At 44.6% G+C, this 136841-nt stretch overlaps 2 protein-coding genes across 9 annotated transcripts; one reads left to right on the forward strand and one right to left on the reverse strand.

Moving 5' to 3' along the window:
- Positions 1 to 37437: 37437 nt before the first annotated feature.
- TGS1 (trimethylguanosine synthase 1) lies at positions 37438 to 102968 on the reverse strand. Of its 5 annotated transcripts, none has more exons than XM_044294237.1 (16): positions 102844 to 102968; positions 97704 to 97770; positions 95672 to 95779; positions 93974 to 94035; positions 90012 to 90166; positions 87707 to 88496; positions 87181 to 87300; positions 85507 to 85618; positions 79557 to 79643; positions 74096 to 74261; positions 71762 to 72188; positions 69996 to 70163; positions 59161 to 59304; positions 51149 to 51365; positions 48414 to 48492; positions 37438 to 39332 (listed from the first exon to the last, which is right to left on the reverse strand). In XM_044294237.1, the coding sequence occupies exons 3-16, from the start codon at positions 95773 to 95775 to the stop codon at positions 39222 to 39224; spliced, it is 2742 nt and encodes a 913-aa protein (XP_044150172.1). In that variant the 5' UTR covers positions 95776 to 95779; positions 97704 to 97770; positions 102844 to 102968; the 3' UTR covers positions 37438 to 39221. The 5 variants fall into 5 exon arrangements, with proteins under 5 accessions (XP_044150172.1, XP_044150170.1, XP_044150171.1 ...); XM_044294235.1 differs by having other exon boundaries at positions 97669 to 97770; XM_044294236.1 differs by having other exon boundaries at positions 97669 to 97770; positions 102854 to 102953.
- Positions 102969 to 103139: 171 nt separating this feature from the next.
- On the forward strand, positions 103140 to 120862 carry LOC122939604 (transmembrane protein 68-like). 4 transcript variants are annotated; one of them, XM_044295710.1, is made up of 3 exons: positions 103140 to 103269; positions 116781 to 116903; positions 119912 to 120862. In XM_044295710.1, exons 2-3 carry the CDS (start codon positions 116901 to 116903, stop codon positions 120362 to 120364), a joined length of 456 nt encoding a protein of 151 aa, XP_044151645.1. In that variant the 5' UTR covers positions 103140 to 103269; positions 116781 to 116900; the 3' UTR covers positions 120365 to 120862. The 4 variants fall into 4 exon arrangements, with proteins under 4 accessions (XP_044151645.1, XP_044151647.1, XP_044151646.1 ...); XM_044295712.1 differs by having other exon boundaries at positions 116781 to 116888; XM_044295711.1 differs by having other exon boundaries at positions 103170 to 103257.
- The last annotated feature ends 15979 nt before the right edge of the window (positions 120863 to 136841 follow it).

Genomic DNA, 136841 nt, shown 5'->3' on the forward strand with positions numbered 1-136841 from the left:
CGGCTTACTGTTCCACACGTGGGCCAGTTGGTATATCGGTCCTTTCTTGTGTTTGGTCGTCAAATCGCGCAGGTAGCTACCACTGAGAAAGGGGTGACTGAACATATCCCGAAACACGTCTGGTGCCACATCCTCCCGCCATTTGTGACCAGAAATATCAACATCCATCGATCCAAACCGACCCGAAAAAAGTGGGATCTATTACCTTCCAAATTTACCTGCGCGATTTGACGGCCAAACACAAGAAAGGACCAGTATACCAACTGACCCACGTGTGGAACAGTAAGCCGCCAGCGTGGTCTTCACAAGAAAAATTTCCCGATATAGTAGTGCGACAACATCATTAGCACAGCGCAGGAAGCAGCAATATCCCACGGCTTGGTTAAGACTGATTTGATGGAAGCTGGATGTAAGGTAACTTTGCAATCGCTTGCAAGCTTCAAAGTAGTGGGACGCCGCTACCCATTCTGATCGAGCGGGACGCCGCTCTGCTCAGGATAGTTCAGATATTAGTAGCCATAGGACAGATTGGTTTTGGTGTGGGAAACATTAAGGAACATTGAAGTTACACCATTGAATGATAGAGGTGGACTTAAAGAGGACCTTTCACTAGTTTCAAAACTAAAAACTAACTATATCAGTGGGCAGAGCGGCGCCCAGGGGTCCCCCTGCACTTACTAGTATGTCTGGGCGCCGCTCCGTTCGCCCGGTATAGGCTCCGGTGTCTGCAGCTTCCTCTGTTGTACTGGGCGGAGTTTTTGTATTAGGCGTGTCCCTTGCTGCAGCGCTGGCCAATCGTAGCGCACAGCTCATAATACAAAAACTCTGCCCAGTACAACAGAAGGAGCTGCAGACACCGGAGCCTATACAGGGCGAACGGAGCGGCGCCCAGACATACTAGTAAGTGCAGGGGGACCCCTGGGCGCCGCTCTGCCCACTGATATAGTTAGTTTTTAGTTTTTAAACTAGTGAAAGGTCCTCTTTAACAGTTACCTTCGATTTATTTCAGTTCGATTATTTTAGATCATCGTCATCGATATACTGTTGTTGGGGCTGTATATTATTAATTCGAATACTGTCTTGATCCAATTTGCTGCTATTTAGATATACCAATTGATGTCATTCATCTACATTTAGGATTTTATGTTTTTATAGTGAGGTCCATCGTTTTAGAATATTCAGTACATCAATAAATATATATTTTATAATGATTCTCTATATGGTCCGAAATTTCTGAGCGTGCCCTGCTCTTTAACCTCTTTGTTTTCATACCCCAAAAAGACTGAGTGCTGTAATAAAATCAAAAGGTGCTTCAACGAAGTATTAGTTTAAGGGAGTGCACACTTATGCAACCATATTATTATTTTATTTTTTTCTTCTCTCTGCCTTAAAGATGTCAGTTTGTTTTTCAATTGAGTTGTACAGTTTATAGGTCACATTAAAGGTAAGAAAAGTTCTGAAATGATTTATCTTTGTCTCATTTTTTACATCACAGAAACCTGACATTTTAACAGGGGTGTGTAGACTTTTTATATCCACTGTACATAAAAGACCAATGGGACGAAGACATGTAACAAATATTACAAGCTTTATTAGTCAAAAATAAATAATGAATCAGCGGACAGAAAATGACATGATGGAGAAGGATACAGAGAGCATAGCGAGGGGCCTAATACCAAATACAGCGATCTGTGTCTTAAAATATCTATTGTGTGAGTGGTGCTACTAATGAAATCACAATACTGGAAATGTCTGTGAAGGTTCTCATTTCTCCAGGTCATGGTATATCTGTAAAGAATAAATCAAGGTAACTGGACGTACTGTAGATTTCTTGAAAACGTTTCACTCGTTCTTCCAATGAGCTTTCTCAATTCTGAGTGACTGTACAATAATTCTCTGTGAATAAATATGTAACTGAGTCAACATCTGGTAATTATACCCAGCATGGGGTCAGAGGTCATTATACCCAGCATGGGGTCAAAGGTGTTGATTCCATTATCCTAATTGGAGTCAGTAGGTGATAACGACCTCCCAGAAAAAGGTGTCAAGACAGCATTGTATGTGGCAGACAATAGATGTCTACCCCCCCCCCCCCCCCGCCTCTATTTAAGCTTGGCTTCTCCATTTTTACTTGATCACCTACTGACTCCAATTAGGATAATGGAATCAACACCTTTGACCCCATGCTGGGTATAATGACCTCTGACCCCATGCTGGGTATAATTACCAGATGTGGATTCAGTTACATATTTATTCCCAGAGAATTTTTGTACAGTCACTCAGAATTGAGAAAGCTCGTTGGTAGAACGTGTGAAACGTTTTCAAGAAATCTACAGTACGTCCAGTTACCTTGATTTATTCTTTACAGAAATACTGATAAATGCAATTGTATAGGAATCTTCTAATCCCTAATGACTCACAGAACGGATACAGATAGATAAATATACCAAGGCACCACAAACACCAAAAGTATACATAATATAAACAACAGATACGGTATACTGACTATATTGCGTTAGCGGTGTCGCTAAACCATGTAATGCTAAAAAATAGATCCCAAAATATAATGAAATAAATATTATTACAAAAACGGAAAGTAACTGCTTTACATAATTATACTAAATATCCATGGGTATATAGCAACATACCAAACACAAAATAGCATATGTATTGATCATGTCAGACACCTGCAGATATGAGAGAATATGTCCTAGAAATAAAAAAGATGACATATATAATTCCAATAGGGCATACCCTGCGACATGGTCCGCTGAAAAACTGGAATGCCGCCCCAAGCGCAAACACCTCGATGCGTGTTTCACCTCAGAGGCTTGGTTCTTGACCTCCTGACGAAGCCTTTATCTATCTGCATCCCTTCTGTGAGTCATTAGGGATTAGAAGATTCCTATACAATTGCATTTATCAGTATTGTGATTTCTTTAGTAGCACCACTTACACGGATCGCTGTATTTGGTATTACGCCCCTCGCTATGCTCTCTGTATCCTTCTCCATCATGTCATTTTCTGCCCTCTGATTCATTATTTATTTTTGACTAATAAAGCTTGCGATATTTGTTACATGTTTTAGTCCCATTGGTCTTTTATGTATGTTCTGGGTAACACTGCCTAATGACATATGTAATTGTCTCTTAGTACTGTCTGTGAGCAAAATATGCATTTCCAATAACGTTATTTCTATACATTTCTAGAATTTTAGAAAATTTAATCTAATTCTTAGGCCTCATGCACACGACCGTTGTTGTGTTCCATTCCGCAAAATGGGGTTCAGTTGTTCCGTGATCCGTTTCCGTGTGTCTTCCTTTATTTTTGGAGGACCACCAGACATAAAGGAAGGTAAAAAAAAGTCTAAGACAGGTTTGCCATGCAAATGATAGTAATAAAACATACGCGGATGACAATCTTGTGTGCCTCCGCGTTTTTTAGCGGTCCCATTGACTAGGCCTGCGAACCGTTTTCCGCGGACAAGAATAGGACAGGTTATATTTTTTTTATGGACTGGAACCACGGATCACGGATGCGGATGGCAAAAGGTGCACTATCAGCATTTTCAACTGCTCTATAGAAATGAATGGGTCCGCACCTGAAACGCTAAAATCGGCGGAATGGACGCTGAAGCAAACAACGGTCGTGTGCGTGAGGTCTTACAGACGATATTTTAGGGGATGAGAGATGAAGTGTTAATGTCACTAATAAACTACGGTATATCTTTTGGTTGGAAATGGACAGATTAGAAGAGATTAACAGGGACCTGTCATCATGGAAGTGCAGTACAACCTGCAGACAGCATGTTATAGAGCAGGAGGAGCTGAGCAGACTGATATATTCTCATGATCAGTGATACCTTTATCACCAATCATGTAGATAGGTGAGAAATGCTGTTTAAGGAAAATTCCCTTTACGTGAACTGGGCTGAGCGACAGTATGGGATACAGCCCATGAACAAGAGTGACGCCATTGGGGGGAGTGGAGTGGAGGGGGCAGACTTTCCTTTAACCCCTATAATATTTTAAAATGACTGAAAATCTGGGGTATGAGATCCTTACCCTTTCTGATCAGTTTCTTGCTGCCCAGCCTATCCATGACCCATGTTTGACCGCCACAGTTTCTTTATACATGTTAGTGACGCACATGTGTGTGTATTTGTATGCAGTATATTGAATATATGCATCAAGCAAACCAAACCTGTACGGCTTTGGACCTTGCAGTAGATCCGATTAGCAAACATGCCTTCAGTCAGCTGTATTTTTTGCTTCTTGTTCTGAACAAGGAAGAAAGTAAGGGGAATTCCAGGTGAGAAAATCCAGTGACTTTTCTGTATAGTTCACATAGTTGTACACATTCCAAAGATATTTCTTAAAGGGGTGATCCCATGATGAACGTAAAAAAAAAAAAAAATCAGAGATCATATACAGTTGTGTTCAAAATAATAGCAGTGTGTATAAAAAAGTGAATACAGCTTAAAATAGCTTTTATTTCCATACACACAAGCATTGGGAACACTACACATTCTATTCCAAATCAAAACATAAAGAAAAATATATCAAATTTGTGTTGTTCCTCTAAAAAAATTTAAGAAAAGTGAATATTAGACTGTTCAAAAAAAATAAAAGTGTTTGTATTCTTGTTTACAAACTCAAACATTCACTATATGAACTGAAAAATATTTGGAGATTTTGCTTTCCTTTGAATCACTTAACTAATATTTAGTTGTATAACCGCTGTTTCTGAGAACTGCTGTACATCTGTGTTGCATGGGGTCAACCAACTTCTGGCCCCTGTGAACAGGTATTCCAGCCCAGGATGATTGGACTACATTCCACAGTTCTTCTCTATTTCTTGGTTTTGCCTCAGAAACTGCATTTTTGATGTCACCCCACAAGTTTTCTATATGATTAAGATCCAGGGTTTGGGCTGACCACTCCATAACATCAGTCTTGTTGGTCTGGAACCGCATGTTTACTGGTGTGTTTGGGGTCGTTGTCTTGTTGGAACACCCATTTCAAGGGCATTTCCTCTTCAGCACAAGGCAGCATTTCCTCTTGAAGTATTCTGATGTATTCAAACTGATCCATGATCCCTGGTATGCGATAAATAGGCCCAACACCGTAGTATGAGAAACATCCCCATATCATGATGCTTGCACCACCATGCTTCACTGTCTTCACAGTGTACTGTGACTTGAATTCAGTGTTTGGGGGTCGTCTGACAAACTGTCTCCGGCCACTAGACCCAAAAAGAACAATCTTACTTTCATCAGTTCACAGAATGTCTCTTTAGGCCAGTCAATGTGCTCTTTGGCAAATTGTAACCTCTTCAGCACATGTCTTTTTTTCAACAGGGGGACTTTGCGGGGCTTCTTGCAGATAGCTTGGCTTCACATAGGCATCTTCTAATTGTAACCGTACTCACAGGTAACTTTAGACCTTCTTTGATCTTCCTGGAGCTGATTGTTGGCCATTTTGGCTATTCTTCTATCCATTTGAATGGTCGTTTTTTTGCTTTTTTCCACGTCTTTCAGGTTTTGGTTGCCATTTTAAAGCATTTGCGATCATTTTAGCTGAGCAGCCTATAATTTTCTGCACTTCTTTATATGTTCCCCCTCTCCAATCAACTTTTTAATCAAGGTATGCTGTTTACTTTAGAATTTCAGAGAGAAATCGTTAATTTCTAACGATAATTTGTTTTCCCTTAGTCCTAACAGCAGCACAGATGGGGGTTAACTGCCCCCCGTGGACTGGTAGGACCGGCGGAATTTTTAATGAGCCCAAGAGTAACCAATGAAAGAACTCCAGCTCCCTTAAAGGGAGGGGTTCACCCCCCAGCCCACCGTGTCTATAACAAGAAAGTACTTTAGGGTGGGAAATTTGTGTGCTGCTGTTAGGACTAAGGGAAAACAAATTATCGTTAGAAATTAACGATTCCTTTACGTCCTACCAGCAGCACAGATGGTGAGATAGCAAGAAGAATCCCCTAGGGAGGGTCCTCATGCCTGGCAGAAATTAAGAACTGTCTGCCCAAAGGCCGAAAACCTTAGGCTACCTTAGCATCTATTCTATAATGAGAGATGAAGGCTGATTTCAGAGCTCCAGGAAAAAACGCCTTAAAGATCAACTCTAGGGGGAGAAGATTTCTCCCCGCGACAGAGGTAGCTGCGCCCCCAATAGAATGGGCCCTTACACACTCCGGAGGATCTAAGGATTGAGAGGTGAAAGCTTCCCCAAAGGTTTCCTTGACCAGCGACTAATAGTAGTTTAGACGCCTTACGGCCTTTAAACTTACCGGCAAACAGGAAGAAGAGGTTCTCATCTATCCTGAATTCTCTGGATCTATCCACATAGATCTGGAGGCATCTCGATATGTCCAGAGGATATCTGACTGGAACATCAGAGGAGGAGGAGGAGAATAATACAGGTGGAGAAATTACCTGATTGATATTTTGAAAGGTTGGAACCTTAGATTTAAAATTAAGGTAGATATCTTAGAAGGACTCTGTCCTGTAGAAAAAATAATATATGAGTGCAAAGCGGAAAAGCCCTGCGGCTTAGAAATTCTTTTGGCTAAAGTAATAGCCAGGAGAAAAAACACCTTAAGAGTTAAAAACTTAAAGCTTGCCTCCTCCAAAGGTTCAAAGGAGGGGGGAGGGGGGTGGGGGGGGGGATGCTAACCCCCTGAGAACAACTGACAAATCCCATTGAGGAACGGGTTTCAGTATTGTAGGCTTCAATCTTTCCACTCCCTTAAGGAAGCGTTTGATGAGCAGGTCCCGAGAATATGGTCTGTTGAGAATATGGTCTGTTGGAGGTAGAGGGGGAGAGACCTCTGTCTATCCCATCCTGAAGGAATTGTAAGATCGCTGAGAGGGGCGGATCTGCAGACGCCACCTGGTTGGGGCTACACCAGAAGGTGAAGATCCTCATGATCCGGGAGTAGGCCTTCTTGGTAGACTCTTGTCACAACCAGACAGCTGAGAAGCTCTGACAGAGGCCTTTCAGAACCTCCTCCTTGAGTTTCTGTGTTGTGGTATTCAGTTCCTCCTCTCGTTAGCCTCTCTCAGCTGTCATGTGTTGGACTAATGGCTTCCCTTTAAATTCCTCCCCAGAATGCTTTTCTGGGCGGCTTATACTTCTTCCTGGAGTGTGTGTGCATGCTGACCTTGTTCTCCTGTCTGCTACAAAGTTAAGTGTTGTACCTTTATCGTTTATTTTCTGTTTGCTGGATCCCAGGTGACCCTGACTCCCTCCGTATCTTGTGTAGGGAGCCGGTGGTCGTGTCCCCTCACTATTGTAGGGTGCTCAGGGCTTTATAGTCAAGGTTCGTGGATATGCAAACCTCCACCATTAGGATCTTTGCATAGGCTGAGCAGCCAGGGAAAGTGCCAGGTCTCCTGCAGGGGTCTCCCTTGGTTCCTTAGCTTTTGGATCCAGCGAGTCATTTATACATGTTGCTTTGCCTTGTTTCCTGTACACCGTCCGTGACATTATAAGCCGCCATAACCGTCTCAAACATGGATCCGGTTTCACTTTTGGCTGAACGCTTCCAGGGTCTTTCATTGGAGGTAGCTGATCTCCGTAAGACTTTTTCTCAGCTTCAAGTGACCGGTTCAGCTTGCGTTCATGGAGTTTGTTCTGAGCCTAAGATCTCGCTCCCGGATACGTTCTCCGGGGGTAGTGAGAATTTTGTGCGTTTTAGGGAGGCTTGCAAACTCAATTTTCGCCTTCTTCCCCACTCCTCTGGTGATGAGGAACGGAGGGTGGGGATCATTATATCGCTGCTCAGAGGTAACGCTCAGTCCTGGGCCTTTTCGCTGCCGGAGGGGGCACGGCCTCTCCGTTCAGTGGATGAATTCTTTTTAGCCCTGGGTCAGATATATGATGATCCGGATCGTATTGCTCTGGCTGAGTCTAAACTACGTCTATTATGCCAGGGTAAACAATCCGCAGAAATATACTGCTCAGAATTTCGGAGATGGGCAGTTGATACTGGTTGGAATGATGCTGCACTCCGAAGTCAATTTTGCCATGGTCTTTCAGAGGGATTGAAAGATGCATTTGCCTTTCATGAGAGGCCTATTTCTTTGGACTCTGCTATGTCTCAGGCCGTTCGTATTGACAGGCGTCTTAGAGAGAGAGGAGAGATGTCCCCTTCCTGTCATACTCAGTCCCAGGACAGTGCAGCGGTCCCATTTTGTGCGCAGGGGTCTCAGTCGCCGTCAGCCCCTTCTGAGCAGGAGCCCATGCAGCTGGGGTTGATTGCTTCTGACAATAGAAGATTCAGTTCGCATGGGAGGGTTTGTTTTTGTTGTGGAGGTATAAATCATTTGGCAAATATTTGTCCCTCTAGGAGATTCAGGCAGTTTTCTGGGAGTAATAAAGAAACAAACAGGAAAAAATCTTTTAAAAATGTTCCGTCTGTTACTATTGGCAGGGTTGAGGCGGAAATTGAAGGTTTTCCATTTGCTTGTAGTTCCCGTTTTGTCCTGCCGGCTAGGGTGGCGCTAGAGAGCAAGAACATTTTTTGTGAGATTTTTGTGGATAGTGGAGCAGCGGTCAATCTCATTGATAATCAATTTGCGATAACTCATGGTTTCCAGGTGCGCACTTTGGGAAAGGATATTCCTGTTTTTGCTATCGATTCCGCTCCACTTTCTCAAAAATCATTAAGCGGTTTACCTACCCCTCTGGTGTTGGGGCTGCCCTGGCTCACTAAGCATAACCCCACCATTGATTGGCAAGCGAGGCAAATAAATGGTTGGAGTGACTTTTGCAGAGAGAATTGCCTCACGACATCTGTTTCTGAGGTTTCTACTAAGACTGTACCATCTTTTCTCTCTGAATTTTTGGATGTCTTTTCTGAGAGTGGAGTTCAGGATTTGCCCCCGCACAGGGAGTACGATTGCCCTATTAATCTCATCCCAGACGCCAAGCTGCCTAAATCTCGTTTATACAATCTTTCCCAACCTGAGAGGATCGCTATGCGTGCTTATATCTCTGAGAGCCTGAGAAAGGGACACATACGACCCTCGAAGTCACCTGTTGCCGCTGGTTTTTTCTTTGTTAAGAAAAAAGATGATTCTTTAAGACCTTGTCTGGATTTCAGGGAGCTGAACAATATCACAATTCGTGACCCTTATCCGCTTCCTCTGATCCCGGACCTATTTAACCAGGTTGTTGGGGCTAAAGTCTTTTCCAAATTAGATTTAAGAGGGGCATACAACCTGGTCAGGGTCAGAGAAGGGGACGAATGGAAGACGGCCTTCAATACCCCTGAGGGCCATTTTGAAAATTTGGTTATGCCTTTTGGTTTGATGAATGCCCCAGCCGTTTTTCAGCATTTCGTGAACAGCATTTTTTATCATTTAATGGGAAAATTTGTATTGGTGTATTTGGATGACATTTTGATTTTTTCTCCCGATTTCAAAACTCATAAGGAACATTTACGTCAGGTCTTGCTCATCCTGCGGGAGAATAAATTATATGCGAAACTGGAAAAATGTGTGTTTGCGGTTCCAGAAATTCAATTTCTGGGGTTTCTTCTCTCCGCTTCTGGTTTTCGCATGGACCCCGAGAAGGTCCGCGCTGTGCTTGAGTGGGAGCTTCCTGAGAATCAGAAGGCGCTGATGCGTTTTTTGGGCTTTGCCAATTATTACAGGAAGTTCATTTTGAATTATTCTTCTATTGTTAAACCACTCACTGATATGACCAGAAAGGGGGTAGATTTTTCTTCTTGGTCAGTAGAGGCCCGTAAGGCTTTTTCTGATATCAAGGAGAGTTTTGCTTCCGCTCCCATCTTGGTGCAACCTGATGTTTCTTTACCCTTCATAGTTGAGGTTGATGCTTCTGAGGTGGGTGTGGGGGCGGTCTGGTCTCAGGGTTCCTCTCCTGCCAATTGGCGACCGTGTGCCTTTTTCTCAAGAAAACTCTCCTCCGCAGAGAGAAATTACGATGTGGGAGATAGGGAATTGTTGGCCATCAAGTTGGCTTTTGAGGAATGGCGCCATTGGCTGGAGGGAGCCAGACACCCTATTACCGTATTTACTGACCATAAAAATCTGGCCTACTTGGAGTCAGCCAAGCGTCTGAACCCGAGACAGGCCAGATGGTCTTTGTTCTTTTCTAGGTTTAATTTTGTTGTCACGTTCCGCCCTGGAGTTAAGAATGTGAAGGCAGATGCCCTGTCACGTTGTTTTCCGGGAGGCGGGAATTTTGAAGACCCGGGTCCCATTTTGGCTGAAGGTGTGGTGGTCTCTGCTCTTTTTCCTGAATTGGAGGCAGAGGTGCAGGCAGCCCAGTCAGAGGCTCCTGATCTTTGTCCTCCTGGGAGGTTGTTTGTGCCTCTCGCTTTAAGACACAAGATTTTTAAAGAACACCACGATACGGTCCTTGCTGGGCACCCGGGGGTAAGAGCCACACTGGATCTCATCGCTCGGAGATTCTGGTGGCCTGCGCTTCGTAAGTCGGTTGAGGGTTTTGTGGCAGCCTGCGAGACTTGCGCTCGTGCCAAAGTCCCTCATTCACGGCCATCAGGTCCTCTCCTTCCCTTACCCATTCCTTCCCGTCCTTGGACACATCTGTCCATGGACTTTATAACGGACCTGCCTCGTTCCTCGGGGAAGACTGTGATTCTGGTGGTGGTGGACCGTTTTAGCAAAATGGTGCATTTCATCCCTTTTCCTGGTTTGCCCAATGCTAAGACGCTGGCGCAGGCATTTATTGTTCACATTGTCAAATTGCACGGTATTCCTTCAGACATAGTCTCTGATAGGGGCACGCAGTTTGTTTCCAGATTCTGGAAGGCTTTCTGTTCTCGCTTGGGGGTTCGGTTGTCATTCTCTTCTGCTTTCCACCCGCAGTCAAATGGCCAGACAGAGCGCGTCAATCAGAATCTGGAGACATATCTGCGCTGTTTTGTGGCGGAGAATCAAGAGGATTGGTGTTCTTTTTTGTCCCTTGCTGAGTTTGCTTTAAATAACCGTCGTCAGGAGTCCTCTGATAAGTCACCATTTTTTGGTGCATATGGGTTTCATCCACAGTTTGGGACTTTCTCGGGAGAGGGGTCTTCTGGTTTACCTGATGAGGACAGATTCTCCTCGTCTTTGTCATCTATTTGGCAAAAGATTCAGGATAATCTAAAGAGCATGAGTGAGAGATATAAGCGTGTGGCAGATAAGAGACGTGTGCTTGGTCCGGACCTGAATGTTGGTGATCTGGTGTGGTTGTCTACCAAGAATATCAAATTGAAGGTTCCCTCCTGGAAGTTGGGTCCTAGGTTTATTGGGCCTTACAAAATCCTGTCTGTCATCAATCCTGTTGCATACCGTCTTGATCTTCCTCAGACTTGGAAGATCCATAATGTTTTTCATAAGTCCTTATTGAAACCTTATGTTCAACCCATTGTACCCTCGCCTTTGCCTCCTCCTCCGATTATGGTTGATGGGAATCTTGAATTTCAGGTCTCTAGGATTGTGGATTCTCGTCTTGTCCGCGGTTCTCTTCAGTACCTTGTTCATTGGGAGGGGTATGGTCCTGAGGAGAGGATGTGGGTCCCAGTGACGGACATTAAGGCCTCTCGTCTCATCAGGGCTTTCCATAGGTCCCATCCTGAGAGGGTGGGTTCTGAGTGTCCGGAGTCCACTCGTAGAGGGAGGGGTACTGTCACAACCAGACAGCTGAGAAGCTCTGACAGAGGCCTTTCAGAACCTCCTCCTTGAGTTTCTGTGTTGTGGTATTCAGTTCCTCCTCTCGTTAGCCTCTCTCAGCTGTCATGTGTTGGACTAATGGCTTCCCTTTAAATTCCTCCCCAGAATGCTTTTCTGGGCGGCTTATACTTCTTCCTGGAGTGTGTGTGCATGCTGACCTTGTTCTCCTGTCTGCTACAAAGCTAAGTGTTGTACCTTTATCGTTTATTTTCTGTTTGCTGGATCCCAGGTGACCCTGACTCCCTCCGTATCTTGTGTAGGGAGCCGGTGGTCGTGTCCCCTCACTATTGTAGGGTGCTCAGGGCTTTATAGTCAAGGTTCGTGGATATGCAAACCTCCACCATTAGGATCTTTGCATAGGCTGAGCAGCCAGGGAAAGTGCCAGGTCTCCTGCAGGGGTCTCCCTTGGTTCCTTAGCTTTTGGATCCAGCGAGTCATTTATACATGTTGCTTTGCCTTGTTTCCTGTACACCGTCCGTGACAACTCTGCTCTGGAATGCGATAAAGTTCTCAGGGCCGACTCAGAGAGCCCATCCACTCTGGGAAGGAACTGATCAACCTCCAGGCTGTCAGGTTGAATCTGTGCAGATCTGGTCAGAGATGAGTGTCCCACGACACCAGGGTCTGCTCTGGGGGGAGTCTCCAATATTGTCCCCGACTCATCTGAATGAGCTGGGTAAACCAGGATCTCCTGGGCCAAATGGTATAGTGGCTATTACCGAGGCCTGATCCTGACAGATTTTCATCAAAACCCTCGGAATCATGGAAAAAGGAGGGAAGATGTACGCCAGCCTGAACCTCCACGGTATTGTCAGAGCATCTATCGCCAGGGGGTTGTCCTCCCTATATAGGGAACAGAACCTCTGTACCTTGGCGTTGAACCTGGTTGCCATGAGAATTACCTCTGGCATCTCCCATCTGAGGAATAACTGTTTGAAGATCTTCGGATGCAGTGACCATTCCATGGTCGGTAAGCCGCGACTTAGGCGGTCCGCGATGACGTTGAGGGAGCCTCGGATGTGAGTGGCGGATAGATGGGATAGGTTCAGCTCTGCCCACCGCAGAATTACCCCAATCTGACAGAAGGGGTAAGGATCTTGTGCTTCCCTGCTTGTTTATATAAGCACAGCAGACATGTTGACTGAACTTTCACTGCTTTGCCCCGAATCTGAGGGGCGAAGTGAAGGAGGGCTAGCCGGATAGCACGCATCTCGCGGAGATTTGGAGAAAGCTGCCGCTCCTGAGAAAAACCAAGATCCCCGAACTGGGGATCCGTCTAAATGGGCGCCCCAGCCTACAAGGGACACGTCTGTAGTCAATATGAGCCAAACTGGTTGGGTCATAGACTTCCCTGCTGGTAGATGGAACCACCATCTGAAGGAATTCCGGGTTTGGTTGGATAGGGAGCACAGGGAAACTAGCCTTGCCGGGCTGCCGTTCCATTTGTTTTAAGACCTCTGACTGAAGGGGTCGGAGGTGCCATAAAGCCCAAGGGACTGCATCCGCAGCCGCTGACATGAGCCCCACCATCTTCATGAGGGTCCGAATAGAGACTCGTTGTGGTACATAAAGGAACCCTGCCAGGTTATGAATCCGCGTACTTCCTTCTGGCGTCAACTGGAGGGACATCTCCAGAGAGTCGATTATGAATCCTAGATAATGGATAGAAGTTGAAGGGCTCACGTTCGACTTCTGCCAGTTGATAATCCAGCCTAGGCGGAGCAGAAAGGAAATTGCGACATGAAGATGATGGGAAAATAGAGGGACTAAAGGGGCTAGAAGAAGCCAGTCGTCCAGGTAAGGGACAATGGCCAGCCCTGGAGTCTCAAAGCTGCCACTACCGATACTACCACCTTGGTGAAGATCAGGGGGGCAGATGAGATTCTGAAGGGAGGGGCAGCAAACTGAAAATGCCTGCACACTCCCGACATCTGGACCGCGATCCTGAGAAATTTCCGGGAGGAAGGATGGATCGGATGTGGAGGTAAGCATCCTTGAGGTCCAGAGTAGCCAACACATCCCCAGGATTGAGGAGGTGGCTGACTGACCTTATGGTTTCCATGCGGAACCTGGTTCTCTTTACGAAACGTTTGAGGAATCTCAATCTATGATCATCCGAAGATCTCCTGTCTTTATGGGTACTAGAAATACTGGAGAATAAATCCCTAGACCCTTCTCCCCTGCCGGTACCTCCTCCAGGACTCCCTTGGAAAGGCAGTCCTGGATATAGAACTCTAAGATTTATTTTTCCTTTTTGTCTGGCCTGCCAAAAAACTGCGCATGGCAATGAATCTTTCTAGGGGGAGAGAAACGAGGTCTATTAGATAGCCCGAAGCTACTATGCTTTGGACCCAGGGATCTACTGGGCCCATAGGTTTACACCAGAAAGACGACCTCCTCGTTCTGGAAGGTGAGGAGGTTTACGGGAAAACCCAGAGGCGTAACGACAGGGGTAGCAGGGTTAATCCAAGAGCCTCAGAGAGGCCCAAAGTTAGGAGGGTTTTGACTCCTTGGTGGGTTTTCGGGAGCGTCTAGAAAATTTTCTAGACTGCCTCTCCCAATCTCTACGTTTAGCCTGCTGTCCGGATCTGCCCCCACGATCTTGCCTGCCTCGGGTCCGAAAGGGCTGTTGAGGGAGACTCTTTCCCTTTTTATCGGAGAGTCCCTCCATGATGGTGTCTAGTTCCAAACCGAATAAACGGTCTGGCTCGAAGGGGAGCCCACAGAGATTATATTTGGAAGCGTTCCAGGGCTTTAGCCATAGAGGTCTCCTGGTAGCTGACACTAGAGCCATTGTCTTGGCTTCCAATTTCAGCTGTAATTGGGATGTATCACATAGGAAATCCATGGCCAGATTTATGGATTTAAACGCGGCCAGGATGTCGTCCCGTGAGACACTTTGGTCAACATCGGTCTGAATCTGGTTCAGCCTGGACCGTAGAAAGGAAGTAACCTCTGTGGCTGCGATAGAAGTTAAGGCCGAAGCTGCGGCTGCCGTGTAGCTCCTTCTCAGGGTGCACTCTGTCCTCCTATCTAGAGGGTCCTGCAGGCTAGACCCATCGTCTGCTGGAACTAGGGTGCGCCTGGACAACTTGGCTATAGCGATGTCCACCTTAGGAATGGAACCCCATGATTCCACTAAGGATTTAGCCATCGGAAACATCTGTTTGAATCTCCAGGTGAGGACTAGGCCTTTCTCCGTTTTTTTCCATTCTGTGCGCATCACAGAAAGGAGGGTCTCATCCACCTTAAAGACTCGCTGGGTCCGACAGGCGGGATCGGAGGACTCCCCTATGTCAACATCACGGTCCCCCGACCTGATGGACTTCAATAGCTTCTGTGTTTTTTCTGGAGGGAAAAAACATGAAGTAGCTTCTTCCTCCTCAGAGGAAGATGACCCCACAGAAAGGGGGGTGGGTCTGACGGTAGGGTCGGCAACATCCATGGGCGTCTGGGAAGAGCCAGGTAGTCTCTCATTCAGCAGGGTTACGACCAGGGCCGGCGTCATAACCCGGCATCCCCGGGCAAGTACCGGGGCCCAATGCTCCTGGGGGGGCCCACTGAGCTGCTATGAGCACTTCCATCAATACAGATGGGACCTCTCACTGCTGTCATTTCACTTACGCAGTACCCCTTTGGTGGGGCCCTCTGAGCTGCAGAGACTCAGACACGCCCCCTCTACACAGGACACGCCCCCTCTACACAGGACACATGCTGCCTGAGGAGAGAGACCGGAGGGCTGGAGCTGTGAGTGAGTCTGCATTGTGACTGTCTCTTGTCTGTGGGACAGAAGGGGGGGGGGGACTCTCCGATCTGCTGCTGCTTCAGTTGTATTACTGTTTCATTAAGTAGTTTGCCTCCATGACACCTGCCCCCCTTCCCCACATCTGCCCCCCCCCCATATCCTGTCCTATCTCATCCTCATGGAGCCCCCGCTGTCTCCTTTCCTCCCTCATGTATCCAGAGCTCCTGTTTCACCCTCCTATCTCCTATTGCTGCCCTGCACAGACCTCCTGCCCCTACTTCTTGTATGAATCCCCCTCAGAGCCCCTTCAACCTACTTGCTGTGTCCACCCCTCCTGTCCATCCAGGGCCCCTGTCTCACTCCTCTGCCTCTCATTATGGTGGCATCTGAACAGCATTCACCATAAGGACCTTCTAACGTCACAGGGTCATGTGACTGTGCCCCCCACCCCGTACTGTGCCCACTTATACCCTGCATTGTGCCCTCTTACCACACCCTGTGCAGTGCCCATAGTCATTCCCTGTACTGTGCCCTCTTATACCCTTTTATCCGGTCACTGTATGGTGGTTTTATCATTGTATGGCGGTGTTATCACTATATGGCGGTGGTATCCAATAACTGCATGGCCATAACTGTATCCCCTTCCCTGCCCACGCCATCCTTTTTTAGACCTGGCATGAGCGGGAAAAGATATAGATTGCGGTGCTAAGGACCTTTGTGCCACAATCTGTGTCAGAAATACGCCTAAGGCTACTTTCACACCTGCGTTTAGGTGCGGATCCGTCTGGTATCTGCACAGACGGATCCGCACCTATAATGCAAACGCTTACATCCGTTCAGAACGGATACGTTTGCATGATAATGCAAACGGATCCGTTAAGACTTTACATTGAAAGTCAATGGGGGACGGATCCGTTTGAAAATTGAGCCATATTGTATCATCTTCAAACGGATCCGTCCCCATTGACTTACATTGTAAGTCTGGACGGATCCGTTTGCCTCCGCACGGCGAGGAGGACAAACGCTGCCAGACTGATGCATTCTGAGCGGATCCGCATCCACTCAGAATGCATTAGGGCTGGACGGATCCGTTCGGGGCCGCTTGTGTGAGCCTTCAAACGGAACTCACAAGCGGAGCCCCGAACGCTAGTGTGAAAGTAGCCTAACATAGACGTATTTCTATATAATAAATGACCCCCTAATTGTATTATTATTTGGGGGTAGGGCTAATATCATTATATTATATAGATTCTAGTGTATTATACTGTGCCCTGTATTTCCCAGTAGAAAATGATCCTTGGGAAGCACAGTCTTCACCCCTGACCACCAGGACCAGTTAGCGCTCTGTCAGTACATGGCGGTCTCCCCTATCCGCCACGCTGCTCCGCTGTATACTGGTGCTTATTCTGACACTAGGGCTGGGTTCACATCCCATTTGTGCCATCCATTTAATGCATACCAAAAATGTATGCGTTACAGATGCCTCAGACTGATGCCGTACAGTGGCGTCCGGTCACCATACAATCCTCAGACTGATGCCGTACAGTGGCGTCCGTTCAGCATACAGTTCCATTGTAAAAAAACATATACGTTAACGTATGCATTTTTTACTTGACTCTGCAGGATACAAAAACGTGGAGTGCCGCACATTTGTATACATCAAACCGATAGGAAAAACGTGATGTGAACACACATTGGGGGGGGGGGCGTACTAAAATTTGCTGTGGGGCCCAGTCAGTTCTAGCTACATCACTGCACATCTCCTTCTCTGCTCCAGGCCTGGCTCACTGCTGCAGCGGCCGCCGGAGAGAAGGAGCGCAGGGAGCTGCGGTTAGTGAATGACAGGACCGCCGCCTCCCCTGCAATGATAGGTATGTGAGGGGGCCACTGGGGGGTCATTCATCACACTGTGAGGGCCCCTTACACAGTATAATGACTCCCAGTGCCCCCCATTTAGTATAATGATCCCCCATTTAGCATAATGACCACCAGAGCCCCCATTAAATATAATAACCCCTCGTGCCCCCTCCATACAGTATAACCCCCAGTGTGGGGGCGACTGGGGGTCATTATTCTGAATGGAGGGTCACTGTGGGGTCATTATACTGTGAGGGCCCTTTACATAGTATAATGACCCCCAGTGTCCCCCATTTAGTATAATGACCCCCAGAGCCCCCTCCATACAGTATTCCCCCAGTGTGGGGGCTACTGGGGGTCATTATTCTGAATGGGGGCGACTGGGGGTTATTATTCTGAATGCAGGGCCACAGGTGGTCATAATACAGTGGGGGGGGGAAGGTTTATTATACTGTGTGAAGGGCCACTAGTAGTCATTATACTGTATAGGGGCCACTGGGGGTCATTATACCATGTGGGAGCAACAGGGGGACATGTCAATGTAAAAAAATGCCTCATGGGGGCCCACTGGGATTTATCGCCCAAGGGCCCACATGAACCTGGAGCCGGCCCTGGTTACGACCCCCTTGATGGAATCATCCACATACGTCTTGGCCCACTGGTACATGTCCTGCATCGTGGGTTCCTTTGCAGAACCGGAACGGCAACTGTCGCACCTGGAATAGGGGCAAGAATCGTCTAAAGGCGTATTGCAATCATAGCAGGCCAGGTGTTTCCTCTTGGTCGCCGATTTTCGCTGCTGGTCTGGATCTCTAGGAGAAGCCATAGCTGAAATGAAGAAAAAGGATAAAAACATCCCTAAAAACTCAAAGGGAGTTTAACACCTATGTAACGGCTTGAACTAGAGGAGTAAGACAGGCAAAATAGAAAATATTAGAAACTGAAAATTCAGTAATTCAGTAAATAGCAGAAATTCTCAGTCGGCACAGGAGACTCTGGAGCTAGCTTATCAAGCAGCGCAGCCAGAGATCGACTGAAGGAACTCAGGGAGCTTAAATAGCGAAGCTCCGCCTAGGGGAGTGGTTTCCTATGACAACCCTCCTCCTAAACGACACTGCTGAATTAAACCCTTAATAAGATATATATATATATTTTTTTTTTCCCCAAAAAACTTATGCCTAAGTGAGGAGAGCCATCACATCACATCCCCCCCTGTGGAACAGAACCCGGCCAGCATCCTCAGTAAGTTTGACCGAGGACGCCGATGGCCGGGCCGAGAGACCGGAAGTGACGCCGCGGCAGGCCGCGCGTCACTTCCGGTCATGGCGGCGCCCATGCCACGCCGGCGGCGGAACGCCGCAGAGTCTACACCGCAGGAGGGGAGGCGCAGATGAGGCAAGCATGCCCCCAGGTACCGCAGCGCGATCAAAAGGGGGAAAAATTATAAAAAATAAAGAAAAAAGGAGACAACTCAGATAGAGTCAGAAGCGTCTCCAAACTCCCCAGAAGGAGAGGAAAACTCGCCAGTCCACCTGTCCAAAGGACAGAAAAAAACACGGTGGGCTGGGGGGTGAACCCCTCCCTTTAAGGGAGCTGGAGTTCTTTCATTGGTTACTCTTGGGCTCATTAAAAATTCCGCCGGTCCTACCAGTCCACGGGGGGCAGGTAACCCCCATCTGTGCTGCTGGTAGGACGTAAGGGAATGCACTGTTACCAGCATGTACAACATTTGCTGCCTTCCTTCCTTAAATAAGGTCAATAATTGCCACCAGAATGAATGACCTCACTCATTGAACTCCACACTGCTATTATTTTAAACATGTCCCTTTCAATTAGTGATTCAATTACACAGAATCAGCAGCATGCAGGTCATGACTGTTGGGTCTGTTGGATTTCTATTACTCTACCACACCTGCTAGTAAATTATTTGCCATGTAGAAATATCATTTCTACCAAAAACAGTGATTGATCAGGTTAGAGATGTCTTACTGCTATTATTTTTAACACAACTGTAGCACAGATGTAGTAGAGTTAACACACATGCTTTATGAGACGTGTTATCTAAACTAAATGTGTTAAGCAAACACCTTCAATTGCTTTTCAATGGCTTTTGTTTTAAGATAACTTTTAAGAGAAATTTGAGTTAAGAGTTTGAGTGTTAACCCTGCTACATCTGTACATAAAAATTTCTTTCTAACAAAGTTAGGACCAGCCCTGAACCTCAGAGATCTCACCATTCATTGTTCCAGTTGGTCTGCTAGATGTTTTCAAGCTGCCAGGTCTGGGGTGGAGGGGGTCCTTTCTGCTGCAACTAGTGGTGAAGGATGGAACTGCGCATGTATGTCCATTTCCCACTTCAGTAAGGCTAGTTTTACACTTCACGCTTTGTTAATTCCGGTAATGAGATCCGGTAGAGGATCCAAATACTGAAATTAAATGGATCTGTTTTGATTTTGCATATCAGGATTCATCCGTTCTGCTAGGATGCGGTTGTGTGAAGTCAAAACAGAAAAAAGATACATTTAAAGTCAATAGGTGACGGATCAGTTTTTTTAGGCTCCTAAAAAACGGATCTGTCACCATTGACTTACATTGTATTTAGTTACGCATCCATTTTTCCGTTTTGATTTCACACAACCGTATCCTAACGGAACGGATAATTTTTTTTTCCATTTTCATGTCCGGTCACAAACCGGAATGCTGCCGGAATGGAAGACATTCTGAATGGACCCCTTTCCATTTAGAATGCATGAGGACTAAACGGAAACTTTTTTTTCCGGTATTGAGATCCATTGCCGGATCTTAATACCATAAAACAACAACGCAAGTGTGAAACAGGCCTGAGGTTACTTTCACATTAGCGTTTTTTGCGGATCAGTCATGGATCTGCAAAAACACTTCAGTCACAATAATACAACCTTATGCATCCGTCATGAACGGATCCGGTTGTATTATGTCTTCTATAGCCAAGAAGGATCCGTCTTGAACACCATTGAAAGTCAATAGGGGACGGTTCCATTTTCTATTGTGTCAGATTGTGTCAGAGAAAACGTCTTGCTCCGCACCACATAGCGGGGAGAAAAATGCTGCTTGCGATGGGGACGCAACCAAACGGAACGGAATGCATTTTGGTGCACTCCGTTTCATTCAGTTCAGTTTTGTCCCCATTGACAATAAATGGGGACAAAACTTAAGCGAGATCCTATGACAATCTCAATAGCGGAATTGAAAACGCTAATGGGACAGTAGCCTAAGATGGACAGAGAAATTAGAAAAGGAGCAAACAGCAGCGTTTATGGAATAACTCACTGGCTATAATAAATGTTTTATTACATGCAATTACAAAGTATTACGATCCTGGTGTAAATATTTTTAGTAGGACAACTCCTTTAAAGTAAACTGAGAAAGATGTGGCACTACAGGGGACACTTCATACAGTTATCTGGAAGCATTGTTTTAAACAAACACGAGTCTGTGAGGTATTTTATGACCATATACGTACCGTATATGGAAAAGCATACCTTTCTGGGCACATATTGCCTCATTATTGCTGCAAAAAAAAAGCTTTAATTCATTATGGAAATGAGTTGGAAAGTGCTACCCCATTAATCGATAGCTTTAATGTACTGTGGAAGTCGGCACTTTTCCGCACTTCACAATACATTGAATGCAACCATAAATGGTGCCATTAGAAAGTACAACTTGTCCGTCAAAAAATAAGCCCTCATAAAAGACTATGTGAACAGAAACCCCCCCCCCCAAAAAAAAAAAAAAAAAAAATTAAAATTATGACCTTGGGAAGGCAGTGAGTGAAAAGTACAAAAATGGAAAATCGCAAGGTCCTCTAAGTGTTAATAGGGAAATACAGGACTGGCTATTCAGCATGTGTAACACCCCAGAGTTGTGTTACGACACACCTCTACCCTGCTACTATCTGCTAAGAGTCTTTACCTTGTCATCTGATATGATTTTATATTATGTCTCCACAAATGTGCACATAAAACCATGTTAAATGTAAATTATTGTTGTAAATTTCCATGTTCACCAGCAGGTGACAGAAATGCGTTTATAAGGAGTTAGCTACAGTTTAGTATTTCTAAGCTGGAATGGTTCATTCCAGCTTATCTCCCCCTCTGTGGATGTATGGACTATTCCCACAGCCTACACCCTGGGTGGAGAAGGAAGTTAGAGAGGAGTGTAGCCCACCCTACGGGTAGGGTGTGTGTGTTAGGAGCTCCCTGATATAGGGAACCAAGCCAGGATCTTGTCTCGGCTGAGACATTGATCAAATCGCCAGCCTGAGCCCTGTAGCCTCAGCAGGATGAAGCAAGCAGACAACCTTCAGTTCCAGGAAGAAAGCATTCACTGAGAATATAACTGTGAGTAAAGTCCAGAGACCCAGGAGAAGCCATATTCCTCCTTAGCTAGTCTGTCCCCATAAAGCAGAAGATAGAAAGAAGTGCAGAAGCCAAATTCCTACCACAGTTTTAGAGCTACTAAGCAGATGTTCTTTCCTGCAAGCTCCAGGTTTATAGAGCAGAAGATTCATTTCTGCCAACCATTGCTGAAAGCCTGCTGGGACCTAAGACCAAAGCTGTACCTTGCTTGGGTACAAGTTGCCCTCAGTAAATACGAGTTTGAACTTTACCAAAGGTCTGGACATCAATTTCTGCTGCAAAATTCCTTTTACTCCTACTATCACTACACTCAATTTATTGCAAGTGAGCCAGGAGCCAGGAGTCCAGCTGTACCCAGGTGGGAGACACTGTTGACACCACTACCACTATCCTACAGAGACATTATAGGCAATCGCACCACACTGGCATTCCTAACCTGGGGCGTGAGTTATAACATCTTTGAAGGGCCCTGTGATAATACCCTGCGCACGCTGCAATTGGCATCAAGACAAATACTGAACATTTTAACCACCCGTTCCTGGCCACTGCACATGTTTACAGTATGGATTTGTGACTGCAACAATTTTTTTATCTGACCATAAACCAACACTTTCTGTAGCAAAGCTCTACCAGCAAGCTGGGAATTTTTCAGGTCAAAGTCCCATCTATCGCATTTACTATTGATCAACTTATCTGTTTTATCAATAGCTCTATAAAAATGACACCCATCATCCTGTGCCATGTGGCAGTGGTAGATTTGTATGCAGACAGTGACATAAGAGTGTACTGATAATAGTACTCAGTAGTTATGATCTGGAGAAAGCAAGAAGACAGATCCCCAGTTATCCCCACGAGCAGGAATAGGGCCACTGCAGAGCTTCGCTAGTCCTCTACTGTATCTCTGTATCCTTACAATTTCATATGAAGCCAAAAAAGGCAGGAAGGGAGAGAAGACGCTCATAGGGTGAGTATGTTAGTTACCAGTGCTCTTTTGTGGTGGTGGTAATGTGCTCACCTTTTTTGGTTCCACCAAATTGGGTGCAACCACAATTAAGGCCAAACAGGAAGATTGCTGGTTGGTGCAGCCGAACTCGTCCAATAACCTGAGGCGGAAGCCAAGTCTCCGGTCAGGTAAATATTGTGTAGAAGATAAGCTAGACCATGAAGGTCAAGCATGCTTGTGGACGACAAAGGGCGCAGAGTCACAACCAGGCGTGATAGTGATCTTGTTTTATTTATAGACGACGCGTTTCGGGGTGCATGACCCCTTTATCAAGTCTAAAAGAGTATATAAAAAAAGGGGAAAATGGAAGGTAGAAGATAGGCGTAATATACACTTGTACGTGTGTATGGGCACAAGTGGAGCATAATCCACTCCTAATTGAACAAGTGAATAAATAAATAAGCAGGAAAGTAAAAAGAGTAATACTGATACATATACACACATGGAACATAAAAAGTTGAATAGATTAAAAATACATTGATAAAGGGGTCATGCACCCCAAAACGCGTAATCTATAAATAAAACAAGATCACTATCACGCCTGGTTGTGACTCTGCTCCCTTTGTCGTCCACAAGCCTGCTTGACCCTCATGGTCTAGCTTATCTTCTACACAATTTCATATGAAGGCATACAGGTTTTATTTATTTACAGATCTAACAATCCATGAAGTCATGGCCCGCTTCATTGGATTCTATATGTACAGAGCAATACTTCTAGGGGAGAATATCTCTGTACATAAAGTCCAATGGAGCCTGTACAGATCAGTACTAAAGGATACACGCAGGCCCCGTGTCAGTGTGCATGAGCCCTTCAGGAGTTATCCAAGACTATAAAATGCTCCCCCATATGCCAGGCCCCTCACACTGAATATACTTACCTGGCTCCCTGCGCCGCTCCTGGTCCCCGCACCACCGTTGCTGCTTCTCCCCATGCGCGGATGAAAACATCCTGTGTCAGGGGGAGCAGCCAATGGCAAGTGGGGACGGGGACGAGCCTCCCTAGCATCGCGGGTGACGCTAGGGGGGCCCGTGTCTCAATGTAAGGATCAACAAGTGCCAAAGCTTAGAGCTTTACTTAATGTTTTTTTGGATTTTGTTTTTATGGCATTCACTGTGCACTAAGAATGTCATGACAACCTTATTTTGCGGATCAGTGCGATTAAGGTGATACAATTTTATAGCTTTTATTATGCTTTACTACTTAAAAAAAAATGAAAACCTTTGAAAAAAAAATCATTTTCATCGCCATATTATGACACCCATACCTTTTTTACAATACAGTCTACAGAGCAATGTGAGGACTTGTTTTTTTGTGGGGCGATCTGTAGTTTTTACTGGTATCATTTTGGGGTACATGTGACTTTTGATCACTTTTTATTCAGTTTTGTTTTGGGGGAGCAAATTGAACTATAAAAGAGAGAATTGATCATTTTCATATATTATTTTTGTTACGGCATTCATTGTGCATGATAAATATTTTCATATTTTAATATTTCTGACATTTTCAGATGTGGCAATACAATAGGAAAATAACCATAATAGTTTTTTTAAACGTAAAATAGGGAAGGGGGGTCATTAGAATTTTTAATATTTTTGTTTTTATATTTTTTTGAACTTTAATAAAATTATATATATATTTTTTTACATGTAATTTTTAATTCCCCTTAACATGTAATCCTCTGATCTTATTCCATAGGCTACATGCACACGACCGCATGTGTTTTGCGGTCCGCAAAAAAAATGGATGACGTCCATATGGCGTTAGTTTTTTTGCTGATCCATTGTAAAAATGCCCATCCTTGTTTGCAAAACGGACAAGAATAGGACATGTTATATTCTTTTTGCGGGGCTACGGAACAGACATACAGATGCGGATTGCACACGGTGTGCTGTCTGCATTTTTTGCGGACCCATTGAAATGAATCCTATCCGCCAAAAAAAATTAACGGACACAGAAACAAAATATGTTCGTGTGCATGAGGCCGAGCTTCATAGGCAGTTTCCAATGGCAGGCCTGGAAGCCCCAAAGTGCCAAAGTAACAGGAACACTGTGATTGCACCGCAAGGGAACCCCCTCCACTCTGACCTCTCAGATGCTGTGGTTGCTATTAACGAAGACATCTGATGGGTGAAATGACTCACCTGTATTACCAGATGACTCCCATCATGTACCGTATGCTCAGATTGTGAACCCGCTCTATACATAACCCCTGCGTGCATGATGTGTTGTTAAGGGGTTAACACTTTATTAACAATTTTTTCTACATATTGAATATTTTATACCCTCCCCCCAGATGTCATACAAATTACTACTAATTTTAACATTTCTAGACATTGAATAGTACCTTTTCGTTCTAACCTACTGACTCATTTTCCTCCCATGAGAGAACCAGAGACATAGACACAGAAAGTCAGCATGTTTGCTGTGTTAAAAGTCCAAACAAAGGAGGGAGAGCCAGGACAGGAAGTAGAATACATGGAATGACTTCAAAAATTATATTCAGAAAATCATCACATGACAGAATATTCACATGAAAGGGAACCTGTCACCTGGATTTTGTGTATAGAGCTGAGGACATGGGTTGCTGGATGGCCGCTAGCACATCCGCAATACCCAGTCCCCATAGCTCTGTGTGCTTTTATTGTGTATAAAAAACGATTTGATACATATGCAAATTAACCTGAGATGAGTCAGAGCTTGAAAATGTGACTCTTCTCTGGTCACACAAGTAAGATATGACTCTTTTATGTTAATTTGCATATGTATCAAATCGTTTTTTATACATAATAAAAGCACACAGAGCTATGGGGACTGGGTATTGCGGATTTGCTAGTAGCCATCTAGCAACCCATGTCCTCAGCTCTATACACAAAATCCAGGTGACAGGTTCCCTTTAAGGCTGTTAAAGGGGTTATCCAAACTGTAAAACATGCCCCCCAATGCCCGGGTCCCTCATCTAAGTTATACTTACCCCACTCCCCGTCACGCTCGATGCTAGGGAGGATTGTCCGTGTCGCGGCCTGCTATTGGCTGCATCCCCCGATGCCGGATGTTTTGATTCGCGCAACGGGGAGATGCAGTGGCGGCCGTGCGGGGATCAGGAGCAACGCGTGTGCCAGGGAGTGGGGTAAGTATAACCTATATGAGGGGCCCAGGCATTGGGGGGCATGTCTTATAGTTTGGATAACCCTTTTAATATGTGATATAAAAAACTAATGGTAGTGTCCATTTAAAGCTGCCTTAGGACACACACACTTCAGCATGGGATTGTCTTCTGCTTACCAAATCAGGCATGTCATTATGGTGTCCATGTCTAGGCTCATCAAAGGATCCTCAGGTGGCATGATACTGTTTTTCAACTCAAGTCTAAAAACATCAGTAGTCTCAGCTGTATGTAAGCAACAGGAAAACAAAGCAGTGGTTATTAAAATGGTCAACCAATGGCCTATTTTATGTTTGCCTACGAATGTGCCTGAAATACTACAACATGTTCTGCCACAGATTAGGAATAAAACACCATTGATAACAGGATGTTCAATAACAAGCGTATAAATGGCCTGTAAGGCTTTATTCACATCTCTGTGATCTCCGGAGATCTGGCAGGCTGTTCCGGTACAGAGCCGCCTGTCAGATCTTCTACTTCACTTTACTGCAGTGAGGTCCTGCAGTGAGCTGGACAAAAACCATTGCATGCATTTTTACGCATCACTCGTGGTGAGCGCGATTACTTCATCAAAGGTTCTTTTGCAGGTCCTGAAAGATGAAGAAAGAAGACGATGCCAGCTGCGCGAACAAGTGGATGGGGTGAGTTAATTAGATTATATTTTTTTTTAACCCCTCAAGCAACATTTTAGTAAGCATTCTGTATTAAGAATGCTATTATTTTCCTTTATAACCATTGTAGGAAGGCGCAAGGGGCCGTCATTGACGGAAGGTATGTGTCACCGAGGTTCCTGTAGCCAAAGTGCTGGGTGGGTGACTGCTCCCCACGTTCCAGGCTGGGTCTTTACTGGCCTATATTAAACCCAGCCAGCAGTCTCAGCTGGGTGTGGATTACTCCTCTCTGACAGTGGAACGCTGTCAGTCTCTGTGTGTTTGGGAACTGAGAACTTGTGCAGTGCTAAAGGGCTGAGAGATGCCTGCTGGGAAACAGGCCCTAAAGCCTGCTGTGGACTGCGGGTGGAAAAACTCCTAACCAGGTGAAGGCTTTTGTTCTGTGGACTTTTTATAGTGTGAACAAACACCAAGACTGCAAACCGTTACATTTTGTTTTCCCTTATGTGTGAATAAAACACTGAACTGTTTAAGTTAAAGACTTTGTGGTTGCCTCTGTAATGCGTCCGCTAGCCTGTCTACCAGAGCAAATCCCCACAATTGGTGTCGGATGCGGGCAAACGCAGTGAGGCAGGCCTGAAGGCCGAAAAGTTTTTGTTTTCCCGGGCACAAGTGCATGTCCTATATTAAGCCGGCAAGGTTACGACCCGTGTCCCTGGAAAAAGGAGGCGGTCGTGAAAGCCCTCGTGGAGGCTAACTTGCAGCAGCGGGGGCTAACAAGCAGCAGCAGGAAACCAACCAGCTGCTATTACAACGTGATGGCGTTGCAAGCGGCAGGAGCATCCCAGAACATCCAGATGACCCGCTCGGATGATGTCGAGACCTATCTGGCAGTGTTCGAAAAGGTAGTCGTGAGACCAGTGGGCTGAGATCGTCGCTCTGTTCCTGGCGTCTGGACCCCAGCAAGTGTTTTTCGATCTCCCTGATGATCAAGTAGCCGACTACCTGACCGTAAAAGGTGAGATCCTGGCGAGACTGGGGGGGGGATGTATTGGTCCGGGCCCAGCGCGTGCATCAGTGGGAATTTAACCCGGCTGAATCTGCCAGACCACAATATTATGACCTGCTACACTGGTTGCAAAAATGGCTGCAGCCTGACATACTGACTCCCACTGCTATGCTGGACCGTCTGTTGGCGGATGTGTTCTGGAGGGCTTTGCCGTACCCTCTCCAGCACTGGATCGGCCAGGTGTCTCCTGGTAATGCTTTAGAGATGGTTGACCTGGTGGAGCGCTACGAGGCCAGGGGTGTACTTTTGGGAGGGTGCCAGTCAAACCATGGAAATCTCCAGCCCAGACCTAGCGGCTGGTGCCAGCCAAACCCGCCCGGGATGTACCCCATGCAGACCCAGCCCCGGTTGTCTGCTAGCAGTGTCACAAGCCTGGACACATAAGGGCCGACTGTCCCCATCGGGGTGAACCCATGGATACCAACTATGGCTACCGCCATTCATTGTATGCCAGGAAGCTATGTGCCACAGGACCCTCCAAGACTATAGACAATAGCCACCTGTGCTAGGTGGAAGTGGGGGACACTCTTGCTGTGGCACTGCTGGATTCAGTGAGTCTGGTGTCCCTGGTAAGAGCTGCCCTGGTGCGGCCTACCGAGTATACGGTCTGAAAGGTCGGCATTGAGTGCATTCATGGAGACTTAAAGGACTATCCCACCTCCCTGGTCTCTCTATCAACGGTGGCCGGCAGGTGGACTCATGAGGTGGCCGTCGCCACAAAATTACAGTATGAATTAATAATTGGGAGAGACTTTCCCGGTTTCCCGGCACTATGGCCAGATACGAAAGTTACCGATACCCAACATAAAACAGATGTAACCCTAGCAGAGTGGCCAGGCTCAGGGAGGAGACCAGAACCCTGGGAACCTGAGTCCAAAGGGCCAGTGGTAGGGGTGACCGCTACTTCGGTGGAAGAGGGGAAGACAACCCTGCTAAGTGTGATGGTGGGAGACATGGAGGACTTGCCGCTGGGTCCTGAGCTGGCAGACTTCAATGTCTCTGGGGATAATTTTGGTACTGTACAACACCGGGACCCAACCCTATCCCGAGCTTGGGAAAATGTATTAATTATAGATGGGGAACCACAACAACCGGGGGCAGAGTCAGTGTTACCCCGTTTTGTGGTTCATCAAGATATGTTGTATCGGGTAAACTAGCTGCAAGGTGAATCCATTGAACAGTTGGTTGTGCCCCAGGCTTATCGCAAACTCGTGTTAGAGTTAGCCCACCAGCATGTTCTCGGGGGTCATCTGGGAATGCAGAAAACACAGGACCAGATACTACAATGGTTTTACTGGCCCAGTGTGTTCAGAGAGGTAGACGAATATTGTAAGTCTTCCCCAACCTGCCAGATAACGAGCCCCCAGTCACATTTCTGTAGTCCCCTGGTACCCTTCCCGATTATTGAGGTGCCGTTCGAGCGAATTACTCTGGATATGATAGGTCGGGTATCGAAGTCTGCTAGAGGGCACCAACACATCTTGGTCGTCCTCGACTATGCCACTCGGTACCCGGAGGCGGTGACACTGCGTCATACATCAGCCAAACTCATAGCTAAGGAGTTAATGGAGATGTTTTCTCAAGTGGGTCTGCCTAAGAAGGGTCTGACTGACCAAGGGACACAGTTTATGTCCAAGGTCATGAGGGAACTCTGTAAGTTGCTCCACATAGAACAGCTACAGACGTCTGTGTATCATCTGCAAACGGATGGCCTGGTAGAGAGGTTTAATCAAACATTAAAAAATATGCTAAAAAGAGTGGTGTCTAAGGATGGGAGGGACTGGGACCTTCTTCTGCCCTATCTCATGTTCGCAGTGTGAGAGGTGCCCCAGGCCTCTACTGGGTTCTCGTCCTTCGAACTGCTATTTGGCAGACACTCTCGCGGTCTGTTGGACGTGGCCAAAGAGGCGAGGGAACAACAACCCACACCGCACAAAAGTGTGGTTGAGTACGTCACCCAGATGCAAGGATGGATAGAAACAGTTTTACCTCTGGTTAGGGAGCATATGGAGGCAGCGCAACGAGCCCAGAGTAGGTTATATAATCGGCATGCACGGGTCCAGAACTTTAACTCGGGTGATCGGGTATTGGTTCTGGTACCAACCGTAGAGAGTACGTTCCTAGCTAGTTGGCAGGGGCTCTACGAGGTACTTGAAAAAATTGTAGAGGTAGATTACAAGGTACACCAGCCAAGGAAGCGAAAGCCGGAGCAGGTGTACCATGTGAATCTGCTCAAACCATGGAAAGATAGGGAAACCTTTACTGAAGACAGCCCACGACCAGGGTTTTTAGGGGAAGCAGTTTCGGCCCCTCTGTCTGAAGCAAGGGAAGCGGCTGCCACAGTAAAAAAAATTGCTGACAGCCTCTCCTCTAAACAGGTTCAGGAAGCCAGGGAGTTCATTAGTCGGAACACAAATGTGTTCTCGGACCTCCCTGGACGCACGTCCATAATCCGGCATGACTATCACTGAGCCTCAGGCAAAAGTCTGGTTAAAACCGTACCGGGTACCCGAGGCTCCGCGACAAGCCATTGCGGAGGAAGTGCAGCTAATGCTGCAGCTAGACGTTATTGAGGAGTCCAAAAGTGAATGGGCCAGTCCAATAGTCTTAATACCCAAGCCGGACAGGATATTATGGTTCTGTAATGATTTTCGCAAACTAAACGAAATCTCTACGTTTGATGCATATCCCATGCCTCTGGTGGATGAGCTTATTGAGAGGTTAGGCCAAGCTCCGTATTTTTCTGTTTTGGACCTCACCAAAGGGTACTCGCAGGTACCCTTGACGGAGGTTGCCAAAGAGAAAACGGCCTTCCTTACACCAGAAGGGCTATACCAATATAAGGTGTCACCCTTTGGTCTGCAGGGCGCCCCTGCCACTTTTCAACAGCTCATGGATGTTGTACTTCGTCCACATAGTCGGTACGCTTCGGCTTACCTGGACGATATTGTCATTCATAGTACTGATGGGAAAGTTATCTACCAAAAAGTGCAGGCTGTAGTGGACTCCCTTAGGAAGGCTGGACTGACCGCTAACCCATAAAAGTGCGCTATAGGGTTAGAAGAGACCAAGTACCTGGGGTTTGTAATTAGGCGGAGAATTATCAAACCTCAGCTGAACAAAATTGAGGCAATTTGGAATTGGCCCGGACCTGTCACTACTTGGCAAGTAAAGTCATTCCTGGGAATGGTGGGATACTATATGAGGTTTGTCCCCCACTTTGCTACAGTTGCCGCACCACTTACAGGCCTTTTGAAGGGATGCAAGTCAGTGACGGTCCACTAACATGAACATACGGAAAAGGCTTTCTCCGCTTTAAAGTCGGCCCTGTGTGGGTCCCCGGTTTTGGTTACGCCCGATTTCAAAAGGGAGTTTATATTGCAGACCGATGTCTCCGAGGTAGGTCTCGGTGCCGTACTGTCTCAGGAAGTCAACTGAGAGGAGCATACCAGTGTCTTCCTTGGCCGTAAGCTCACCCCACCCGAGACCCGGTACAGTATAGTGGAGAGAGAGTGCCTGGCCATCAAATGGGCACTCGAGTCCCTACGCTATTATCTGTTGGGGAGAACATTATCTGTTACAGGGAAACGCAGATGCCCTGTCCTGGGTACACTGTCTGGCGGGTGTCCACCCCCTCAGGGTTGAACAAAGGGGGGAGATATGTAGGAAGGCGCAAGGGGCCGCCATTGACGGAAGGTATGCGTCACCGAGGTTCCTGGCTTCGGTGAGGTAAGAGCCAGTAATTTCAAGGGTCAGCGGCAGCTTGTGCTGATTGACACTGTTTGCTGTTAGTATGGCTGTAAAGCAGATTCGGGTCGGCTCTTACTGGGAGTAGTCAAAGTGCTGGGTGGGTGGCTGCTCCCCACATTCCAGGCAGGGTCTTTACTGGCCTATATCAAACCCAGCCAGCAGACTCAGCTGGGTGTGGATTACTCCTCTCTGACAGTGAAGCGCTGTCAGTCTCTGTGTTTTTGGGAACTGAGAACCTGTGCGGTGCTAAAGGGCTGAAAGACGCCTGCTGTGGACTGCGGGTGGAAAAACTGCGAACCAGGTGAAGGCTTTTGTTCTGTGGACTTTTTATGGTGTGAATAAACAAGACTGCAAACCGTTACTTTTTGTTTTCCCTTATGTGTGAATAAAACACTGAACTGTTTAAGTTAAAGACTTTGTGGTTGCCTCTGTACTGCGTCCGCTAGCATGTTTACCAGAGCAAATCCCCACACCATGTTATAAGGGAAAAGAATAAAATGAATAGAACACCTAACCCAAACCAGAACTTCAGTGAAGAAGTCTGGGTACCACATTCATTTTTTTTTTTCGTGTGGTTTTCCCGCAATGCACATGTGACGCATCCGGAGCAAATCCAGAAAGCCCGTGTGAAAGAGGCCTAACTCAAACTTCATTGTTTATTCACACTTGGGGCAGTTGCATAAAATAACATGTCACTTTGCAGTCTTTGGTGTTAATTCACACACAATGGAAAGTTCATATTGCACAAGTCACCTTGATGGCAGTTCTGCTTCCAGTAGTCCACAGCAGGCTTTAGGGGGCCTGTTCCCCCTGCACATGGGTCTTGGCCCTCCCGTCCGGCACAAAACCTCAGATCCCAACACAGAGACTCAGCTGCTGAGCCCAGCTGCCTATTTAAGGACAGCCAGGTGCTGCCAAAACCCGGACCGGCACTTAAAATTCGGTCCGGTATTGACCTGAAAACCAGCCCACCCGCACATGTTGGGAGGAAAAAGGAGATTTTTGTGAAACTCACCTGTAAAATCTTTTTCTCGTCTTTTCCATTGGGGGACACAGACCATGGGTATAGCTTAGAGGTATTAGTAGGAGGGACACTATGCAAATGAAAGAGCTCCTCCTCCTCGGGCTATACCCCCAGACTCCACCAGGAGGAACTCAGGCGTTGCACAAGCAGTAGGAGAAGGAGCAAGAAAAAATCATGGAAACCATCGGACCAAGCCATAAGGTCCAACCAGAAACAGAAAAACCGAACTAAAGACCCCTCCTGCAACAGGAATAATGGGTGGGAGCTGTGTCCCCCAATGGAAAAGACGAGAAAAAGATTTTACAGGTGAGTTTCACAAAAATCTCCTTTTCTCGTGCTTTTTTCCATTGGGGGACACAGACCATGGGACGTCCAAAAGCAGTCCATGGGGTGGGAAAAAATATCAGCACCGCCAGGAGGAACGCCCCAACGGTCAAACAGGAACCACAGCCTGCAAAACCCTGCGGCCAAAGCCGCATCAGCCGAAGCCAGTGAATGCTACTGACAAAAATTTGCAAAGGTATGCAAGGACGACCAGGTGGCCGCCGTACACAGCTGAGACGCAGAGGCACGACTGCGTCTTGCCCAGGAAGCCCCCTCCGCCCCAATGGAGTGAGCGGCAATTCTAGCCGGGGGAACTCCACCACAAGCGTGACAAGCCGCGGAAATAGCCAAGCAGATCCAGAGCGCCAAGAACGGCGGACGGAAGCAGTAGCCGCGAGACACACCTTCAGGACCCGTACAACATCCAGGGAATGCAGAGTGCGTTCCTTGGGGTTAGCCGGAGAAGGACAAAAGGAAGGCAGGACAAGATCCTCATCAAGGCGGAAGGGAGAGACCACCCTGGGCAAAAATAAGGGGACTGGACGGAGCACAACTTAATCCTGGAGGAAAACCATTAAGGCTCCTGATAGGAAAGAGCGGCCAGCTTCGACACCAGTCTGACCTAAAAGCTCGTGATGGGACGTGAACTCACAGCCACTGCATAATAGCCCAGAACCTTAATCACTACGCTATGTAGCTGTATCAGAAGCTATGGTCACAAGGAAGTCCAGATGAGAACAGTCAGAGAGACCCTCCTCAAAGGCTCGAAGGGAGCCGACTGCAGAGCGCGCAGAACCAAATTGAGAGGAAAACAGAGGAGGCTGAAGTCCTGCCACGGAGACACCTGCGCATCCATCCGTACGCCTCCGGATCTCGGGCGCGAGCCAGGACCACTGGGATCTTGTTGTTGAACCCGGACGCCATTAAGTCCACATCCGGACGGTCCCATCTGTGGCAGATTTCTTCGAACCCTTCTGGATGCAGAGACCACTCGCTTGGATCCACCGTGTTGTGGCTTAGAAAGTCCGCTGTCCAGTTGTCCATTCCTGGAATGCAAACTGCTGACAACACCGGAACGTGAGTCTCCGCCCACGTCAGAATTCACTTCACCTCCTGCATCACCATCCGGCTGCGGGTCCCGTCCTGATGGTCGATATAGGCCACGGCCGCGGCATTGCCCGTTTGAACCCGCACTGGGAGGCCCGCAAGGAGAGAGGTCCAATAGGAGAGAGAGAGCGGAAAAAATCGCCCTCAATTCCAGAAAGTTGATTGGAAGGCGAGACTCTGCCGCCGGCCAAATTCCTTGAACCGTGCAAGACTGGAAAACGCCCCCCCAACCCAGGATGCTGGCATCGGTGGCGGCGATCGTCCAGGAGAATGCGAGAAAGGAACTCCCCGACCTCAGGTTCTTTGGGAACAGCCACCAAGGGAGAACTGCCCGAACCCGCTGAAAGGTAAAGGATCTCCTGTTGCGCCAGGCGAGTGTGAAACTGGGCATATGGAAAGGCCTCGAAAGAGGCTACCATAAGACCCAGGACCTGCAAGTATTCCCGAATGGAGAGGCACGGGGAGCGCAGCAGATGCGACACTGCCCCCTGGACCTGGGAGGACTTGAAGGCTGGTAGAATACTTTGGCAGCCGAGGTGTCCAAAATCACCCTCCGGAAGGAGAGCCTCTGGGACGGGAAGAGGCAGGAGTTTGGGAAAGTTACCAGGCAGCCGAACCGTTCCAGGGTCTGAACAGTGATCCGGACGCTGTCCGTGGTCTGCGGTAGAGAGGGGGGCCTCTATCCGGATATCGTCCCGACAGGGCAGCAAAGGAATGCCCCTGGTACGAAGAAGCGCCATGAGCGGTCCAGGACCGTGGCAAGGACCCGCGGGGTGGTCGCCAACCCGAAGGAAGGGCGACAAACTGACAGTGTCGACCCATAATGGCGAAGCGCAGGAATCGATGGTGGGATTCCGCAATCGGGACATGTGATAGGCCTAGGAGCAGCAGGGCGGGCTGACTGGGCCCTCTAGTGCCAGGGAAGGCTGGTGCAAAGGAAGGCCTCTTTGCGGGCGACCTGAGACCCCCGGCGGAGGAAGCAGGCGACTGGCCTACCAGATGAGAAACGGCAAAAGGCATGCAGAGACGAACTCGTCCAGCTGATCCCCACAAGGCCTGGAAACCCCAAAGGGGAGATTAGCAAGGGAACGCTTGGTGGAGGCGTCAGCGTCCCACACCTTCAATCAGATCTCTTCGCGCTGAGTGACAGAGATGGCCAACCTGCGGGCAAAGAGGGAAACAATGTCCCTAGAAGCTTCGCAAAGAATGTTAGAAGCCTGAGACATCTGGAGAACCAACTCCAGTGTGTTAGTAGCCGCATCTCGTACCGCCAGTTCCTGGTGGTGGTGTTGTAACCACACCGAGAGAGCACTGGCTACCCCTGCTGAGTGAAAGGTAGGTCACAGGGACGCGCTGCCAGCGAAAAAAGGACCTGGAAGAGAGTCTATGCGTCTGTCTACAGCATCCTGGAAAGAGGAACTGACTAAGACAGGAAGGGCCACATAATTGGCTAATCCGGCCACCGGAGGATCCACCTTAGGGGGAGGAGACACCTCTCCTCGCCGTCAGCAGGGAAAGGAAAGTATATTCATGCGCTGGGTGGTCGAGAACCTTATTAAGACCACCCCAGGCCCTGGACATGACCGCGGAAAAATCCCTCATGGACCGGGAACATGGTAGTCTCCGACTGCCTGGACGGAAAAAGGGGGAACTCCTGACCAGTGGAAGGAGGAGAATCCCCTTGGAGAATAAAGGTGTCTCGGACAGTCACCACTAAGTCAGCCACCCTGGTGGAGAGCTTAGGCGAGGGGTCCCGCTCCATGACCTAATCAGAGCCGGAATTCTCCTTCAGACTTGCGCTCCCTAAGGGAGGGGAGAGTCGCCCGAACGCGCCTCTAGACGAGGGGGGGGGGGGGGGGGGGGGAGAGCCAGAGCCATCCGAGGAGGGATGCTGTAGTATTCGGGCGTCTTCTGTGGAAAACCACTTAGAGAGGTGGTTGGCGTCACAGGATTTGAAAATGCCCTATAGTCCAAAAAGGACGTGGCTCGTCCGAGCCGGATAATTCTCCTTCGGAGTACTCTCCCTAGGGAGGGGGAAGAGCAGTCCGCAAGCGCCACCGGCGAGGTGAGGGGGGTGGAGAGACAGAGACATCCGAGGTGGGATGCTGCCGCTCACGCTGCCTCTTCGTAGTCAGTCACCCACTGTGGGGACCACTGAGAGAGATGGAGTCGTTAGCGCCACAGGATTAAAGGACATGGTTGCCTTGGTGACTAAGACCAATTTAGCGGCCGCGCTGGACATGGCAGATGCCCAAGCGGGGACCGCAGGCCCCCAGGGACGTGGAGGAGGGGTGGAGGAGGGGGGTAAGGCAGGGATGCAGGTAATACTTATCTGCTCCTGCAGAACTTCTCCCTCGACTCCAGGACCAGCAGGGATGCACCTCATCAGGCTTCTGACTCCTTGTCCAGGAGTGCAGTGTTCTGGTGGAGGGTGGCAGCAGGAGACCCAGTAGCTGGTGGGATACCGGAGCTGCAGGTCGAGCCCGGATCCACTTGTCTTCTTTGGGGGGCAATGGAGGCAGCCAGGCAGCGTCCAAGGACGGCAGCGGGCATTCCACGGGGGACCAGGAAGGCGCCATGCCGACCTGTGTCCCCATCTAGAATAATATAAACAATTTTTGAAGGCTGAAAGGGGCTTTGAACTCAGAAAGCCTGGACATGGGGCAACAGCAGCAGTACCACTGAGCTACCAGCTTGCCTGGCACAAAACGGAGTAGAGTGATGAGGAGCTGCACGGCCATGAGCAAACAGAGTCTCCGGTGTAAGGAGAGTCAGAGCGGCATGCCGAGGCTCCGCCTCCCCTAACGCGTCATTATGGCGCGAAAAAAGCGCGCGCACGAAAAATAAGCGCGCGCGCGAAAAATAAGCGCGCGCGCGAAAATATGCGCGCGCGCGAAAATATGCGCGAAAATAAGCGCACCACGTGGAGGAGCGGCCTGCCGGCGGGCGCTGAGGGAGCGCAGCAGCCAAGGCCCGACGAGAGAAGCGCTGAAGCCCAGTTTAAGGGGAAGAGATGCCAGTACTCCAGTGCCAAAATGAAGAAAGTGCCCCATCAGGATCCTTCTTCAAGCTCACCCAGGCAGCCACAGACAAATAGACACAGAGGGAGGGGGAGGGATTGCAACACTTATCTGCTCAGCATGCTCCCTCGATGTCCAGACCAGCAGGGATGCGCCTCTTCAGACTTCTGACTCCAATCCAGGAGAACAGTGCTCTGGAGGAGGGTAGGCAGCAGGCGTCCCAGCAGCTGGTGGGATGCCGGAGCTAACAGGTCGAGCCCGGATCCACTTATCTTCTTGGGGGGAAATGGAGGCAGCCAGGCAACGTCCCAAAGACGGCGGCGGGCACTCCACGGGGGACCAGGAAGGCGCCATGCCGACCTGTGTCCCCATCTAGAATAAAAATAACAAAAAGGAGTAGAATCAGAGAGTGTCAACCTCCTTCACCAGACACTAAGCAAAGACTGAGTTCCTCCTGGTGGAGTCTGGGGGTATAGCCCGAGGAGGAGGAGCTCTTTCATTTGCATAGTGTCCCTCCTACTAATACCTCTAAGCTATACCCATGGTCTGTGTCCCCCAATGGAAAAAAGCACGAGAAATACCTGCCTTCCCAGACAAAACCCCTCGCTGTGTCACAATTATAATAAAGAGAACAACCATATAGGCAATCATTTTATTATACAATTTATCAATTTATTTATATCTGCTGCAAAAAATATTACTTTTTAAGATATCAAAATAGTTTTTTTTACAAACTGAATACACCATGGTTGTAAGATCAGGCTTATCCATCCTATAAAACTGTCACATAAGCATTGTACACAACAACAACAAGGCATTAGACCAGGCATCCTCAAACTGCGGCCCTCCAGCTGTCGTAAAACTACAACTCCCACAATGCCCTGCTGTAGGCTGATACCTGTAGGCTGTTTGGGCATGTTGGGACTTGTAGTTTTGCAACAGCTGGAGGGCCGCAGTTTGAGGATGCCTGCATTAGACCATAAAATTATACAAGAAGCTAAACTTGCTCATGTTACCATATACCCAATATTTCTACAATACTACTGATGTATGGAAATGTAAAGGCTTCCTAAAGACATGCCTATTTTAGCAACTACTTTTGCCCCCATGTAATAACAATTGTAGAGCATCTATTCTAATCAGCCTCTGTTGCGCCATTCCTTCGTTATTCCTTCAAATAGTTTATAAATAAATTGTCAGCAATAATGATCTATCTGGGTGTTACCAGCTGGGGAAGTGTCAGACTGTGCAGGGACACTCCCTAACTGGTAACACCAATCTGGACCTATAGCAGATTGCCAGTAATTCATTCATAACTTCTAGTAAGAATAATAGAGGAATGGCAGATCATAGAATCATAAGAATAGATGCTTCAGAACTATTACATGGGGAGTGCAAGTAGTTACTAAAACAGACATAATATAGCTATGTGTCACCTGTATTCACCAGCACAGCCCTTTTACCCACCTCCTTCCCGTCTGCCTGACAGCTGACGGCATATACATTAAGACTGTCAATCATGGGAGCGACTGCTGGGCTCATGAATACAATGGACCCATAACAGTCTGATGTATTCTTTCTTTTGAGCTTTTATCCAATTTGGCACACATTTTTACTTTGTGTGTTTTGAAGCATTAGCTTGACAGTCCTCACATCAGTTCTCATTCTGGCTAACTTTGTAGTTTATATCCTTTAAAGGGTTATTAGAAATACAAAAAACATTGCTGCTTTCTTTAAGCAGTCCCACTCTCGTCCATGGGCGGTTAAATGTTGCAGCTTAGCTCTATCAAATGAAAGCAGACATGGCCTATGGATAAGACTAGCACTGTTTCTGGACAAAAGCAGCCATGTTCTTCTTACTTCATACAACTCATTTTAAAGGGGTTGTCCCGGTTCAGGACAGAACTGAACATCCCTTGGGATGTGCCTGCAAAAAATAATAAATGATCACTTACCTAGCAGAGCTCACGCAGTTGCTCCGGTTTTCCCGATGCATTGTTAAGGCCAGTGACTGGCTGCAGCAGGCACGTGTTGTTGATGTGACGTCACTGCTGCAACCAGGTAAACAGTGGCGTGGGATCTGCTAGGTAAGTGATCATCTATTCTTAATTGCAGCCACCCAACATCCCATCTTTTTCATTATTGAACCTTCCTTTTGTTTCCCCTTTTAGAAGTCACACTTGCTAAAAGCATATCATATACATCATACTTCAAGCTCAATAAACACGTCACTTTCAGCACAGCATTTGTGATATTTTCAGTTAATGGCACATTACGTTTATTCTAAATGTTACATTATCTTACAAATGTCTCAGGATGACAACATTATTTTAAAACAGAATATCAAAACCATTTTTATACACCTCTGCAGACCTTAGAAGACCTATATTCTGCTATGAAAACTCATAACTAGGATTTGCAGGAACACGCGTGTTTACAGTTTTCGTATTAAGTCGCCAAAATATATAGTCATAGTCTTCAACTTTTTGTTAAGGAAATTCTGCTCTATTTCAACTTGTCCGCCAGGGCCAGCAAGTGATGCCACCTGAAAGGAACAAAAGTGACAAGTTGTTAAGACTGTGATGAGGACGATGATGCATCCAACTATGTAGGGAACCGTATACAAGGGTAGTCAGATCAGCAGAACACTAATAAGCCGAACAGCACGCTACATCTCACACCATTAATAATACGGCTCATACAAGTGAATTTAACTGGCCATTTCAGATAATGTGAATGCCCCTTGAAATAGTAGAGCACATTCATTCAGGAAAAGTTCTGTAAACTTGCTTAAAGGGGTTGTCTCACCTCAGACATTTGGGGCATATCGCTAGGATATGCCCCCAATGTCTAATAGGTGCAGGTCCCACTGCAACCTATGCAGAGGATAGGTCACCAGTAGGGATGACCGAACTTGTTTATTACAATTCCGTTATGGACTCCTGCATAACGGAAACCAGACAGATCCGTTATGCAGCCCACAGACTTCTATTATGACAGAATGCCTCTTAAAGGCTTCCGTTATGCATTCCGTCATGGAATTCCGTTGTGTCCCGTGGTAACGGAATCCATAACGTAATTGTAATAAAACCCGAACACCGAACTCGAAATTGTAAAACAAAAGTTTGCTCATCCTTAGTCATCAGTTAAAAAAGAATCTTAGAAAACCCTTTTAAGGCTTGTTTTTCGCCGAATGATTTGAGTTTCTTAATGGGCACATTTTGCAATACATAAAACTTTCACAGCAATTCCACCATTTTTTTACATTTTTAATATTATGCAGTTCTTCCTGTATCATGAATAATGTGTTAGCTTTATTCTATGGGTCAATACGATAATGGCTGTACCAAATATAGGACTTTTTCATGCTCTACTACTTTTGCACAACAGCCTATTTCATAGAAAATTATTTTATGCTGTTACATTCCAAGGGCCATAAATGATTAATTTTTAAATTGATGTAGACATACAGTATATAGCCATGTTTTTTGCGTGAAACAAAACTGACTTATTATCACATACAGCTAAGCCCCCAACAATCCCAATAATGAATGCGCTTCGTCCCAGTGTTTCCCTGCATAGCATGTCCCCTTTAATTCACTTAACTGTAGTTTCCTGCACAGTGGTGGCTGGGAGCAGTGTTGCCAGTAGGCTTAGAAGTTGGACCCCTATGGATCAGAAAACTAAGGCTAGTCCTCTGCCATCGGTTGGGGCCAACTATTGGGACACCCACCAATTCTCAGAATGAAGGCGCTTCTATGGTGTGTTGCAGTTCCCTGCAGAGTGAGTGGATACGATAGTAACATAGTACATAAGGCCGAAAAAAGACATCTGTCCATCCATTTTGGCCTGTTATCCTGCAAGTTAATCCAGAGGAAGAAAAAAAACAAAAAAAACCTGTGAGGTAGAAGCCAATTTTCCCCACTTTAGGGGAATAAAGCATTCCTTCCCGACTCCAATCAGGCAATCAGAATAACTCCCTGGATCAACGACCCCTCTCTAGTAGCTATAGCCTGTAATATTATTACGCTCCAGAAATACATCCATAGCTGCAAAAAAAAACTCCAATCACCCCATTTCACCATTATACATATAAAAATAAAGATAATTGGCCTGGCCGTTTCTGAAAATGCCGATTTTTTTTGGTCACGTCGCCTGCCATAATAATGCAATAAAAAGTGATCAAAGTCATACATAGCCCTATGTGCTACAGATCAACTCACAAAAAAGGGCCCTTACAAAGTTCTGTCGATATATATATAAACAAGTTATGGGTTACAGAATATGGAGACGCAAAAAAAAAAAAATCTATTATAAATATATTTTTTTAAGTGTTAAAAGGTTTATATATTTGGTATTACTGTAATCATACTGACCCGCAGAATAAAGTTAACATGTCAAGTAAAAAAAAAGAAAAAAGGCCTGCGGTTACAGTTTTAAAAGTGAATCTACTTTTGACATTTTTCACCTGTAAAACAACAGAAATTAATGGTAAAACACATGCAGGTTTTGACGTGTGGTAGATGGCCAATCAGCACTCTACCGCCTTATGGCCTGTTCACAAAGTGGAATTTAAAGGGGGAATTTTGGCACAGACACTGCTCTAAAAATGGCGCTTGCTTCCGGAGGCAGCGCTACAGTTCACGGCTGGTGGTTTAAAGTTGTGACCTCAGCAAAAAGCGACATGTCCATTCTTGGCATGGCGTCTGAACAGACACTGATTGAGGCTGTGGTGGGTGCCCACTTGCAGTTTAGCCCCATTCAATGTTGACGTGGAGGTTTCTAGTTCTGAATAAGCGACGGATTTTAACAGTGTCAAAATTGGCCGGCGGAATGCAAAACACATACGGTCGTGGGAATGAGCCCTTAGGATGAGTTCACATTTTAGTTATTTGGTCAGTTATTTCCATCAGTTATTGTAAGCCAAAACCAGGTACAGGTCAAAAACACAGAACAGGTATGGATCTTTCCATTATACCTGATCTCTTTATAGGCTTCACTACAAGTTTTGACTCACAATTACTAATGGAAATAACTGAAGTGTGAACTTGGCCTTAATTGGTTCCAGGATGACCACTGTATGTGGAAAACATTGCAACTTGAGTAATCGGTTTCAAAGCCCCAAAATGTCATAAGAGAAGAGAAAATGAAGATACAAGAAGAATTAATAAGAAAAATAAGCATCCCCTCTGAATGGGGATGAACAATCATTACTGCGATTTTTCATCCCCATGCAGATTTACTGTTTGTTGGCAGCACATGCCTGTTTCCACAAAAAGATTTTATGTGCCACATAAATGATCATACCAGTAAAAAAAACACAAAGGTGACCTGCGGCACCTTTACAAAAGGCAATTATTGGGAATAAGCATTTGTGGGAGAGCTTGTTCCCAATAATTGCCCCGACAGTTTACTCTAGTTTTAGTCTCTCTGAATGAAATACCGTAAGTGGTATAATGGCTACATTTGCCAAATTTACCGCTGGTGCAGGCTGCTGGTTTTCAGTGCTATGGTTCTGTAAAGAGTAGTGGCGGAGATTCACATCAGATAGTTTTAGTCTCACGTTCTAAAAATGACTAATGTGGCTCTTGCTGTTTGGGAAAGTTCATGATTGAGAAATGCTTAAGGTAATTACAACTTAAGACCGTAAATGGAGAAGTGAATGTGATGGACAAGCATTCCTACCGCCTGCTAAAGTAAAAACCAAAAGTAATGCATTATATAGATAAAAAATAATGCAGAGGCTACACAGACCAATATGTATGGGCAACCAAAACTGTTCTTATAGGAGATCGAGTGGTCAAGTCTGGAATACTACCAACTAAATGGGTTATGCTATAATTAATAAAAATCTGATGGCACAGGACACATTCTTTCTAAAGCAGCCCTGTACCTCACATGGATCCAGCGATCTCCCCGTTCATTGCTCTGCTAGTTTTTCTTCAGGCTGGCATCTCGGGGCCTATCCTTTCCACTGCGGCTCTCTTCCTAACACAGTTTAGGAGGTGTCTCCTTTCAGTTGCAGCAATCTCCCTACCACAGCTCAGGAGGGCATGTCCTTTCTGATGCAGCGTTCTCCCTGTAACTATCACTGCTTCTAACAGCAGATATGGGTTGTCACAGTTGTAGGATGCAACCAAGCAAGTGTGACTACCTCAGTAGGAACATGTGTACATTATTATACAGACTAAACACTGGGGTTGCCGTTATAATGAAGTAAAGGTGAAAGCTCATAACTGTAGTATTTTTTTATAAAAAAATAAATAGCAAAAGTAACTATTTTTTCACGCTGACATATATACTGATATAACATTTGTCATGGTGACATAACCCCTTTGTTATCTGCCAGTTAAAATCAAATAGCAGCACATCTCCTTTTTCTAATCTGTTATTATTTTCTGATTGCAGATTTATTTATTCTGTTTTCTGAACACAATTATGGGGGCGGCCATCTTGCCTGAGCATTTAGAAAACATTAGGAAAATTGCATTATGGCAGCCCCATGGTCCATAGACACAACAGTCAGGATGGGACCTTATTGACTTGTATGGGAGAGCTTTCTAGGCATGTTCTGTGCCCTGTGCAGAGGTCATTGTACAAGGAAAGAATAGATAAGCTCTGACAATCAGATATTGTGAATGGTGGATCCTGTCTTATCTATACACAGAGGTGATATCATTACAGGCAGAATTAGAATCATATATAACTGCAGTAAAGTGATCTGTACAGACCAAGAAGTGGAGCCAATTATTAGAGTGGCCAGTGGAAAAATTGCATTCTTTTTTTTTTTTTTTTTTTGCTTAAATATATGGAATACATGGAAAATTAAAAATAACATCATAAAACATCATATGTTAAACATAAAAAAGTGATTTAAAGAGTAAGTCATTTTCTGATGACACATTCCCTTTAAATAAGCAAATCACAACTGCTGGGAAGTCAGAACCATTTTGACACCTAATTTTTGTGCAGGTTTTGTAATGCTGTGCGGGCTGCTTTAAAGGAAATGTGTCATCAGAAAACGGCCTATTGTTTAAAAATATTTTAAACATAAAAACACGATTTAGAGAACTTTTGAGGATGTTGTTTTTAATCATCCATTTCAATAACTACGATATATTTAAACAAAAACCATAAAATAGTAGTAAAAGGTAGACCAGGCACTCTATATATGTAACCAATAGATGAGATATTTATTTGATAAAATACAATTATTTGATACTAAAAGCATAAAATAACAGCATATAATTAGCATGAAACAAAAATAAAATATGCAACAATGATATAGCAGCAATATTTAGTTAGCAGCAAGGTTGGTTAGCAGCACAATATCAGCAGTCGGAATGACGTGAACAGCCACCAAAGTTTAGCAGAGGAAAAGTTTTAAAAGCTATCCACATGAATCGCACTTCACTTGAAAATCAGATACTCCTTTATAACTGTAGCGATATAATATCAAGGTCTTTCTTTCAACTGAATTGTCCAAGTAACGGGTCAATGTCCGTATTAATATAGTTGCTTTCCTGGTTAGTTCAGTGGGAAGGTTAGAGGGTATAGTATGAAAAGCAGAGTGGCGTCCCACTCAGTTATATACGCTTATTCAATATTACCTTGCTCTTGCTCAATTCCCGTCTCTGAATGCCGGCTTGTTGCTATCAGCTGACTCTGTGTCCAATATCGTCAGCGGGTTCAGCGCTTGTTGAAATCAGATATCGCCAGCGAGTTCAGTGCTTGTTGGAGTCAGGTGCCACCAGGATCATCAGCGGGTTCAGCGCTTGCTGAAGTCAATTATCGCCAGCAAGTTCAGCGCTTGTTGGAGTCAGGTGCCACCAGGATCATCAGCGGGTTCAGCGCTTGTTGGAGTCAGGTGCCACCAGGATCATCAGCGGGTTCAGCGCTTGTTGAAGTCAAATATCGCCAGCAAGTTCAGCGCTTGTTAAAGTCAAATATCGCCAGCGAGTTCAGTGCTTATTGGAGTCAAGTGCCGCCAGGATTTTTCGTTTCAAAAACTTAGATCAGATCCAAGGGGAATTCTCTACCAGCATCCACTGAAGAAGGGGACACGTCCCCGAAACGCGTATGGGCTATACCTTACACCGGCATGCTGGTAGAGAATTTCCCTTGGATCTGATCTAAGTTTTTGAAATAAAAAATCCTGGCGGCACTTGACTCCAATAAGCGCTGAACTCGCTGGCGATATTTGACCTTGATATTATATCGCTACAGTTATAAAGGAGTATCTGATTTGCAAGTGAAGTGCGATTCATGTGGATAGATTTTAAATCTTTTCCTCTGCTAAACTTTGGTGGCTGTCCACGTCATTCCGACTGCTGATATTGTGCTGCTAACCAACCTTGCTGCTAACTAAATATTGCTGCTATATCATTGTTGCATATTTTATTATTGTTTCATGCTAATTATATGCTGTTATTTTATGCTTTTAGTATCAAATTGTATTGGTTACATATATAGAGTGCCTGGTCTACCTTTTACTACTATTTATTACTTATTGTGTGGCTGGGTGGGCCACTCAGACCAAGAGCACCTGTTCCACATTGTCTAGCTGGAGTGATCCACAGATACTTCGTTTTTATAAAAACCATAAAATCCTGCCTTTTTTGGCACTGGCCACTAAGCCTACGAATAGGCGCCACTTCTAGGTCTGTACAGATCACTTTACTGCAGTTATCTGCTTATCTGTCATTCTAACCCTGTCTGTAATAATATTAGAGCATGATTCACCATTCACAGTAGGTGACTCTCACAGCTTATCTATTCTTTCCTTGTACAATGACCTCTGCACAGGACTCAGAGCATGCCTAGAAAACTCTCCAAAGACGTCAATGAAGTCCCCTCCTGACTATTGTGTCAATGGTCCATGTGGTTGCCATAAAGCAATTTTTTTTTAATGCTGTGTAAATGCTAAAGAACAGCTCAGGCAAGATGGCCACCCCCATAATCACGTTCAGAAAATAAAATCAGATCATAAGAAAAGAAGATGTGTTACTATCTGGTTCTAACTGGCAGATTATATTATTAGTGACACATTTCCTTTAAATATCCATTTTAAGTCAGTCTGTATACTTCATGTTGTTCTCTGGTTACTTATATCAGTTGTTCAGGTGAACCAGGATTAAAAACAAAAGTTTGGGAAAAAATTGTGGGCTCTTTGACCAGTCTGAGATAAGACCTAGGGATATAGTATAATCAATGGAATAGACTTGGGGGCCGTTCAGAGCCATACAAGCAAATAAACTACGTATATTATATTTAATTACACACAAAGAAAATTCACAAGAAAGATTCAACCTGCACAATGCGACTAGATGGTCATTAGAAGCAGGAAGTTCTCAGTACAGAAGGATTGTGTGACACATATTACAGAAGTGGTAACCTTTACACTTATGGAAATGATGCATTACTCAAAGATAAAAGGCAGCTACTAATGTGTAATGATTAACTGAACCTCGGCTGCCAGCAGATGCATTAGGTAGACTTTGAAATCAAGCAGCCCTTGGGCACCACGGATCCGCAAGGTTTCAGCCACAGCGTGTAAACCCAGCTTACAAGTATGCTTGATTTTAGGCACCCACATCTCGGTAGTAAGCAATATATGACCCGGATTTGCACTTTCACTAGTGAATGGAAAGATCCCGATTGCTGAATCTTTACAGGAATGCTCCACTACTGGGGCCGCTTGCTTTGGACTGGATTCACGCAAAGCATTTTAGATTAATTTTTTTTGTTAAAAATGCTGCAGGTAAATGTTACTTTAAAGTCCATAGAAAATTACTGAATAGTCTACATACACAGGGGATCCTTTATCAAAGACCAACATTGTACGCCGGTCTTTGATACCTCCTGCGCTGCCGGAGGATGCGCCTAGTTTATGACGAGATGCATCCTCCAGCAGTCTGGAATCCCTGACTGGAGTAGATTTCCGACATCACTTACGCCTGTCTGCCAGGGACAATGTCCCGGCCCCTGCCACTCCCCAATGGCGAGGATGGGATAAAAACGCCAATGTGACAAAATGTTGTCACACGAGCGTGTAAAAAAAGTCACCAAAAGGGGCTTGTGACCTTTTTTTTATGCCAAACTGGTGTTCGTAAATGATCCCACACTGTTTTTGTTAATGGCATTCTGGTAACTTTTTTTTCTCCCAAAATGCAGCACACTCTAGGTAGTGTTTTTATATGCATTTTTTCCCCATAGTAAAAAAAAATTAAATGTTACAAAAACAGCACCAAAAGTGTAATGAAAAATGCTTGACTTTTATGGCATTTTTTAAGTTTTTATTTAAATATTGAAAAAATAATGTGCGTGATGAAGCCCTAATAATATTCCAATTTTTTTGTGCCATTCGGTGATACTGTAGGAAGGCACAAGGGTCCGTCGTTGACAGAAGGTATGTGTCACCGAGGTTCCCGGCCTTGGTGAAGTAAGAGCCGGTATTTTCTGGTGTCAACGGCAGCTAATGCTGATTGACACTTTGATATTTTAGTATGGCTGTATAGCTGATCCAGGACGGCTCTTACTGGGAGTAGTCAAAGTGACGGGTCTTGACTGGCCTATAAAAAATCCAGCCAGCAGTGTCAGCTGGGAGTGATTACCTCTCTCTGACAGAGGAGCTCTGGCAATTGTTGGTCTGGGAACTGAGCCCTGTGCTGGGCTGAAAAGCTGAGACCTGTGTGTTGGGAGAGCAGGCCACCTAAAGCCTGCATTTTGACTGCTGGAGACAGAACCACCAACAAGGTGAGTTTCTTTTGTTATGCACAAACTTTCTACTCGGTGTGAACAAACACCATCTCTGCAAAGAGAGTTTTTTGTTTGACCTTATGTGTGAAAAAACACGGACATTTGAATTACGAACTTGTACTTTGCCTCTGTACTGCACCCGCTTATCCCTACTACGAGAGCAAATCCCCACAGATACATACAAGTTTGTGAATATTTTATACTTTTTTTTTTCCAGTTTGAAAGTTTGGCTGGGGTCTGAATAAGTGTAAAGGCTGGAGATGCAGTGCGGGCTCTGAATATTCAGATTCAGTGCCGCTCTGTGGGAGTAAGATAATCAACTGATCGCCACCCAATTCATCGCCATGCAAAGCATGTGTCTAAATTATGGTCAAGCAGACAATCACACCAATTTTTCTATTCCACTTTAGGGGGGCGTTTGCATTGGTGTTCCCATTTCTACTGTTCTGTTATGCTATAGGAGCATAAAAATGAAAGCAGTGGAAGTACAGGGTCACTCACATGACGCCCAATGGACCACATGACTTTACTGTGACCCAGGAATTTTACCTAACTACTTTGCCCCGCATTTTTCAAAGAACCTGCAGCCGCGGCCCTTAACAAAGCCTCCAACACAGATGTTAACGTGACCTTACAAACTGGCATGCATAACCTAAATGGTTAATAACTAGGTCTACAGCAGATAAGGCATTGAGTAAAATGCACTAGAAAAAAGGCGCAAATACACTGAGAAATCTCGGCCTATATACGGTATTTAGCGTTGGCTCTAAAATCTGATTCCTCGTTGAAAAACGGAGCAGGGTCAGTAAAGCTGAAGTTCAGGAACAACGTGCAGAGAAAGTTATCATAGAAAAAGGGAAAGTCTTACCTGCTCCACATCTGTATTGCGTGGTACAAAGTAAATAATATTTTTTGTAATCTGTTGGGAAAGCTGAAAAACTTCAAAGGTGGCAAAATGTTAAGGAAATCCATCATGTAAACTGGTGAAATATGTAACATACAATGTGCTATATCGTACTAGGATTTTTTAGGGTTCTTCCATGACTGATAAGAATTCAACAAGTGCAAAAATAACCTTCTAGTTGGATCAGCCAGCAGTGACCCAGGGAGGCGTTGGCACTGGGGCAGCAGGGCACTGGTAAGGGGAGTATGCTTTTTTTATTTCGGTGATTATCCACACTTTCAGATAATCTACAGCAATTCATTTTATTGCAAATGTAATTATTACTTCCTCACTGAAGTCAAAATGGAACATCCGCAACAACTTTTGACAAACTATGGACTTTAAAGGTCAATTTCTGTCTAGAAAAATTCCACATCATGTGGATGACATGGGTAAATCTCACACACCTACCAGGTACGAGAATCCGCTGTGGACTTCACAAATCCACAGCATTTACATTTCATGTGGAAATGCCCTGTATCCCACATCTAATATTCCCATACCTAAAGCCAGAAAAAACTAGCAGGCAAGAATCAAACATTGGCTAACGCAAGTGGAGCATCAAGGCACAGTCCGTGACATAATTTACAGGTTTGTGCCAAAAGCTGTAAAAATCAGCATCAACTGACGGCCTTGGTCCATGCTCGGATGGGGACCCCACCTCTCTAAAAGACATTCAGCTGCTGTACACTCCAGTGCATCTAAAGGTGGATTTAGATGGGGCGATATTTGGGCAGATTATTGGGGGTGAACGTTCCTGCAAACATGCCAGTTTGATGGGTGATATTGTTGTTAGTGCTTGCAAGTAAATTATGGTTTCTGGGCAGCAGATCGTGCGGTCTAACCAGCGATCGTCTGGCCAGAAATAGCTGTATGAGGATGAGCGACCGCTGTAGCAAGGACATCGCTGCATGTAAATACAATGCTTCAGCCCCACTGAACAAGCAGCCAACTGTCGAGAAGGAACGCACCCTCTCTAGTCACCCCATGTAAATCCACCTTAAAGAGGACCGGTCACCAAAAAACTAACGCAATTTGCAGGCAGCATGCTAAAGAGCCAGGGAAGCAGAGCCGATTGATATATATTTTTGTTTGAAAAATTCAGTAAAACCTGTAATTTATACATTTATATATTTGCATTTTCCACTCCCTATGAACAGCATTGGTACAGGAGGGAGGTGTTATCAGTGATTGATAGCATTGTGTATATACAGTACATATGCATAGAGAGATAGCCGTCACTGATAACTCTCTTATGTACCGATAGCTGTTCACAGGAGGTGGAAAAAGCAGAGATATAAATGTATAAATTACAGTTTTTACTGAATTTTTCCCCACAAAAAATATATATCAATGTGCTCGGCTTCCGCTGCTCTACAATATGGTGCCGTCAGATTGAATTACATTTTAGGGGGACCGATCCTCTTCAAACGAAATGCGCTGGAAGTGAGCAGGACCCAGGAGTTCTTTTTTGTGGTCTTGCCTTTCCACTAACAAAAATTATAATACATCCTTAAAACATCCCTACTATGTGTCTGAAACATTAACAAGGCATCTTTACTGTTTGTGTTCTGCTGGTCCTCTCACCTCAGAGACCCTGTCTAAAACGAGTTGGCCAGCCCTGGTATAAATTATTGTAACATGATAAAAGATCATGTATAATGGGAAGTTATCTAGGTTATTAATCCATTTTAGCATTTCCAAGATCTTCATTTGCAGCCAGTGAATGGAAACTAAAGTACCAACGTCAAAAAGCTGTCTTAAAAAATAAAATAAAATAAAACAAAATAAAAAGTGGCGCAATTTGGTGTATCTAGAGAGTCTTCATGGGGAACAGGCTGGGGTCTAACATGCACAATGTCTGTCATAAAAAACTTTCACAACATAAGCCAACCAACAGTTAGTATAGAGTCAGAGAAAGGTGTCTATCCCTGCACCTTTCTCTGACTCATCCCCACCCATCCCTGGGTTGAACTTGATGTCTTTTTTCAACCATATTAACCATGTAACTATATAAGTTTACACTAGAAGCTAAAATACTGTATAAACCTTATGTTTCTCACAGCGGAGGGTCTGCTACAATTTAATCTAAGGAACTCTGGGAGCTAAATAACCTGCACTTACAGCCGATATATTGTATGTGCAGCCAACTATCAAGACAGGCTGTCAAAGACCTGAAAAAAATAAGGATGGCCACGGATGGTGTCAGAATTTAAAAAAAAACAATCACCTGGTTGGGTTGTCCAGGGTCATTGTACGGTGGCCCCTGTGCCCCACTGGACCAGAAATGTGGATTGCCATCTACACACATGTGACCAATGCGTACAATCAATGGACTCAGTGCTGCGGTGCCAGAAATATTCACATGCATATGTGAACTTTGCACACTAGTGCTCCTTTGCACGTTCACATGCACTCATGCAGAGCCAAACATAACAAACTAGGTCATCTTCAGAGAAGCAGACACGTCTGTATTTGTAAAAGGAAGCAAAGTTTTGACATATGCAGGTAAGGATTTACTGGCACCTGGACTTACAGGGTTTTCCCCATTCATTACTTATCCATAGAATGGGTTGTAAGTGTTACATGGTTTTTGATCACTAGAACGTATAGATGGCCACAGGGGCGTGATTTTGAGTTTACAGCTTATAAAAGGATATCCATCAGGGGACATCATTGTCTTGATATCAAAGGTCTTTGCGCTGACATAGTCCGGGCCTCCCCATGGCGGGCTAAGAAAAACCACATCTGCCTTCAAATCACGAGCGACGCACATGTAGTCAGCACGGATCAACTCGATGCGATCGGCTACTCCGTAAACCATTGCATTATTGTAAGCAAGTTCCAACTTCACAGGGTCAATGTCCACAGCAATCACTGCAGAGAGAGGGTCAAATGCTTGTTATACTGGAAATAGGTAAGAAAAAACAAAACTAAAAAACAATACATCATATTAGTGAAGACAACTAAAAGCAAAGAATAACCAATTCAAGATTATACTAGAAACGGATAATGCTAAACTTAAAGGGGTTGTCTGGGTTCAGAGCTGAATCCAGACATACCCCCATTTTCACCCAGTCAGCCTCCCTGATATCCGATGCTCTCCTCTGCCCTGTGCTGAATCACGCGGGACAAAGGCTTTTTTTGGAGATCCGGTGACATACAGGGCTATACATGGGTAAAGCTAGAAGAAGGCCTAGCAGTGAGCCTGGTGATGTAACAGACAATAATTGCTGAGCTTTAGTGCTACCCTAGCCTGTAAAACAGGTAGGGCAGCGCTAAAGTCCGCCCATCAGTGCCGGTGACGTGATTGGCAACACTGCTAGGCAGAAGCCTCCGCTTAGCAGTGTAAAAAATATATAAACTAATAGTCCTTGCCCTGTGCTATTATACAGGGGGGCTGCCTGGGTGAAAATGTGGGTATGTCCAGTTCTGAACCTGGACAACCCCTTTAAAAGTATGGAGGAAATTAAAGAAAACATGTGTGCAGGTCAACCCTACTGAACTAGGCATGCTGCCTGGTGGGATTTATCCTGCCAATTAAAATAACTCGATTTTTGTACTCACCTTAAAATCTGTTTCTCTTCTGTTCATTGGGGGACACAGGCATTGACCATGGGTATAGCTGTTGCCACTAGGAGGCGGACACTAAGCACACAAAGTGTAAGCTCCTCCCTCTTCAGCTATATCCCTTCCTGCAGGGACCAAGCTAATCAGTTTAGTGCAAAAACAGTAGGAGAAGCCAGACATAAGAAAATCACATTATGTGCAAACCCAGAACCACATAGGGGCGAAAAGGTCCATAAAAAAATGGGTGAGAGCTGTGTCCCCCAATGAACAAGAGAGAAACAGATTTCACGATGAGTACAAAAATCCAGTTTTCTTATCCGTCTCATTGGGGGACACAGGCATTGACCATGGGACGTTCCAAAGCAGTCCCTGAGGGTGGGCTTAACTACAACCCCCCTGCCAATCAGAGAACCACTGTTTGCAAAACTCTACGCCCCAAAGAAGCGTCAGAAGATGCAAAGCTGTGCACCCTGTAAAACTTTGAAAAAGTATGCAAAGATGACCAGGTTGCCGCCTTGCACACCTGAAGGGCTGAAGCCCCGTGATGCATCGCCCAAAAGGCTCTCACTTCCCGAGCCGAATAAGCAGTCACCCGGAAGGGCAGGGCCCGGACCTTAACGCGGTACGCTTCCACAATAGCCAAACAAATCCATCTGGAAATGGAAGTCTTTTACGCTGCCAGCCCTCGTCTCGGCCCCTCTGGAATCACGAACAGATAATCCATCCGTCTGAAAGATGCCGTCTGGGACAGATAGATACGCACTGCACGCACCAGATCCAGAGTATGGAGCGACTGTTCTCGAGGATGAGACGGGTCCGGACAAAATGAAGGAATGAAGATCCCAGCTTGACAGAATGGCTCGCTGAAGCGCTTTGGTACGGAACTGAGCATAGGGAACTGCTTTGAAGGCAGAAACCATGTGCCCCAGAGCCCGCATGCAGCAACGAATGGGAACCAGAGCTGGCCGCAACAATGACGGAATCTGAAGATGAAGAGCGGATAGTTTTTCCGGAGGCAAGAACACCTTGGCCTGACAAGAGTCCAGTACCATGCCCACATAAGTCAATCGCTGTGATGGATAAAGCCAAGACTTCTGTCTGTTTACGATCCATCCGAAGCGCTCCAGGGTGTCCAGGACTATGCTCAGGCTGTCTGCCGTCCCTTGGAACGACAGACCCTTCAACCAAGATGTCTAAAGTAAGGGATCACCACGATCCCCTGGCATGGAGCAGGCCCATGACTGCCGCCAGAACGTTCGTAAAGACCCTGGGAGCCGTGGCCAGGCCGAACGGGAGGGCTACAAATTGGTAGTGAAATGGACCCACTACGAACCGGAGAAGCCTCTGATGACTAACGCATATGGGCAAGTGAAGATAAGTGTCCTTGATGTCTTTTGAGGTTCGCAATGACCGACCTCAGTGACCCCATCCGGAATCTGCGGACGCAAAGGAAACTGTTGAGCGCCTTGAGGTCTAGAACGGGACGGACTGTCCCCTCTTTTTTGGGAACCACAAAGAGATTGGAGTAAAACCCCTGAAAACGGTCTTGCGCAGGAACCAGAACAATGACACCTTGCTGCAGCAGCGTGTGAATTGCCAGAAAAAAAGAATCTGCGGCTGCGGGTGAGGCCGGAGGAGACGACCGAGAAAAACGGGACGAAGGGGAGGATTTGAAATCCAGCTCATAGCCCTCTGCAATGACCTCCCTCACACACGCATCTGAGACGTGAGCCAAACATGCCGAAACACATGAAGCTGGGAGCCGCCCGTCATGCAGCGGAGCTCTTCGGGTTAAAGGACTTGGAACCCTTTTGACGGGAATGCCAGGAAGGCCGCGGCTTGAAGGAAAAAGGCTTCTGCCTCCCAGCATAAGAGCCATAGAGTACGGCGAATAGCTACCAACAGGGCTGACGAGTGAGCCATAAACCTGGCCGTGTCCAAAGATGCTTCACAAATATATGCACTGCCATGCGAGAGCTGCAGGGCCACATCTGCAAGTTCCTCCGAGGGGACTCCCGACTCAAGACCCTGACGTAAGTTATTTGCCCACTCCCCCATAGCCTTGCTCACTTATGTAGAGGCAAACACCGGCTGCAGCGCTGTGCCCACTGCTTCAAAGGCAGATTTTGCAAATGCTTCCAGCTTCTTATCTTTGAGATCAGAAAAAGAAGCCCCATCCGCCATTGGCAAGGTAGTATGTTTAGCCAAGCGGGAAACTGGAAGATCCACTATAGGTGCAGCCGACAATTTCTTAGTCAAATCCCCTGGAAAAGGATAAAGGACGTTAAAGCGTTTTGGCAACATAAAACGTCTATCTGGAAAATTCCACTCCTTGGAGAGAGAGGAATCAAACTCCTGGTGGTTGGGGGAAACACTTGCGCGAGCGATGGGACCTTCTAAAGGAAAAACCCAAGCTGGCAGATGACAGAGCGGGATCTTCAACCTGCAATGTCTCAATAACTGCCGTAATTAAATTGTCCACCATGGGGGATAGTTTGGGCGACTGACCCTCCAGTGAGATAACATCCTCATCTGACCCTCTTTCCTCTGAACATGCCTCTTCAGCTGAGGACATGTCGGAGTGAGACTCTCTAGCAGAAGTAGGAGAGGCCGAGGACACGGGAGACACAGAACCCCTTTTGGGGGCGGAAGTTCCGTTTTGTGGGGCTGCCACGATGGCCACGAGCCCAAAGATCCCCAGAGTCGGAACGGTCAGAGGACTGCCTTGCCAACAAACGCCCCAATATATCCACAATAGCTTTGTTGGTATTGGAGACATCCTGCATCACCCTAGGCAGGGAACGCGCCCATTCCAATGCTTCCGTAGGTTGGGCAGCGGGAAGCAATGGGTCCGGAGCAGAGCTGCTTGATGGCGGCGCAGCACACGCAAAGCAGAAGGAGTCTGAATGAGGGGATGGAAATTTTGTGCGACATGATGCGCAAGCAAAATGACGCACCAACGGGACCGCCTGCTTTGGGACCTGGGTTCAGACATAATGACACTCCTGTCACCTCAATGAGGTAAAATGGGAAGTTTAGGCCCTGCAAGAAGGGACAAACAGCCTGTGTCCCTCTAAATGCCAGTCAGACCCTCATTTCCCGCCAGGAGCTGCTGACGTGGGGGCGGGGCAAACAAGCCACGCCTCCTAAAATGCTGCAGTCTCCAGCACCCGTCCATCCTCCCAGGCCACGCCCCTCGCTCCCAGGCCACGCCCCAAAGCCACTGCGGGGAAGCCTACAGTCGCAGGACGCACAGAAACCGGGGCCTTGAATAATAATGGACCGGGCTGCCCCAGAACCAAGCCGACGCGCCGACATAGGAAACGGTGCTTTATCAGGACAACCCTCCTCTCCCGATGCGCTCCAAAGGATGCAGTCAGCCCGGGAAGCCGCAGCAGATGCGCCGTGTACAAAGTAGCCACCTCCTTGCTAGAGCAGCATCCCACGTATGTTAACCCTTAAAGGAGATTGCTGCCCAAGTCCACATGTGGGGGAGGAGGGAATACTGGCCGGGGTCCTGGAGGGGGGCACTGGAGGTGGTACTGAAGGGGTTACTGGAGGGAGGGTGGAGGGCAGCACTGCTCCTACTCACCTGTCCGACATCTTCTGCCCCCGACTCCAGCCGATCACCACCTTCGGTGTGCGGCACCTTGGTGAGGGACGCTACACCGGAACAGAGGGGACTTTCGCTGGGGCGGCTGTGGTGATGCACTTGCTGGCTGGAGACAAAGGTTTTTACAGGGATCTCTGGTCCTCCTTTTCTTCTAGAGAGCGGGAACGAGCAGGGGGTTTGGGTGACCCCCTGGTCTCCTGTATCCTGGGTGGGAGTGCAGGCAGTTTTTACCCGGACTGCCTGAAGCTTCCCGCTAGAAAAAAAGAGCGAAAGAATTAGTAAATCAGCAGACCTGGTTGGTCTGCCTCCTACAGACACTAAGCTAAAAACTGATTAGCTTGGTCCCTGCAGGAAGGCATATAGCTGAAGAGGGAGGAGCTTACACTTTGTGTGCTTAGTGCTCGCCTCCTAGCGGCAACAGCTATACCCATTGTCAATGCCTGTACCCCCCCCCCCCCCCCCAATGAGACGGATGAGAAACCAGTCTTGTGAAAATCCCAAGAAAGAAGACTTTTATTCTCCGTGCATTGAAGGCTTCAGTGCAAATAGGGGCTGACAGGTCTCTTTAAAATAGTTGGAAACAGCACATGAATGCAGCTAGTAATAACCATTATTAAAGGAGTTTTCCGGGATCTTGATACTTGTTGTGCCTATACTAGGCCATATTGTATTATATTCACCAATGTGTATGTATTTTAAAATAGGCCGAAAGAGGTTCATGGAAAAGACACGGTTGATGAGGTTTCTTTTCTATAAGATGTACCAGTCTGAGAAGAGTCATTCTTGTCTCCTTATAAATTTATGACTAAGATAAGGATATTCTCTAGATGTGTATGGAACTAATTATTCCTATGGTTTAATGTCTATTGATGAAGCAGAAAATCTGTGATGTATATGTATATGTATAATGAACATTACGTTTTAGTATAAGATAATCAGTAGGACATATATTGTTTTGTATTATTGGATATTATGAAGGACGTCAATGCGTCTATTATCTTACATATTTCTCACTAGGAACGCATACACTCCTAAAGCATGGTGAGAAATATTTTAAGTGTAACATTTTATTAGGGTACTTTAACACTTGCGGCAAAGGAATCCGGCATCCGTCAAAACGTATGCCAACTGATGGCATTTTAAGACTAATCAGGATCCTGATCAGTCTTAAAAATGCATTGAAATGACGGATCCGTCTTTCTGGTGTCATCCGGAAAACGGATCTGGCATTTATTTTTTTACATTTTTTTTCAGTCTGCGCATAAGGATCCAGCATTGCAGTATTTTGAATGCCGGATCCGGCACTAATACGTTCCTATGGGAAAAAATGCAAGTGTTCAGTTTTTTGGGGCCGGAGATAAAACCGTAGCATGCTAGCACGCTCGTAGAGAGAATCTCTGATTGAAATATTTTAATTCCATGGTCTGTATCAGGCTTGATAATGTATAACTTATGTAGCAATACTACTCGATATCCGAGATTAGTCATAGTTTGAGCAGAGCAAGGGTTCGTATCTGTCCTTATCATTATCGATTTTTTTATCTCACAATTCTAGTCGAGACGGCTTGTATTACATTTTTATGTTTGAGAAGTGTTATGGAATGCTGGTATTCTGTTAGAGCCATTTAGTGGCAAATTTTGTGTACTGCATGTCACTGTGTGTTATTGCATATTATTTAGTTTCACATTCATTAAGCTTTGATTGTATTTTAAATGATTGTATAATAAATCATTTATGTTTTTGCATAGACGCTTGTACCTTTATTTTATTGATTGCACAATATAATTAAATTACTGACAATCTCTTTTTGAGGTGTTTTATATGTCCACCTCTAGGATCAATTCCCTTTGATCCTATCTTTTATATAAAGCATTTTCTTTATATCCCCGACATATTGATAACCAACCTCAGGATAGGTCATCAGTATCTGATCGGTGGGGGTCCCCTGCCATTCAGCTCTTTGAGAAGGCACCGATGCTCCTGTGAAAGAAGCCGAGCTGCAATACCAAGCAAAGCCGCTGTACAATGTACAGCTCTGTGCTTGGCAAGCACAGAGAAGGCCCCGACGCTCACAGGAGTGACGATGCCTTATAAAATAGCCGAATGGCAGGGGTCCTGGGTGTCGGACCCCCACCGATAAAATACTGCTGACCTATCCTGAGGATAGGTCATCAGTATCAAAATCCCGGAAAACCCCTTTAAACCATCCACTATTCACTTAGACCTTATTCACACAGTCAGTGTTTGGCCAGTGTTTTGCATCAGTGATTGTGAGCCAAAACTAGGTTCAGGTCAGAAACAGAGAAGAGGTGCAAATCATTCCATTACATGTTATCTCTGTGGAGGCTCCGCTCACAATCACTGATGGAAATCGCTGACCAAGCACTGACTGTCTGAATAAGGCCTCGTCACACCGGTGTTTGGTCAGAATCACTGACCAAACACTGAAGTATGAACGAGGCCTAAGGCTTTATACTGGGGACAGGCTGCACATGCACACGTGCAGCCAGTAGTAGTTAGTGGCCAACATTTATGGGGCTGAGCTGTGACTAGGTCACGTGACCGATGATCGTGATGTCCCAGTGGCTAGGGTAAGCTGCGAGAAGGCTGAAGTGCTTACAGGAGTCCTTTCTCAAACAGCTGATCGACAGGGGTCACGGGTGTCGGACCTCCATTGATCAGACTCTGATAACCTATTCCGAAGATTGGTCGTCAGTCAGTGTCACTGGGAACCAAACTAGCGCTGCGCCCCCCTCAGGCATCAGCGCCTCAGGCCAATGAAGGGGCAAGTCAAGTCTTCAGCGTCTCAACATACTCAGCTGTCAGCTCCACCCGATGTGCAGGGAAGCTGGAATGAACTGATCACCGACACTCTATACAAAGCAGGCTCCTGCGTGTGCAGGTGAATTTCATGTCTTTTGACTCTTCTGTTGTTCCCTTGTGGTATCGTTGAAGACTAAGGCCCCATGCACACGGCCGTGTGCGGGCCGTGGAACCGCGGCCTGGATCCCTCCTGAGAGCAGGAGCGCACGGCGTCACTGGTTGCTATGACGCCGTGCGCTCCCTGCTGCCGCCGCAATACAGTAATACACTGATATGATCCATACCAGTGTATTACTGTACTGTGCCGGCAGCAGGGAGCGCACGGCGTCATAGCAACCAGTGACGCCGTGCGCTCCTGCTCTCAGGAGGGATCCAGGCCGCGGTTCCACGGCCCGCACACGGCTGTGAAACACGGCCGTGTGCATGGGGCCTAAGGCTTGTGAATTTCTGGACTGGTTTTGTGACTACGCTTTGGCTTCTGGCGATTTGGAATTGCATTGATCTCCTGGTGCTGTCCTCTGCCTGCTCTACACGTCCCGTGCTGACCTCTGCCTGCGCTACACGTCCCGTATTAGAAATCGGACATTGTCATTGTTATGCCATGTCCTAATGTCTCTTAACATTTTGCGGAGGCCTGGTTTTTGGCTATTTGGACTAAATCTCACCATGCATTCCAGCTAAGGCAAACTGAATGGCATTTCCCCCAACACCACAGAAAGCATCCACCACGACGGCACCATTGATGCATTGCCTCACACGGTGTGCAATGTGTTCTGCAATCTTCTCTGGAGTAACAGAAAACCAGCCTTCTGCAAAAGATGGGAGATGAAAGTTCATTACAGGGCTGGAGGAGTATAAGGTTTACAAAGTATTTACAGTACTGACATATCCTCATGATGTCGAGAATTCGAGACATCACTATTTCCTGAAAAGGGTTGTCCAGTGGTGAAACATATTTTGGCAAAGAGCTCAGTCAGTTAAAAATAAATTAACTGATACTCGCCACACAGATCCCCCGCTGATACCGTTCAGTCACTTACCAGCACCCTGCTATAGCGGATTAACGCTGCAGCCAATGATTGGCTAAGCAGGCACCATTATTTTCCATACCATTGTTTTCCTGTGTGTGGAGTCCGGAACCCATATACTTTTTGTGGATCCATACTCTACATGCTGGAGAAGCTGAGCAGAGCTGATGAAATCTGATGGGCTCAGGTCCCCTGTTGTCTGCTTTTTACTATTGGTGACCCATCCTCAGGATAGGTCATCAATATCAGATCAGTGAGGATCTGACTCCCGGCACCCCCGCCGATGAGCTGTTTGAAGAGAAGGCAATGCTCATACGAGAGCTGCTTTCTCTGCTCTGTTTACCTGCTCGTCGCAGCAATTACAAATATCGTGTCCCCATTCACTTCTACGGGACGGCTCCTTCCTATACACCTGAACAGACAGAGCCATCCCATAGAAGAGAATAGGGTTGTCATATTTGTAATTACACTTGCTTGCCACGCCAATTTATGTGGCGAGCAGGTAAACAGAGCAGAGTAAGCAGCTCTTGTATGAGCGCTGCCTTCTCTTCAAACAGTTGATCGGTGTTGGACCCCTGCCTATCTGATATGAATGACTTTTCCTGAGGATAGGTAATTAATAGCAAAAGTGGACAACCCCTTTAAGTGTTATTCAAATAAAAGATTTAGGTGACTGCATAGCACAAGCTTTGTGGAGATTTGGAGGGGACACTTCTACATGGATGACACCCAGCTTGTTTCTCCTTTTCAGATCACTTCCTTTTTCATGCTGTTGCTGTAAGCAGTATAACCGAAAAAAGAGCAGTCTATTCTAGGAAAGTGTCAGGGCTGATAATTCAGCTGTATTTTATATAGTACCTTTTCTAGGGAGAACTATCCACTTTAACATCTGATTATATGCAGCAAGTATATAATTATTTATAACCTGGAATGAGAGGGGTCCGGTGTCCACCTCAACACGCATTTCAGCTACCACACTTTGTCTGGGGATGGAGCCGATAAGTATTGCCAGTGTATTTAACAACCAGTCAAACCAACAGAAGATCCAAGACATAATAATACCTTTCTCCATAATGGACAAGCGGTGGATGCACCAGTATGGAGAAGGGTATTCAGTAAAGGTGCAGAGTGTTGCTGTGCTGCCTACAACAACAGTTTTTTTTCTACACTTTAACATATTACATACAGTTAGGTCTATAAATATTGGGGCATTGACACAATTCTAAGACTTTTTGGCTCTATACACCACCACAATAGATTTGAAATGAAACAAACAAGATGTGCTTTAACTGCAGACTGTCAGCTTTAATTTGAGGGTATTTACATCCAAATCAGATAAACGGTGTAGGAATTACAACAGTTTGCATATGTGCCTCCCACCTCTTTAGGGACCAAAAGTAATGGGACAGAATAATCATAAATCAAACTTTCACTTTTTAATACTTGGTTGCAAATCCTTTGCAGTCAATTACAGCCTGAAGTCTGGAACACATAGACATCACCAGATGCTGGGTTTCATGCCTGGTGATGCTCTGCCAGGCCTCTACTGCAACTGTCTTCAGTTCCTGCTTGTTCTTGGGGCATTTTCCCTTCAGCAAGTGAAATGCATGCTCAATCAGATTCAGGTCAGATGATTGACTTGGTCATTGCATAACATTCCACTTCTTTCCCTTAAAAAACTCTTTGGTTTCTTTTGCAGTATGCTTTGGGTCATTGTCCATCTGCACTGTGAAGTGCCGTCCAATGAGTTCTGAAGCATTTGGCTGAATATGAGCAGACAATATTGCCCGAAACACTTCAGAATTCATCCTGCTGCTTTTGTCAGCAGTCACATCATCAATAAATACAAGACAACCAGTTCCATTGGCAGCCATACATGCCCAAGCCATGACACTACCACCACCATGCTTCACTGATGAGGTGGTATGCTTAGGATCATGAGCAGTTCCTTTAGTTCTCCATACTTTTCTTTTTCTATCACTCTGGTACAAGTTGATCTTGGTCTCATCTGTCCATAGGATGTTGTTCCAGAACTGTGAAGGCTTTTTTAGATGTCGCTTGGCAAACTCTAATCTGGCCTTCCTGTTTTTGAGGCTCACCAATGGTTTACATCTTGTAGTAAACCCTCTGTATTCACTCTGGTGAAGTCTTCTCTTGATTGTTGACTTTGACACAAATACACCTACCTCCTGGAGAGTGTTCTTGACCTGGCCAACTGTTTTGAAGGGTGTTTTCTTCACCAGGGAAATAATTTTTCGGTCATCCACCACAGCTGTTTTCCGTGGTCTTCCAGGTCTTTTGGTGTTGCTGAGCTTACCGGTGCGTTCCTTCTTTTTAAGAATGTTCTAAAGTTATTTTGGCCACGCCTAATGCTTTTGCTATCTCTCTGATGGGTTTGTTGTGTTTTTTCAGCCTAATGATGGCTTGCTTCACTGATAGTGACAACTCTTTGGATCTCATCTTTAGAGTTGACAGCAACAGATTCCAAATGCAGATAGCACACTTGAAATGAACTCTGGACCTTTTATCTGCTCATTGTAATTTTAAAACATGAGGGAATAATACACACCTGGCCATGGAACAGCTGAGAAGTCAATTGTCCTATTACTTTTGGTCCCGTAACAAGTGGGAGGCACATATGCAAACTGTTGTAATTCCTACACCGTTCACCTGATTTGGATGTAAATACCCTCAAATTAAAGCGTCCAGTCTGCAGTTAAAGCACATCTTGTTTGTTTCATTTCAAATGCATTGTGGTTGTGTATAGAGCCAAAAATGTTAGAATTGTGTCGATGTCCCAATATTTATGGACTTGACTGTATTATCTTTGTGCTAATGATGTCTATGTCTGACTGCTATAGAAGCAGTAGTAGCAGACTGTAACTTGCCAAGTATATCTACTTGTATGTGACCTGCAGCAGGCACTTTATTACTACTCAGCCACTGACGCTTTCTCTGTCTCGTATCTGCCACACTGAATTCCATGACTCTAAGTGATGCCATCATAGAGCACGATGGGTGGGATGTCCAGAAGGCACAGAGTGTGCTTGAGATTTTTCAACAGGCATGGGACAGGGGGGCATTACTACAACACGGCCTCAACTTGCACTGGAGTGGGTTTTTCCTACCACTTCAGTGTTAATAGCACAGCGCCCTGTCCCCTAATGAGCACTGGCAGTGAAACATGGCATGCCAGGATAGTGGGTCAGGCCTAGCAGTAGGCTGTGGAGAACAGAGTAAGGGTCCAGATGGAGTCATCCTGATCAGGGCAGGCACTGTATAGCCAGGCATATTAGGGTGGTCCCCCTGCCAAGTGAATTAGGAAGAGAGACCAACATTCACCTTCATATCGAGACCCTTCTCAAACTATGATGCAGATACCTGGTACACTTCACCACGACTACAGGATATGGCACCACCATACTGGTTAAGTAAGCTATCTTAAGATTAGTGGGTTCCGCTGTGCACCCTGGGCTCCTTACTGTGTATTTTTGTGTCCAGATATCTCTCCAATTCATCAGTACATTACACTGGAGAATAATTCTTACATTGTTTGATGCCATGGTTATAATATTCAGTGATTAACACATATTGTAACTGTTAAAGGGAACCTGTCAACGGGATTTTGGGTATAGATCTGAGGACATGGGTTGCTAGATGGCCACTAGCACATCCGCACTCCGCAATACCCAGTCCTCATAGCTCTGTGTGCTTTTGTTGTGTGAAAAAAACCCTATTTGATACATATGCAAATTAACCTGAGATGAGTCCTGTCCCTGACTCATCTCAGGTACAGGACTCCAATCAGTTTCTTTACACAATAAAAGCACACAGAGCTATGGGGACTGGGTATTGCGGATGTGCTAGCGGCCATCTAACAACCCATGTCCTCAGCTCTATACACAAAATCCCAATGACAGGTTCCCTTTAACCGCCTCCGGACCGCCTAACGCAGATGTGCGGTCCGGAGGTGGCAGCCCTGCGCACGACGACGCATATACGCGTCATCTCGCGAGGGCCGGGATTTCCTGTGAACGCGCGCACACAGGCGCGCGCGCTCACAGGAACGGAAGGTAAGCGAGTGGATCTCCAGCCTGCCAGCGGCGATCGCTCGCTGGCAGGCTGGAGATCTGATTTTTTTTAACCCCTAACAGGTATATTAGACGCTGTTTTGATAACAGCGTCTAATATACCTGCTACCTGGTCCTCTGGTGGTCCCTTTTGTTAGGATCGACCACCAGAGGACACAGGTAGGTCAGTAAAGTCGCACCCAAACACTACACTACACCCCCCCCCCCCCCCCGTCACTTATTTATTAACCCTTTATGAACCCCTGATCACCCATGATCACCCCATATAAACTCCCTGATCACCCCCCTGTCATTGATCACCCCCCTGTCAGGCTCCGTTCAGACGTCCGTATGATTTTTACGGATCCACGGATACATGGATCGGATCCGCAAAACACATGCGGACATCTGAATGGAGCCTTACAGGGGGGTGATCAATGACAGGCGGGTGATCACCCATATACACTCCCTGATCACCCCCTGTCATTGATCACCCCCCTGTCATTGATCACCCCCCTGTAAGGCTCCATTCAGACGTCCGCATGTGTTTTGCGGATCCGATCCATGTATCCATGGATCCGTAAAAATCATACGGACGTCTGAATGGAGCCTTACAGGGGGGGTGATCAGTGACAGGGGGGTGATCAGGGAGTCTATATGGGTGATCACCCCCCTGTCATTGATCACCCCCCTGTAAGGCTCCATTCAGACGTCCGCACGTGTTTTGCGGATCCGATCCATGGATCCGTAAAAATCATACGGGCGTCTGAATGGAGCCTTACCAGGGGGGTGATCAATGACAGGGGGGCGATCCGGGAGTCTATATGGGTGATCACCCCCCTGTCATTGATCACCCCCCTGTCACTGATCACCCCCCCCTGTAAGGCTCCATTCAGACATTTTTTTGGCCCAAGTTAGCGGAAATTTTTTGTTTGTTTTTTCTTACTAAGTCTCATATTCCACTAACTTGTGTCAAAAAATAAAATCTCACATGAACTCGCCATACCCCTCACGGAATCCAAATGCGTAAACATTTTTATACATTTATATTCCAGACTTCTTCTCACGCTTTAGGGCCCCTAAAAAGCCAGGGCAGTATAAATACCCCACATGTGACCCCATTTCGGAAAGAAGACACCCTAAGGTATTCCGTGAGGGGCATATTGAGTCCATGAAAGATTGAAATTTTTGTCCTAAGTTAGCGGAAAGTGAGACTTTGTGAGAAAAAAACAAAAAAAATCAATATCCGCTAACTTATGCAAAAAAATAAATTTCTATGAACTCGCCAGGCCCCTCATTGAATACCTCGGGGTGTCTTCTTTCCAAAGTGGGGTCACATGTGGGGTATTTATACTGCCCTGGCTTTTTAGGGGCCCGAAAGTGTGAGAAGAAGTCTGGGATCCAAATGTCTAAAAATGCCCTCCTAAAAGGAAATTGGGCACCTTTGCGCATCTAGGCTGCAAAAAAGTGTCACACATCTGGTATCGCCGTACTCAGGAGAAGTTGGGGAATGTGTTTTGGGGTGTCATTTTACATATACCCATGCTGGGTGAGAAAAATATCTTGGTCAAATGCCAACTTTGTATACAAAAATGGGAAAAGTTATCTTTTGCCAAGATATTTCTCTCACCCAGCATGGGTATATGTAAAATGACACCCCAAAACACATTCCCCAACTTCTCCTGAGTACGGCGATACCAGATGTGTGACACTTTTTTGCAGCCAAGGTGGTCAAAGGGGCACATATTCCAAAGTGCACCTTTCGGATTTCACAGGCCATTTTTTACACATTTTGATTGCAAGGTACTTCTCACACATATGGGCCCCTAAATTGCCAGGGCAGTATAACTACGCCACAAGTGACCCCATTTTGGAAAGAAGACACCCCAAGGTATTCCGTGAGGGGCACGGCGAGTTCCTAGAATTCTTTATTTTTTGTCACAAGTTAGCGGAAAATGATGATTTTTTTTTCTTTTTTCCTTACAAAGTCTCATATTCCACTAACTTGCGACAAAAAATAAAAAATTCTAGGAACTCGCCGTTCCCCTCACGGAATACCTTGGGGTGTCTTCTTTCCAAAATGGGGTCACTTGTGGCGTAGTTATACTGCCCTGGCAATTTAGGGGCCCAAATGTGTAAGAAGTACCTTGCAATCAAAATGTGTAAAAAATGGCCTGCGAAATCCGAAAGGTGCACTTTGGAATATGTGCCCCTTTGACCACCTTGTCGCAAGTTAGTGGAATATGAGACTTTGTAAGAAAAAAATAAAAAATCATCATCATTTTCCGCTAACTTGTGACAAAAAATAAAAAGTTCTATGAACTCACTATGCCCATCAGCGAATACCTTAGGGTGTCTACTTTCCGAAATGGGGTCATTTGTGGGGTTTTTCTACTGTTTGGGCATTGTAGATCCTCAGGAAACATGACAGGTGCTCAGAAAGTCAGAGCTGCTTCAAAAAGCGGAAATTCACATTTTTGTACCATAGTTTGTAAACGCTATAACTTTTACCCAAACCATTTTTTTTTTTTGCCCAAACATTTTTTTTTTATCAAAGACATGTATAACTATAAATTTAGCGAAAAATTTATATATGGATGTCGTTTTTTTTGCAAAATTTTACAGCTGAAAGTGAAAAATGTCATTTTTTTGCTAAAAAAATCGTTACATTTCGATTAATAACAAAAAAAGTAAAAATGTCAGCAGCAATAAAATACCACCAAATGAAAGCTCTATTAGTGAGAAGAAAACGAGGTAAAATTCATTTGGGTGGTAAGTTGCATGACCGAGCGATAAACGGTGAAAGTAGTGTAGTGCCGAAGTGTAAAAAGTGCTCTGGTAATGAAGGGGGTTTCAGCTAGCGGGGCTGAAGTGGTTAAAGAGTAGCTAAACTTTCAAGATATAATTTTTTAAACTGTTAAGGGCCCTTTAAGGGGCCACAGAATCTTAAAGATAATTGCTAACGAGCCTTCATAGGAACGATCGTTAGCGATTATCTGGTGGAGTAAATGTACCGCCAATTACCCGAAATGCTGGTTCATTAGGTAATTCTATCGCTTGTGTTTACACAAAAATCATTGTTTGCGGGTAGCAGATCGTGCTGTGTAAACAACTAGTCAGTATGGGGGAAGACCAATGGCATTAGCGATCGCTCCTCCTCATACTCTGGAGATCACTGTATGTAGAAGCAGCGGTCTTCTCCACCAGCAACCAGCAGATTGTCGGGAAGGAATGCTTCCTTCCCTACAGTCTGCTGCTTGTCCTGTGTAAAGGGACCTTTAGAAATATTGTGATGATAATTTTTGTAATCTATTGACTTTGTTTTACAAGCAAAAGAGGCCCCTAAATATGTGCTGCAGTGAGTTCCGTACTGGCAGGAGCACACACTGCTGCTCCTGGCCGTGCCCTCCGCAGAAACCTCTGCCATAGAGCATTGGTGCAGAATAGCCTGCACGATGTAGAGCTCCTGCCTGTCCTCGCTCCGCTAAAGCCGGGCATAGCACATCGGTGCAAGGTATCTATGGCAGAGTGAGGACAAACAGGAGCAGCGACGTGTGCTGCTGCTAGTACAGCACTCACTGCAGCGCATATTGTACATCGCGTATATAGCTACGGTCAACAAATCCTCTATGCACAGCAGTGAGAAGCGCTTCTTGAAGGCTCGAATTTCGGGGACCTCTTTTGATTTTAAAACATTAAAATCAATAAATAAAATATATTACAAAAATTACTATTAGGTTATTTCTAACAAGTTAAAAAATAGTTCTTGAAAATTTAGACAGCTAGGGCCAGACTTATCATTACAATTACATGTTACTCCACTTTTACATATGTCCAAAGTCCAAGTCAGATTTATTAATGGCCCTTTAATACTGTGATAAATGTGGTTTGACTGTAGCAGTTTATCCTTCAGTAAGCGGCTTTACAAAAGTCACACGTCTTTATGAAAAAGTCGCATGTTCTATTAAAAAGTTGCATTAGATAAGCATGGTCCTCACTGGAGTGAAATTGCGCAGATTTTTTGCAACTTTTTAAATTGTCGCAATAGTAAATTTGTCTAGAGATTCATCTACATAAGGAAACATGCCCAATTTCAGAAAACTGGCGAGCATAGCGCAGAGCCAATAAAAGTCACAAATTTTTGTGCAGTTTTAGCGATTGCGCTAAATTGTGCAACTTTTTCACTCCATTATTTTGACTTGAGCTAATGATAAATCTGGCCCACTGAGTTTGTTCACATGAGAGATTGCCGACTTCTAACAATATCGAATGGGATTTCAGCACTTGGATATAACATCATCTCATTTATCCAAGGCGTATGGGTCATGCAGTTGTAACTATTTGCATAATGGATTAATGGATGACTTATAAAGGAGATTTTATATCCAAGTGCTGGAATCCTTCAGTCTGCATTTACTATGCATTCACTGCTGAGCTGGCATTTTTTCCAGGCACTGGAACATTGTAACGAGGTGAACAGAGATCCTGCTGTGTAAGCGGTGAGCACTACCTGAACTTTTCTAACGTAATGGCAATAGATCTACTAATATAACTCCCACAGGAGCGGCATCGAGAACGTAAGATTTACTGAGTTAGAACTCATGCACACAAACGTATTTTCTTTCTGAGTACGTTCCTTTTTTTTAGACCGTATGCGGAACCATTTATTTCAATGGGTCAACAAAAAAAACGGAAGTTACTTCGTGTGCATTTGGTTTCCGTATGTCTGTTCCGCAAAAAAATAGAACATGTCCTATTATTGTCCACATAACGGACAAGGATAGGACTAGGGGCCGGCTGTTCTGTTCGCAAAATACATATGGTCGTGTGTATGAGCCCTTAGACTGATGCATGCATGAGCCATACAGTTAGGGTGCCCTCATACGTGGCAGAAAACATTTTATTGCAGAATTTCTGAATGAGAATCTCTCCATTCATTCCAAAGGGATATTGATTCTGCAGATTTTAAGTGCAGATTTAGTTATGGATGTTTCTACAGAGTTTTCCACTGCAGAATCAATTTCCCATTGAATTAAACGGAGAGATTCTCATAAAGGAAATCCACAACACTTTATTTACACTGCGTGATGTAAATGCCGCAGTGAAACACAACATAGGGATAAATGATTTCCATCCCCATGGCATAACATGGGGAACGTCTTGATGTTGCAGATTTTCTGGAGGAATTTTCCACCATGTGTGAGGGCACCCTTATGGTCAAGAAAGGAACTGTAAGGTTAGGATCACCTTCCTCAAAGCTTGAGTCATGAAATTCCCATACTTGACACTAAACATATAGTTCCTGCACACAGCAGTGCGAATGAGTCTTCGATTAAGGACACAAGAAGATTTTTAGTTGCATAAGGCCTCATGCACATGAACGTATTTTGTTTCCGTGTCCTTTTTTTGCGGATAGGATGCAGACCAATTTATTGTAATAGGTCCACATCCGTATGTCCATAACGTAGCCCCGCAAAAAAAATATAACGTCCTATTCTTGTCCGTTTTAGGCATTGTCACAATGGATCCGCAAAAAAACAAACAAAAAAAAAACGGATGGCATACGGATGTCATTGATTTTTTTTTTTTTGCGGATCGCAAAACACATACGGTCGTGTGCATGTAGCCTAAAACTGTGGGAAAATGGATATATCGGTTGACAATTCTGCAGTGAACTAATGCTTTAATCTTGCATCAGCATAACCTTTTTCAATATTATGTTGTTGTTTTGATTTCATTTTATATTGGTTGATGCCTACATTTTCTAAAATCAAGTGGGTTATTTGGGTGTCAGCTGTGAGATTAGGAAAACCTTTTTTAAAGCTTGCTGACCATGTCATGGTTTGATCTTTGCTTTTGGGAGTCCCAGTGTAATACAGTACATCAACGAGAACATTTTACTCGAATGCCATTTCTAATAAGCACATAAAGGCCCAAAGTTAAATGGGTTGTCTGGGCTACAAATAAATATCAGATCAGTGGGGGACCTATATCTGGCACCCGACCGATCGGTTGTTTCAGGCAACCGCCAACACCAGGAAGTATACAGTGCATGGAGCTGGAAGCAGATAGTGCCGTACATGGTGTAGTGGCCATGCCGGGTACTGCACCCCATCTCTTATTCACGTGAAACTACACAGAGCATGGGGCCGTATACTGTATTGCTTGCAGAGTGATGGCTGCCAGAGACAACTATTTGGTGGGGGTGCTGGGTGTTGGACCCCACTAATCTGATACTGAGGATAGGACATCAATATCTGTAGTCTCGACAACCCCTTTTTTCAAAATACATATAAATAGTAAATACTGATCTCAGTAGTGTGATTTATCTTTCCCCCAAAATGTAACCGTAATATGTTGCTTATGGAAATGACAATGTGTAATGTACTTGTTACGGCCTACCTTCATCAAGTTTAATCCCTTCATCAAAGCGAGAGAAGAGTCTGTAGCGCTGTGCCCAGTACTTGGCAAGGTGAGGATCAGCAGCTATTTCAGGGGGCAGAGATAGAACCTTCTTTTTTGGCTTTTTCTTTTTTTTCTTGCATTTGTCCTTAGCTTTACTGCAGGAGTCTGCGCATATGACATACGATACAACAAAGTTATCTTTTAGAGTAAAGCCAGTTAACATGAAAACAAATTTAGACGTAGACAAAAAAAGTGTTGTGTGGTTTCTGGGGTTTTCGGAGCATAGAAAAAGACTGAAAAGTACCTGTTTGAATGCCCACTGCATGATGCCACCAGTGATCAGAAATAATTTTTCTTAATTTTACATGATGTTGCCCAGTTCTGTGGTGCACCTTTGTTTTGATGCTGCTAGGGCTTGCTTCATCAATGCAAAGGACTACAGTTCTCATGACTGCTCTCCCAGGTCCTAGACCTTGCCTCCAGTTACAGATTCCTGCATGTCCCACTAAGGCCCCCTTCACACGAGCGTGACTGATTAGGTCTGGATGCGTTCAGTGAAACTCGCACCATTTTGCAAGCAATTTCAGACAGTTTTGTCTGCAATTGCGTTCAGTTGTTCAGTTTTTCTGCGCGAGTGCAATGCGTTTTTCACGCACGTGATAAAAAACGTAAGGTTTACAAACAACATCTCCTAGCAACCATCAGTGAAAAACACATTGCATCCACACTTGCTTGCGGATGCAATGCGTTTTTCACTGAAGTCCCATTCACTTCCACGGGGCCAGGGCTGCGTAAAAAAACACAGAATATAGAACATGCTGCGTTTTTCACGCAACGTAGAACTGATGCGTGAAAAAAAACGCTCATGTACACAGACCCATTGAAATAAATGGGTCAGGATTCAGTATGGATGCTATGCATTCATGTCACGCTATGCACCCGCGCGGAAAACTCGCTCGTGTGAAAAGTGGCCTAATACAAGGTGTATGGTAGAGCTGACCCAGCATGAGATACACAATCCCTCCAGACACAGGGAAGAAATGGTCAGAGCAAGAAGAAGGGGAGATAAGAGACATGATGTGTAATGTCCGTTACTTAAAGGAGGGAATGTCTTTAAAGTACTTGATGTCATACAAGCAGTGGATAAACACCAGTAGTAGCATGATCACGTGACTGCGTGCAAGACTGGCATACAGAGGTACCTCAAATACAATTAAAAGGATCACAGCACTCATTCATTCACTGGCTTTTCCTGGGTGCTCATCTCATTTCGTTCCCAGCTCCACCTCAGCAACACTTTCATCCATATATATACAAATTGACAGCACTCCGAAATTGAAGGTGAAGTAATCAGTGATTTTTATTCAGCCAGACATAAATCTAGGCAACATTTAAGGCTATTTGTAGCACTCCATCAGGCCTAGCTAGTCGGAACAGACGTGTGGACGCCGGCTAGGCCTGATGAAGTGCTACAAATAGCCTGAAACGTTGCCTAAATTTATGTCTGGCTGAATAAAAATCACTGATTACTTCACCTTCAATTTCGGAGTGCTGTCAATTTGTATATATATGGATACAGAGGTACCTCAGCTATAGTCAGAACATTAGTAAGTGACACAGCTAACTGTAGGTAAACCATTTGCATCAAAGGCTTATAATTAGTCTGTATACCACGGCTGACCCAAGCATACATGTCAGCATACATGTGGGGGGCGATACCTGATCATAAAGTAATTAGTTTTAAAATTATATACAATACAAACCAATATTGTTCTCTTCCACTCCAACCTGCAGATAGTCTGGAATTTCAAGGGATACCAGCTGTCGTGTAGAGTCGTTTTTTTCGGTATCTGATCGTTCGGATTCTGTGTCAATTGCACGGTCTAAACACCAGATGGCGTTAGAAGGTAATGTAGAGGTCATCCCTTTGCTTTGTTTAGAGCTATCCAGCATATCAGACTGAATTATCTGTTCTTGTATTTCAGGTGGTTGATTTAGAGCAGGATGGTCTTTCTCTTCAGAAAGCTCTGTATCGTCACACTGCTTGGACTGACTAGTAGGTTCGCTAACATTAGAGTGATCCAGGCATTCAGAATCAGAGTTGCTGGAGGAATCTTCCATCTTTGGCAGTGAAATTACATTTAATACATCGTCAATAGGTTCACCAACCACTTTTAGAAATTTTTGTACCTAATATAAAATCATAAATAAATGCAAATAGTTACACATCATCACACCCTAACTGCAGTGAACTTCAATATCAGACATAGCTGCTATTAAATGTATGTTTTAAGGGGTCGCTGACATTTCGGAAGACTTTTGATATGTCATTGAGACAGCACAGAGATGCCCAGTGATTGCTAGAAAAAGGGGAGAGAAGTGCTCACATATTGCACTCTCTCTCCTTGCTGCAGGATAGGAAGCGAGACAGGCTCAATAGAAAGTCTATGGGTCAGTCTTGCTTTGCCACCTGCAGCAAGGAAAGAGAAGGAGAAACACTGAGCAAGCGCCGAGACCAGAAAATACAGCTCCGAACACTCTGGCCAGCCCCTTGGTGCTCTAGTTAGGCCTGGTTTAATAGGGTTTATCATGCTGAGAGATGCTCCTTAAAGGGACACTAACAGGCCGTTAGAGAATATAAAGTGACATATATTCTTCTATTGGTCCTAATATGCTTAATTAAACTATACCATTATCACCCCTCGCTGCCTTTCCTTTACTTATCAAAAGTGTTTTTATCAATATGCTAATTACCTTACTTTGTGCCCAAGGGGGTGTCCCTCATTCAGTTCTGTGCCCAGCCGCACCACAACTGCCGTCTCCTTGTGCTGCCCAGCTCATTAGTATTCACTGCACTGGGCGGCTTTTTTTTCTCCTGACTCAGTGAAATCCCGCGCATGCCCAGTACTATCTTCTACTGGAGCTGGAGGGTGCCGGGACCTTATCCAGCGCAGGCACAGAGAGACTAGATGAAGCTGATGCCAGGAAGTTAGTACTGGGCATGCGCAGGATTTCACCACGTTGGGAGGAAAAAAAGACGCTCAGTGCAGTGAATACTAATTAGCTGGGCGGCACTAGGAGACGGCAGTTGTGGCGCGGCTGGGCACAGAACTGAATGAGGGACAGCCCCTTGGGCACAAAGTAAGGTAATTTGCATATTGATAAAAACACTTTTTATAAGTAACGGAAAGGCAGCGAGGGGTGATAATGGTATAGTTTAATTAAGCATATTAAGACCAATAGAAGAATATACGGTATGTCACTTTATATTATGTAGTGTCCCTTTAAGATAGTGTTATTGAAATGTATAAGGACGAATGTTTAATCTGGACAGTGCACAAAGTACAGTAATGATTTCTGGATAACTTATTGATGTTTATGGCCGACACATGGAACATTTGCTCTGGGAAAGTTTATTACAATGCCTGCTTCTGATTCTTTAATTTATATATTGCCAATTTATCTTACTGCCTTAAAGGGGTTGTTCCAAGACAATGCAGATCGTTTAATAAGTGTGTACTACTTTAGTGACTTTTCCAAGCAATGTGGGGAAATAAAAATAGGGCGCAGTCACATGCGGTAGATTTTGTTGCAGAAATTTTTGCGGTTGACAATGAGTTCCGTTGATCTGAATTGGGCTTGCAGAAATCCATGCACTTGCTTGCAAAACATCAAATCCTTCAGATGAATGGAATGAGTTTTCATTGGCAGAAATTTCAGCAAAATGCAACGTGTCAAGGCACCCATACAGTGGCCAGCCCCTTTAATGGTTTACTGCTACACTATTCAAAACTTAAAGCAGATTTCTGCAGCCTGACCTCACGTACCCTGCTGCTTCATTGTCTCTGGGATGTACAGTATATTGTCAGAATGCAGTGCAGTTCATTATGGGATCTCCTCTAAAAGCTGTTCCAGGAACTGACTTTATGGGGAGCTCATTACAGAAATGTGCAGAAAACCACAAGCAATCATGCACTGCTCATAGACTGTAGCCAGCAAAAAAGCTAGGTGCAGTTTTTGGAGGAATACGGACTAGAAGACATATCGTACAGTACATGGCACACAATACAGTATGTCGCGTAAGTTCATGACTTTACCTTGTTTACAGTTTTACTTTTTAGCACTTTCTCTTCTGGTTCTTCTGAAAAAAATATGTGCCTGTTCTTCACTGGCCTATGCATGTCTAGAAAATGTGAGCGGTGTCTGACGCCTTTCTCCAGGTAGCGTAGTGTCCGATGCTTGAAGTGTGAAATACCGCCATATCTGTAGAAGTACCAAACATAAGTCACTGCTAACTAGTCCGAAGGTAATCTTATTTTTATTTTAAAAAACAATAGATTACAATTATGGTGAAGTGTTGAAAGGATTGCAAGGAAACGCAGAAATCAGAACAGTAAGCGAATACATTTGCATCAATTATTTGTCACTGATAATATCTGCCTCTCAGATTCAGAGAATGGACACGGTTTACTGCACCACTTTGACATTGGGAACATCCATTATGCTCATACATACCAATAGTACATGAATTGTAAACATATCAACATTTCCCATATTGACTGAAACACTAGAATTGGAAGGGCTTGTCTGCAGAAAGCAGGTGGCATTTAAACAGGACCCGTCACCTCTTTTGACAGGTCTCTTTTAGGCCTCATGCACACAGCCATTGCAGTTTTGCAGTCCACAAAATACGGATATGGGCCGTGTGCATACAGCACTTTCCTCGGTCCCTACTATAGAAATGCCTAGTCCTGTCCGCAAAACAGACAAGACTAGGAAATGTTCAATAGTTTGTGGAACAGTAACACGGATGCGGACAGCATGCAGATTTTGTGGCCCCATAGAAATGAATGGGTTCACATGCAATTCTGGAGCATCTATTCTTAAGACTCTATGTTGTGCTGTTCCATTATTATTCCTTCTATAAGTTTATGAATGAATGGACAGCCCTCTGCAATAACCGTTCATCTGGGAGTTGCCAGTTGGGGGGGGGGCGTGGGTCCCTGCACAGACTGACACCAGCAGCACTGATTTGATAGTGTCAGAGTGTGCAGGGACCCCCCCCCCCCCCAACTGGTAACACCCAGAGAGACCTTAATAGCAGAGGTGCAGCCTAATAGATTGCCTGTCAGTTTCTACTGACACCATAATACACTGCACGACATAAGTAGTTTTTTTACAAAAAGTTATCAAAAAGAAAAAAGTGCTATGTACCCAAAAGGATACCAATAAAAACTACAAGTTGTTCTGCAAAAATCAAACCCTCAAACATCTTCATAGAATAAAACTAAAAAGGTTATGGGTCTTGCGATTCGTAACGCAAAAACATTTTTTTAAAAGGAGTTTTTATTATACAAAAGTATAATAAAAACCTATAAAAAAAAAAATATATATATATATATATATATATATATATATATTAGGGTGTTTCATTTTCTAATGGAAAAAAAAAAGTAAAATTTTTGCAGACTCTTTTACGCTCAGTGATGTAAAAGATATATATGCCAAATTTCAAGAAGATTGGATAATATTTAGAGGTTGCACACCTTGATCAGTTTTGTAAAAGTAGCAAAAAATATGATTTTTCAATGTTCAATAACTTTTATTGGGAAAACTAGAAATCACAAACTTAAAATAATATTAAAACTAGACACTAAGATTTAGGGCCCATTCACACGACCGTATGTACGGATACGCACCCGTTCCGCAATTTTGCGGAAGGTCTGCGGATCCATTCATTTCTAGGGGCCCTCAAAAGATGCGGACAGTACACCTTGTGCTGTCCGCATCCGTTATTCCTTACCGTGGCTCCATAAAAATAAACTTCAATGTCCTATACTTGTCTGCAGAAAATGTTCTGTGGACCCAAGCAAGTCTATAGATCCGCCAAAAAAACGGAACATATTAACTCCGTTCCTTTTTTTGCAGAAGAACGGTTCCGCTTTTTTGCGGATCCGCAAAGAAGTACGGTCGTGTGAATGGGCCCCAATAGGTAGTATGATAGGCGAAACGGGTTATATTAATCAACTTTGAACGATGCAATCCCTTCTTTTGTTGCTTGATGACGACTTTTCTGTGATGCTCGACTACCCTCAACAAGAATTGTTTTTGTTGTTTGTCCCTGACCGATTCGTTAAAAAATTTTATCGGAGCAATTCCTCTTTCTGCTGTATCATTGACCACCTTAAGAGCGTTCACATGACTTTTTAGAGAATCACTGAAGTATTCTGTCACGTCAAAGAACTTCTTTGTTCTATTAGTAATGAAATGGCTCAGGTCTTTTCCTTCAAAAACTAGGTTTTTACCCTCTAATCCTTTCATTTCCTTTTTCTTTGCAGGTTTGGTTTCTAATTTTTAGTCATATTTTCCTTAACAGCCTGAGTAATACGTTCGTCCAAAAAAGCCAATCCTACGTTTGTTTCTCACAGATACCAAAGGTGTCTCTTAGCAACTGTGAGGGCACTTTTTTCTACGTCTGTATCTGGGTAAGTGCTCAGAAGCTGTAGCATATCCAAATCATTCTTTGGAGCCCATCGACTTACAATTGCCTCGTGCAAAAAGCAAACATATATGAGGCTGACAAAATGTGCGACCCATTTCATTCCTTTCAATTCTCATTGAGGAATATTCAACTGTTTAGTGAAGAGGACAATTTTAAGCGCATATATTGCCTTTGCCATCCACCTTGCTTGATGCAGAGCCCCCGGGATCCTGAAACTGAAGTCGTTTTTAGACCAAACTCCTAGGTACAGGAGTGAGAGTAGTAATAAAAGTGATCAATGTGTGCAACCGCTAAATATTATCCAGTCTTCTTGGCATATATATCTTTTACATCACTGAGACTTGGGGCGTAAGCAAAGTCATATGAAAAATCACATCTCTGGAAAAATTAAACACCCTAATATATATGTATATAACACCCCTGCAGAGAAAACAGTGTTGTAGTGGATGCTGCTGCTGCCAGCTACAGCAGCAGGCATCAGTGCTGATTCTTCACTACAAATCCCATGAGCACTTGCTCCTCCCTACAGCCAATAGCAGGGGGATCAGGGGGAAAGGGTAAGAAGAAAGAGGAAGAGCAGCGATGTTAGAGACACCAGCAGGGGCAGGAGATGGAGAGACAGAAGTGTGCCCTGCCTCGTTGCAGACATTACAGAACAGTCCTGATCGCTCCTGTATGAGAAGAGAAAGCTCAGCTGCTGCATTACCCCTACAGCCAAGTCTGAGCATCTTGCCCCAACGCCATTGCCATCCAAGCTACTGAATGCTGCAGGACAATCATAAGTGCACCAACGTATTCTGCAACCAGGCCCCAACTTTCGGACTGGATTAATTGCTAGACAGTAGGGTATAGTAAGCTAAGTGCTAGGAGTAGATAGCTGGGAAGTGTATACTGTCTTTATCTTCCAAAGGAGAGTGTGTGTGATTATATATATATATATATATATACAGACGTGGACAAAATTGTTGGTACCCTTTGGTCAATGAAAGAAAAAGTCACAATGGTCACAGAAATAACTTTAATCTGACAAAAGTAATAATAAATTAAAATTCTATAAATGTTAACCAATGAAAGTCAGACATTGTTTTTCAACCATGCTTCAACAGAATTATGTAAAAAAATAAACTCATGAAACAGGCATGGACAAAAATGATGGTACCCCTAACTTAATATTTTGTTGCGCAACCTTTTGAGGCAATCACTGCAATCAAACGCTTCCTGTAACTGTCAATGAGACATCTGCACCTCTCAGCAGGTATTTTGGCCCACTCCTCATGAGCAAACTGCTCCAGTTGTGTCCGGTTTGAAGGGTGCCTTTTCCAGACTGCATGTTTCAGCTCCTTCCAAAGATGCTCAATAGGATTGAGGTCAGGGCTCATAGAAGGCCACTTTAGAATAGTCCAATTTTTTCCTCTTAGCCATTCTTGGGTGTTTTTAGCGGTGTGTTTTGGGTCATTGTCCTGTTGCAAGACCCATGACCTGCGACTGAGACCAAGCTTTCTGACACTGGCTAGTACATTTCTCTCTAGAATTCCTTGATAGTCTTGAGATTTCATTGTACCCTGCACAGATTCAAGACACCCTGTGCCAGACGCAGCAAAGCAGCCCCAGAACATAACAGAGCCTCCTCCATGTTTCACAGTAGGGACAGTGTTCTTTTCTTGATATGCTTAATTTTTTCGTCTGTGAACATACAGCTGATGTGCCTTGGCAAAAACTTCGATTTTTGTCTCATCTGTCCACAGGACATTCTCCCAGAAGCTTTGTGGCTTGTCAACATGTAGTTTGGCATATTCCAGTCTTGCTTTTTTATGATTCGTTTTCAACAATGGTGTCCTCCTTGGTCGTCTCCCATGTAGTCCACTTTGGCTCAAACAACGACGGATGGTGCGATCTGACACTGATGTTCCTTGAGCATGAAGTTCACCTTGAATCTCTTTAGAAGTCTTTCTAGGCTCTTTTGTTACCATTCGGATTATCCGTCTCTTAGATTTGTCATCAATTTTCCTCCTGCGGCCACGTCCAGGGAGGTTGGCTACAGTCCCATGGATCTTAAACTTATGAATAATATGTGCAACTGTACTCACAGGAACATCTAGTTGCTTGGAGATGGTCTTATAGCCTTTACCTTTAACATGCTTGTCTATAATTTTCTTTCTGATCTCTTGAGACAGCTCTTTCCTTTGCTTCCTCTGGTCCATGTCGAGTGTGGTACACACCATATCACCAAACAACACAGTGATTACCTGGAGCCATATATATAGGCCCAATGGCTGATTACAAGGTTGTAGACACCTGTGATGCTAATTAGTGGACACACCTTGAATTAACATGTCCCTTTGGTCACATTATGTTCTGTGTTTTCTAGGGGTACCATCATTTTTGTCCATGCCTGTTTCATGAGTTTATTTTTTTACATAATTCTGTTGAAGCATGGTTGAAAAACAATGTCTGACTTTCATTGGTTAACATTTATAGAATTTTAATTTATTATTACTTTTGTCAGATTAAAGTTATTTCTGTGACCATTGTGACTTTTTCTTTCATTGACCAAAGGGTACCAACAATTTTGTCCACGTCTGTATATACACACACACACACACACACACACATATACATATACACACACATACATAGCCGTAATCACACTGACCCAGAGAGTAAAGTTATTTATGCTGCAAACTGAACTTTGCAAAATGTAAGAAGGTAATGGCGGTATTGCCATTTTCCCCCCATTTCTCTTCAATAGGTCATATGTACTCCAAAATGGTGCCATTAAAAACTATAACTTGTCCCGCAAATAACAAGCCCTCATACGGCTATATTAAAGGAAAAATAGCAAAGTTATAGCTCTTGGAATATGACAATCAAAAAATGAGAAAAGTTGCTTCTTCACTAAGGTGCAAAATGCATAAAGGCAGAAAGGGTTAATTAGAAAGAAAAAAGAAAGAAAGAAAAAACACAACAGGAATTAAATGTTCCCCAAATTATCAATCAATGCACATCTCTAACTCATATTGTCTTATTTACACCATAAACAAATATTTTTTCCTTACTTTTGTCCTGTGCCATGTTTCAGCCCCAAGACGGCAGAGACTTCGGCAGCCACCTCACATGGGTTCTCTTCAGCATCCAGTTCATGGCTAGGGAGGAAACAATATACACATGACCTGATTTCTTTTATCCGTCTCATTTACACAGAGCAGAAACGTTTACAGCCAGAAGCTGAAGACCAAGTCCTGCTCCAACGGCTGCAGATGCAACGTCATGCCGCTACTGGACTGACACAGCAGCAACCAGGAGCATGTTGCTGATAAAAAAAGCCAGCATAAATATTATTGTACCTGTAGGTAAAACACCATAAAAGCAGTTCAGAGGGTAGATTTTATGGATGACAAGTCACAGAAATTGACTGAAAACTGCAAACAAATAAATAAATAAAAATCCTATGTTTTTCAACACAGTTGTGTTCTACCACATTCACGACACAAGGCATGCAGCAACTTCTGAGATCTTTCACTTGTAGCTGTTATCAGAGGCAAGGGCTGTAGTAAAAAGGCAGATCATCCATAAGACCGGATTCACCCAGTGTTTTTTGCTGCATTTTTCTCAGAACTTTTCATGGGGTTCACCTTTTTTTTGACCAGACAAAGTCTATTAACCCCTTCACTACCGAGCCACTTTTCACTTTAAATCCCAGGCCGTGACATGTGTCACTTTATGTGGAACGCTTTTACTTGTCCAAGCCGTTCTGAGACAGTTTTTTCATGACACTTTGTACTTCATGACAGTGGTAAATTTCAGTCGATGTATTTCACCTTTTTTTTTTTTTAACAAAAAATCCCAAAAATGACAGAAATTCTGGAAAAATTTACTATTTTCTGAATATGAATTTCTTTGCTTTTATGGCAGATAGTGATACCTCACAAAATAGTTATTACTTTACATTTTCCCTATGTCTACTGTGTGTTGGCTTAATTATGTAAATGTTATTTTATTTATTTAGGAAGTTAGAAGGCTTACAATTTTAGATGCAATTTTTCAAAATTTCAACATTTCCAACACTTTTTTTTTTAAGCACCAATTTAGTTCTAAAGTGATTTTCAGGGGCTTCTGTAATGGAAACCACCCATAAATGACCTCCTTTTAGAAACTACACCCCTCAAATTATTCAAAACTTATGTTACAAACTTTGTTAACCCTTGAGGCACAAGGATTAACAGGAAATTAAGGTAAAATTTCAAAATTTCTATTTTTTTGGAAGATTTTCCATTTTCTTCAATCTTTACTGTAACATAGCAAGGGTTAAAAGGAAAATAAACGTCATTATTTATTACCCTGATTCTCCAGTTTACAAACCCCCCAAAAATATGCTCAAAAACGGACGTATGAGTTCAATCCGGGTGTCCCTCCATTCATAAATCCAGAACTTGTGAGTGTACCCAGAGCTACTCTCACAGATTTTTCAGTTTTATGCCATACCTTGCCCGCTTGCTGGGCAGGTACTGCCGGAATCTTTGAAAAGTAATAGGGATTTGTTTATGCAGACATTATGTTCTGGGTTGTACACTTTTGCAAAATTTGCATTGAAGTGGTCAAGGACGAGCCTAATTTTGAACAGACAGTCAAATGCGGGGTCATTCTGGGGTGGGCACTGTACATTGTCGTAATGCAAAAACTTAAGTATTGATTGGAATCGATTACGGGCCATGGTATTACTGTAAATTGGAGTGTGGTACAAGACATCAGCACTCAAATACTGATTAATCTTAGTATTTTTTAATAATGCCCATATGCAACAAGAGCCCCCAAAAGGTCTTCATCTTTGCTGCATTTACTGGGGTCCAACCTTGTGGTCTAGTGTATGGCGTTGTGGGGTTCTGGGAAATATATTGCTGGGCGTATAAATTTGTTTGGGTTACCATAAAATTTATAAAATCTTCAGAAAAGATAAAAAAAAAAAAAAAAAAATTCTGTGAAGCCCGCACTATCTATCTGAATTCCTGAGTTGCCCACAAAGTCAGGAATTTGGGGCCGATAATCGTCAGAGGGTGGGGGGTCCATATGGGCTCACTCTGGGGGGCTGCCTCCGCTGCTACCCTGGGGCACCTTCTAAAAGGTCCCTCATCAGCGGATGATGATTAGAGGAAAGTGGCATCCTCTTCTCCCTCACTGGCAGACTCAGTTTCGGAGGCAAGCATGGCGTATGCCTCTTCAGCCGAGTATACTCGTTGGGATGGACAGGGCCATTTTTTTATTTATTGGGGTGTGACGTGTGAAATGTGTAAACCTTTATTTACTGTGATGGGTGTGTATGTTGTGTTTTCACCCGTGAAGGGGCTTATAATAAATTTGAAATTAAATTTAGGAGAAAAAAAATGGATTTTCTATTAAAAAAAAGAGGATTTTCTGCACAAAAAAAACAACAACTTGCAGTGCAAACTGAGCAGACACAGTAATAATGAACACTACAGATGGTGCGTTCGTGCAAAATTCTAAACTGACACTAACTGAAATATATATATATATATTATCACTGCTTACCCAACGTATGTATGTAGAAATGGCCAGCACATCCAGTAGAAAAATATATTCAAAAATTTTATTCAGCCACAGTGGCACAAGAGGCGACGTTTCGGCTCAAAATCCTGAGCCTTTCTCAAGCATGGTTGAGAAAGGCTCAGGATTTTGAGCCGAAACGTCGCCTCTTGTGCCACTGTTGCTGAATACAATTTTTTTATATATTTCTCTACTGGATGTGCTGTCCATTTCTACACACACACACATATATATATATACACACACACACATACATAACTAACTACCACTAACGGCAGGTCTTTTTTCACACACAAAAAAATCTAAATTGTGCAGATGTAAATGAGCACACTACTGATCGGTGCTCTGCAGCACGCACACAGATCGTGCGTGCAAAAACTTTAGTATAAACAAACATTCACTACAGTTTTAAAAAAGTGAACACTGGCTAAAAAATTAGAGGACCTTTCACCGATTATGACAATGTGAACTAAGTATACAGACATGGAGAGCGGCACCCGGAGATCTCACTGCACCTACTATTATCCCTGGGTGCCGCTCCGTTCTCCTGCTATGCCCTCCGGTATTTCCGCTCACTAAGTTTATAGTAGGCAGAGATTTCAGTCACTAAGTTATAGTAGGCGGAGTCTGCCCTTGTTTTGCTGTAGCAATAGCCAATCGCAGCGCAGAGCTCACAGCCTGGGAGGTTATTTTCTCCTAGGCTGTGAGCTCTGCAATGCGATTGGCCAGCGCTACAGCAGAACAAGGGCAGACTCCGCCTACTATAACCTAGTGACTGAAATCTCTGCCTACTATAAACTTAGTGAGCGAAGATACCGGCGGGCATAGCAGGAGAACGGAGCGGCGCCCAGGGATAATAGTAAGTGCAGTGAGATCCCCGGGCGCCGCTCTCCATGTCTGTATACTTAGTTCACATTGTCATAATCGGTGAAAGGTCCTCTTTAACTTATATCTATATAAAAAATATAACACTGGGCAGTGTAGGAGTGCCAGCGGCTGTAGATGCAATCCACCAACCAAATATAAAGAAAGAAACTCCACGGCACAATATACACTCACCTAAAGAATTATTAGGAACACCATACTAATACGGTGTTGGACCCCCTTTTGCCTTCAGAACTGCCTTAATTCTACGTGGCATTGATTCAGCAAGGTGCTGATAGCATTCTTTAGAAATGTTGGCCCATATTGATAGGATAGCATCTAGCAGTTGATGGAGATTTGAGGGAAGCACATCCAGGGCACGAAGCTCCCGTTCCACCACAGCCCAAAGATGCTCTATTGGGTTGAGATCTGGTGACTGTGGGGCCATTTTATTACAGTGAACTCATTGTCATGTTCAAGAAACCAATTTGAAATGATTCAAGCTTTGTGACATGGTGCATTATCCTGCTGGAAGTAGCCATCAGAGGATGGGTACATGGGTGGTCATGAAGGGATGGACATGGTCAGAAACAATGCTCAGGTAGCCCGTGGCATTTAAACAATGGCCAATTGGCACTAAGGGGCCTAAAGTGTGCCCAGAAAACATCCCCCACACCATTACACCAGCAGCCTGCACAGTGGTAACAAGGCATGATGGATACATGTTCTCATTCTGTTTGCGCCAAATTCCGACTCTACCATTTGAATGTCTCAACAGAAATCGAGACTCATCAGACCAGGCAACATTTTTCCAGTCTTCAACAGTCCAATTTTGGTGAGCTTGTGCAAATTGTAGCCTCTTTTTCCTATTTGTAGTGGACATGAGTGGTACCCGGTGGGGTCTTCTGCTGTTGTACCCCACCTTTCTTTCCCATTCTGACATTCAGTTTGGAGTTCAGGAGATTGTCTTGACCAGGACCACAACCCTAAATGCATTGAAGCAACTGCCATGTGATTGGTTGACTAGATAATCACATTAATGAGAAATAGAACAGGTGTTCCTAATAATTCTTTAGGTGAGTGTATATATATATATATATATATATATATATATATATATATAAATAAAACCAAAAATATATATATACATATAGAGCTCTGTATATATTTATATAAAGCCTTAACTACAATTTCTTATTTTTGAAAAAAAAAAAAGAAAAATTGGCAAAAAAATAATAAATCAACACAAATGTGAAAAAAAAAGTGCACTTATGCACTTAACAGCACTTGGCGGTCACAGCTCGAATGCAGAAACACTGGTGCAGAGCTGGAAAAAAAAAAAACAACAAAAAAAAAAACACACGTACCAAATGGCATCTGTAAAAAAAAAAAAAAAAAAAAAAAAAGATGGGGGGGCGGCTAGGGCAGAGGGGGAAAGGGACAGGGAAGGAGGGTGGTTTAGGGATCTGGAACAGCTGCAAATGAAAAAAATATATAATTATCAGTGCAGCAATTCCAGATGTTGTTGTTATTTTCCTCTCAGCAGGCAGTCACCAGCTAGAATGCTTCAGCCTCTTCCTGTGCTGCTATAGCGCTGCCATTGGCTGGAGCGTTGTTCCAGCCAATCGCAGCGCTGGCAGGGGATGCCAAACACCGATGTCCCCTGCCTGACCTTGGGGGAGACAGGTGAGACATGGTTTAAAAAACCACCCGGAGCTGCGATTGGCCAGTCTGCAGAAACCAGCCAATAGCAGCGATTGGGGCTGCAGGGGGGCAGAAAAACCTCCCTGTGCCCGTAAAGATGGCTGCCTGCCATGCAGAGCAGCCATCGTTCCCCAGTCACCGATCGATTTTGCTCAGGGACCGGCTGTACACAGCAGAGAAATCTGTAGCAGAGGAGTAGCTGAAAACAGGTCATTTTTTGTGGCAATTTTAGAGCTCATGCACATGACTGTTGATCTTTTCACTTCACTTCAATGGGGCTGCAAAAGATGCAGACAGCACACTGTGTGCATGAGCCCTTACAGGAGCTTTTTAAATCAGCTACTACAATTTTTACATTGTGTAAAAAACATTATTTTTTTTTTTTTTTACATTGAAGGGGTTTTCTGAGACTTAAATACTGATGAGCTATCCTCTGGGTAAGTCATCTGTATCTGATCAGTGGGGCTCTGATACCGGGGACCCCTGCCGATCAGCTTTTCCTAGGCCAGCGACGGCACATTCATCGGTCACATGGCACGGGCGCAGCTCAGTCCCATACAACGCTGTGCTTGATGAACAGGGAGAAGGCAGCAGCACTCACAGGAATGCCGATGCCTTCTTAAACAGGTGATCAGTATTAACATCCCTTTTAAAGTAATTGGGTAAAGTGTTAGTGGAGTTTTGAATGTGGACTTAGCTGCAGAAAACACCCATTTTCCACTTCTGAATCAGTGGCAGATGTTAGCCATACTCTCAATCTACACTGTCTACAATACTATACTCTATCTACTTCATGCCGCCAGGCTCCATTTCACTTCGGAAACTAGGTACAAGGTCATTGGAAAAAAAAACTAAAGGGTTAAAAAAGGTCCACCTTACCTCCGCTTGATTTTAGCCTGTTTGCACTCTGGAGGATCATCCTCATCATCATCATCTTGTCCATTAGCTGGCATCTGTCCACCAGGCGAAGTATTCTTTGGCACTTCTGAAACTTGAGAAAAAATAAAACAAGTGATAATAATGGTAATAAGTTCTTATAAAGTAATTGCAATCATTGTCCACTCAACCATAATATCTAGCATGAGGATATGAAGACACATGAAACCTGCTGGAAAGTCCTGTCCATGTGAAGACCAATCTAAACCTGGGCTCAGGCTCCTGGCACACAGCACCCTCAATGTCCACCATCAGAGACCAGACCCATCTAGTACCTTTCTAGTTTTCTATGCAGGCCTCTGGTGGAAACCGCTAAATTTCAATGCACTTTGTAAAAGGTTATGAATATTTATACAGGGACTAATCTACTGGTGAGTGCTGGAGGAAGCACAGTGTGTTGACAATCCCCAATCCTTAAAGGAGTATTCCTTTATGGAGTCCCTTTTTAATAAGGTCCCATAGTGTGTGGTAGCAAAGAGTCATGCCCACCTGCTTCCGGCTGCCCCGGTTCGACACCTCGGCTCAGTTAAGCAATATCCCATTTACTTACTTCCGGGTGAGTACGGATGGAGTCACATATTCTGCTGCAGCCAATGACTGGCCTCAGTGGCGCACGTAGCCCTGTCCGTACACAGTCAGAACCAGAAGCTCATCAGATGGATTCAGGGCACCACAAGGGAATGGTGGGGAGCAGGGGAGTAGGCTTCTTTCCTTAGGTATCACATGCTAGAAAGCCTAATTAAAAAAGGATCCGATCCTGGAAACCCCTTCAAGCGATTTTACACACACATAACTACCAGAAATTAAAGAGAACATGTATGTTTTAGTAAATACAAAAAAAAAATGCCTTTGCTTTTCTTAGATTTAGTAAAACAGACATGTCACGAGAGGGGTCCTTTTAAAGCCACATATTAGATCATTTCTCAATGCAATAATTCGACTGGTCATCGCATTAGGAGCATACAGTGGGCACATTTATTAAGCTTTTTATGTTATGTTTCAGTTTTGTGACATAAAAATGTCTCAAATTATGTCAAGAAAAGTGAACGGGGGTCAGCGGGAGTGGGCGTGGCCTGCCACAGCTGGTAATAGTTACTATAATTTATGCCACCATCTGGTATAAACTATAGTTCACGTTAAGACAGCTCATAGCTGGTACCGAATATCTGTGCATTGTGCGCTGAAAGACTTTATATTAAAGGGGTTCTGCAGTTTTTTTAAACTGATGATCTATCCTCTGGATAGATCACCAGCATCTAATCAGCGGGGTTCATCTGAATGAAGCTTAGCTCCGCCCAGGCCAGTGATACTAGTCATGACGTTACTAGGCCTGCGGTAAACAGCGATAAGGCCGCGGCACTACTGCCAGCGCCTCTGCCTTTGCAAACAGCTGATCGGCGAGGGGTTGGACCCCCGCTGATCAGATGCTGATGATCTAGCCAGAGGATCCAGAGGATAGATCATCAAAAAACTGCAGAACCCCTTTAAGTCCAGTGTCTGTCTGGAGTCTGCCCCAGTGGCTTTCAGTTTTATATATTCAGCGTCCCTGTCACCGCCTTTCACATCACACAGTGCTTGACAATTAAGGCTCTGTTCACTTCTGCATCATTGTCAGACCTGTTGCACAATGGACACCAGTGGCGACCGCTGGACCCCGCTGATGTGTAACAGCACTGTTCTTCCTGTCAAAACCAAAGGAGCTTCCAAAGTAGGTGTGAACAGAGCCAAACACGAATTCTAGAAAACAGCAGGCAGAGGTGTCGCAGCATGGTCAAGTACAGAAATCTACGGAAAGAATGGTCATAGAGCAAGTTAAACCAGTAACTAATTGTGGGGCACTGGGGATATCTGAAAGGGGGGCAAGCAAAAATAAATTTGGCTGCTGTTCCGCTTTTATACTACAATAAAAATTCTGATAACGATTAATAAAATGTGTAGAAATCATAATCCGTGAAAGTGTGCGCTCAAACAAATCGCAAGACTGTGGAAGAGGAGGAATAGAAATCGGCCAGTAGTTAATCACAAGGAGCTTTCCTCCCATTTATAAATTGCTTTAATGAAAACTCAGCTAAGGCCATTTCCTGCTTTATATCAGCAATAAATTAGCTATTAGTAAAAATCAATAGGTGCTAATTTTACAGACCTGGCTGGCTTGTATCAGTGCGTCCAGACGATGCTTCCCTCTTGGCAGAGCCAACCTCCCTGGGCTCACTCTGGTCTGGATCACAAGGGCATTGAGCTCCCAGGCTCTCTGGGTCCTGCATCGGATGACTCTCATAAATAACACTTAAAGGTTTACTGTCTCTCTCCATTTCCTTTATATCAAGATTTATGATCTTCAGTCCATGTACGCAGTCACTGAGACAATCGATACTTTCTGTAGAAGAAGGAGGTATGTGCAGACTATGGTTTGTGTGCCGAACATTAGCTGCAGCTGGTGCCACTTGTGTGTCTTTACCTTCACAATCACTAGGTTCATCAAAAGTCCACCCCTGTTGTGCCCAGTACTGAAACTGCTCAGAATACTGCCAGTACAATTCATTATAATGCTCAGCCCATTCTTCCTTGGTTGCAGAGCAATTCCATGGCTCAGGTTCGCAATCGTCACTTGTTACTGCCAGATCTTCATGCTTTTTAATCCAAGCCTGCCATAGCAATCCCTGTCCATACTGGTTCCAGTAACGTTCCCAGCTCTCCTGCGAGCTTGGCCGTGCGGAGAGCGGTTCCAGATCAGCCACATCCTCACTGGTACCTCCAGCAGGACTTTCTTCAATGTCAGGCTGCTCAATGCTAGGAGAACCACCTTCGTCTTTGCAGACCTCACTAATATCCTCCATAGCTTCTTTTATGCTTTCATTTATGTATTTGGAGCATTTTGTCTTTTTCTTCTTTTTCTTATGGATTTTATCTTCCTTCACACAAGTTTCCAGTGGCTGAAAACAATCCACACAATATCAATAGTAAGTTATATCTACACAATGCACAAGATTTAGGCTAGGGTCTACACGAGTCACATAGCCAAAGGTCGCAGTTTAGTTCTGCCTGTATTGCGATTAGGGTGCATGCACACAACAATATTTTTTGGTTCGTGTCCGTTCCACATTTTTTTCAGATCGCATCCGGATCGATTCATTTCTATGGGGCCACAAGAAAAAAATGCAGACATCCATGTGGCCAAGCCGCAAATCATAGAACATGTCCTATTCTTGTTCCTTTTGCGGACAATAAGCATTTTTTTATGGGGCCCACGAAAAGTGCGGGATGCACACGGACGTGATTTGCGGACTGCAAAATGGATACGGTCGTGTAAACACATCCTTAAGGAAAGTGAATAGAGGTGTGTTGCAATCCGCAAGCTGCTGTGACTGCGACTGACCTCCAGAGATTCAATGCCCCACTAAACAGGCTGCATGTACTGAAAGGAACCTGTCATGTTGAACATGGTGCTACAGCTGCAGGCACCATGTTATAGAGCAGATCGATATATAGTTTTATGGGAAGAAATTCTGTGTAACTTGTAATTTATTCACCTAAATTCCTGCTCATTCTGGGATTTGAAGTCCAGGAGGTGGTCTTATCAGTGATCGGCAGCCTTCCCTCTATGACGGTGTATACAGAGATAGCTGTCATCATGGATAGGACCGTCTCATTGACTTCAAAGCCCAAAGCAGGAATTTAGATGAACAAATTACAAGTTATACTGAATCTTTTCCCATAAAACTAAAACATTGAAAACAGTCCCATAAAACAGTCCGCTCAGCTTCTCCTGTTCTATCACATGCTGCCTGTAGCTTAGATTGTATTCTCATGGTGAGAATGGAGCAAATACTTGTAATTACACTACGCCGCCACGTAGTGTAATGACCAGACAGTCAAACAGCTGATTGGCAGGGGTGCTGGAGCCCCGCTGATCAGATATTGATGATCTATCCTGAGGATAAGTCATCTATATAAAGCACTGCAAAATCCCTTTAAAACGTCATTTTTCTCAGCATTTTTAGGTACACCGGGAGAGAAAAACAATGTAGGAATGGGCGATATGTAAAGTTTTAGTTTTCTCTCCCTATGTATCTAATACATTTATTTAAAGAGAACCTGTCATCATGAAGAATGAAATACAAGTTATACTGAATCTTTTTCCACAGATCTACATAACAGTCCACTCAGCTCCTCCTCCATAACATGAAGCCTGCAGATCAGACGCCATGTTCAGCATGACAGGTTCCCTTTTACTGATTGGTATATTTATGGCAGGATTACCTAAGAGCCAGCAGTATTTTTTATTTTAAACAATTGTAGGGTTATCTGACATTTTGAATAGTCTCAGACAACCCCTTTGAAGACCACTTCCATCGCCATTTTGGCCTTATGAAAACTGGTGGTTCTTATACAAACAGATGTGACCCGGATAAATGCACTGTAACAAACAGAACCAGCCAAAGCCTTACCACAAAGTTCTTCTCAAATGATGACCCACCAAACTGTATCGGGAGACCCATCCGCAGCATTAGCTCAGACTCCGAGTCTAGTTCTCCTTCCTCCACAGGTTGGTCAGAGACATTGGACATCTCCAGCTCTTCCTGATCATCCTCTTCCTCATAATCTGCAGGAAAAACACAACTTTACACTGACTGAAACACACAGGTCTAGTTATGACTTTGTCATCAATTTATATATAATGAAGGTGTAGCTGGTATTATCCTCTGCATTGCAAAAGGTTAGATCTGCAGAAGATCCATTACATATTGGTCAAGGTGTTTCTTAAAATATCTACAGCATTTTCCAAAAGTTTGTGAGGATCTTAAAAGGGAATCTTTTACCAAATTTGTTTTCTGCCATCTGAAACCAGAGAGTGGCACATATTATTTTCTCTAATCTGGTTTAATTTTCTGATTACAGAACTTTCTATTCTATTTCCTGAAGATAACTATGGGACGACCATCTTGTCCGAGCTGTTCTTAACAGCATTTAGACTTACGCTTTACAGCAGCCACTGGGGACCAGACACAATGGACCAATGCAGAGGTCAGGAGGGAGAAGATAAGGGGTGATATCACCTATTGTGACTGCTGGATCCTGTGATATAATAGATATGTATCTATCTATCTATCTATCTATCTATCATCCTGCCTGTAATGATAAGCAGATAACTGCAGATAACTGCAGTAAAGTGATCTGTACAGACCAACGCCTTAGGCTCCATTCACACGTCCGCAATTTCATTCCGCATTTTGCAGAACGGAATTGCGGACCCATTCATTCCTATAGGGCAGCACACTGTGCTGCCCGGCACGGAATTGCGGATCCGCACTTCTGGGTCCGTACTTCCGTTCCGCAAAAAAATAGAACATGTCCTATTCTTGTCTGCAATTGCGGACAAGAACAGGCATATTCTATTAGGGCCGGCAATGTGCGGTCCGCAAAATGCGGAACGCACATTGCCGCTTTCCGTGTTTTGCGGATCCGTGGCTCCGCAAAATACGTTGCGGACGTGTGAATGGAGCCTTAGGCTTATGGACCAGTGTGAAAACTGCAGGATTGTAGCCTTGTTAATACAGATATTGACAAGGAAAACTAAAAATAACATCACCAAAATGTCTCTATTGTGTTCAACATAAAACTATGATTGAGGGTACTTTCACACTTGCGTCGTTGGATTCCAGCAGGCAGTTCTGTTGCCGGAACTGTCTGCCGGATCTGGCAATCTGTATGCAAACGGATACCCTTTGTAGACGGATCCGGATCGGTCTCACAAATGCATTGCAATACCGGATCCGTCTCTCCGGTTGTCATCCGGAAAAATGGATCCAGTATTTATCTTTTTCACATTTTTAAAGGTCTGCACATGCGCAGACCGCAAAACCGCATCAGTTTTTTCTGCAACACTTGGGGCCGGATCCGGTATTAATGCATTTCAATAGATAATAAGTGTTCTGGAATTTTGGACGGAGAAGATAAGCGGTGGGAAGTGCAAGTGTTATATAGGCGATGGGAAAAATAAATTTACACCTCTTGCCATTCCAAGGTCAATACCTATATATTTTTGTCCATTGTGGTGTCTCCTGAGACCCCTCTGTGGAAGCAACAGCATGCTGCTGTATTTTCTCAGTACAAAAACCGTACAGCGACTGAACTGAAGACATCCTGAATGGATTGCTCTCCATTCAGAATGCATTAGGATAAAACTGATTATTTTTTTTCTGGTATTGAGCCACTAGGGCGGAACTCAATATCGGAAAAGTTTAACGCAAGTGTGAAAGTAGCCTTAAATAATAGGTTATTTTTTCGGATGACACATTCCCTTTAACAAGTGAATAGGGTAAAAAAAAAAAATATTAGTTATTTCGCACATTTAAGACACCTGGCTGGCATACAGTTTTTCACAATACCAACAGTCCGATGGTGTGTGTATTATGTAATTTATCAGACTTTTTGCAACTGATGACACCCTGGACCCCCACAGATTAGCCGTTTGAGAAGGCCCTAGCCAACTGACGTCATGACCATCGGTATCGTGGCCTATGCACAGCGCAGCACTAGCGCCTAGGCCACATGACCCACAACATGCCGGAATCCCCAGAGATCCAGAGGATAGATCATGAGTTACAATGAGGAGAACCCCTCTAACTATGAGCACTGTATACAGTAAAGGTCCCTGCACATAACAGCAAAAGTGCCTGAACTAATGGTCAGCTCAAGTGAGACTGCTGTTTAAGTAGCATGAACGGCGACAATCTATGGAATGTGCTGAGGAATTGCAAGTGTTATATAGGCGATGGGAAAAATAAATTTACACCTCTTGCCATTCCAAGGTCAATACCTACCGTATTAGACGGACCTAGGTTTTTGGGGAGGAAAATAAGAAAAAAAATATTTTTAACCAAAAGGTGTGCTGTGGGTTTGGTGGGTTTGGAACTAGGTGGTCTGTGGATGGCACTATTACTGGGGATCTGTGGATGACGGACACTGTTATGGGGGGATCTGTGGATGACGGACACTGTTATGGGGGGATCTGTGGATGACGGACACTGTTATGGGGGGATCTGTGGATGACGGACACTGTTATGGGGGGATCTGTGGATGACGGACACTGTTATGGGGGGATCTGTGGATGACGGACACTGTTATGGGGGGATCTGTGGATGACGGACACTGTTATGGGGGGATCTGTGGATGACGGACACTGTTATGGGGGAACTGTGGATGACAGACACTGTTATGGGGGGATCTGTGGCTTGCACTGTTATGGGGGGGGATCTGTGGCTGGCACTGTTACAGGGGGGGGGGGGGGGGGGGATCTGTGGATGGCACTGTTATACATGTGTCATCCACAGACCCTCCCAGCCCATAACTGTGCCATCCACAGATCCCCCGCCGCTCCAGTATACTAATAGTTATTAAATATGACTCTTTATTTCTAATAGTACCTTAAATCCTAAGCGCTTCAGTACAATGCCGGCAGGCCGGGCAGCCGGCGCGTCACTCACTGACGTCACTTGCCTGCGCCGCCTGCTTCATTCTTAAAGTAGGCGGCGCAGGCACGTGACATCAGGGAGTTACGCTGCCGCCCGCCCTGCATTGTACGGATGCGCTTAGGATTTAAGGTACTATTAGGCATAAAGGGGCATATTTAATAACCATTAATTGAATATGACATATTATATTAGTATACTGGAGCGGCGGGGCGGGGCTATAGTACAGTGACTGCACCGCCCCGCCGCTATTGCCGGCCCCAGCTCCTCCTCCCAGTCCCTCCCCGAGTCCCCGCTCGCTTTACATCGCTGCCAGCAATGTAAAACTGACTGCATTCGCCGTATAACACGCAGGGGCATTTTCCCCCCATTTTGGGGGAAGAAAAAGTGCGTCTTATACGGCGAAAAATACGGTATATATTTTTGTCCATTGTGGTGTCTCCTGAGACCCCTCTGTGGAAGCAGCAGCATGTCTTCATAATAATAAACTCTACTATTTGACCTGATTCACACGACCATGATCGACCTGGGAAACACGGTCTATGCCGGCTGCATCTCCCTGGCACTGCATGCCCAAATCGAAGAGGAGTTTGAATGGAGTGCAGTAAATGGCTCCGTCAGTCCTAAAGACATTAATTTGAGTAGCTAAGCTAGGTTAACCTCCTCTTTACTGTGGTTGTGCAAAGGGAAGAAACGGAAGCCCCCCTACCCCCAATTGTTGGGAGTCCCATTGGTGTTGTCTTCAGTAATCAGACATTTATCACTTATCCTGTGGATGGATGATAAAGGTGCATTGTAGAACAACCCTTTAAATATTGAAACAGCATCCTCCGACAGACAGGAACGCAGGGAATGATTTGGTTTTGCTAAAGATACTAAAGCATCTTTTTTCTGAAACTTACAGGACAATTCAATAAAGGCTGATGTGCAAACAATACCTCTGAGAATCTTCTTATTGCTGTCAATTCCCCTCAATCCTAAATGGTACAGGTAGCGATCACTAGAAGAAAAAAGCAATAGTATATGAGGGAGGATAAGAGCACATCCAGTGATGACAGGAGGCTTAGATAACACGTGAAATCATACATCCCACAGTTACAATGCCTGTATAATTAGATTGACATATGCTGCTAAGCACAAGGATGCAGACAGGCCAGCCTCCCAGCTAAAACCACTCTTCAGTACAAGAAAACAATTGACTCTTAAAGGGAATGTGTCACCGAAACTTTTTCTGCCAGTTAAAACCAGATAGTGACACATATCCCTTTTTTCTAATGTTTCTATTTTTCAATTGCAGATTTTTTTAATTCTATTTCCTGAAGATGTTTATGGGGGTGGCCATCTTGCTTGAGCTGTTCTTAAAGGCGTTATTCTGAGAATTTACCAGCTTTTAGAGGGCTTTGTGAGTGTCGTGGCCTCTGCCTGGGCCATGTGACATCACTGTACATCGGTCACATGGCCAAGTTGCAGCTCAGCCCTGTTCAAGTCAATGGTTGCAATACCAAACACTGCCACTACATAATGTACAGCACTGTGCTTGGAAAGCTGCAGGGAACCTCACCAGAGCACTGGTGAGCGAGGAAACAGCTGGTCAGTGAGGATGCCCAGATTTTAAACCCCGCCAATGTTATAATGATGACCTATCCTGAGGATAGGTCATCATTATAAATTCCTAATAAACCCCTTTAACAGCATTTAGACATATGCTTTCCAGCAGCTATCAATGGCCATAGATGCAATGGTCAGGAGGGGACCTCACTGACTTCTATGGGAGAGTTTTCTAGACATGTTTGGTGACCTGTGCAGAGATCAGGGGGGAGCAGATAAGCTGTGATATCACCTATTGGGAACAGTGAATCCTGTGTTATCCATATATAGGTGCTGTCATTCTAATTCTGTCAAGTGATCTGTGCAAATAAAGAAGCGGCGTCTATTATTATGCTAAGGGTTCAATGTGCAGGATTTTATGTTTTTTGTTTAAATATAGACAGTGACACGGAAAATAAACATATTTTTTAAGAATTTTTGAATGTGTTATTTTTAACATAAAAACGTGATTTAAACAGATCATTTTCTGATGACACATCCCGTTTAAACGGTTATGAGCTAAGAATAGAAGGAAAAACTTTGACATTTAAAGGGGTAGCATTTTAAAAGTCTGGTGTATACGGATGTAAAAACATACCAGGATGAATTTCTTCGATTTGGTAACAGCAGTGTACATGATATAGAGTGGGTGGGTGAAGGCTTACATAACCGTACCATATGACCACTTCTTCACCACACTTGGTCTATAAGGTGCACATACACCTTCAATAGTTGTTCGGAGGACGGTTCTCTCTCCTGACTTCCCCATGCAGGCTTGGCCTAGCGTGTATGTGTTTCTAATGGGGAGAGGAAGGTGCCTGGTAGCAGGCAAGAAAAAAAGGACTGTGCATTGAAATAAATGTGTGATTCTCTCCAGGGGCAGAGTCAGGAGCTCCCCATACACATTAGCTTGCCGACAGGTTCGGAGAACAATAGTCTAATGTCAATGGGGACCTTGACGACCCAGGATAACCACATAGAATACAACTGAAGTCACAATCAATCAAAAACCTCTTCAAAATACACAGGACAAAATGCTTAGCACTTACTTGAAAAAAGCTCTGGAGCAGAGACACAGAATCCGACTGTCCTCGCTCAGATCATCCACATAAAGACACATTTCTGCCACCTGATTCCACTCCACACACAGCATGGTCCTGAAGAAAACCAAACAAGTCAGGAAGCTTTATGAAAGCCTTCTGGGTTATTACACCAAACGGCACAAACAAATACTGCCCGTTTTGTTAAAGGGAATCGGTCACATTGAAAATGCAGGCCATTCTGCAGGCGGCATGCTGCTGAGCCGGTTAATACATTTGGTGCATCTTAGGCTGCATTCGCATCTGCAGCAAAAGGATCTAGCTGCCTGATCCGGGAAAAATGCTGGCTGTCGGCCAGAACAAAAACCGTTGCATGCAACAGTTTATGTTGGGCTGAAACTCAGCATTTATGCAGAAAATGGCCGGATCACCACCGGAAACCATCATAGTCAACAGGGATCCAGAGGTGATCTGTAAAATCCGGCAATGTGGAATCCAGTGAACTCTGGAAGGCTGTTCTCTGCCGGAGATGTGAACGTGGCCTTACTGCACCAGACTTTTTATCTTAGTTAATCCGCATTAATGTATTTTGGAAACGCTTTCAGGAAGAAGCCATAAAACAATAATCTCCTGATCTAAAACTGGCAGGGACTCAGCAATAACCTGCAGAGCCGCTAACAGGTCCTCTGCTGTCTCCTGGATTAGCCGGAAACAGGCGTGATATGTGGCGGGCAATATTCTGATAGTGGACTGCAGGCTTTACACTGATAATAATACAATAGTCAGTTATTAAAAACCACACTCCAGGTTCCTATTGAAAGGAAGCAGCAATTCTGATAATAAAAGAGAGTCTTGCTTTGTGCATGGGAGGATTTTCCGATAGACACCGCCATAGGATGCCACTGTACTGAATGCCGCAGTCTGCTGGGGTTTTCCATACAGCTATAGCGGTATATACCAGCCCAATGGAGGCCAAAAAGGACACAACTGCAGCCTCCATTGGCTGAATGAAGGCATGCGAATACATTTGATGAAAGCGCCAGGAATTTTCATGGTGCATATGGCAAAGACACTGCTAACACAGGGTGAAAGTAGTCCTATTAAAGCAAGAGAGCAGGTAGCGTGGCTGCTCCACTTGTCTATAATACCGTATGAAAAGGAAAGAGCACAACAAAAATTAAAAGAAAAAAAGATTGTGTCATGAAACATGTTCTAGATTTTTCAAACTAGCCCCTGAATCTGAAAACTTTTTGTATAGCCTGCAAGCTATCCAATAAAATGTCTCTGTATAGCGCCACCTGCTGTTTGTTCTTCTCCTTATTTTATTTCCCTCTCGCCGATCTGGTCGAACATGCTCAGTTTAAATCTTCAGCTGCCGCCAGCCATATGTTCTGTTAGAAGCTGTGGCAGTTACAGGGAGAGAACTGCAGCAGAAAGGACATTACCCCTGAGCTGCCAGACTGAAGATAACCTAGCAGAGCAATTGGAGCAGTGCATTTGGAGATCTCTGGACACATGTGAGATACAGGGCTGGTTCTAGCTTTGATAGGAAGGAACTTTCATGTACTACATGATTTAATATTTTTTTTTATCATAAACCCTCGAAACACTATTTAAACCGCATAGAAACCTATTTACAGAGATGTTGGTTTGTTTTTGTGTTTTATTTGTTGCCGATTTAAACCATTGAAGTCTATGGGGAAAACAGGTGAAGAATTTTTGCTCCATTTTTTGACAAATTTTAGGTGCAGGCACATTAGCAAGTCTAGGCCATAGTGTGGAAGCAGCCATAGACGTTTCATACATTTCCACCAATGTGTGAAGAACACCTAAGACTACCTACACATGGGTGCGGCCAGGGAGCAGAGAAGGCCCTTCATTCTCAGGGGTCAATGGGGGCTCCAGAGGTCTAACCTCTACCAATCATAAAGTGATCTAGTGATGTATTCTAGTGATATTCCACCACTTTTTAAGGGTGTCAACAACCAGATATTACAGAAACTCACATGTGCACAGACCGGACCTGTGGTTGTCTTCTCACCTGCTAGGAGAAGTGCAGTTCTAGAAGAGAATCATAAGACCGATGAGTTCTTCTTAGAAATACGTTTCTGTGGTTAGAAATAAAACAAAATTATATTTCAGCTCTGTAAACCATTAAAAATAATTTACTGTACTGGAGATACCATTTGGTACAGAAGACCCATCATATTAATGGAGAATGTCAGAACTATAGTCGATGTATTGTGGGGTTCATAAAGATACACTGGACCTGCAAAAACCGTGAAGACATTAAATGGGTTGTCTCACTTCAGCAAATGGCCTTTATCTTGTAGAGGAAGTTAATACAAGGCATTTCCTAATGCATTGTGATTGTCCATATTGATTCATTTTTCCATCTCATTATACACTGCTCCTATCCAGGGGTTATGACCATCCTGCAATCCAGCAGCAGTGGTCGTGCTTGCACACTAGAGAAAAAAAACACCAGCCTATGAGTGCTCCCACAGTCCCGGCCACAAGAGAAGCAGGCAATTTTTACTATAGTGTATAAGCACGGCCACTGCTGCTGGAATGCCATTTGCTGAAATGCGACAACCCCTTTAACCCCTAAGGGAACAGGCAATTTTTTGCAAATCTGACCAGTGTCGCTTTAAGTGGTGATAACTTTAAAACACTTTGACTTATCCAGGCCATTCTGAGATTGTTTTTTCGTCACATTGTACTTCATGACACTGGTAAAATGGAGTAAAAAAAATTAATTTTTATTTATAAAAAAAAATACAAAATTTGCCAAAAATGTGGAAAAATTAGCAAATTTCCAAGTTTCAATTTATCTACTTCTATAATACATAGTAATACCTACAAAAATAGTTATTACATTCCTCATATGTCTACTTTACGTTTGGATCATTTTGGGAATGACATTAAATTTTTTGGGGATGTTACAAGGCTTAGAAGTTTAGAAGCAAATCTTGAAATGTTTCTGAAATTTTCAAAAACCCACTTTTTAAGGACCAGTTCAGGTCTGAAGTCACTTTGTGAGGCTTACATAATAGAAACCACCCAAAAATGACCCCATTCTAGAAACTACACCCCTCAGGGTATTCAAAACTGATTTTACAAACTTTGTTTACCCTTTAGGTGTTCCACAAGAAATAATGGAAAATAGAGATACAAATTCAAAATTTCACTTATTTGGCAGATTTTCCATTTTAATATTTTTTTTTCCAGTTGCAAACAGCCAAACAAAACTCAATATTTATGGCTCTGATTCTGTAGTTTACAGAAACACCCCATATATGGTCGTAAACCGCTGTACGGTCACACGGTAGGGCGCAGAAGGAAAGGAATGCCATATGGTTTTTGGAAGGACAATTTTGCTGGACTGGTTTTTTGACACCATGTCCCATTTGAAGCCCCCCTGATGCACCACTAGAGTAGAAACGCCAAAAAAGTGACCCCATTTTAGAAACTACGGGATAGGGTGGCAGTTTTGTTGGTACTAGTTTAGGGTACATATGATTTTTGGTTGCTCTATATTGCACTTGTGAGGCAAGGTAACAAGAAATAGCTGTTTTGGCACAGTTTTTATTTTTTGTTATTTACAACATTCATCTGACAGGTTAGATCATGAGGTATTTTTATAGACCAGGTTGTCACGGACGCGGCGATACCCAATATGTACGGTATACTATTTTTATTTATGTGAGTTTTACACAATGATTTCATTTTTGAAACAACTATAGTCTGAGAGCCATAGTTTTTTCAGCTTTTGGGCGATTATCTTGGGTAGGGTACAATTTTTGCAGGATGAGATGACTGTTTGGCACTATTTTGGGGTGAGTATGACTTTTTGATCGCTTGCTATTACACTTTTTGTGATGTAAGATGACAAAAAATTGCTTTTTTTTTACACCGTTTTTATTTTTTAACGGTATTCACCTGAGGGGTTAGGTCATGTGATATTTTTATAGAGCAAGTTATTACTGACACGGCGATAACTAATATGTATCCATTTTTTTTATTTATGTAAGTTTTACACAATGATTTCATTTTTGAAACAAAAAAAATCATGTTTTAGTGTTTCCATAGTCTGAGAGATAGTTTTTTCAGTTTTTGGGCGATTATCTTGGGTAGGGTATGATTTCTGCGGGATGAGATGACTGTTTGATTGGCACTATTTTGGGGTGAGTATGAGGCTAGTTTCACACTAGCGTTCGGCTGTCCGCTCGTGAGCTCCGTTTGAAGGGGCTCACGAGCGGACCCGAACGCTTCCGTCCAGCCCTAATGCAGTCTGAATGGATGCGGATCCGCTCAGACTGCATCAGTCTGGCGGCGTTCAGCCTCCACTCCGCTCAGCAGGCGGACACCTGAACGCTACTTGCAGCGTTCGGGTGTCCGCCTGGCCGTGCGGAGGCGTGCAGATCCGTCCAGACTTACAATGTAAGTCAATGGGGACGGATCCGTTTGAAGATGCCACAATATGGCTCAATCTTCAAGCGGATCCGTCCCCCATTGACTTTCAATGTAAAAGTCTGGACGGATCCGCTCAGGCTAATTTCACACTTAGCTTTTTTTTGCTAATATAATGCAGACGGATCCGTTCTGAATGGGGCCTCCGTCTGCATTATTATGATCGGATCCGTTCGAACGCTAGTGTGAAAGTAGCCTTACTTTTTGATCGCTTGCTATTACACTTTTTGTCACACCGGCAGGGTGTCACAAAAAATGTCACACCGTTTTTTTTTATATTTTTTTTACGGTATTCCCCTTAGGGGTTAGGTCAGGTGATATTTTTATAGAGCAAGTAATTACGGACACGGAGATACCTAATATGTATACTTTTTTTTTTATATATGTTTTACACAATGATTTAATAAAAAAAAATATATAAATCATGTTTTAGTGTCTCCATATTCTGAGAGCCATAGTTTTTTCAGTTTTGGGGAGATTATCTTAGGTAGGGTCTCATTTTTTTGTGGGATGAGATGATGGTATGAGTGGCACTATTTTGGGGTGCATATGACTTTTTGATCGCTTGCTATTACACTTTTTGTGATGTAAGGTGACAAAAAAATGGTTTATTTAGCACAGTTTTTATTTTTTATGGTGTTCATCTGAGGGGTTAGGTCATGTGATGTGTTTATAGAGCTGGTCGATACCGACGTGGCAATACCTAATATGCACACTTTTTTTTATTTATGTAAGTTTTACACAATAGCAACTTTTTAAAACAAAAAAAATTATGTTTTAGTGTCTCCATATTCTGAGCCATAGCTTTTTAACTTCTTTGGCGATTGTCTCAGATAGGGGCTCATTTTTTGCGAGATGAGGTGACGGTTAGATTGGTACTATTTTGGTGGGCATACGCCTTTTTGATCGCTTGCTGTTGTACTTTTTGCGATGTAAGGTGAAAAAAAATTGCTTATTTAGCAAAGTTTTTATTTTTTACGGTGTTCATCTGAGGGGTTAGGTCATGTGATATTTTTATAGAGACGATCGATACGGACGCGGCGATACCTAATATGTGAACTTTTTTTTACAATTTTTTTACCATTTTTTTTTATTTGGGGAAAATGACGTTTTTGTTTATTTTTACTTGAAACTTTAAAAAAAAATTGGGGGGGGGGGGGGACGACTTTATTTTTTTAACTGTCTTTCACTTTATTTTTGATCCCACTTTGGGACTTCAACTTTCTGGGGTCTAATCCCCTTTACAATGCATTCCAATATTCATTCTTCTGTATTGGAATGCATTGGCTGTATGAGTATAACAGTGTGTATTACTCATACAGCTTCCTGCCTGTGAGATCCAGGGGCCTGGATCTCGCAGGCTCGTCACCGGAAGGCAGCGCCGATGCCTAAGAATGGGAGAAGAGGGCACAATACTAGCATAACTACTGTGTGGTGGCATAAACGGGGAATAATTACTATGTCGGGGCATATAGGGGACTGGGTGGGATTAGGTGTTTAGTTATGCTTTGGGTGGAGTTAGAGGTGTGGCCTAGTGCAGAACAAAATTGTGTCCCTCTTCCTTCTTTTCAAAAGTTGGGAGTCCACCCCTGCTGATAGGACCGCCTGTATGACACCTTAGCATGGAAAGGGAAGATCTGCCGGTCATCTGAAGACATGCGGATCTGTTGTCTGGTGTGAACGACGTTGCAGCCATAGACAAGATGACCTTTTCCACAAATCTCAGCTTTTGGGCGCCATTTGTGTCAAGAAGAAAAAGTGCTGCAAGTGGTGGATGTCCAAAACCTGTAGTGGATCACCATGCCTACATGTACCTGTGTGTATGTATGTGTATAGACATGTGTGTGTCATGACACATTTATATAAGCATGCACAAAAGCAGACACTTTACATGATGCAGTAAATAAGAGCTGCAACTCTACATAGAAATACACATATATCATGTACTGTCCATACACACACACACATGTATAACATGTACTGTCCATACACACATATAACATGTACTGTCCATACACACATATAACATGTACTGTCCATACACACATATAACATGTACTGTCCATACACACATATAACATGTACTGTCCATACACACATATAACATGTACTGTCCATACACACATATAACATGTACTGTCCATACACACATATAACATGTACTGTCCATACACACATATAACATGTACTGTCCATACACACATATAACATGTACTGTCCATACACACATATAACATGTACTGTCCATACACACATATAACATGTACTGTCCATACACACATATAACATGTACTGTCCATACACACATACATATATATATATATATATATATATATATATATACACACACACACACATATAACATGCACTGTCCATACATACACACACACACATATAACATGCACTGTCCATACACACACACACACATATATAACATGCACTGTCCATACACACACACATATAACATGTACTGCCCATACACACACACACACACACACATATATATATATATATACACACACACACATATAACATGTACTGTCCATACACACACATATAACATGCACTGTCCATACACACACACATATAACATGTACTGTCCATACACACACACATATAACATGTACTGTCCATACACACACACACATATATATATATATATAGATACACACACACATATAACATGTACTGCCCATACACACACATACGTGCGGTCACCCCGTTCTCTCGTCACTTGTGAGGCAGGTAAATACAGGCGACATGTCCCCTCATCCTCACGCCACCGAATTCAGCATGGGCTCCAGTAGATGTGTTCATGAAAGTACATAACAAAACTACCACCCCCAGCATGCACTGCAACATTTCCTGCTTCCTGCCCTCAGAGGACGCACAGTGCTCCCATACAATGCTCATTCACTGCGGCTCAGGAGAACTCTTCCCTCAGCGCCATCTGCAGACTACATCTCCCGGCATGCTTTTCTGTGTTGACACCACAAAGTCCCGCCTCCGACGTCCGTGTGACTGGAGGCAGGAAGACGGGTGCTGGGCAAGGCATGCTGGGTATTGTAGTCACTTGGAGCTGTACAGCGCTGGAGGTGCTCCTGGTAGAAGCTTGGACACTGGTATCTATCGGGGTGGGTATTGTGTGACTGGTGACACGTCATGGAGAGGAGCCCTGTGCTTCTCCATGTGTTATGTGGGTCCAGGGTCCTGTCATCCTATACATACCTCCCAAGTGTCCCTCTTTTGGAGGCACAGTTCCTCTTTTTGACCCAAGTCCCTTTTTGCTCAATAAATGTCCCTCTGTTTGGTGTGAGGTACAGTTTTGCATTATTACATTTACAATGTTAATCCAGAAAGCGCTTTCCTGGTTCCTATCTGTATATTAGAGCTCGCTTTGCATATTATTTAATTATTTGATGCATTTGGATTTTAGAACTGTTTTTTATTCAGATTTTTTTTTCACACAATAACGCAAAAATTATTGCAGTATATAAATATGCAGGAAAAGTGGACCTTTCAAACAATAAACCATTAGTGTCCCTATTTGACCGTCCAAAAAGTTGGGAGGTATGCTATAACAGTGCATGTATGTGACCCCTGGTATGATTGTGTCAGAAATAGTGTCACACACACCTCCCACCTAGTGTCACATAGCACCTACCTATATAGTGTCACACACACCTCCCACCTAGTGTCACATAGCACCTACCTATAGTGTCACACACACCTCCCACCTAGTGTCACATAGCACCTACCTATATAGTGTCACACACACCTCCCACCTAGTGTCACACACCTCCCACCTATATAGTGTCACACACCTCCCACCTAGTGTCACATAGCACCCACCTATATAGTGTCACACACCTCCCACCTAGTGTCACACACCTCCCACCTATATAGTGTCACACACCTCCCACCTAGTGTCACATAGCACCCACCTATATAGTGTCACACACCTCCCACCTAGTGTCACATAGCACCCACCTATACAGTGTCACACACCTCCCACCTAGTGTCACATAGCACCCACCTATATAGTGTCACCCCCCACCTATATAGTGTCACACACCTCCCACCTAGTGTCACATAGCACCCACCTATATAGTGTCAAACACACCTCCCACCTAGTGTCACACACCTCCCACCTATATAGTGTCACACACCTCCCACCTAGTGTCACATAGCACCCACCTATATAGTGTCACACACCTCCCACCTAGTGTCACATAGCACCCACCTATATAGTGTCACCCCCCACCTATATAGTGTCACAGACCTCCCACCTAGTGTCACACAGCACCCACCTATATAGTGTCACACACCTCCCACCTAGTGTCACATAGCACCCACCTATATAGTGTCACACACCTCCCACCTAGTGTCACATAGCACCCACCTATATAGTGTCACACACCTCCCACCTAGTGTCACATAGCACCCACCTATATAGTGTCACCCCCACCTATATAGTGTCACACACCTCCCACCTAGTGTCACACAGCACCCACCTATATAGTGTCACACACCTCCCACCTAGTGTCACATAGCACCTACCTATATAGTGTCACACACTCCTCCCACCTAGTGTCACATAGCACCTACCTATATAGTGTCACACACCTCCCACCTAGTGTCACATAGCTCCCACCTAGTGTCACATAGCACCCACCTATATAGTGTCACACAGGGGTCAAGTCCTGGGAAAAAAAGTGTGGGAACTCACCCAAGATCCACTGCAACCCCCCCCCCCCCTCCAAAAATAAAAAAGCACAGAAAATCTAGCATGCTGTAATTTGTGTCGCTGCGGACTAAAAAATAAATTAAAAAAATAGCACTTTTAGAAAAGTTTGTCCTGGGATTCGATCTCATGACCTCTACACAGCAGAAGCAAGGCATATGCCCTCACAGCTATGAAAGCTGTCTAGCTTGCTGCTTAAAAAAAAATATATATAAGACTTCTACTGTAGGTAACTTTGCCCACTGTGTATGGATGTAGCAGAGCTGGGTGTGTTGGGGCAGCTGTCATGTGTATGGTTGTACACTAGGTATCAGTACACAAGGTATCAGTAGAAGTATCAGAAAAAGAAAAAAAAAACACTTTTAGTTTGTCCTGGGATTCGAACTCATGACCTCTACACATTACAGGCAAGGCATTTACCCTCACAGCCATAAAAGCTGTTGAGGTAGTTGTTTAAAAAAAAAAAACTAAGACTTCTACTTATACCTAGTGTACTGATACCTAGTGTACAACCATACACATGACAGCTGCCCCAACACACCCAGCCCTGCTACATCCATACACAGTGGGCAGCTGTCATGTGTATGGTTGTACACTTGGTATCAGTAAACTAGGTATCAGTAGAAGTCTTATAAAAAAAAAAAATACTTTTAGAAAAGTTTGTCCTGGGATTCGAACTCATGACCTCTACACATTACAGGCAAGGCATTTACCCTCACAGCCATAAAAGCTGTTGAGGTAGTTGCTTAAAAAAAAAACAACTAAGACTTCTACTTATACCTAGTGTACTGATACCTAGTGTACAACCATACACATGACAGCTGCCCCAACACACCCAGCCCTGCTACATCCATACACAGTGGGCAGCTGTCATGTGTATGGTTGTACACTTGGTATCAGTAAACTAGGTATCAGTAGAAGTCTTATAAAAAAAAAAAAAAAACACTTTTAGAAAAGTTTGTCCTGGGATTCGAACTCATGACCTCTACACATCAGAGGCAAGGCATTTACCCTCACAGCCATAAAAGCTGTCAAGGTAGCTGTTTAAAAAAAAAAAAATAAGACTTCTACTTATACCTAGTGTACTGATACCTAGTGTACAACCATACACATGACAGCTGCCCCAACACACCCAGCTCTGCTACATCCATACACAGTGGGCAGCTGTCATGTGTATGGTTGTACACTAGATAGCAGTACACTAGGTATAATTAGAAGTCTTATATTTAAAAAAAAAAAAAAATAAGACTTCTACTTATACCTAGTGTACTGATACCTAGTGTACAACCATACACATGACAGCTGCCCCAACACACCCAGCTCTGCTACATCCATACACAGTGGGCAGCTGTCATGTGTATGGTTGTACACTAGATAGCAGTACACTAGGTATAATTAGAAGTCTTATATTTTTTTTTTTAAGCAACTACCTAGACGGCTTTCATGGCTGTGAGGGTAAATGCCTTCCTCTGATGTGTAGAGGTCGTGAGTTCGAATCCCAGGACAAACTTTTCTAAAAGACATTCTAAATGATCTCGTAGTGAAGGAGATGATGTCATTAGGGGGCGGGGCGCCATGAGAGGAGTCGCAGGCAGCGGCACCGCACAGACAGCTTCCTCTCAACTGAAGCCGCCCCTCCTCCCTTAACCTGCCCTGCACAGTGCGCTCCGTCTCCCCCTGTGAATCTGATTCAGCTGTGTTCTCCTGGCTTGAGGCTGAAAGGGAACGGCGTTCCTGCCATGAAAAAAGTGCAGGAACGCCGTTCCCATGCGTTCCCCCTCCACTCGACCCCTGGTGTCACACACACCTCCCACCTAGTGTCACATAGCACCCACCTATATAGTGTCACACACCTCCCACCTAGTGTCACACACCTCCCACCTAGTGTCACACACCTCCCACCTATATAGTGTCACACACCTCCCACCTAGTGTCACATAGCACCCACCTATATAGTGTCACACACACCTCCCACCTAGTGTCACATAGCACCCGCCTAAATAGTGTCACATACCTCCCACCTAGTGTCACACATAAAGGGGAGTAGAGTAGAATAGAGCTGGTGGCAGGCAGTGCAAAAGTGTTTGTGTGTGTGTATATATATATATATATATATATATATACACTGTGTGTATCTTTAGGGCTGCAGCTAACGATTATTTGAATAATCGATTAGTTGCCGATTAATTTCTACGATTAATCGGGGAAAACGACAAAATTACAAAACAGAGAGGTTTATATGATCTTACTTGAAAAATTATGTTCAAAGGCCATATTAAAACAAATTGTGGACGACACTATTATGGGGGATCTGTGGACGACACTATTATGGGGGATCTGTGGACGACACTATTATGGGGGATCTGTGGACGACACTATTATGGGGGATCTGTGGACGACACTATTATGGGGGATCTGTGGACGGCGCAGTTATGGAGAGGGGGATCTGTGGACAGCGCTGTTATGGAGAGGGGGATATGTGCACTGTTATGGGCATAACAGTGCACAGATCCCTTTCCTCATAACAGTGCACAGATCCCCCTCCCCATAGCAGTGCCATACACAGACCCCTCCCCATAGCAGTGCTATACACAGACCCCCCTCCCCATAGCAGTGCTATACACAGACCCCCCCTCCCCATAGCAGTGCTATACACAGACCCCCCCTCCCCATAGCAGTGCCATACACAGACCCCCCCCTTCCCATAGCAGTGCTATACACAGACCCCCCCTCCCCATAGCAGTGCCATACACAGACCCCCACTCCCCATAGCAGTGCTATACACAGACCCCCCCTCCCCATAGCAGTGCTATACACAGACCCCCCTCCCCATAGCAGTGCTATACACAGACCCCCCTCCCCATAGCAGTGCTAAACACAGACCCCCCTCCCCATAGCAGTGCTATACACAGACCCCCCTCCCCATAGCAGTGCTATACACAGACCCCCCTCCCCATAGCAGTGCTATACACAGACCCCCCTCCCCATAGCAGTGCCATAGACAGATCCTCCCCCCTCCCCATAACAGCCCCGGCCCCGATGCTTAGTCGGACTAATTACTGCATCTTTATTTTACCTTTTACAATGACGCTTCAGTAGCAGGCAGAGCGGACGGCGGCGTAACGTCACTCACTCACGTGACGCACCTGCTCCGCCCACTTAATGAATGAAGGAGGCGGAGCAGGCGTGTCACATGAGTAAGTGACGTTACGCCGCCGTCCGCTCTACCTGGCTGTTACAGGAGCGTCATTGTAAAAGGTAAAATAAAGATGCAGTGACCGCCCGCCCGGATAGCAACGAATCAGCGATTATTCGATAACTGGATTCGTCGACAACGAATCCAGTTATCGATTATAATCGATTACATCGATTAATCGTTGCAGCCCTAGTGTATATATATATATATATATATATATATATACACTATGTGTATATATATATATATATATACTGTGTATATATATATATATATATACAGTACATGACATCAAACAGGTTGCAATACCCAGGCAGACAGTGTGCACAGATACCACGCCCCACGTGTGCGGCTGGAATCACCAGCTTCCTCAGGGGTCTCTAACAGAGGTGTTGTATCGTAATCAGAAAAACCATAATCACCTGGTCAGAGGCAGCACATGATATAGGAGTAATGTAGGGTTGGACGATATCAAAAATATTCAGACGATAACGATATTAAAAAATTTACCGCGATAACGCTATATATTGCGATAAATACCCGTTTAAAAGAAAAAAACACAAGGGGACGTTATACTGTATGGAGAGCCACAAGGAGACGTTATACTGTATGGGGGCAGCCACAAGGAGACGTTACACTGTATGGGGGCAGCCACAAGGAGACGTTACACTGTATGGGGGCAGCCACAAGGAGACGTTACACTGTATGGGGGCAGCCACAAGGGGACGTTATACTGTATGGGGGCAGCCACAAGGAGACGTTACACTGTATGGGGGCAGCCACAAGGAGATGTTATACTGTATGGTTCACAAGAGAAAATAGTCGGCACTCACTCTGTTTGCACGTTGCACGGGATAGGATGAAATCCACGTATATTCAAGGATGAATCCCAGCAGTCGTGTCTTCAATCAATAGAATATTTATTTCACCAAAGAAATGTCCACAATCCTGGACGCGTTTCGGCTAGCATGCCTTCATCAACAGGTACAAATATATAAAATGACCAAGTTTATATAAGGAACTATACTCCTCCCCTTCTGACAACCTCACCTACTCCCATTATCTACACATGTGATGGGAGGGGTGTGTAATTAACAAAGAAAATACGCCCAACATTAACACTATAAATGGGTCTGTGTCTCAGATCATGCTTCACAATCACATATATGCAAAAAATAATAATTCAAAACCATGTATGCATTTATATATATTTTTGCCATACATTGCCAGGTATAAGATCCCTCACCGAATATTAGATGTCTGAAAAATAAAAATAATAAAAACAACATAAGTATAATGTTAGCTTATTAAATATGCATAATCTCATAATCCCTATTGAGGCCTCTGGGATGTAAGGTATCCAACGTATGGATCCAATACGCCTCTCTGCGCAACAACAGCTTCTTCAGATCACCTCCCTCTCCTAGGTCTTTTGACCTGTTCCAAAACTTGAAACCTCAACTGTGCTATCCCATGTTTGCACTGTTCAAAATGAAATGGGATAGGTAACAATACATTTTTTGTACGGATGGTAGATTTATGTTTCCCAATGCGATCCCTAATCGTTTGTGTAGTCTCCCCAATATATAATAGGCCACAAGGACACTTTATCAAATATATCACATTAGTAGATTCACATGTGAAAAAACCTTCAATAGAGAAAGGGCTCCCACTATGGGGATGAAAAAATGTAGAACCTCTGATTATATGGGAACATGGGAATGTGCCCTTACGTTGTGTCGCTAATACTGATTGTTTCAGGGTCTTCCTGGTGATTCCAATATCTGAATGTACCAATTTATCCCTATAACTAGAATTTTTAAACTCTTCAGTAGTAGGATAAGCCTTCTGCAACAGAGGCCAATGTTTCCGAATGATATTGTCTAGTCTCTGGTTAAAGGGATGAAATTTATGTACTAATGCTACCCTAGATGATACATCTCTAGATGATTTATCAGATTCAGTGAGTTTTATTTGTGTTTGATTCAGGATAGAACGGGGATAACCCCTTTTTTCAAATCGCTGAGTCATCTCATTCATCCTGACAAATTGCATGTCAGGGTCAGATACAATACGCTGTACTCGCTGATACTGAGATTTAGGGATAGCTCTTTTCAATGCTGGTGGATGAGAGCTTGTGAAATGGAGAATGCTGTTCCTATCCGTATCCTTCCTAAATAAATCTGTAGATAACCTACCATATTGATCCTTTATCACCATCGTATCTAGAAAGCTAACTTTCTCACTATCCTGAACCAAAGTAAATTTTAGACCCTCGTATGCATGGTTAAGATGGTCAAGGAAGGTCAAAAGGGTCTCATGTGGCCCCGCCCATATGCAAAAAATGTCGTCAATAAATCTTTTCCAGATAAGGACATTATTTGAATACCATACGGTGTTATATACTTTTAATTCCTCAAATTGTGACATATATGCATTTGCATAGGGCGGGGCCACATTCGACCCCATCGCGGTTCCCCGCCTTTGTAGGTAAAAGTCATCTTCAAACATAAAATAGTTTTCATATAATACTAATTTCAATAACTGCAACAAAGATTCCTGTTCGTCATTAGTGTATTGACTCCCACCTAATAATGATTTAACTGCTTCAACACCAGTAGCATGGTCTATAGAAGTATACAGACTTACCACGTCTATAGTTACTAAGAGACTATCAGGTGGAACTGTTTCCAAATCGGTTATTGTGTTGAGAAAATGCTGTGTATCAGACAAGAAAGATTTTGTATCTTTAATCAAAGGAGTTAAAGCTCTTTCCAACACAATAGCCAATGGTGATAATATAGAGCCAACAAAAGCCACAATTGGTCGCCCTGGGGGGGTCAAATAAGGTCTTATGCACCTTGGGCAAAATATAGAAAACCGGGGTAAACGGTGTATAATTTATCAGAAAAGTATGTAATTTATCATCAATAACCCCTAGGGATAAATATTGGTTAGCTATTTGCATAATTTTATCTTTAATACGAAATACCGGATCCCCTGATAATTTCATATAAGTCTCTTCATCCGAATGTTGACGCATTACTTCTGCAACATATTTTTCCCGATCCATTAGTACAATAGCCCCGCCTTTATCCGCAGGCTTCAAAATAAGACCTTTATCCGCCATCAATGACCGGATAGCCAAATTTTCCTGCAATGTCACATTGTATGAAAAACGCAATTCACCCCTCTTTATCGAATCCAACTGGCTCTGAATGTCTCTGTTGACTAGATGAATATAAGTCTCAATCGGATGGTACCCCTTAGGGGGCATGAAGCGGCTCTTAATCTTGAGACCCAAATCAGCAAGACGTAAACCAGAGTGTCCCTCCTCAACCCCATGCACACCATGCGGTTTTTCTGACGATTCCCAAAAATGTGCCTTGAGTCTTAATTTTCGAAAAAAATGATTCAGATCAATATCAAATTGAAAAGAATCAAATGAAGTAGACGGACTAAACGAAAGTCCTTTCTGTAGCGCATTCATTTGTTCAATATTGAGACTTTTAGAGGACAGGTTAAGAGACGGGCTCTTACCTGAGAGCGTGTCTGAACCATCTGGCTCGCTCCCGTCATCTCGCCGGCGCCTCTGATGCTTCCGGCCTGCACGCCTCGTGTGTCTCCTCCTCCTCCACGCGGACGCCGACCGCCCCTCCGAAAAAAACGGCGAGTCTCCTGTGGTCCCGTGGATTCGTTTCCTGAACTGGAGGTATATGATCCCGGTTTTGCAGGTCTTCTGTAACCCCCTCGCTGGCGGGATGATGTATCTTGCCATCTATAGACTTTATTGAGATGATAATCCTCACTGTCACGTAAAAATTTAGATCGTTTTCGATCCTCCGTCTCCTTCTTATATGTTGCAATCTGTAAATCAATGGATTCTTTCAATTGTTGAAATTCTTCCGATGATATTGAATCTATCAATTGTTGTTCAGTAGTGGCAATTTGTGTTTGTATCTCCGTAATAGCGATCTGTATACGATTGATTGTCAGCAACATAAGATCATAGGAGCATTTATTAATAATGCGTTCAAAGTCTTTGCAATATTTGAGGTCCTCTGGAAAGAAGGTCGGACGCAGATGCACCCTGAGGCCCCTCGGGATTCTTTTTACCTTGTGGTATTCGGCCAATGTAATAGCATGTAACTCATATGATGTGAGCCGTCTGAGTTCACGTTCCCAATGTCGTTTTTTGAATTCACTAGTTGGTATGTTCAAAAAATCTGAAGTCGATGTCACTTGGGAAAGGATCCTTTCAGCATCAGCATTATCAAAGCTCAAAGTCGTCATTTAGGGTGGTGCACGGCTCCAAGGATAATTCACAAGAGAAAATAGTCGGCACTCACGCTGTTGTTGCGCAGAGAGGCGTATTGGATCCATACGTTGGATACCTTACATCCCAGAGGCCTCAATAGGGATTATGAGATTATGCATATTTAATAAGCTAACATTATACTTATGTTGTTTTTATTATTTTTATTTTTCAGACATCTAATATTCGGTGAGGGATCTTATACCTGGCAATGTATGGCAAAAATATATATAAATGCATACATGGTTTTGAATTATTATTTTTTGCATATATGTGATTGTGAAGCATGATCTGAGACACAGACCCATTTATAGTGTTAATGTTGGGTGTATTTTCTTTGTTAATTACACACCCCTCCCATCACATGTGTAGATAATGGGAGTAGGTGAGGTTGTCAGAAGGGGAGGAGTATATTCCCTTATATAAACTTGGTCATTTAATATATTTGTACCTGTTGATGAAGGCATGCTAGCCGAAACGCGTCCAGGATTGTGGACATTTCTTTGGTGAAATAAATATTCTATTGATTGAAGACACGACTGCTGGGATTCATCCATGGTTATACTGTATGGGGGCAGCCGCGAGGAGACGTTACACTGTATGGGGGGCCACAAGGAGACGTTAAACTGTATGGGGGGGGCCACAAGAAGATGTTACACTGTATGGGGGGCCACAAGGAGACGTTACACTGTATGGGGCAGCCACAAGGAGACAGTACACTGTATGGGGGCAGCCACAAGGAGACAGTACACTGTATGGGGGCAGCCACAAGGAGACAGTACACTGTATGGGGGCAGCTACAAGGAGACGTTACACTGTATGGGGGCAGCCACAAGGAGGCGTTATACTGTATGGGAGCAGCCACAAGGAGGCGTTACACTGTATGGGGGGCCACAAGGAGGCGTTACACTGTATGGGGGGCCACAAGGAGACGTTACACTGTATGGGGGGCCTCAAGGAGGCGTTACACTGTATGGGGGGGCCACAAGGAGGTGTTACACTGTATGGGGGGCCACAAGGAGGTGTTACACTGTATGGGGGGGCCACAAGGAGGCGTTATAATAAAGTCTTGTGGCCACAGGCCACCATACATGCAGTAATACTTTGCGATATACCTTTCCCGCGGCTGCCTCGCTTGTGTGCTCAGATTCTGACATCAGATACCGGTGGGCGGAGATTTGAATATGGGAGCAAGGAGGAGGGAGAGCCGGGGCGGCCCGCTGCGGGAAGTAATACGTTTCTAATTTTGTCACCAGAGCACACTAGCGAGGCAGCCGCAGGAAAAGTCTCTCCAGAGACACCAGTACTCACACAGTGGATCGCCACATATACAATAGAGCCGGCACTGGTGGGTGACGACGGTGATGATGACAGATGGTGGGTGGAGACTTGACTAAGGGAGGCGGAGCAAGAAGGAGCCAGGCCAGGAGCGAGAGGAAGTAATGTAACTCAGCGCTATGCAAGGTGCAGGGGCGGGCGGACGTTTAGAAGCTGTCAGTGCACATGACCGCTTTGATGACGTCACAAAATACCGCGGTATTTAGGAAACAGCGATATCGCCATATCGCCGTTTTTTCAATACCGCGGTATATCGTTATACCGGTATATCGCCAAACCCTAGTGTAATGTAATGGAGTATCAGCGCCCCCGGCGTTCCCAAAACCAAACTGCACATGCGCAAAATGGCATAAAACCGGAACAGCGTTTCACAGACCGGAAGTGATACAAAAAACACGTGCTCAAGATGGCGTCTGCGTTTCACCATGCGTTCCAAACCCCGAGGCACAGCCACAATACAAAATGATAACTTTTAACATAATACCATAAATAGGGATTTATACAGAAAGCTAACACAATTTTAACATACCCCCGACATCAATACTATGAAATAATCAAATCTCAAAAAAGAATTCTATTTATTTTATGCAATTATTCCTCAGCACTTTACAGACATTAGCACCACACTCCCCAATGGGGTTCACAATAAGTGCCCCATCCGTGTGGGAGGAAACCCATGCAAACTCGGGGAGAACATACAAACTCCATGCAGATGTTTGTGCTTGGTGGGATTCAAACCCAGGACCCCAGCGCTGCAAGGCACCAGTGCTAACCACTGAGCCACCGTGAATTACGTCAATAGATATAAAGAATGTATATATGCACAAACAATCATATAATACGACATGTTTTACGGGGTGAATTGGCGTGCTGAGGATTTCTGAGTCAATTTCCACACAGAAGAAAAAAGCAAAGTGTACATGTGATTTGTCTTATCTTGTACATTTGCTGGTACTGTATTAGGGCGCATTCGCATGAGCATATGAATGAGTCTGAATCCGTTCCACAATTTTGTGGAACGGGTGTGGACCCATTAATTTCAAATGATGCGGACACCAGTATAGGCATTTCTATCATAGCTCCGGTATCCGTGTTTTGCGTATCTGCAATTTGCAGACCGCAAAGCACTTACGGTCCATTCACACGTCCGCAAAATGGGTCCGCATCCGTTCTGCAATTTAGCGGAATGGGTGTGGACCCATTCATTTTCAATGGGGCCGGAATAGGCTGTCCGCATTTGTGGATCCGCACTTCCGCTCCGCAAAAAAATAGAACATAGGCATTTTCTATGAGAGTGCCGGCGATGTGCAGTCCGCAAAATGCGGAACACACATTGCCGGTGTCCGTGTTTTGCGGATCCGCAAAACACATACGGACTAGTAAATGCACCCTTGGGCTCCATTCACACATCCGCAATTCCGTTCCGCATTTTTCGGAACGGAATTGCAGACCCATTCATTTCTACGGGTCCGCACTTCCGGTTCCGCATTTCCGTTGCCGAAAAAAATAGAACATGCCCTATTCTTGTTCGCAATTGCGGACAAGAATAGGAATATTCTATTAGTGCCAGCAATGTATGGTCCGCAAAATGCGGAACGCACATTGCCGGTGTCCGTGATTTGCGGAATGCAAAGTGTGCTGGGAGCCTAAGGGTCCATTCACACATCCATGTGTGTTTTTCGGATCCTCAAAACACGGACACCGGCAATGTGCATTCTGCATTTTGCGGACCGCACATCACCAGCACTCTCATAGAAAATGTCTATGTTCTATTTTTTGGCGGAATGGAATTGCAGATGTGTGAATGGAACCTTTATGTATTATTTGTTCCTGGACTCGTGATAATACGTATCTGAAGACTAAGGAACTGGGCAGGACTGGAGTAATGGAGGGCCGGTATTTAGGTCAATCCTTCGTATTAGGACACTGAATCTCTACCTAGTTAGCACATAGTTTGCTCAGATTACAGTCGAGCTGAAGTTCTTCTGGTAATTACCTCAGTGCGGTGCCTATAAAAGCATTGTCCACGTGGACTTTTCCATCATCTTTTTTGCAAGAGAATTGCAATTCGAAATTATTGTAACTTCCGTGGAGCATCCCGTTCTCTTCTGTCCATTGATCAAGGTGGGTGACGGGACCTTCACACATCTAAGATTGGTGGCCTGACAATCAGTATTGTAGTCCCATAAACACGTTTTAGGCTCCATTCACACGTCCGCAACGTGTTTTGCAGAGCCGCGGATCCGCAACACATGGACAGCGGCAATGTGCGTTCCGCATTTTGCGGACCGCACATTGCGGACCGCACATTGCCGGCACTATAGAATATGCCTATTCTTGTCCGCAATTGGGCATGTTATATTTTTTTTCGGAAACGGAATTGCGGACCCGGAAGTGCGGGTCCGCAATTCCATGTCCGGGCAGCACATCATGCTGCCCCATAGGAATGAATGGGTCCGCAATTCCGTTCCGCAAAATGCGGAACGAAATTGCGGACGTGTGAATGGAGCCTTACTTGTACCTGTATGCCTTTTAGAGCATATGGACATCATGAGAGCCATTACATGGACCATAACACTACATTTCCCCGGCAGTGACTTTGTTGAAGTCCTCCTACCATAAAAGCTGGTCGATGCAAGATGCGGAGGAATCAGCCGATCGTCAAGTTGACTCCCATTAAAAAAAATTGTCTTTATGAGATGACCCCTTTAAAAGGGTTGTCCAGATTTAGAGAAAGTGTACACTAATAATGAAGGGCGGCATGGTATTATAGTATGCCATCAATGCTGGATGATTGTGGGGGCTACAACTAGTGTTACCACTGATCACAAGAATGAAGGGTCGAAGGGAATGGGCGGCCTTGCTTTGTACCCGGCTGTTTCTAGTGATGATTTGGATCACAGTAACAGGGGTGCACAGTTACTCAGTCGCTTTGACTTTACACTTGTTTACTTTGGAAAATCCACCGCATTGGTATTACATTATAAAACATACTGTGCAAGTAATAGCCTGGTCCTCCAAAACTTGTCTGGACGCTTCTGTCTCATCTTAGGTTGGATATGCCAAATCTTGCTTTCCAACCCGAACGTATTTAACTGGATCTGCAATGTACGGAGAGATTCACTATCCAGGGATCGATAGCGTACTGTGAGGTGCACAGGTGAGTGGTCATATGGTGAGTATGTTGGTGAATTTGGGATAAAGCTACAAACACCATTTGTTGTGGTACAGGGCATGGACTGTTCTGTGAAAGAGCAGCAGCTGTGATGAAACCATGACTCCCAGCATGCACACTTGTTTGGGTGTTCTCGGAACGCCTGTAGAAGTTAATAGAGCATGCTGGGATTTGTAGTTTTATAACTGGAGTGGCGGTCCCTCACCTGGGACCCCTCAGATCATCCGTCCTGCAGTAGCTCTGCTGGTGGAACAGCTGGTCATTGGGATTGCAGGGTATAGGCCCCCTGCCAATCTGATGTTGCTGACCTATAATGAAAGGAACAAAGAACCCCTTTAGAGGTTTTTTTTGAGAGTTTGATGTTGCTGACCTATCCTCAGGAATTCCGACCGCCAACACCCCCACAATCGGCTGTTTGAAGAGGCCAGTGATGTCACCGGTCACATGTCCTTCAAAAGAATGGGGCTGAGCTGCAACAGCTGCGGCCCCCTCAAACAGCTGATCGGCATGGGGTCCCAGGAGTCGAATCCCTCTGATCTGACATTGATAACCTGTCCTGAGGATAGGTCATCAATATCAAAGTCTTGGAAAACGCCTTTGAAGGGACTCTGTCATCAGATTTGTGCCCTATAAGCTAAACATATGGCCATGTCGGTGCTAATAAAATGAATCTAAACTGCCCTTATTAAACCTGCTTGTGGCTCTATTAGCCCAAAAAACAGGTTTTTATAAGCTGTCACTCACCTACCTAAGGTGCCCAAGGGGTTTTGCGTTAATCCAGGATGCCCGCCTGCACCCCTCGCCATCTGGTGCCCTGCGCCGCCTTTCTCACCTCAGCGCCGCCTCCTCAATCCACCCGTCCCTCTGCCAGATCCTGCGCTTGCGCACTAGGCTCAATGAAGCCGCTGCCAGGAGTCTGCGGCGCATCAGGCTGAGCCTAGTGCGCAGGCGCAGGATCTGGGACGGGTGGATTGAGGAGGCGGCGCTGAGGTGAGGAAGGCAGCGCTGGGCACCAGACGGCGAGGGGTGCAGGCGGGCATCCTGGATTAACGCAAAACCCCTTGGGCACCTTAGGTAGGTGAGTGACAGCTTATAAAAACCTGTTTTTTGGGCTAATAGAGCAGTTTAGGATTCATGTTATTAGCACCGACATGGCCATATGTTTAGCTTATAGGGCACAAATCTGATGACAGAATCCCTTTAAAGCGAGAAGACCTACAAATAAAAACTCTGAGTTGTACAGTGGCGTAGACTTCTGTAGAGCGCTGTAAGTTCTGATTCTTTACAGAAGCAAAAGGAGATTTTTTTCTGTTAGATTTTGTATATTTCAGGATCAAAAAGTGTAGACTTCTTGATCTTAAGCTTTTTTTTTTCTTTCTATGGTGCTGCATGGGGCACGGTGTTTCAACACACACAGAGTTCTTGCAGCCTCCTTGTACTTAAAAGGGTTTGTCCGGGCCTTTTATTATTGGATAGGTCATCAATATCAGATCACCGGGGGTCTGACACTCGGCTCACTCTGGTGATCAGCTGTATGGGGAGATGGCGCGCGTCTCCCTTCTTTCTTCCTGCTCTCCGCTGTATGTCTATGGGACAGCAGCAGCGGACAGGAAGAGAGACGGGAGATGGCATGTGCGCACTGTGCTCGCAGTCTCCCCGTACAGCTGAACGGCGGGGGTGCTGGTTGTTGGACCCCTGCTGATCTGATATTAATGACCTATCCTGAGAATAGTTCATCAATATTAAAAACCCGGACAATCCCCAAAAGTGGCAGCAGCATGTACTGCTTGTAAATGCAGATTGCAACACAGAGAAATTTAGGTTTTAATCACTGCTATCACAAATGCCCAGGAGGTAGTCCCTTCATGGACAGCACCCTGGGCTCTCTACTACTGAGCGTTCATTGCCGAGAGCCAGGGCATTGTATATGAAGTGACTGCCTACTGGGCACCTGTGATCACATTAGCACTTCCATCTCTCAGTCATAGCTGAGATATGTTACCACTGCTCTACCAGTCACCTATATAGCGCTATCATCAGGTTTGAGGGGTCAAAACTGCTGGGGCGAACCCTTACAGGGAACCACTACTGTTGCCTCAGTCATCTAGATTTTTCTATACTGTATGAGGTGTGTAAAGTACAGTATATTGGACGGAAAGAAATAATAGTACTTAGCTTAAAGGAGTTGTTTCCCTTTGTTCTCTACAGGCCCCAACGTGTGTCTGAAATCACGGTGGTGATCATACCTGATTCCCACCAACTCTGCACATCTTGGGTTTCCATGTTAACATCTAGTTTGATGCTGGGTCATGCGACCACTGCAGCCAATGACTGGCTGCAGTGGTGATATGCCATCCATGCATTCGGTCATGTAATGCATGGGTGACACATGACAGCTAGGGTCATAGGCTGCAGCGGCCACGTGACCTGGTGTCAAACCGGATGTGCAAAGCTGGTGGGGATCAGGTTAGTATGATCACCACCACGGGTCTGGCCATGCTGTGGGGTCTGTAGAAAACTTCCTCACTTCGCTCTACTCTTATCAATAACCTCTCTGAGGCAACTCTGTGCCTCGTGCCTCCATGACCACAGGATTTTGTTGGTAATTGAATATAACCGTGTGAAAATTAGGCTAAAAACATTGAAAAGTGTGAGAAAAAGAAAATGGCTGGAAAATATAAGACAAGTAGTGATCTCTCTATATAAAGCAGCTCTGCCCGACTGTCACTGGTGAAGCCATGATCCGTAAATCGATTTAGGAACATTTATCAAAACTCCTGCAATATTCAACTTGTATCACCAGTATTTGCAATGATCACTTGAATCGGCCACACTTTTTCCGGTTCTTTAGATATCTTGCAGTTTATGCCACTTTCATTTCCCGAAAAGATTAATTATTGGTCGAATAGTGGAAAACTGGCAACTTAGCGGTGACGTTTGGAGAGAAATTTCAAGAGCATAACTTGGCTACATGTTTGGTCTTAATGTTTTATTGGCTTTTGTTTTAGGATGGAGAACAGATGCCTCTGAGATCGCCTGCCTGTGCCTTAGGTTCAGCATTGAAGATGCAGGCTTATAACGGGTCATGTGACATGGGCCCGTCTCTCACCTACCTGACCTGCCTCTTGGAGAGCCTTCTGGACTGGCTAGAGTTGGACAATTTGGAGGATTATTTAAATTACCTAGACTACCTCATGTGGGTCTTCACACCACTAATAATAGTATTCATTCTGCCCTTCATTATTGTCCTACTTATCTACCTGTCCATCCTTTTCCTCCACGTGTACAAGCGCAAAAACGAACTGAAAGAAGCATATTCCAACAATATATGGGATGGCGCGCGGAAAACATTGGCAACACTTTGGGATGGGCATGCTGCAATATGGCATGGTAAAAATCAATGCTTGCTAGCAGTAATGACAATCATACTAGATGCAGAAACTGAGTTTACTGTAACATAATTGTGGGCCAAATACTATTAACCAGCTCCTGACATGCCTGCCTGAGCAAATATTACATTCCCCATGTAATAACCATTCTGGAGCTTCTTTTCTAATACATTTGCGTTGGCCGGACCTCTGTTGTTCCCCCTGAATATTTATGAGTAATATGACAACTGGGTATTGTTACCAACCCCTTGTCAAAATGCGGCATCCCTACTCAGTTTGATACTATCAATACTGATTGGAGAATGTCAGTGTGTAGGGCCAACCCCCCCCCCAACTAGTAACACCTCGTTATCACATTTATTCAAACAGTTCTAGGAGGAATAACCGAGGAACGGCATAATGCACAGTTCTAGGAATAGATGAACAATACAAGTAGTTACTAAAACAGAGATGTCAAGGGTGGTGACAGGTGATTACAATTGTAATAATAATAAAAAAATCATTAAAAGGGTTCTTTGGTAATAGTTAAAGGGGTTGTCTCACTTCAGAAAATAGTATTTATCATGTAGATAAAGTTAATACAAGGCACTTACTAATGTATTGGGATTGTCAATATTGCTTCCTTTGCTGGCTGGATTCATTTTCCATCACTTTATACACTGTTCGCATCCAGGGGTCACAGCCACCGCTACAGCCCTGATACGAGGTAGACAAGGTGGGAGCTGCTGCGCATGCGTGCCTATGTGTGCTACCATGGTCCCAGTCACCAGAGAGGCCAGAGCTTTTTCCTATAGTGTGCAAGCACGGCCACCACTGCTGGATAACAGGGTGGTCATAACTCCTGGATACGAGAAGTGTAGAATGTAATGGAAAAATGATTCAATACACAATCCCTGGTATTAACGGTGTCTACATGATAAATGCCATTTGAAGTGAGACAGCCCCTTTAAATAACAGAGCACTAGGCATGACTTAGTGCTCATGCACACGGCTGTTGCCATTTTTGCCGTCTGCAAATTGCGGATCCGCAAAATACTGATACCGGCAGCGTGTGTTCCGCATTTTGCAGAATGGAACGTCTTGTCCTATATAGAACTGTCCTATCCTTGTCTGTAGAAAATGTGCTAATTTTTTGCGGGGCTGCAGAAAAGACATACGTGTGCTGTCCGCATCTTTTGTGACCTCATTGAAGTGAATGAGTCCGCATCCGAGCCACAAAAAATGCGGATTTGGTGCGGACGAAAAACACGGTCATGTGCATGAGCCCTTACCCTCAGATAGTTCTGTTCATGGGTGTAGTTTCTCTTTTTGCACTTTACACGCAGCGTCCACACGGGTCATCTACACTGACGATTTGCTGCCATGAACTTTTATTAGGCAGATCTGTCCCATTGTACAGTAGCGGCAAAACTGATGAGGTTTTAGGAAATGTCATCCATACACAGCTTAAAAAATCTGCAGCGTGAATAGACCTTCTGCTTCCGCTCCATTCGCTGTACAGTTTCCGGCGCCACAGCTGCCAGAAGCAACTCATCGATGTGGGTGCCGGGTGTCGGATCCCTACTGATGTGATATTGATGACCTAGGTCCTCAATATGTGTAGCCCGGACAACACCTTTAACGTAATTATTAAAATTTGGGTTATAATCTGCATATTGAATAGCAATGGCTTAGATATTATGTTCAAATTAATGACATCACCTATCATTAACACCGGGTGCTTCTCACCAGGAGGCTCCCTTGGCTGTTTCTGTACCTGATATATAGTGGTATGGAATGGAAACATGCATGCCCGGCCATCACCCCATACAAGTCTACCTCACTGTGGCCTGTATTTTCGGGGTTTAGTCCATTATGCAATGCAACTATTCCCATGGTCATACCCTTTATATATCTTATTTCAGATATACAGCTAGTCCTGTTATTTTCTAGTATCGGTCTATGAGAACATACAGCCTCCTATCTTTACCCATATTTACATAAGTACTTGTGACCGGGCAATGGGATTAGAAATAACCCAAAATGTAGACAGTGACACAGCTTAAGGGTCCATTCACAACGTCCGCAAGTGTGCGGACCCATTCATTCTCTAGCAGAGCTTACCTGAGCTCCGGTGAGCACAGCGGCCACTTTAACAGCACCCCTGCCGATCTGATATTGAATCACCTAGCTTGAGGATAGTACATATATAAAAAGGGGCCTCAGCAAAAACTCCAAACCAGTGGGCTGATGTACGTCTTCCACCATCTTTCCATTAACATCCTGTGAGATTTAGAGAAGACACGCACATAGTGAAGCACTGCAACAACCAGCCGTTCCTCCTCTCGATGTTATACTCACAAGTCTATAAGAGAATATGCGCCTCAAAAGAAAGCCGACCAGTAGGTCCTCTGCACGGTTGTTCTCGTTGTGCCTCCTACAGATGATTCAATATTGCTCCCATAGTGAAAATCCGTATTTAAAAATCTTAAATATGGTTATTATACTCACATTTAAAAAGGATAAAATGCACAACAATAAAATCAACACAAATCAATGGTCCTGCCGACCCGGGTTTCGCTCCAAATGGCTTCATCAGGGGCATGGCTTCCAAGCATTCCCACAGTCCTTAAATCCCCAAGTTCACTCCACCCACTATTCTCAATACTTTGCTAAAAACTGTGACAACTGTGATTTCGTAGTAAAGAGATCACAGAGAGGCACGGAGCATTAACAGTCATGTTACTGCTCCGTGCCTCTGCAGTCTGCAGCGGGTCTTGGCACTCTTTCACGAGCGGATGCCGCGTGGCATCCGCTCCGTGAAAGAGTGCCAAGACCCGCTGCAGACTGCAGAGGCACGGAGCAGTAACATGACTGTTAATGCTCCGTGCCTCTGTGATCTCTTTACTACGAATCACAGTTGTCACAGTTTTTAGCAAAGTATTGAGAATAGTGGGTGGAGTGAACTTGGGGATTTAAGGACTGTGGGAATGCTTGGAAGCCATGCCCCTGATGAAGCCATTTGGAGCGAAACCCGGGTCGGCAGGACCATTGATTTGTGTTGATTTTATTGTTGTGCATTTTATCCTTTTTAAATGTGAGTATAATAAACCATATTTAAGATTTTTAAAATACGGATTTCACTATGGGAGCAATATTGAATCATCTGTAGGAGGCACAACGAGAACAACCGTGCAGAGGACCTACTGGTCGGCTTTCTTTTGAGGCGCATATTCTTCTTATAGACTTGTGAGTATAACATCGAGAGGAGGAACGGCTGGTTGTTGCAGTGCTTCACTATGTGCGTGTCTTCTCTAAAATCTCACAGGATGTTAATGGAAAGATGGTGGAAGACGTACATCAGCCCACTGGTTTGGAGTTTTGCGAGGCCCCTTTTTATATATGTACTATCCTCAAGCTAGGTGATTCAATATCAGATCGGCAGGGGTGCTGTTAAAAGTGGCCGCTGTGCTCACCGGAGCTCAGGTAAGCTCTGCTAGAGAATGAATGGGTCCGCACACTTGCGGACGTGTGAATGGACCCTTAAGCTGTGTCACTGTCTACATTTTGGGTTATTTCTAATCCCATTGCCCGGTCACAAGTACTTATGTAAATATGGGTAAAGATAGGAGGCTGTATGTTCTCATAGACCGATACTAGAAAATAACAGGACTAGCTGTATATCTGAAATAAGATATATAAAGGGTATGACCATGGAATAGTTGCATTGCATAATGGACTAAACCCCGAAAATACAGGCCACAGTGAGGTAGACTTGTATGGGGTGATGGCCGGGCATGCATGTTTCCATTCCATACCACTATATATCAGGTACAGAAACAGCCAAGGGAGCCTCCTGGTGAGAAGCACCCGGTGTTAATGATAGGTGATGTCATTAATTTGAACATAATATCTAAGCCATTGCTATTCAATATGCAGATTATAACCCAAATTTTAATAATTACGTTAAAGGTGTTGTCCGGGCTACACATATTGAGGACCTAGGTCATCAATATCACATCAGTAGGGATCCGACACCCGGCACCCACATCGATGAGTTGCTTCTGGCAGCTGTGGCGCCGGAAACTGTACAGCGAATGGAGCGGAAGCAGAAGGTCTATTCACGCTGCAGATTTTTTTAAGCTGTGTATGGATGACATTTCCTAAAACCTCATCAGTTTTGCCGCTACTGTACAATGGGACAGATCTGCCTAATAAAAGTTCATGGCAGCAATCGTCAGTGTAGATGACCCGTGTGGACGCTGCGTGTAAAGTGCAAAAAGAGAAACTACACCCATGAACAGAACTATCTGAGGGTAAGGGCTCATGCACATGACCGTGTTTTTCGTCCGCACCAAATCCGCATTTTTTGTGGCTCGGATGCGGACTCATTCACTTCAATGAGGTCACAAAAGATGCGGACAGCACACGTATGTCTTTTCTGCAGCCCCGCAAAAAATTAGCACATTTTCTACAGACAAGGATAGGACAGTTCTATATAGGACAAGACGTTCCATTCTGCAAAATGCGGAACACACGCTGCCGGTATCAGTATTTTGCGGATCCGCAATTTGCAGACGGCAAAAATGGCAACAGCCGTGTGCATGAGCACTAAGTCATGCCTAGTGCTCTGTTATTTAAAGGGGCTGTCTCACTTCAAATGGCATTTATCATGTAGACACCGTTAATACCAGGGATTGTGTATTGAATCATTTTTCCATTACATTCTACACTTCTCGTATCCAGGAGTTATGACCACCCTGTTATCCAGCAGTGGTGGCCGTGCTTGCACACTATAGGAAAAAGCTCTGGCCTCTCTGGTGACTGGGACCATGGTAGCACACATAGGCACGCATGCGCAGCAGCTCCCACCTTGTCTACCTCGTATCAGGGCTGTAGCGGTGGCTGTGACCCCTGGATGCGAACAGTGTATAAAGTGATGGAAAAATGAATCCAGCCAGCAAAGGAAGCAATATTGACAATCCCAATACATTAGTAAGTGCCTTGTATTAACTTTATCTACATGATAAATACTATTTTCTGAAGTGAGACAACCCCTTTAACTATTACCAAAGAACCCTTTTAATGATTTTTTTATTATTATTACAATTGTAATCACCTGTCACCACCCTTGACATCTCTGTTTTAGTAACTACTTGTATTGTTCATCTATTCCTAGAACTGTGCATTATGCCGTTCCTCGGTTATTCCTCCTAGAACTGTTGAATAAATGTGATAACGAGGTGTTACTAGTTGGGGGGGGGGTTGGCCCTACACACTGACATTCTCCAATCAGTATTGATAGTATCAAACTGAGTAGGGATGCCGCATTTTGACAAGGGGTTGGTAACAATACCCAGTTGTCATATTACTCATAAATATTCAGGGGGAACAACAGAGGTCCGGCCAACGCAAATGTATTAGAAAAGAAGCTCCAGAATGGTTATTACATGGGGAATGTAATATTTGCTCAGGCAGGCATGTCAGGAGCTGGTTAATAGTATTTGGCCCACAATTATGTTACAGTAAACTCAGTTCTGCATCTAGTATGATTGTCATTACTGCTAGCAAGCATTGATTTTTACCATGCCATATTGCAGCATGCCCATCCCAAAGTGTTGCCAATGTTTTCCCGCGCGCCATCCCATATATTGTTGGAATATGCTTCTTTCAGTTCGTTTTTGCGCTTGTACACGTGGAGGAAAAGGATGGACAGGTAGATAAGTAGGACAATAATGAAGGGCAGAATGAATACTATTATTAGTGGTGTGAAGACCCACATGAGGTAGTCTAGGTAATTTAAATAATCCTCCAAATTGTCCAACTCTAGCCAGTCCAGAAGGCTCTCCAAGAGGCAGGTCAGGTAGGTGAGAGACGGGCCCATGTCACATGACCCGTTATAAGCCTGCATCTTCAATGCTGAACCTAAGGCACAGGCAGGCGATCTCAGAGGCATCTGTTCTCCATCCTAAAACAAAAGCCAATAAAACATTAAGACCAAACATGTAGCCAAGTTATGCTCTTGAAATTTCTCTCCAAACGTCACCGCTAAGTTGCCAGTTTTCCACTATTCGACCAATAATTAATCTTTTCGGGAAATGAAAGTGGCATAAACTGCAAGATATCTAAAGAACCGGAAAAAGTGTGGCCGATTCAAGTGATCATTGCAAATACTGGTGATACAAGTTGAATATTGCAGGAGTTTTGATAAATGTTCCTAAATCGATTTACGGATCATGGCTTCACCAGTGACAGTCGGGCAGAGCTGCTTTATATAGAGAGATCACTACTTGTCTTATATTTTCCAGCCATTTTCTTTTTCTCACACTTTTCAATGTTTTTAGCCTAATTTTCACACGGTTATATTCAATTACCAACAAAATCCTGTGGTCATGGAGGCACGAGGCACAGAGTTGCCTCAGAGAGGTTATTGATAAGAGTAGAGCGAAGTGAGGAAGTTTTCTACAGACCCCACAGCATGGCCAGACCCGTGGTGGTGATCATACTAACCTGATCCCCACCAGCTTTGCACATCCGGTTTGACACCAGGTCACGTGGCCGCTGCAGCCTATGACCCTAGCTGTCATGTGTCACCCATGCATTACATGACCGAATGCATGGATGGCATATCACCACTGCAGCCAGTCATTGGCTGCAGTGGTCGCATGACCCAGCATCAAACTAGATGTTAACATGGAAACCCAAGATGTGCAGAGTTGGTGGGAATCAGGTATGATCACCACCGTGATTTCAGACACACGTTGGGGCCTGTAGAGAACAAAGGGAAACAACTCCTTTAAGCTAAGTACTATTATTTCTTTCCGTCCAATATACTGTACTTTACACACCTCATACAGTATAGAAAAATCTAGATGACTGAGGCAACAGTAGTGGTTCCCTGTAAGGGTTCGCCCCAGCAGTTTTGACCCCTCAAACCTGATGATAGCGCTATATAGGTGACTGGTAGAGCAGTGGTAACATATCTCAGCTATGACTGAGAGATGGAAGTGCTAATGTGATCACAGGTGCCCAGTAGGCAGTCACTTCATATACAATGCCCTGGCTCTCGGCAATGAACGCTCAGTAGTAGAGAGCCCAGGGTGCTGTCCATGAAGGGACTACCTCCTGGGCATTTGTGATAGCAGTGATTAAAACCTAAATTTCTCTGTGTTGCAATCTGCATTTACAAGCAGTACATGCTGCTGCCACTTTTGGGGATTGTCCGGGTTTTTAATATTGATGAACTATTCTCAGGATAGGTCATTAATATCAGATCAGCAGGGGTCCAACAACCAGCACCCCCGCCGTTCAGCTGTACGGGGAGACTGCGAGCACAGTGCGCACATGCCATCTCCCGTCTCTCTTCCTGTCCGCTGCTGCTGTCCCATAGACATACAGCGGAGAGCAGGAAGAAAGAAGGGAGACCGCGCGCCATCTCCCCATACAGCTGATCACCAGAGTGAGCCGAGTGTCAGACCCCCGGTGATCTGATATTGATGACCTATCCAATAATAAAAGGCCCGGACAAACCCTTTTAAGTACAAGGAGGCTGCAAGAACTCTGTGTGTGTTGAAACACCGTGCCCCATGCAGCACCATAGAAAGAAAAAAAAAGCTTAAGATCAAGAAGTCTACACTTTTTGATCCTGAAATATACAAAATCTAACAGAAAAAAATCTCCTTTTGCTTCTGTAAAGAATCAGAACTTACAGCGCTCTACAGAAGTCTACGCCACTGTACAACTCAGAGTTTTTATTTGTAGGTCTTCTCGCTTTAAAGGGATTCTGTCATCAGATTTGTGCCCTATAAGCTAAACATATGGCCATGTCGGTGCTAATAACATGAATCCTAAACTGCTCTATTAGCCCAAAAAAACAGGTTTTTATAAGCTGTCACTCACCTACCTAAGGTGCCCAAGGGGTTTTGCGTTAATCCAGGATGCCCGCCTGCACCCCTCGCCGTCTGGTGCCCAGCGCTGCCTTCCTCACCTCAGCGCCGCCTCCTCAATCCACCCGTCCCAGATCCTGCGCCTGCGCACTAGGCTCAGCCTGATGCGCCGCAGACTCCTGGCAGCGGCTTCATTGAGCCTAGTGCGCAAGCGCAGGATCTGGCAGAGGGACGGGTGGATTGAGGAGGCGGCGCTGAGGTGAGAAAGGCGGCGCAGGGCACCAGATGGCGAGGGGTGCAGGCGGGCATCCTGGATTAACGCAAAACCCCTTGGGCACCTTAGGTAGGTGAGTGACAGCTTATAAAAACCTGTTTTTTGGGCTAATAGAGCCACAAGCAGGTTTAATAAGGGCAGTTTAGATTCATTTTATTAGCACCGACATGGCCATATGTTTAGCTTATAGGGCACAAATCTGATGACAGAGTCCCTTCAAAGGCGTTTTCCAAGACTTTGATATTGATGACCTATCCTCAGGACAGGTTATCAATGTCAGATCAGAGGGATTCGACTCCTGGGACCCCATGCCGATCAGCTGTTTGAGGGGCCGCAGCTGTTGCAGCTCAGCCCATTCTTTGAAGGACATGTGACCGGTGGACATCACTGGCCTCTTCAAACAGCCGATTGTGGGGGTGTTGGCGGTCGGAATTCCTGAGGATAGGTCAGCAACATCAAACTCTCAAAAAAAACCTCTAAAGGGGTTCTTTGTTCCTTCATTATAGGTCAGCAACATCAGATTGGCAGGGGCCTATACCCTGCAATCCCAATGACCAGCTGTTCCACCAGCAGAGCTACTGCAGGACGGATGATCTGAGGGGTCCCAGGTGAGGGGACCGCCACTCCAGTTATAAAACTACAAATCCCAGCAGCTCTATTAACTTCTACAGGCGTTCCGAGAACACCCAAACAAGTGTGCATGCTGGGAGTCATGGTTTCATCACAGCTGCTGCTCTTTCACAGAACAGTCCATGCCCTGTACCACAACAAATGGTGTTTGTAGCTTTATCCCAAATTCACCAACATACTCACCATATGACCACTCACCTGTGCACCTCACAGTACGCTATCGATCCCTGGATAGTGAATCTCTCCGTACATTGCAGATCCAGTTAAATACGTTCGGGTTGGAAAGCAAGATTTGGGCATATCCAACCTAAGATGAGACAGAAGCGTCCAGACAAGTTTTGGAGGACCAGGCTATTACTTGCACAGTATGTTTTATAATGTATACCAATGCGGTGGATTTTCCAAAGTAAACAAGTGTAAAGTCAAAGCGACTGAGTAACTGTGCACCCCTGTTACTGTGATCCAAATCATCACTAGAAACAGCCGGGTACAAAGCAAGGCCGCCCATTCCCTTCGACCCTTCATTCTTGTGATCAGTGGTAACACTAGTTGTAGCCCCCACAATCATCCAGCATTGATGGCATACTATAATACCATGCCGCCCTTCATTATTAGTGTACACTTTCTCTAAATCTGGACAACCCTTTTAAAGGGGTCATCTCATAAAGACAATTTTTTTAATGGGAGTCAACTTGACGATCGGCTGATTCCTCCGCATCTTGCATCGACCAGCTTTTATGGTAGGAGGACTTCAACAAGTCACTGCCGGGGAAATGTAGTGTTATGGTCCATGTAATGGCTCTCATGATGTCCATATGCTCTAAAAGGCATACAGGTACAAGTAAGGCTCCATTCACACGTCCGCAATTTCGTTCCGCATTTTGCGGAACGGAATTGCGGACCCATTCATTCCTATGGGGCAGCATGATGTGCTGCCCGGACATGGAATTGCGGACCCGCACTTCCGGGTCCGCAATTCCGTTTCCGAAAAAAAATATAACATGCCCAATTGCGGACAAGAATAGGCATATTCTATAGTGCCGGCAATGTGCGGTCCGCAATGTGCGGTCCGCAAAATGCGGAACGCACATTGCCGCTGTCCATGTGTTGCGGATCCGCGGCTCTGCAAAACACGTTGCGGACGTGTGAATGGAGCCTAAAACGTGTTTTATGGGACTACAATACTGATTGTCAGGCCACCAATCTTAGATGTGTGAAGGTCCCGTCACCCACCTTGATCAATGGACAGAAGAGAACGGGATGCTCCACGGAAGTTACAATAATTTCGAATTGCAATTCTCTTGCAAAAAAGATGATGGAAAAGTCCACGTGGACAATGCTTTTATAGGCACCGCACTGAGGTAATTACCAGAAGAACTTCAGCTCGACTGTAATCTGAGCAAACTATGTGCTAACTAGGTAGAGATTCAGTGTCCTAATACGAAGGATTGACCTAAATACCGGCCCTCCATTACTCCAGTCCTGCCCAGTTCCTTAGTCTTCAGATACGTATTATCACGAGTCCAGGAACAAATAATACATAAAGGTTCCATTCACACATCTGCAATTCCATTCCGCCAAAAAATAGAACATAGACATTTTCTATGAGAGTGCTGGTGATGTGCGGTCCGCAAAATGCAGAATGCACATTGCCGGTGTCCGTGTTTTGAGGATCCGAAAAACACACATGGATGTGTGAATGGACCCTTAGGCTCCCAGCACACTTTGCATTCCGCAAATCACGGACACCGGCAATGTGCGTTCCGCATTTTGCGGACCATACATTGCTGGCACTAATAGAATATTCCTATTCTTGTCCGCAATTGCGAACAAGAATAGGGCATGTTCTATTTTTTTCGGCAACGGAAATGCGGAACCGGAAGTGCGGACCCGTAGAAATGAATGGGTCTGCAATTCCGTTCCGAAAAATGCGGAACGGAATTGCGGATGTGTGAATGGAGCCCAAGGGTGCATTTACTAGTCCGTATGTGTTTTGCGGATCCGCAAACACGGACACCGGCAATGTGTGTTCCGCATTTTGCGGACTGCACATCGCCGGCACTCTCATAGAAAATGCCTATGTTCTATTTTTTTGCGGAGCGGAAGTGCGGATCCACAAATGCGGACAGCCTATTCCGGCCCCATTGAAAATGAATGGGTCCACACCCATTCCGCTAAATTGCAGAACGGATGCGGACCCATTTTGCGGACGTGTGAATGGACCGTAAGTGCTTTGCGGTCTGCAAATTGCAGATACGCAAAACACGGATACCGGAGCTATGATAGAAATGCCTATACTGGTGTCCGCATCATTTGAAATTAATGGGTCCACACCCGTTCCACAAAATTGTGGAACGGATTCAGACTCATTCATATGCTCATGCGAATGCGCCCTAATACAGTACCAGCAAATGTACAAGATAAGACAAATCACATGTACACTTTGCTTTTTTCTTCTGTGTGGAATTGACTCAGAAATCCTCAGCACGCCAATTCACCCCGTAAAACATGTCGTATTATATGATTGTTTGTGCATATATACATTCTTTATATCTATTGACGTAATTCACGGTGGCTCAGTGGTTAGCACTGGTGCCTTGCAGCGCTGGGGTCCTGGGTTTGAATCCCACCAAGCACAAACTCTGCATGGAGTTTGTATGTTCTCCCCGAGTTTGCATGGGTTTCCTCCCACACGGATGGGGCACTTATTGTGAACCCCATTGGGGAGTGTGGTGCTAATGTCTGTAAAGTGCTGAGGAATAATTGCATAAAATAAATAGAATTCTTTTTTGAGATTTGATTATTTCATAGTATTGATGTCGGGGGTATGTTAAAATTGTGTTAGCTTTCTGTATAAATCCCTATTTATGGTATTATGTTAAAAGTTATCATTTTGTATTGTGGCTGTGCCTCGGGGTTTGGAACGCATGGTGAAACGCAGACGCCATCTTGAGCACGTGTTTTTTGTATCACTTCCGGTCTGTGAAACGCTGTTCCGGTTTTATGCCATTTTGCGCATGTGCAGTTTGGTTTTGGGAACGCCGGGGCGCTGATACTCCATTACATTACACTAGGGTTTGGCGATATACCGGTATAACGATATACCGCGGTATTGAAAAAACGGCGATATGGCGATATCGCTGTTCCTAAATACCGCGGTATTTTGTGACGTCATCAAAGCGGTCATGTGCACTGACAGCTTCTAAACGTCCGCCCGCCCCTGCACCTTGCATAGCGCTGAGTTACATTACTTCCTCTCGCTCCTGGCCTGGCTCCTTCTTGCTCCGCCTCCCTTAGTCAAGTCTCCACCCACCATCTGTCATCATCACCGTCGTCACCCACCAGTGCCGGCTCTATTGTATATGTGGCGATCCACTGTGTGAGTACTGGTGTCTCTGGAGAGACTTTTCCTGCGGCTGCCTCGCTAGTGTGCTCTGGTGACAAAATTAGAAACGTATTACTTCCCGCAGCGGGCCATCCCTGGCTCTCCCTCCTCCTTGCTCCCATATTCAAATCTCCGCCCACCGGCATCTGATGTCAGAATCTGAGCACACAAGCGAGGCAGCCGCGGGAAAGGTATATCGCAAAGTATTACTGCATGTATGGTGGCCTGTGGCCACAAGACTTTATTATAACGCCTCCTTGTGGCCCCCCATACAGTGTAACACCTCCTTGTGGCCCCCCATACAGTGTAACACCTCCTTGTGGCCCCCCATACAGTGTAACGCCTCCTTGTGGCCCCCCATACAGTGTAACGCCTCCTTGTGGCCCCCCATACAGTGTAACGCCTCCTTGTGGCCCCCCATACAGTGTAACGCCTCCTTGTGGCCCCCCATACAGTGGAACGCCTCCTTGTGGCCCCCCATACAGTGGAACGCCTCCTTGTGGCCCCCCATACGGTGTAATGCCTCCTTGTGGCTGCCCCCATACAGTGTAATGCCTCCTTGTGGCTGCCCCCATACAGTGTAACGCCTCCTTGTGGCCCCCCATACAGTGTAACGCCTCCTTGTGGCTGCTCCCATACAGTATAACGCCTCCTTGTGGCTGCCCCCATACAGTGTAACGTCTCCTTGTGGCTGCCCCCATACAGTGTACTGTCTCCTTGTGGCTGCCCCCATACAGTGTACTGTCTCCTTGTGGCTGCCCCCATACAGTGTACTGTCTTCTTGTGGCTGCCCATACAGTGTAACATCTCCTTGTGGCCCCCCCATACAGTTTAACGTCTCCTTGTGGCCCCCCATACAGTGTAACGTCTCCTCGCGGCTGCCCCCATACAGTATAACCATGGATGAATCCCAGCAGTGTGCTCTGGTGACAAAATTAGAAACGTATTACTTCCCGCAGCGGGCCGCCCCGGCTCTCCCTCCTCCTTGCTCCCATATTCAAATCTCCGCCCACCGGTATCTGATGTCAGAATCTGAGCACACAAGCGAGGCAGCCGCGGGAAAGGTATATCGCAAAGTATTACTGCATGTATGGTGGCCTGTGGCCACAAGACTTTATTATAACGCCTCCTTGTGGCCCCCCCATACAGTGTAACACCTCCTTGTGGCCCCCCATACAGTGTAACACCTCCTTGTGGCCCCCCCATACAGTGTAACGCCTCCTGAGGCCCCCCATACAGTGTAACGTCTCCTTGTGGCCCCCCATACAGTGTAACGCCTCCTTGTGGCCCCCCATACAGTGTAACGCCTCCTTGTGGCTGCTCCCATACAGTATAACGCCTCCTTGTGGCTGCCCCCATACAGTGTAACGTCTCCTTGTAGCTGCCCCCATACAGTGTACTGTCTCCTTGTGGCTGCCCCCATACAGTGTACTGTCTCCTTGTGGCTGCCCCCATACAGTGTACTGTCTCCTTGTGGCTGCCCCATACAGTGTAACGTCTCCTTGTGGCCCCCCATACAGTGTAACATCTTCTTGTGGCCCCCCCCATACAGTTTAACGTCTCCTTGTGGCCCCCCATACAGTGTAACGTCTCCTCGCGGCTGCCCCCATACAGTATAACCATGGATGAATCCCAGCAGTCGTGTCTTCAATCAATAGAATATTTATTTCACCAAAGAAATGTCCACAATCCTGGACGCGTTTCGGCTAGCATGCCTTCATCAACAGGTACAAATATATTAAATGACCAAGTTTATATAAGGGAATATACTCCTCCCCTTCTGACAACCTCACCTACTCCCATTATCTACACATGTGATGGGAGGGGTGTGTAATTAACAAAGAAAATACACCCAACATTAACACTATAAATGGGTCTGTGTCTCAGATCATGCTTCACAATCACATATATGCAAAAAATAATAATTCAAACCATGTATGCATTTATATATATTTTTGCCATACATTGCCAGGTATAAGATCCCTCACCGAATATTAGATGTCTGAAAAATAAAAATAATAAAAACAACATAAGTATAATGTTAGCTTATTAAATATGCATAATCTCATAATCCCTATTGAGGCCTCTGGGATGTAAGGTATCCAACGTATGGATCCAATACGCCTCTCTGCGCAACAACAGCGTGAGTGCCGACTATTTTCTCTTGTGAATTATCCTTGGAGCCGTGCACCACCCTAAATGACGACTTTGAGCTTTGATAATGCTGATGCTGAAAGGATCCTTTCCCAAGTGACATCGACTTCAGATTTTTTGAACATACCAACTAGTGAATTCAAAAAACGACATGGGAACTGAACTCAGACGGCCTCACATCATATGAGTTACATGCTATTACATTGGCCCGAATACCACAAGGTAAAAAGAATCCCGAGGGGCCCTCAGGGTGCATCTGCGTCCACCTTCTTTCCAGAGGACCTCAAATATTGCAAAGACTTTGACGATTATTAAAATGCTCCTATGATCTTATGTTGCTGACCATCAATCGTATACAGTCGCTATTAATTCTGAGATACAAACACAAATTGCCACTACTGAACAACAATTGACTAGATTCAATATCATCGGAAGAATTTCAACAATTGAAAGAATCCATTGATTTACAGATTGCAACATATAGAAGGAGACGGAGGATCGAAAACGATCTAAATTTTTACGTGACAGTGATGATTATCATTCAAAAAGTCTATAGATGGCAAGATACATCATCCCGCCAGCGAGGGGGTTACAGAAGACCTGCAAACCGGGATCATATACCTCCAGTTCAGGAAACGAATCAACGGGACCACAGGAGACTCGCCCTTTTTTTTCGGAGGGGCGGTCGGCGTCCGCGTGGAGGAGGAGGAGACACACGAGGCTGGCAGGCCCGGAAGCATCGAGGCGCCGGCGAGATACGGAGCGAGCCAGATGGTTCAGACACGCTCTCAGGTAAGAGCCGTCTCTTAACCTGTCCTCTAAAGTCTCAATATTGAACAATGAATGCGCTACAGAAAGGACTTTCGTTTAGTCCTCTACTTCATTGATTCTTTTCAATTTGATATTGATCTGAATCATTTTTTTCGAAAATTAGACTCAAGGCACATTTTTGGGAATCGTCAGAAAAACCGCATGGTGTGCATGGGGTTGAGGAGGACACTCTGGTTTACGTCTTGCTGATTTGGGTCTCAAGATTAAGAGCCGCTTCATGCCCCCTAAGGGGTACCATCCGATTGAGACTTATATTCATCTAGTCAACAGAGACATTCAGAGCCAGTTGGATTCGATAAAGAGGGGTGAATTGCGTTTTTCATACAATGTGACATTGCAGGAAAATTTGGCTATCCGGTCATTGATGGCGGATAAAGGTCTTATTTTGAAGCCTGCGGATAAAGGCGGGGCTATTGTACTAATGGATCGGGAAAAATATGTTGCAGAAGTAATGCGTCAACATTCGGATGAAGAGACTTATATGAAATTATCAGGGGATCCGGTATTTCGTATTAAAGATAAAATTATGCAAATAGCTAACCAATATTTATCCCTAGGGGTTATTGATGATAAATTACATACTTTTCTGATAAATTATACACCGTTTACCCCGGTTTTCTATATTTTGCCCAAGGTGCATAAGACCTTATTTGACCCCCCCAGGGCGACCAATTGTGGCTTTTGTTGGCTCTATATTATCACCATTGGCTATTGTGTTGGAAAGAGCTTTAACTCCTTTGATTAAAGATACAAAATCTTTCTTGTCTGATACACAGCATTTTCTCAACACAATAACCGATTTGGAAACAGTTCCACCTGATAGTCTCTTAGTAACTATAGACGTGGTAAGTCTGTATACTTCTATAGACCATGCTACTGGTGTTGAAGCAGTTAAATCATTATTAGGTGGGAGTCAATACACTAATGACGAACAGGAATCTTTGTTGCAGTTATTGAAATTAGTATTAATGAAAACTATTTTATGTTTGAAGATGACTTTTACCTACAAAGGCGGGGAACCGCGATGGGGTCGAATGTGGCCCCGCCCTATGCAAATGCATATATGTCACAATTTGAGGAATTAAAAGTATATAACACCGTATGGTATTCAATAATGTCCTTATCTGGAAAAGATTTATTGACGACATTTTTTGCATATGGGCGGGGCCACATGAGACCCTTTTGACCTTCCTTGACCATCTTAACCATGCATACGAGGGTCTAAAATTTACTTTGGTTCAGGATAGTGAGAAAGTTAGCTTTCTAGATACGATGGTGATAAAGGATCAATATGGTAGGTTATCTACAGATTTATTTAGGAAGGATACGGATAGGAACAGCATTCTCCATTTCACAAGCTCTCATCCACCAGCATTGAAAAGAGCTATCCCTAAATCTCAGTATCAGCGG

Source organism: Bufo gargarizans, chromosome 5 (genome assembly GCF_014858855.1).
Source record: "Bufo gargarizans isolate SCDJY-AF-19 chromosome 5, ASM1485885v1, whole genome shotgun sequence".
Taxonomy (NCBI): Eukaryota; Metazoa; Chordata; class Amphibia; order Anura; family Bufonidae; genus Bufo; species Bufo gargarizans.

Excerpts from the sequence above, each read along its gene's own strand:
- TGS1 (XM_044294235.1), bottom strand. Across the intron at positions 59,305-69,995 it reads AGGGATTAAACTTGATGAAG|AAGGCTGGTTTTCTGTTACT; the intron begins GTAGGCCGTAAC and ends CATCTTTTGCAG. Across the intron at positions 51,366-59,160 it reads TGCCTTAGCTGGAATGCATG|TGATTGCTGTGGACATTGAC; the intron begins GTGAGATTTAGT and ends CTCTCTCTGCAG.